Genomic DNA, 121,896 nt, shown 5'->3' with positions numbered 1-121,896 from the left:
TGCCATAAAGGTCATGTTAAATATGGTAGTTTAAGGCATCAAATAGACTCATATGTGTGGAAATCTTTTGATCTTGCCCATCCATCATTTATAGTTGATAGTCACAATGTTAGATTTAGATTGACAAGTATTAGTTTCAATCCCTACAGAACTTTGAGTACTACTCACAACATATGGACCATCCTTATCATTGCATACAACTTGCTTTCATGGATGTGTACGAAGCAATCTTACATGATGTGTCTTTGCCTATTCCTAGGCCAAATTCTCTTGGAAATGATATTAATTTGTTTTTGCAACATTTTATTGAGGAGTTGAAGACACTATAAACCAATTTCATCATTTATTATTTCGTGAACTCCAAAATTATTCAAACTTTATATATATATATATATGTGTGTGTGTGTGTGCGCGCGCGCGCCCATAATTCTTTCATCTATGTTTATTTGCAGGCCTCGTATACAAGTATGGTACACAAAGTGTGTCTCTTCCATGTAATTCATGAACTTTAAAATTATTTGTATATATTTGAGACAAAACTTGTTTTTTTTGTCTATTATTTGATATTGTTTATATGTATGATTTTTTTTTTATACTAGTTTGACATTTAAGTCTCCTCATCCAGCATGCTTTAAATGTTATGTGAATATTGTAGTTGTTAATGTTGAAGTTATGGCGGATGTAGTTATGGAGGAATGAATGAAGATATATATAGTAGAGTGTGTATGAATGCTTTGCATGTGTTTTTACATGGTTTCTATTATAAATGTTGGAGTTATAATGGGTTAAAGGAATAAATATAGTAGTGTGTATGAATGCTTTGCATGTTGTGTTTCTTGCAATGTTTTAATTGTAAATATTGGAGTTATGGAGGGTTGAAGAAAGAAATATAGTAGTGTGTATGAATGCTTTGCATGTTGTATTTTTTGTAGGGTTTTAATTATGAATATTAGAGTTATGAAGAATGTAGTTATTAAGAGCCAAATGAAGAAATATAATAGTGTATGTATGAATAAATGAATGATTGGATAAATGAATGAATATATAAGCAGGTTTTATAGTTAATGAATGATTTGGTTCATAAATGAATTAATGTATAAGCAATTTTTGTATTCAATGAATGTATAAGCAGTTTTTATATTCAATGAATGAATAAGCAGGTTCACGAATGAATGAATGAATGAATAAGTATATATTATTGAATGTATAAGTATGTTCATGAATGAATGAACACATATATAGTATTGAATGTATAAGTAGGTTCATGAATAAATGAATATGTATATAATATTGAATGTATAAGCAAGTTCATGAATGAATTAATAAACATGTATATAGTATTGAATGTATAAGCAGGTTCATGAACGAAAGAATAAACATGTATATAGTATTGAATGTATAACCAGGTTTATGAATGAATGAATGAACATGTATATAATATTGAATGTATAAGTAGGTTTATGAATGAATGAATAAATGAATAACTATTTAGTATTAAATGTAGAAGCAAATTTATATATTATTGAATATTCATGAATGACCAAGTATATAGTATTGAATGTATAAGCAGGTTCATACATGAATTAATGAACATGTATATAATATTGAATGTATAAGTAGGTTCATAAATAAATGAATATGTATATATTGTTGAATGTATAAGTGGGTTCATAAATGAATGAACAAGTATATAATATTGAATATATCAACAAGTTTATGAATGAATGAATGAATAAATGAATAAATGAATAAATGAATAAATGAACAACTATTTAGTATTAAATATATAAGCAAGTTCGTGAATAAATGAATGAACAAGTATATATTATATTAAATATATGTATGAGTAGGTTATGAATGAATGAATAAATGAATGAATATATGTATGAACATATTGATAACTAGAAAAAAAAATCATCTTTGCTAGTGCAAAAAATGTGCAAGAAAAGAGATCTTCATTGGTGCGAAAACTTTTTTGTGCAAGTAAAGATAATATTTTTTTAATTAAAATGTAAGGAAATCTCTTTACCAATACCATATTAGCTCCAATAAATAGATCTTTATAGGCAAAAAAAAATTTTTGTGCCAGTAAAGATTATATTTTTTAATTAAAAATGTGAAAAAATCTCTTCATTGGCATAAAAAAAATTTGTGTCAGTAAAGATGATATTTTTCTTTTATTAAAAAGTGAGAAAATCTCTTTACTTGCACCATATTAGTATCAATAAAGTGATTTTTATTGGCGCAAATTTAACCCCAATAAAAACAATGTTTACTGGCATGAATATTTTGCACCAGTAAAGGCTATACTGACAATGCCAACTGTGGCACACTTATTGACATAACGCGAGTGCCTGTAAAGATCTTTACTGGCGCTTTCCCTGTCTTTACTGGCGCAATTTTTGCTCCAGTAAAGTACTATTTTTGTAGTGTATCTAGTAAAAAATTAGGTGGCTTTTTCTTCCCTTGGGTTACGTGGAGGTTTGAGTTTGACAAAATCCTGTCCCAATGCCCTTTGTCATGAATATATAGGACTTTGAGGTGGTGGTGTATGTTTGTCTGTATGTTTTTTTTCCAATTCTTCTGTTCTTCGGGAGGCCATTTTATGTAGCATCTTTGTAAAAATTAATTGCACATTTGCTTGGCCCAAAAATGAGAATTATTCTCTCACAACGGTGAAAAAACGATTCTCATTAGCTGAATTTCTCATCTATAAGCAAACATGAGAAAATACGGCAGTGAGATTTGAAGCCATATTTAAAATTTAAAGGCATTTTACTCATGCGATTCGAAGCCACACTACCAATCTTGTGATTTCGAGTTACATGAGATGGAAAGCGTCCTAAGAGCAAATTATATTTGAAGGATTAAAAGTTTTGGGTACACGCACCTTGAATATCCGAAAAAACTAAAAGCCAAGGGGAAGGAAAAGTATGGTGGTGATGTTTCATTTAAATTTTGGTAATTTTCATATAAATGTTTATACTGTTCATGCTTTTGGCTTCTGTCATTCTCATTGTAATATTAAGTCAAGTGGTCATGCGGAGATGCGTTTACCTATTAATTTTGACTGTTAGGTGAAGAAGCGCATGGAGATCCAAATGAGCACTGCGTCCGCTTCAGAAGGCAGTGTAACAACATTTCAAAACTAGGGGCCTATTGAGATCCATTTTGATTGTGAAGGATCTTAGCAACAAAAATGAATAAACTGTGAAATACCAATGTGTAATCACCAAACTCTTCAGTTACGGCTATTCAGATCGTTGAGTTTTTGCCTTTTGCCGCAAGACATGATTCCGTTGGTACCCATACATGATCAAATTGGCAATATGCCGAGAGTTGGAAACCTACAAAGGGTGTTCCTTTCTGCAAGGTCCAAAATGGGTGCACTGGATTGGTAGGAGGGGCCTCAAGAGTTTACCCAATGTTACCAATATTGGTGAGTATAGGCCCATACGCATCGTACCGGCAGAAAATTCGATACGATTCAGGGGGTGATACTGACATTGGTTTTAATAATTTTAACGTGTTACGTTATGATTGATACATAATATTTTTTTATTAATTTTTTGGCCAATACAGAAAGATTTACTTGAAAATCGGTATCTGCCAATACAGCTGAATCGGTGGCCAAACGATTCAGGGCCGATAGCGATACTGACATTGGTTTTACCAACTGGGAGCCTATCAATGTCAGCTTTTCCCTAAGTGCAGAGAGAGAGAGAGAGAGATCATAATAACTAACTAGGTTGATAGCACAAGTATTTCTATGCCCTTCATTGATCTGGTGGGTCATAGATCCCAGTTTTGTCAACAAGATCTGAATCAGTGCATGGGGGCATGTGTGGTGGTGGGGGCAACAGACTTGTTTCAGCTGTTGGGCCATCCTTCACTATAAAAACCATCGACATTCCCCAAGTATAGTGGCGATCAAAGTGGCAATGCAGCAGCCAAACGCCTGCATGCGGAACAATTATGTAAGCAGTCTCTATAGCTACACAAGAACTAGTTGACAGTAATGTGAAAATTGATCCAATGCTGGTCAGAAACTTTCCAAATAAACTAAGCAAATTTGTCATAAACAATACATAAATTATGCAAGAACCACACAAATATAAACTAAGCAAGAACCACCTAATAATATATAAGCATTTCTCTTGGCACTGTGGATGAGTCAGATTTGGGGCAGAGCAATTACTTCCAAGCTAACATGCCTTCACCCTCAAATTCAAATCAAGGTTGGGTTGTAGCATTCCCAGCCTATACATAATATTCCGTACACCTGTTTGACTTTGTGGTAGTGCTCTTGTTTTGATATGTATTTTATCACCTCACCCCAAAAGGAATGTACTAGATCTGGGTCAAGCAGGACACCGTTACACAGGATTCATGTTTAACCCAATTGGTGAGTGCGATTGAGATCTAAGAGGGTAAGTAATGTAAGGTTTTGGATTCCCAAAATGTGCCCAAAGTAATACCTTCTCAGGTTAGATCAGAGTCCAGCCCCCAGCTTAATATTCGGAACCACACAATAGAAACAAGCGTATTGCTTTCACACACACACACACACACACATATATATATATATATATATATATATATATATATATATATATATATATATATATATATATATATATATATATATATATATATAGTACAGCATAGGTGCTTGAACATTAGGTGCTTGCGATACGTGATTGATGGTTTTTTATGCTCTTCCTGTGTTTTTTTTTAATGCTGCCTGTTCAGATGTGATCTCTGTACTTGATTTTACAAGGATCAGCTTTTGAAGTGTTTGATTCCGACACATGGGTGGGTTTTTATAAGTTTCGAAAAATCAATGGTGCAAAATCTTTGTAAAATTTTAAGGCTTCAAATATCATTTTTTCATCGAAAACACCTGATCCAGGTATGGATTCCTTGTAAATTGACCATGCCCAACACATTTATGGGGTCAGAGCTGCGAAAAAAACATCAGAAGAGCATAAAAACCCGTCTGTATAGCAAGCACCTACGCTCTACTATATATATATATATATCACAAACTCTTCTAGTGAGTTCTGTTTTGCTGGGTAAGATGACTCAATTAGCAAAATGCAGCCAGGACACTTCCAGTGTTTGACATTTGCTAGCAAGAATAGTCTATGAATAACAAACTAGCTTGAACAGTAGAAGCATTCATAAATGAATTATGTGTTTTATTGATAGTTAAAATGGACCACAAAATAATTTTGGAAACATAGAACTAAGTTTAGCAACATAAACATGTCGACATAGCATAAGGAGGACAGATTCTGCCATACTACTGCACGACACAGTCACAATCTATTGTAAGTACTACTATGCAAAAACATGTAATGGAAAGAGAAGTGATGTAACATAATACCTGGGTTGCTTGCTCTAAACCTCACAGCAGCCCATCCTATGTATGGAACTGCGATTGTGTTCTCCAATGGAGGGTCAACCAAATTGTAATTCAATGGGTCAACATTGTCATGAAAGTTTCCGAAACCTCGTCCAACTACATAGAAATCATACCCATGTAGATGCATGGGATGATTATCTGCTCTTAGTAGTGCCGTCGATTGAAACACAATCTCAACTGTTTCATTATAGTTCAACACCTTCACTCTTGTACCAATCTCAGGATATAGGAGAGCTTCATCAGAAGTGGAATCCGTAAAATTGAACATATATGGCGGAATGCTTGGAAAGTCAGTTGTGTAAACATTATTGATGCTTTGGTAGTATGCTTTTAGGATGTCAATTGATGGATTAATGAATGATATATTGTTCATACTGGAGGCAAACCTTGTCCCATTTATACCTTTGCAGCTGGCATTAGCGCAAAGCTCAATATTCATTGATATAGTAAAGACAAACCTTGAGTCCATTTCCTGTGGAACATCAATAGGATGATCCTTGGATGCTAGACTTCGCTCTTGGATAGAAAATGCATATGCTGCATGGATATCATCAGTTGCTGGAAGGCTTGGAAATGGGAGTGAGGCTTGGGAAGTGTTGTGGCCCTGATATTCAATTATTGCTGTGGCTACAGTGTCATCAGCGTAGGCCGTTTCATCACTAGAAATGTAAGGAGCAGCAGCCATATAATAAAGTTGTTTCTGCTGGTTGGCTTGTACAAGAATATCCATCGTTTGTCCTGGGCTTATTATGACATATTCATTATCAAAAGTAGGGATGGCAGTGGACCGGGGGGAAAGCGGGGCCCCGCCCCGTTTGGACCGGGGATGAAGGGTATGAAATGGGGATGGAGGGGGGGACGAAGGTTAAAATCCATCCCCGTCCGGGGGTGGAGGCGGGGATGGACATGCACTTTTCCCCGCCCCGCCCCGTCCCCGCCCCAACCCCGCCCCGAGCACTTTTCCCCGCAATATCCCCGCCCCGCCCCGCCCCGCCTCATCCCCGTTTGAACCGGGGATGGAGGACATGAAATGGGGATGAAGGCGGGGATGGAGGATAAAATCCATTCCCCGCCGGGGATGGAGGCGGGGGTGGAGGATAAAATCTTGAGGTGGGGCGGGGGTGGAGACCTTGTCCCCCGCCCCGCCCCGCCCCGTCCCACTGCCATCCCTAATCAAAATGCTTAAGATAGGATCCATCTCTACCAACAACTGTGAGTGTATGATTTGCTATGGCGACGAAGAGCGCATCAGACATTGCACCATTGACAAGGCGAAGAAGGTAAACTTTGCCATGCTCAAACTGAAATCGAGTAGTTTCTGCAAAGAAGAAAAGGATCAAGGAACATGTTAGATAAGTTAGAAACTATTTTTCTATCAATCATTATGCTATTTTACTGTTGGAGTAAAGAAGAATTCTTTCGAGATAGGGACATAAACAGTTAGGATTCGGATCAGTAGTCAATACCAAATCTGACAAATCAGATATTAGCTAATCAGACTCAGATCCAGATTAGGATTTGGATGAGAAAAATCTAATACCAAATCTGAAAAAATACATGTAATGGGATTTGGATATCCATTGGTTGGAATCAAATATCTTTTGGATTCAACTATGGAATTTTAGACCGAATCCAAATCCAAGTGTCAATCGGTTTCTGTTTTCTTAACCAAATACAACTAATCGGATTTAGAATAGTCGGATATCCTATATATCAAATCCGTTGACATCCCTGTTTCAAAAGCTTAACAAATGAAAATCAAACTTTGAATACATGTGGTCAATTCAAAATGAAAAAAGGTGTAGATGGTTTCCAGCAAACAAGGTTTTAAACTATCGACTTCACAAATTATTGACTCTTTAAATATGTACTAGCTGACTCCTTGAAAGGTGATAAAGTACATCATTGTTCCCCAATAACCTATGGACAACATCCCACCCCCCAAAGTGAGAGAGAGAGAAAAAAAGACTTAAAATTTCAGATTTCTCATTTACTTAACAAAGTGATATACAATGGGATCAAGGATTACGCATGCAGAAAAAATGTTGTAAGAAGATACACATTCATATGCACCTATTAGAAAAGAATGCATATCATGGATCCATACAAGGATTTATTTAACTATTTATAATATTTTATAACTTAAAAGAACAATTAACAAGTATAGAGGCTCATTTTATTTTTTAACAAAATATTAGAATCTAACTTGCCATTCTCTTGTTTTGCTAAAATTCAATAAAATAACAGCTGCATTCCTCATGCTGAGACGCAAAAGCTCACAAAATCTAGTAATTTTCAAATTTATTTTGGGAGATAGGATCAGGACAAATGTCCACTTGTTGAAAAATTCAGAAGGTTAGTACCATCCCCAACACCCTGACATATGAGATCACACATGGTGTGTTCCTTTTAGGATTCAAATTTACTTTTCGGACATAAAATCATGCAAAATGTCCACTTATTGTAAAAGGCAAAAAGTTAGGACCATCTCTACTCCACCCCTTTCCAGCACCCTAGAATACAGGACCACACTGGGAATGACCATTTTAGGATGAGCGCAAATGCTTAATTTTTTTTTTTGATAGCAAATGCTTAATTTGTCATGTGAAGTTTGGTCTTTTGGGGAAACAAAAACACAAGTTGTACATGAAACCTTTCTATCTATATGTCAGTATGAATGCTGCGTCACAATGACACACCAATTAGGGGCGAGTCATGCCTAGCACGAATCAGACACGCTATGATACCCCACCACAGCTATGACATGTGTTGACATTTATTTAATATTTGTAAATATTATTTTATTATTATTTAATAATATTTCCGTAAAAATACAATTTTATATATTAAAACATCAAGACATAGTTCTTTATTGATTACTATATTCAAAACAACCATGTCATCGTACTTTATTTTTGAACAAAAAATCGAACATGCATGCCGAACTCGAGTTACCTATTGGGTCGTATATATGTTGGCATTACCTGCATCAACATACACAGAAAGCGTACCTACAAGTGTATCTGCTGAAAATGAGCCACAGAGTATCACTACAAGAAAATAGGTGATTAGCGAAGGAATTATTCTGTCGCTAGTTAGCGACGAAATTATTCCGTCGCTAGTTAGCGACAGATTAATGAGAGAAACACATGCGTCGCTATAATCAATGAAATTTACGAAAATAGCGACAGAATATATCCCGTCGCTAATTAGCGACGGATTTTGCGAGGGAATATTTTGTCGTAATGGACGCACCATTTAGTGACGTCTTTTACGATGAAATATATTCCGTCGCGATTTAGCGACGGAATTGGCGACGAAATATATTCCGTCGCCATTTTTCGTGTTTTGATTTACGACGGCTTAGCGACAGAATTAATCCGTCGCTAAATGTCGCATAACCCCTAATCCCAGCCCTCTTTTTCTTTTCTTCTTTCGCTGCTCCCACTCCCGCCCACCGCCCTCTCCCTCCCGCCGCCCCCTCCGTCCCGTCGGCCTCTCTCTGGCCCCCACCGTCCACCGTTCGCCGGCTGCCGATCCCCGTCAGCCTTCCACCGCCGCCCGGAGACGCGTAGGTAATTTGCATTTTTCGGCAGGGGGTCGACCCCCTGCGGTTCCGGCAGGGGGTCAACCCCTTGCATTTTTCGGCAGGGGGTCGACCCCCTGCGTTTTCCGTCAGGGGGTCGACCACCTGCGTTTTCCGTCAGGGGGTCGACCACCTGCGTTTTTCGGCAGGGGGTCGACCCCATGGGTTTCGGTAGGTCATTGGGTGTTGGGCTTCTCAAGGCCTATGCAAGATGTTTTCATTTGCCTCAATTTTTTTTTTCGGCAGGTGGTGACTTCATTTTAAAACAGTGTTTTTTGCAGACTTCTCAACGGAACCCGCTTGTGCTCAGCCACCCGTGGTAAGTAAGTGACAAAAACAATGCAAATCGGGTAAATACCCGTGGTGAGTAAGTGATGCAAGCGCAACACATGTTATTTAATTTATTGAATGTAACACTTTATTGTTCACACACTCACTTAGTTGTTGATATCTAGGGCTGCTTTATTGGAGTTCAGAGATCATGCTGAGCATGATTTTAATGTATGAGAATAGAAGTGTTCTTATTTTTGGAGTACGGATTCCATGCTAGGCATGGTAGTAGTTAGTGGAATATTGGAGTGTGTTTTCTGTAGGTACATGTTTGATATTTGTTTGATATGAATGATTTCGATGTATTGCAATGTTTGATGTAATTGTATCCATGCTTGCATGTAGTTACTTTCAATTTGATTATGGCTTCCATGTGAAATTTTATAATGAAAGCATGCTTCAAATGAATATATCGTGTCATTAATAGTTTGCACATGAAAATATTAAGTTATCAATGCATGCATCATAATTCTTGTTATTGTATGACATCATATATTGCATGATAGATTTGATATTTTCTTCATCATAGCATTCTGATGGTTCTCTTTTAACTGGTTAGGTTATTATTCGTAACATCATACGATAAAATGACTGCAAACCGTGAATGGATGTACCGTAGAATAGTGAACAATGAGTTATCGCATGAATATATGGATGGTGTTGAAAGTTCTATTGAATTTACAACGGCAAGTGTCAATACAGTGGATCCCATAGGTCAGATTAGGTGTCCCTGCAAGATTTGTAAGAATAATCGATTTGTAGAACCTTATGACGTTAGACATCACCTATACGGGAATGGTTTTGTGAGTGATTATCAGAATTTGACGTTTCATGGAGGAGAAATTAGAAACAATTTTGATGCACGGGTGAATGTGGTGCACGATAATCCATATATGGATTTGATATTTGATGCCGCAGGAACAGAACTGGGTTCTGCTATGAGTCCTAGTGATGTAAGAACTGCAGTAGATGAAGAATCACCAAACGATGCAGCTAGTAGATTTTATGATTTACTTAGAGATGCTGATGAGCCACTTTGGAACAGTTGCGAGAGTCACACTATCTTGTCTGCAGTTCTTCAACTAATGAATTTAAAGTCAGAGTATAATTTGAGTCAATCATGTTTTGACCGTTTGTGCATGATTGTGAAGAGTATGCTGCCCAAAGATGAGAAATTGCCACAAAATTTGTATCGTGCGAAAGTTATGGTCAACGCTCTAGGTATGGGGTATAAAAAGATTGATGCTTGTCCAAATCACTGCATGTTGTATTTCAAGGATCATAAAAACAACATATCATGCCCGTCATGCGGGCATCCTCGGTTCAAGCCAAAGACAAGAGGCAATGGTAGCACGAGATCAAAGGAAGTTTCATACAAGTCGCTCCGCTACTTTTCTATCACTCCTAGATTGCAACGATTGTATATGTCTTCAAGGACAACTAAACACATGAGATGGCATGTAAATAAACTTCGACATGATGAAAACAAGATCACACATCCTGTTGACGCTAAAGCTTGGAAGCACTTTGATCGTACTCATCAGAACTTCGCAATGGAAGTACGAAATGTTACACTCGGTCTATGTACAGATGGATTTAATCCATTTGGGGGTAGATCAACACCATACTCATGCTGGCTAGTATTTGTAACTCCATACAACCTTCCATTAAGCTTGTGTATGAAACGTCCAAATCTTTTCTTGTCTCTGTTGATCTCTGGTCCGTCCTCACTTGGCCAAAATCTTGATGTATATTTAAGGCCATTAATTGATGAACTAAAAGTACTGTGGGATGACGGTGTTACCACGTATGATGCCCACAAAAAATAAAATTTTAATATGAAGGTCGTTGTTCTATGGACAATCAGTGACTTTCCTGCATATGGTATGTTATCTGGTTGGAGCACACATGGGAGGTTGGCATGTCCGTACTGCATGGAGGATTGCAAAGCTTTTAGATTGACGCATGGAAGAAAGCCTTGCAGGTTTGAGTGCCATCGTCGATTTCTACCCAGCGACCATCCATTTCGACGATAAAGGAATGCATTTAGAGCAGGCACTACTGAAATGGAAGGTCCATCCACAAGATTGTCTGCATAGAGATTCTAAGAAGATTGCGATACTTTTCAGATGTATTAAGAGATGCCCGCAGTCCAACACCCTTCCGTGGATTTGAGAAGGATCACAATTGGACAAAGAAATCTATTTTTTGGGAACTACCATATTGGCCGACCCTATTGATACGACATTTTGTGGGAACTACCACGCCGCCTGTCGGCTATCCGCACCACCGATCAACCCCACGTCGCCCCACGACGACGTACGACGACAGACACTGGTGCCCAGTTGGCAATGGTCACTTCCGGTGATGCCCCACAGTAACACATACCGGCGAGGGCTCGATGTCAACCACCAACGAAGGTCACCCCCCTTTCCTACGAAAGGGTTCCTCTATCGGCCACCCGGTCCGGAGGTCGGCCATTACTATACCGGAAAATGTTGGTGCTCCGGTGACCGATCACATCTGCCATCGGTGCCGGAGAGGCCGCCAACCATCATTACCCCGACGGTCTCCGACGACGGCATACGAGATTGCAACCCAATGACTGAAGGAGTAGAGGGGCAGACACCGGTCATCCAACGATCTCAACCCCATTCTAGCCCCGACGACGTCTGCGGTGACCTCGACGTAGGCTGACCACCCTGCAACCCAACGTCACAGGGGATCTCAGGCGACGGCCCTTGCGGTCGAGGGACTTCACCGGCACAACGACTCAATGGCCGCCCCTTTCGGCATATCGCCCCACAACGATCAGCTCGTTTCCCCCAATGATGGTTGACTCCACTGCAGCCCCACGACTGAAGGAGCAGAGAAAGGGGGTTTTAATCCTCGAGTTCCATGCGTTGCCAGACGGACGCCGACAATCCTCCCCCCCCCGACGACGTTTGTGGCGACGCTCCAGGTGACAACCCTGGCGACATCCTGAGGCAAAACCTATTGCCAGCAAGACTGCCTGCAGCTCGATGGCCATAGGTAAAACCCTCGGTCTATTTTTTCTAATGAGGGTCGCTGGGGCTACAACCGCCACCGACGTACAGTTGTCGAGAAAAACAGTCATCCTACGACGATTGTCACCATCATTCGATGACCAACGTCGCCCCATGACGACGAACGATCACATCAGGATGGCACTGTCGCCGGTGAAGGCTGTTTCCCCATGGCAACAACCTGCCCAAAAAAGTTGCTTTCGGTGACAGTCTGCCGAGAATAACAGTCATATCACAACGACAATAGTCATGTACTGGCGACCAATATTGACGGGCTGCCAGGAAACAGTATTGTTCTATGGTGACAGTTTCACTCTTTTGCAGTCGCCTCACGACGACAGGCTGCTGGAAAAATAGTTACCCCACAGTGACTGTCACCGTCAACCTGCGACTTATGTCACCCCACGACGACAGTCGCAGCAAATGCCAACAGACCCGCACGCACCCATGCGTAGCGGTATGCATGGTAGTGGGCCCATAACCCAATGTTGGCATTACGTGCATCAACATACACAGAAAGTATACCTGCAAGTGTATATGTTGACGCTACACAGTATGCGTGCGAGTGTTTGCCATTTTTCTCGTTCAATCGATGCCCACGATGAGCAAGACCCTATAACAAGTCATCTGTACGTGGAATTTGGGTAGACGGCAGCAAAACTCTCATCATCTTAGCAGCAGCCAACCCTCTTATATAATGGGAAAGAGGCAGTTACCTGGTAACTTTCACCCACTATCTTCTCAATGGTGTCAAACCGGGTCACCTAAATGGGTTGGACCTAGATTCATTATGTCCAACAATATAGCCATATATTTGTGTTTGTGTGTAAGAGGGAGAGATGTTGGATTTGAAAAGGCCCTCGTCAATCTATACAGATAAATAATAGTGTGCATGTGTATCATGTGTGAAAAAAAAATGAAGCACGTTTTTTACTTGCTAATGGTAAAAACAAAAAAGGAAAAGGGAAAAACAATGAAATACGTTCATATAATGGAAAGATACAGATTAAAAAACTAAAGTGTCATAATATGCTTGCAACCGTACAACAAAGAGTTTCTTTCATTTATTTGATAAAATTGAGTAGGGTAGGAAATTTTTACCTGCTTTTGAACATGCGAATAGACCACCTGGTTGGCCGTTTATGGTGTAAGCATCAGATTTGTTAAAGTCTGCACCCGTTTGAACTCTTTCTTGGTACATGGTCATCACACCAACTTTCCACCATTCACCTAGAGTAATTTAGAAGAAAAGATGAGCATGGAAATTTCATTGGCAGAAGAAAAACTTCTGTTTACTTTCTTATTGCAATTAGCAATAATGGAACTTTAACTGTTTAGAACAATAAAAATTATATTGGCAGAAAATCGATACAAAAAACAAGTTGATTAGGCTTATTTTCAAATATTTTTTTTTTCAAAAAATGGTTCAAATTATTTTTAATATTTTGTGACACGTCAGTTGCTGGATAAAAGTTAGCTCATTATGTTCAATCCGGTTAAAAATCGGTGCGATACAATTCTGACAACATTGGTCATGAGTGATCAAGTGAACTTACTGAAAACCACAACGTACTCCTTGTATGGGTTTGGGTATGGATAGGTAGCTCCAATTTTTGGGTAGACCACAACGGCCCCATGGACTGTGACTCGTGTCCATTCACTGTGAGCATGATACCAAATGGTCCCTTCTTCTGTACTGAAGTGTAGATCATGGGTGAAATTCGCTCCCGATTGAATGCCACACTGCGTGATGTATTCTGGACCATCTGACCAAGGATTCCCGGGGTTCAACAGCCCATGCCTGCATTTTTTAAAATTTTAATTTCCTGGAGCAATTGCTAAGCCCACAGAGTTTTATGCTGTCAGAACAGCGACCAAGTCCCGCAGGCAGAACCAGTACAGTTAGGCCTCTGGTTTTGTGGGCAGTTTCTCCATGTAAATATGGAAAAAACTGCATCTCTCTCTCTCTATCATGCATCATTCTCTTTATATATATATATATATATTACATGCATTGTTTTTTTATACATTACACTTAAATATATATATTATACAAAAAATATATTGATTTATCTATACCAACTCTCTCGAGCCAAAAACACACTGTGTTCATGCTCCACTCATTTAAGCTAAATGGGCTACTCATGGCTCGGCTCGCCAGTTGCCCATTTCTCAAATGGGAGAAAATGGGGGCAGTGAGGTTAGAAAACACATTTGGAGCCGTTTTACTGAACGAGATCCAGTGCTTGCTTAAGTGCCAGACTATGTGACACAGGCCAATCACTCTGAGTACTGCTGTCATGTGATTAGCCTGTCATATAATCTGGCTCTTAGACGATCCTTGTATCCCTACTCTCATTTTACTTCTCAAGTGATTTCAATTCATACTGTCCACCTTGTATCCCAACTCTCATTTAGTCTTGGGCTGCGTGGTCGTGTCCTCAACCCAGAGTTTCACGTCGCAGAGAGGCAAACACACTAACTGACCCGGTTTTTTATTAAGGTTTTTCTTCATCATATATATATATATAGCTAGCTTTAAAAGTCGTGAATAGAGCTCGACTATCTAAAACGGTATAGAAAAACTAAGCGAAGGTCCTGCTAATACCATATTTAGGTCTCTTTTTAGGTACTCCCTTTTTGTCCAGAACCACCTTTTTTGTGCTCATGACTTTTAGGTGGGAGTGGTCCTGCTAATACCATATAGTTACCTAAAAAGAGTATGTATGCGAATAGGCCTAATAAGTTCACGTTAAAGACTAAGTTCAAAGTTGCTAGCTACTTAGTTTCTGAGACTGTTTGAATCTTGTTCATACTAAAACCGAAAGATACTTTTATTTATGCATATGACTTTCATGAATAGCTTCGCTATTTTTTCCTATCCTATCTTTTGACCCACATGAGGGGATATACTTTTATTTATGCATATCTCTCTCTCTCTCTCTGAAATCAGAATAGGAATGTCCTTTTTTTTAGGTAAGGTAAAATTCACTAGAAATCAGAATAGGAATGTCCTTTTTGTACTGCTAATAAGACATTTGGGCTGGTTTTTTCTTCCCATGGAGTTAGGTGGAGGTTTAGATGTGGCAAAACACCAGTACACCACCCATTCTCAGAATGCTGAGTTTGGAGTGATGTAGAAGACAAAGCAATCTCTCTCTCTCTCTCTCTCTCTCTCTCTCTCTCTCTCTCTCTGAAATCAGAATAGGAATGTCCTTTTTTTAAAGGTAAGGTAAAATTCACTAGAAATCAGAATAGGAATGTCCTTTTTGTCCTGCTAATAAGACATTTGGGCTGGCTTTTTCTTCCCATGGAGTTAGGTGGAGGTTTAGATGTGGCAAAACACCAGTACACCACCCATTCTCAAGAATATGACTTGAAGGTAGGGCTGGTAAACGAGCCAAAAGAACCAAACAGGGCATGTTGGGGCTCGCCTTTATCTACCAGTAGATTGAGCTCATGACTTAGTTCATGCATGTTCGATTTTAGCCAAGCCAAGCTCAAGCTTAATTCATCTATAAATGATAACGCTGAACACGAACTGGCTCGTATAAAACATTTCATATTATTTATATAGAATATATATTTTATATATTACACTTAATAGTTTATATTTTATGTATATGTTTGCCATGCATCCTTCTCTTTGTATATGTATTTTATGCATTCTTCATTTTAAACACTTAATATATATATATATATATATATATATATATATTATACATTAAAAAATATATTTTTTATCTATACAAGCTCTTTCGAGACATAGGCCAAATCATAGGGTGGACACCCAGCCCAAGACTTTTAAACCTCTAACTACAATTTGCTTTTAAGACACGTTCCATTTGTATTAGAAACCAAATGATAGGGTGGACAATGTGATTTGGAATCACTTGAGAAGTGAGTAAAATGGGAATTGGGATAAAAGGATCGCCTAAAAAGTGTCTGCTTATGAGACATAGGCCAATCACAAGACAGTACAATGATTGGATCTCGTTCAGTAAAATGGCTCCAAATGTGTTCACTGCCCCCATTTTCTCACATTTGAAAAATGGGCAACCGATTCATGAGTAGCTCATTTACGTTAAATGAGTTGAGCCCAAAACAGGAGAGGGTGTTGCGTGTTCTCCCCGAACACGCACCGTAGCTACAGTGCATGTTTGGGGGTCCCGACTGAGCGTCGCGTGGTGCACAGTCGGGTGTACGGTGGTGCCGTACATCGCCGTACAACCCGCAGGCTGGCATACGATAGTGTACGACACCATCATACACCCGACTGAGTGCCACACGGCGTTCAGTCGGGACCCCGAACACACACTGTAGCTACAATGCGTGTTCGTGGGGTGCACATATAACCAGCCTCGCCAAAACAGGGTGTTTGGCTTCAGAGAGTGGCTTCAGAGAGCTCGTATAGATAAATATATACACTACAAGAAAACATGTCATCACCAACCAAAAAAATAGCGATAATAAATTATCATCGTCAATAATAATTTAATCCCGATAACATATAATATCATAGTAAAAACTTCTATTACCGACAATATTTTATTGCCGCTCTTATAATGTCATAATAAAGTTTCTTATCCAAATGGCTTGAGATGAAGTCTCATATAGATCAATGAATTCTACCTCCATGATATTAGCAACAGTTATAGACTGTTTTTTGCTTCTCCATGAAACGACACTACCTACTAGTAGAAAGATGTATCCAGTAGTGAACTTTTTATTATCGAGACATCCTCCCAAGTCTCCATCAAATTATCCAATGACCTCTAGGTAGTCAACTTTTCTGTAGGTCAACATATAGTCCTTCATTTCTTGCAAATAACACATGACCTTTTTCGTTGCCTTATAGTGCGTAATACCTAGATTAAACTGATATCTACCAATCATTCTCACAACAAATGCGTATGGGACAGTTGCCATATGAGCTTTTTCATTATCATTTTAAGGATAATCATTTAGGCTCAATTTATCCTTTTTTACTATGGGTGCCAAATCAGGAGAACAATTCTTCATTCAATATCTTTTAGGAACCCTAAGGATATATGATTTTTGAGGGAGGACAAGGACACTCTTAGTTCTATCACTATGGATCTCAATTTTAAACACATATACGGCTTCACCCATGTCCTTCATGTCAAAATGACAGGAAAGAAAGTCTTTTGTCTCATATAGTATGCTCAAATAATTAGCTGCAACAAAAATATCATCAACATATAAAACCAAAATTATGAAGTTACTCCTACTAGCCTTAAGGTATACACACTGATCAACAATGTTTTCAATGAATCCAAAGTTCAAAATTACCTGATTGAACATTTTATACCACTGGCGGGAGGCTTGTTTAAGTCCATAAATTAACTCCATCAATTTGCAAACTAAATTATTTGAGTCATTTACATTGAAACGAGGAGGTTGCATATATACCTCATCTTTTAGATCTCATTCAAGAAAACAGTTTTCACATCCATTTGATGTAGCTCTAAATCAAAATAAGCTACGAGGGTCATGATTATCTTCAATGATTCCTTAGTTGAGACAAGAGAAAAAGTCTCATTATAATCAATGACCTCCATCTGTGTAAAACTCTTTGCAACGAGCCTAGCCTTATACCTCTCCACTTGACCTTTGGAGTTTGTCTTGGTCTTAAAGATCCACTTACAACCAACAGGTCTTACTCCATCAGGTCGAGATACAAGATACCACACTTGGTTTTTTGTCATAGAGTCAAGTTCTTCTTTCATGTCATTAATCCAATGTGTCGATCTTTCACTTTCAATGGTTTGTGCAAAGATGAAGGGATCATCATCAATGCCTATGAAATCATTGGGCTCTTGCAAATATACCACATAGTCTGGATAAATAGCAAATTTTTTGGTCCTCAAAGACCTTCATACAGGTGGTTCAAAATGAACCTCTACATCCTGTTGTTGTATATCTTCATCAACAAATTCCATTTGGGATTGATGTTCATTGTCCTTCGCAGGTATGAAACCTGAATCTTGCATTTTTTCAAATTTGAAACTTTGAGATGCATCTATCCTAATAGAACTATTTTCAAGAAATCTTGCTTTATTTGTTTTCACTATCTGTAGTGTATGAGATGAACAATGAAACCAAAATCCCTTTGATATTTTTAGATAACCAATGAACAATTCACTAGTCATCCTAGTATCAAAGGCTTTTATATGTGGGTTATGCAATTTAGCTTCTGCTAGACATCCCTATATACACATATATGACAAACAAGATTTCCTACCAATTCATAGCTTGCAGGGAATCTTTTAGATAACCTTCGTAGAAATCTTATTCAAAATATGCACTGTTGTCCTAAGATCTTCACCCCACAAGGTCAAAAAAAATTTAAGTAATTCAACATTGCTCGAACCATTTCTTTAATTATACGGTTTCTTCTTTTAGCGACACCATTCTGGTAAGCACTACTAAACATGGTATATTGAGGTACAATACCTTTTACTTTTAAAAACAATACTAATGACCCTTCCTTTTGTCCCATCTTAGTGAAACGACCAAAATATTCACCACCTTTATCAGACCTAACTACTTTAATAACTTCTCCAATTTGTTTCTCTACTTCTTTCTTGAAGTTCTTAAAAACCTGAAAGATTTCAAAATTTTTAAATAATAAATAGAGATATATATACCGTGAGTAATTGTCTATAAAGATGATAAAATATTTTTTACTTGTATAACACGGGGAAAAAGACCCACAAACATCTGTATGCACGATCTTCAATTTTTCATTGCTGTGTTTGGCATCTTTCTTATATGTGTTAGGCTGCTTAGCCTTTATGCAATCAACACATGGTTTTGTATCTGTGAAATCAAGGGATCCAAGAATTTTTTCTTTCACAAGTCTTTGAACTCGCTCTTTCGAAATGTATCCTAACCTTCGATGCCAAAGCAAATATGATTGATCCTCCTTTATGCCACATTTATTGTCAATCATTGTGTTAGCAAAAGTGTGAGTTTTTTGAATTTAGAATTTGATTTTCAAACGATACAAACCATCATATACATCTGCAGAACCTACAAGAATATAATTTTTAACAATAATAAGCATAAAATTTTCAAATTTAAAAACAAAACCAAACTTATTAAGTTTTAAAATTAAAATAAGGTCCTGCCTATAGGATAAAACATAAAATGTATTGACCAAATCCAAAATGAATCCTGACTCCAACACAACTCTGTAGGTCCCAGCGTTCTTGACATGCAAACACATCTTCATTTCTTGGGAAGATGCTTCTTTCATGTTATGTTGTTTCTCTTTTGTTCAGAAATGCTTGTAAAGAGTTGGTAATGTAAATCGTGGCACCAGAATCAATCCACCAACTATGTAATAGAACATACATCAAATTGTACTCATGAGAAACAAATGACTTATTACCTTTATTCTCGAGCTATTTCTTATGCTTCAGGCATTCTACTTTCTTACCCGTTAACATACCAGCTCTTCAACGTATGCATATATTTGAGGTCCATGAGGTGATCACCATTAGGAAAAAGTAGAAGCTCCATAATACAAAAGTAGAAGTTCTCCAACAAATGCTTCTTTGCACGTGCACAATAGATGTAAAGGTGCGAGGTTGAAAGGCTTGTTTGAGATCTTCAAGCATGATGTGAGGATACTGATTTTGTGTGTCCCATGAAGGATAGACCAGGTCCCAGTATGAATAACCAAACAAGGAAGACAAGAACTTTGTAGAACTCATGGTACTGTGACTTATCATAAAACCATCTAAAGGATACAGGGAAGGAAAATAAAACAGTCCTAGAAGGCAAATTTTTTCATCAAGGGTGATGGTCATTTCTCCGAAAGAGACCTAAAAAGAGTTTGTGTGAAGGTTCCAGCATTCTATGAGGGCAGAAAGAAGTGCACCATTGATGGGCATCTTCGATAACTGGCAGACATGAAAAATTTCAAAATCCTTGAAGAACTGTTGGTGAAATGTTTGAAGTTTGGTATACCATTCATCAAACCAACGAGGAGTTGTGATCACCCCTTGTATCCATGATCGATCTGTAGAAGAAAAGCATAAAAGGGCTATAAGATGATAACCAAAAAAAGAAAGAGAAAATATCTTTTTTACCAATCGCCCATGATGAATATGGTGGTGAGCGTGGATTTAATGATGATTGGTAACAAAAATATCATTCTTCTTAAGAGTGACAATGACTGTAGGTGAGTCCATGTCAAAACTCAGGGATTTTGATCCACTATTGTTCAAAAACTAGACGCTCAAAGAAGATATATAAGGTAAGAAATTCACTCCTACTGAAAGTCTAATACCTCGGCAGGCCCACACCGAGAAAAATTGGTATCCTACGACATTACATTCTTAGATGGTCATCCAGTATGGGACGACATTCCTGGACTGTCGTCCAGTTTGGGGGACGACATTCCATGACCGTCATTCCACTTGAGGATGACAAGCGACATGTCTGAGTCGACCTCCTACTGATTCCCTCCAATTCCTAGAAAGAGGCATTTCCCTTGTTATCCCAGGCTTTCTTTTTTTTTTTTTCAAAAACACTGGGCCGACATCATTCGATGAGACCAATCATGGTCTTGATGACCCAATTTTCTTCGAAAAACATTGGCCCAACCCTGTTCAGCGAGACCAAAATGGTCCCCAAAAGTCAGTGATTTTCAAACTGGGCTGTCCTCATTCGACGAGACCAATCACAGTCGCAACAACCCAGTTTTCCTTTAAAAACACTGGTCCGACCTTGTTCGATGCGACCCAAATGGTCCCCTAAACCCAATAATTTTCAAACTGGCGCAACCTTATTCGACAAAACCAAATCATTGTCTCGGTGACCCAATTTTCCTTTAAAAACATTGGCCCGACCTCGTTCGGTGGGACCCAAATGGTCCTTAAAACCCAGTGGTTTTCAAACTGGCATGACCTTGTTGGTGGAGACCAATCATGGTCTCGATGACCCAGTTTTCCTCTAAAAACACTAGCCTGACCTCGTTTGCAGAGACCCAAATGGTATTTAAAACCCAGTGGTTTTCAAACTGGCCCGACCACATTTGACGAGACCAATTACTGTCTTGGTGACCTAGTTTTCCTACAAAAACACTACCTTGATCTCGTTCGGCAGAACCCAAATGGTCTTCAAAAACCAGTGATTTTCAAACTAGCCTGACCTCATTTGGTGAGGATAAGTATGGTCCCAACAACCCAGTCGTGTTTAAAAAAATTGGCATGTCTATTTCTTTGTCATAAATCGAATCATATTCGGTTAATAACAAAGAAGGGCATCTGTATACGCCAAAATTTTTATGATGCTCGATTACTGACATCTTTTGAAATGTGTTTTCAGTTACCCAGAAGGAATCACATATCCCTCAAACTTGGATGGCGAAGGAGATTTGACCATCTATTTTGATGATGGTTCACTAGACTATCGTCTGTAATGGGATGGCAGAACGAACCACTGTCCAATATTGGGGATGGAACAATTGCTTCATCGTTCATTGTAACGTATGTGTGGATAAGCCATTTGGCTTATCCCTATCTCTTTCTAACCGCGTTGCACATTTTTCATCGCGGAAAGTCTCCTCTTGGATGAGCTTCCTTTCGATAGGACACTCTTTGATGTGTTTTATCTCCATGTAGGGATAAACTCAGATCCACTAGGATTGGATTCAGATCCAAAGAAATTTCGTGACTCATATCCCATTCTGGGTCCTATAAATAGGGGTTGGCCCCTAGGAACTAGGCATCTAAATTTTTTCTGCCTAAGCTTTGATACTAGAGAGAATAAGTCTGAGCCACTTCATATCATCCTCTCTCAAATTAGCCTACTTTTGGCAAAGTACTGGCAAAACTGCAACCATTTTCATCCCTATGCAGGAGCATCCCAAGGATCAAGGAAGAGCTTAAAAGCTTAACGAGTCTCCAAACCCCAAAAAGGTGATTTTCTGATCATTCATTTTATTTCAAGTTTTATCATTTTAAAGAATGGGTACTTATACACTATTAATCTTCATTGCGTACTCGAGTGTTTCGATGGTGCAATTTGAGCTACAGAGATAAAAAAACTTGCCTAAATTCTACCTTCTTGTCATGCGAAGGATGTTTGAGGCTCGCATATGGTGTCCCCAATAATTAAAAAAGGATTTCATCGAATCTGAGTAAGTTCTGTTATTTACCATTCAAAAAATTTACAAACAATGCCACTACCGCGAAAAGGGGGATTAAGCTCCTACTTGTACTCGCTATTTCTGACAGGTATAGGTCTACAAACATAATAAATCATACACTCTCAACCCGCGCAACATCCACTAAGCTGCAACACATCCTCCACCTTAGTTGGTGCTTCCTTGCGAATCCACCATGCAACAACACTCCACCCAAGGCTGCAACTTCACAAACTGCAATGCCATTCAAGACTCCACCATGCAGCTCGACGAAGAAGAAGATGGATGGGAAGAGAAGATTTTACTTTAGTAGCTCCAACAATAGAAGAAGAGTGAGAGGGAGAGAGTTCAAATGAAAAAGAGAAGGGAAAGAGATGAGAGATGGCAATTCGTGAAAGGGGTTGAGAGAGAGATGTTGGGTTACTTAAAAAGAAAAGAACTGGGTTGAGTCGAATCCTGGATTGTATCCACTAAGACCCAATCTAAAATCCAACTAGAAAGGGCTCTTTGGGCCCTAATTAGCTTTTTATTAGGTTAACTAGGTCTAAATCCTAGTTAGATTAACATATCCCTCAACAAGCTCAACCACTTTGGTGGTCTCTGCATACCCTGGCAGGTTTGATCTACTGGGGTTGGCTGAATTGGGTGGCAGCTCAATCCCCAAAAGGTTAAAAATGGCCTTGCATGCCACTCAGTCCCTCAAACCCATTCTAACCCTTGGTTATCTTTAGAATTAACCAAGATGCCACTCAGTCAAACTAAAAGTGGTCAACTATGACCATCATGCAGTTGAATGGCTTGGTCAATAGAAAATTGGATGACAATGTCCTTCGGATCCAAAATACCCCTGAAACTCTCCTGAATTAACCAAAATATGCATCGAACTTGTTGGGCTCGCTCCAAACTCAAATCAACTCCGTGTTCAACGAAACAAAGATTGTTCTCTTCGAAAATTCGATACGAAAGCAATCAGAACTTGAATTTCATGAATAATGGCTCCAAATTTAATTATCCATAAATTACAGAAACATCAAAAAATGTTGAATAATGCAAATGTAGTATGCGAAGGAAAGATCAAGTGCCCATGTCGAATGTGTATTAATCTCTTATGGCAGGCAGTGCAAGATGTTTTCGATCATATAATGTGCTATAGATTTTTAGAAGGTAATGTGTTTATGTCAATGAAGACTGCTTTTCAAATGATGTGCCATGAAGGTCATGTTAAATATGGTAGTTTAAGGCATCAAATAGACTCATATGTGTGGAAATCTTTTGATCTTACTCATCCATCATTTATAGTTGATAGTCACAATGTTAGATTTAGATTGACAAGTATTGGTTTCAATCCCTACAGAACTTTGAGTACTACTCACAACATATGGACTGTCCTTATCATTGCATACAACTTGCCTTCGTGGATGTGTATGAAGCAATCTTACATGATGTGTCTTTGCCTATTCCTAGGCCAAATTCTCTTAGAAATGATATTAATTTGTTTTTGCAACATTTTATTGAGGAGTTGAAGACACTATAAACCAATTTCATCATTTATTATTTCATGAGCTCCAAAATTATTCAAACTTTATATATATATATATATATATATATGTGTGTGTGTGTGTGTGTGTGTGTGTGTGTGTCCATAATTCTTTCATCTATGTTTATTTGCAGGCCTCGTATACAAGTATGGTGCACAAAGTATGTCTCTTCCATGTAATTCATGAACTTTGAAATTATTTGTATATATTTGAGACAAAATTTATTTATTTTGTCTTTTATTTGATATTGTTTATATGCATGCTTTTTTTTTATACTAGTTTGACCTTTAAGTCTCCTCATACAACATGCTTTAAATGTTATGTGAATATTGTAGTTGTTAATGTTGAAGTTATGGCGGATGTAGTTATGGAGGAATGAGTGAAGATATATAGTAGAGTGTGTATGAATGCTTTGCATGTGCTTTTACATGGTTTCTATTATAAATGTTGGAGTTATGAAGGGTTAAAGGAATAAATATAGTAGTGTGTATGAATGCTTTGCATGTTGTATTTCTTGCAAAGTTTTAATTGTAAATATTGGAGTTATGGAGGGTTGAAGAAAGAAATATAGTAGTGTGTATGAATACTTTGCATGTTGTATTTTTTATAGGGTTTTAATTATGAATATTAGAGTTATGAAGAATGTAGTTATTGAGAGCCGAATGAAGAGATATAATAGTGTATGTATGAATAAATGAATGATTGGATAAACGAATAAATGAATATATAAGCAGGTTTTATAGTTAATGAATGATTTGGTTCATAAATGAATTAATGTATAAGCAATTTTTGTATTCAATGAATGTATAAGCAGTTTTTATATTCAATGAATGAATAAGCAGGTTCACGAATGAATGAATGAATGAATGAATGAATAAGTATATATTATTGAATGTATAAGTATGTTCATGAATGAATGAACACGTATATAGTATTGAATGTATAAGCAGGTTCATGAATAAATGAATATGTATATAATATTGAATGTATAAGCAAGTTGATGAATGAATTAATAAACATGTATATAGTATTGAATGTATAAGCAGGTTCATGAACGAATGAATGAACATGTATATAGTATTGAATGTATAACCAAGTTTATGAATGAATGAATGAATGAATGAATGAACATGTATATAATATTGAATGTATAAGTAGGTTTATGAATGAATGAATAAATAAATAACTATTTAGTATTAAATATAGAATTAAATTTATATATTATTGAATGTTCATGAATGAATGAATGATCAAGTATATAATATTGAATGTATAAGCAGGTTCATACATGAATTAATGAACATGTATACAGTATTGAATGTACAAGCAGGTTCATGAATGAATGAACATGCATATATTGTTGAATATATAAGTGGGTTCATAAATGAATGGACAAGTATATAATATTGAATATATCAGCAGGTTTATGAATGAATGAATAAATGAACAACTATTTAGTATTAAATATATAAGCAAGTTCATGACACTACAAGAAACCTGTGGATTAGCGATGACCTAAATCCGTCGCTAATCTGTCGCTAAAGAATTTAGCGACGGATAGCTTCCATCACGAATTTTTCGACGCTAATTAGCGACGGAATATATCTGTCGCCCATTCCGTCGCTAAGTAGCGACGACACTTATCTGTCGCCAGTTCCGTCACTAAGTTGCGACGGAATAACGAATGCCAACATCCGTCGCAAGGCAGTCGTTACTAAACGGAGATTTTGGTTTTGCGATGGATTTATAGTCGTCGCTAATCCGTCGCTATATTCAATGCTAATAGTAATTAGCGACGGATATATCCATCGCGAATCCGTCGCAAACAAGGAAAAAAATTTAAAAAAATATTTGAAAATTAAATATCAAGAAAAAATTTCTCGTGATGCAATTTATATTTCCTGTGAATAAAAAACAAAGTACACATCAAAATACATATAAAAGGAAACTAAAACAATCAATCGATCCACTATAAAATTCGCAAGTTCTAATTATTTACAATTCAACATTTACATTTTTGAAACAAAAAGAAGGTAGAACAAATTCAACACATGAATCTAATCATCGCCAAGATTTTGTGCGTCCTCTTGTTCATTGTCTCGATCTGTCCCTTCAGCTCCACGACGCTGATTATCGCCAGCAACCTACACGAGAAAAGAAAGGTCAGTATTGATAAACAAAATATACTGAAATAAATTATACTCTATATCTGATTCTATCATGCTCATATGTGTTCTAATGTAGTAAAAAAACTGTATATGTGATTCTACCATGCTCATATGTGTTCTAAGGCAGTAAAAAAACTTTATATGTGATTCTATCATGCTCATATGTGCTCTTAAGGCAGTAAAAAAAACTTATATATAATTCAATCATGCTCATATGTGCTCTAAGGCAGTCAAAAAAATGTATACGTGATTCTACCATGTTAATATATGTTTTAAGGCAGTAAAAAAACTTTATATGTGATTCAATGATGCTCATATGTGTTCTAAAGACAGTAAAAAAACTATTTTTGTGATTCTATCATGCTCATATATATGTGCTCTAAGGCAGTAAAAAAAACTGTATATGTGATTCTATCATGCTCTTATGTGTTCTAAGGCAGGCAAAAAACTGTATATGTGATTATATCATGCTCATATGTATTCTAAGGCGATAAAAAATTTTTATATGTGATTCTACCATGCTCATATGTGTTCTAAAGGCAGTAAAAAAACTGTATATGTGATTCTACCATGCTCATATGTGCTCTAAAAGCAGTAAAAAAACTGTATATGTGATTCTACCATGCTCATATGTGCTCTAAGGCAGTAAAAAAACTGTATATGTGATTCTACCATGCTCATATGTATTCTAAGGCAGTAAAAAAACTTTATATGTGATTCTATCATGCTCATATGTACTCTAAGGCAGACAAAAAACTTCATATGTGATTATATCATGCTCATATGTGTTCTAAGGCAGTAAAAAAAAATGTATATGTGATTCTATCATGCTCATATGTGCTCTAAGGTAGTAAAAAAACTGTATATGTGATTCAATCATGCTCATATGTATTCTAAGACAGACAAAAAACTGCATATGTGATTATATCATGCTCATATGTGCTCTAAGGCAATAAAAAAAACTGTATATATGATTCTGTCATGCTCATATGTGCTCTAAGGCAGTCAAAAAACTGTATATGTGATTCAACCATGCTCATATATGCTCTAAGGCAATCAAAAAAACTGTATATATGATTCTACCATGCTCATATGTGTTCTAAGGCAGACAAAAAACTGTATATGTGATTCTACCATGCTCATATGTGCTCTAAGGCAGTCAAAAATTGTATATGGGATTGTACCATGCTCATATGTGTTCTAAGGCAGACAAAAAACTGTATATGTGATTCAATCATGCTCATATGTGTTCTAAAGGCAGTAAAAGAGCTGTATATGTGATTCTACCATGCTCATATGTGTTCTAAAGGCAGTAAAAAAACTGTATATGTGATTCCATCGTGCTCATATGTGTTCAAAGGCAGTAAAAAAACTTCATATGTGATTCTATCATGCTCATATGTGTTCTAAGGCAGGCAAAAAATTGTATATGTGATTATATCATGCTCATATGTGCTCTAAGGCAGTAAAAATATTATACTGAAATATTATATAAAAGGTCAGCATTGATAAACAAAATATACTGAAATAAATTATATGCAATGCACCTAAGTTAAGACAATCAAATTTATATGAAATCTAACGACATGCAATACATCACATGAAACTTTTATACCGGAGAGGCACCTGCAAACGAAGTTCTCCTGTTTTGCAAAAAACTGTTGAACTCATCCCAGAGAACGTCGGCAATTGTTTCATGGAAGTAGTCACACATTGTTTTAAAATGCACAAGCGGGATCCGTTGAGAAATCTGCAAGAGACATTGTGTTAAAATGAAGTCACCCTCTGCCGAAAGGAAAAAATTTAGAATAAATATCGAAGTCGGACGGGATTCCGGCGAGGCGGAATGCCTCTTGGGCGTCGACCACCTCTCCATTCGGCCCGACCGCCTTCGAGTTCAGTCGACCAGTCAGTAGGCCAACGATATACGACAGCGGCATGAGGTTTCCGGAGGCAGTGATCGTCCCCCATAGCGGCAGGCACAGGGTGATGTCGTGGTTCAGGAACCCGGCGATCGCCGGGTGCCCCCCGACTCGTCTTCCCCCTTGCCGAAAAAAAAATGAGGTAAGAGGGGCGACCCCCTGCCGGAAAAGCAGGGGGGCGACCCCCTGCCTGAATAAAAAAATGAGGCAGGGAGGCGACCCCCTTCCAGAAAAAAAAAACAAGGCAGGGGGGCCGAACCCCTGCCGAAAAAAAAAATAAGGAAGGGGGTTGCCCCCCCTGTCGGAAAAAAAAAAGAGGCCGAAAAAGCAGGGGGTGACCCCCTGCCGGAAATAAAAAATGAGGCAGGGGGGCGACCCCCTGCCGAAAATAAAAAATGAGGCAAGGGGGCGATCCCCAGACGGAAATAAAAAATGAGGCAGGCGGCCCCCCTGTCGAAAAAAAAAAATGAGGCAGGCGGCCCCCCTGTCGAAAAAAAAAAATGAGGCAGGGGGGGCGACCCCCTGCTAGAAAAAAAAACGAGGCAGGGGGGGGGGGGGGCGGGGGCGACCCCCTGTCGGAAAAAAAAAAACTAGGCAGGGGGGGCGAACCCCTGTCGGGAAAAATAAAAGAGGCATTTACTTGGCCGGGGAGTGCGCCGGGCCAGGGAGTTGTAAACACCCCAAATTCTCACTCACCTCTCTGACATCGCCCTTAATTATCATATTTCAGTTCTTCAGAAGCAATGAAGGGTAAAATAGTCATTTTCCAAGATTGAACCTTGCAGAAAATCCTAAATTTTACTCTTGAGCCTCAAAATTTCTATATTTAGGTTCAGAGACATCTTCAAATTGCAAATCTTCAAAATCCTTTTCTGGACAAAAAGCTAGAATTTTCAAGTCCGAGCTCAGAGTGATATTTCATAGAACATGTCTTTGCATAGCATTGCATCATTTCACTGCACAGCATGTCATTTTGAGATCCAGAACTCCTGATTTTCCAAATTGTCAATCCAGATTTTATTTTTAAACTTTTCAAAATTGATTTTTAAAACCCTGGGATTTCAAAATTGCCAATCTTTCCCATTTTACCCCCAGGACTTTGAATTACAAAAATTTTTCTCAAGAAAACAATCTGGATATTTGGATATTGATTTTAAAGATTTTATCTCAAAACTTTTTGCAAAAAGATTTTAAATCTCTTTACAAATTTTGTTTTTACATTTATCCATATTTTTTTTGCCCTGAAAACCCAATTTTTCCAAATTCTTGAAAATAAATAATGTTTTATCTCATATTTTCAAATAAATGGAATGGGACCCGCCTTTGAATTAGCATCATACTCAGACTCCCAGGTAAGCTTCTTATTCTCAAGCGGGACCCACCCGAAGTTCATACCAATTTGCAAATTTTTCTTCATTTCTCAATATTTATTTATTTATTTTTAGCTAGTGGGCCCACACACATGTGGCACCCCAATTGAAAATAAAAGATTTACAAAACAAAATAAAGCTTTATTTTCAAAAGGATTTTAAAAGTGGATTGGGGTGGCATTTCCATAAAAGCCTCTTATTTATTTCTTTATTTTTATTTTATTTGTTTTAATAAAAAAAATTTTTTTAGAAAGAGGCAGCCTTAATGGCACAGCCGAATTTCCCTAAAGTAAAAAAATTTCATTTTTACCTAAAAACTTAGGTAAATGAAACAAAATTTTGGAAAAAAAAAAAAAGATGCGCCCCTTTTGATTTTCAAATATCGGTTTCAAAAGAAATTCAAAAACCATAACGGTGCTCTTAAAGAAAATACGTTTTTTTTTTTAGAAAGGGGATGAATGTCTTTAAAAAAGGGCCAGCCATTGATCGAAGGGGAGGAAAATCTGTATTTTCTCTGGAGAACTCTCTCTCTCCAGTCTCTGCTCTTCTCACCTTATTCCTCTCGGCTGGCAAAGGGGCCGATTAATTAGTTTTTGGTTTTTCTTCTGATTGCAGGGGCCGGACATTAAGAAAGGGAGGTCTTTTGTGCTTATGGCAGAGGAGAGCATTCACGAAAAGGGAGAGGGGCATTCACGAGAGGGAAAAAGGGGTTTTTGTTGAGGTTTTACAGGAGCCAGCCAGGGGGGGAGGAGACCAAAGTGAGAGCAAATTTCTTTCTACAGCCAAAAGGGTTTGAAAAGAAAAGAAGGCTGGTCGATAGAAAAAGGGGATTGAAAGTTTTCTTGGAGTTTTGATTGCAGGTGATTTACAAAAGGAGGAAAAGTCGATTGGATGGGTTTTTTTTTGGTTTTGCAGGGTCTTCCACCTCCAGTCAACCAGACCCATCCTTCACCTTCTTCAACCCCAGCAACGAAGGAGCTTCCACCTCCAGCAGCTGTCGCACACCTCCACTTCAGCCCCAGCCGCAGGAGAGCCACCACCGTTTTCTCCATTTGCCTTCAGCCCAACGGTTGCTGCCCACCATTCCTTCAGCCGCAGGAGAACCTGCCGTCCCCTTTCATTCAACCCATCCGCAGGAGGATCAGCTGCCGCACTTCATCTTCTTCAACCTTCCACCTCCAACGGTTGACGTCATTCACCTTCAACCCCAGTAGCAAAAGGTTCCAGCATCTGCATCTCCTTCAATCCTCCCCTTTCAGTCCATCAGCCAGCGTTATCCCCAGATTTTTTTCTTTTCTCTTTGTGTTTTTCTGTTTGTTACTTTGATTTTCTGTTGCCCATTCTTTTGATTTCCTGTATTAGCCGTTTCAGCACATTGTTGAGTTCGTGATTTACAAACAAATTTCTATTGCAATGTATCGTATAAGGTGAATTTCTACCTTACAGTTAGTTCATGTTCATCAAACTCCTGTTTTGCAATCGATTTTCTTATTTCTCTGTTTTATTATCTTCTTTTCCTTTTTTTTTTTTCCCTGTTTTCATCATTTCATCATCCAGTTTTTAAAATTGAGTTCGTGTTTTCCAGTTTTCACTTTTCAGTTTTGTATTTCCTGAATTTTTAAGTCATTTCAGGTTTGTTTGTTTTTCTGTATTTTCCTGTCTTTGCAATTCGTCATAATTTTTCAGTTTTACATGTTTTTCCTTCCTGTTTTCAATACTTGACTATTTGTTTTTCATTGGCTAAATTTCTGGTTTTATTTCATGTATTTTCAGTTTTCTGTTTTATGCATTATTTGTTCTGTTTTCCGGTTTTGAAATCGTCAATTTTCTGTTTTTAAATCTCTGTTTTTCATTGCATTATCTTTCTTGCCTTTCGGTTTTTTTTTTTTTAGTATCCGTTAACTTGCTGTTTTTTTTTAAATCATTCATTTCCTATTTGTTTTATTTTTTTACACTTTGAAATTCTTGATTTTCATTACATCTTTTATATTTTCCTTTCTTTCAATTTTCCAAATGCCTAATCTCATGTTTGGTTTTCATAATTAGTTTACTTTATTATTAGATACTAGTTAATCGAATTTCAATTAGTTGTTAGTTAAATAAATTGTTTGATAATTAGCGTTGTTAATTAGTTAGTCTCAGATTTAATTAGAAATTAACTTCGGTTAAAATTGTCATTAGATTTCTCATTATTTTTCAGTGTTTTTAGCATTCAGCTAGTTTAATATAAGTTCTATTTCTATTTCGTGTACTGCTCGTGTTCTTTTGATTTATGCAGGATCGCACAAGAGTAGACATTATCTTAGTGAATACTTAGGGAGGAACTCGATATCTACAAGAAAAATCTGGAAGATATGGTTGCTTTGGAGCTATCAAATATTTAGTTATATTTTTTTTTTATTTCGTCAATGATGTAACAATCAAAATGTAAACTTTGGAATAATATTTACTTTTACTGCTTAGATTAGGTTGCATCTCATATAGTTTGATTTCAGTAATATCCTGATTCTATGATGCATATATCTCAAATTTTCAAAATTCACCGTGGATGAACACGAATGGCACGTGCACCAACTCTTAGAGAGTTGATGAACTCGGTGGAGTCCATATTTACGGCCCTAGTCGGAATATGGACGAGACCCAGATCCATCATCTCTCTACCAGTCACATTGAGCCTACACTCTTAGGCTATCTTGAAAATGCACCTCATATTTCCAATGTTTTCAACATATTGTGAATTAACTCGAATAAACCCTGAATATATTCATGGCCACAGTCAGAATATATGAAGGATTTACTTTGGCTTAATCCACATTTTTCTAACCAATTTTTCAGAAATCTTTTTAAAGTGCATTCATTCATTCAAATCATCTGCATCATTCGTTTTTCTCATGATTTTCTCAAAAGATTTTCACTTCATGGAATCGATTTTCTCAAGAAACTATGATGATATTCGGAGTTGGATTTCCCAAATCAAATGTTTTCCTGTGATTTTCCTTAAAAAGTTATTTCCTTAAGATTCTTTTCAAAGGAATTTCTCATCTTTCTCAAGAATCAAAGTTGATTTTCAGATATTTCAAAAGACAAGATTCTCAGGATTTCAACTTCCTAAGTTTTGAATTTCTTTCTCCAATGAGTTTTCCTATAAATTTTCCATCATTTTCCTAAGAAAATTCTCAAAGTCCGAGTTTTCCCGACAAGTATTTTCCTTTTCAAATGTTCATCTTTTCTCAAGAATTCTTCCCATTTTCCTGAGATTCTCATTTCTCCATGATTTTCCAAATCTTTATAAACTTTCTCGAGATTTTCCTAAGATTCTCATTTCTTCATGGTTTTCCAAATCTTTATAAACTTTCTCGAGATTTTCCTAAGATTCTCATTTCTCCATGATTTTCCAAATCTTTATAAACTTTCTCGAGATTTTCCTAAGATTCTCATTTCTTCATGGTTTTCCAAATCTTTATAAACTTTCTCGAGATTTTCCTAAGATTCTCATTTCTTCATGGTTTTCCAAATCTTTATAAATTTTCTCGAGATTTTCCTAAGATTCTCATTTCTTCATGGTTTTCCAAATCTTTATAAATTTTCTCGAGATTTTCCCGAGATTCTCATTTCTTCATGGTTTTCTAAATATTTATAAACTTTTTCGAGATTTTCCCGAGATTCTCGTTTCTTCAAGATTTTCCAAGTCTTTATAAATTTTCTCGAGATTTTAAATCTTCTTCGTCTGAGTTTTCTTTGAAATTGATTTCCATCTTTTCCTGAGAAATACTTTTCAACTTCAGATGTTTTCCAAGCATACATCATATTTTCCAATTTTATAATTTTCAAAAATCTCATAGCACATGCCTGAATTCTCTGTGCATTTAGGATAGAATACAATTTCGATAATTTCGCTTAGTCAAGCATAATTTTGGTCCTTGGTTCGATTACCCCTGTTAAAGGCGGCAGGAACGGTCGAACCTCGTACCGACAGGTCGAGCCCCATCCCATGGATTTTCCCGCAATTTTCAAAACGGAGGCGAGTATATTTCAAAACAATTTCCAAAATCCGGTCAAGTTTGAATCGCGAAAGCATTTCCCTCTCTCTTTCGCAAGGAAGGGAAGACGGGGAAAATTTTGCGACGATAACAGGTTTGGCGACCGTGATGGGACCTGTCCTTGTCTGACCTAAATTGTGCTTGACTTAGTTAAATTATCAAAACTGTGTTCACAAAATGTCAGCTCTTTTACTTTTGATATCATGCGAACCTAGGAGCCTAGATTCTGACATAGCTGACATTGACTGCATATAGCTTAGGCATGGTTTGGTAGGACTATATTGAGGAGAAATTTTTATGCTCACATAGACTTTGGTCTAAATACAACTCTCCTCAATTTAGGATCTGAATGCAAACAATGTATGCTTCTTCAAAGATTTTCAAAAGTCTATCTCTCTAGGATTTAGAGCCCTCTATTTCTTGCATGTGATCATTTTTTTAAATCCCAATTACCTATCATTACCCGGTCTTCACGTTGCTGGGCTCTCTTCCAGAACCCTAGTTCGGGACAGAGCCTCACAACTGGACCACTTATTTGGGTTAACACCCCCCTACCACGTACCGCAGGCCACAGTCCGAAGTATATCGGTAGGCGCTCAAGGATGTTGGAAAACCTTACCTTAGAACCGGAGTTGAGATTATATGCCACGTACCTCGGATTTCAGTTCAGGTATATCGGCATAACTGGATTGGACAAAGATGATCTGAACTTAAAGTTAGGATTAGGGTCTAACAACTGTTATCAAAATAATGCATCTAGAGTCAGCCTTTTAGGAAGTGCTGTATGTGCATGAATGTTTGTGCAAGATGTGATTGTTTGTATGTTACCTCTATTTCCTTACATTTTCCCAAAATATTTTCAAATATCCATATTTCTCATCTTTTTCCTTTATTTTCTCAAACCCTGGATGATTTTCCCAAATATCCAATTTCCTTCAAAACTCCAGGTGATTTTTCATTCTTCCGTTCTACTGGATCTCGAATTTCCAGCTGCATTTTTTTTCCTGCCTGCAATTTTCCAAAATCATATGTTTTCTCTTATTGAATTTTCAATCATTTTGTCTATTTGCAAAATTCTTCATCTTATTTTCCTCGTGCATACCTTGATTATTGCGGTGGAAATTTTTTACCCACTTGCCTTCTCCTTATTCTAAATCCGTTTGCGGATTGTTTTTCCAAGAGATATCTTTTTCCTTCAAAAGGGTGTTTTCCTCGTGGTTGACGACCTCGCCTAGGTAACAAGGCACATTTTCCGTTGTTATTTCTCTTACAAAGAATGACAACACAATTGTCGTGATTTCAGCGGCGACTCCATCCCTAGTAATGGGATATTCTTCCAATTGTCTACCATATCATTTTTTTTCCCAATCCAAAATTTCCTCAGAGTCTAATCAAGACTTCATCCTGCAGAGATCATCCACAACATTTGATGGTTCGAACAAGGTCAGGAAAAAGAACCACATCACCACAATACTCCTCAGCCTCAGAAGAAGAGATGGACTCCCCGCGATCCGAGAGGAGTCAAGAGCAGCAGCAAGGGGAGGATGGCATAGACCCACAGATGTATGCCATGTTCCAGAAAATGATGACCAAAATGATGAGTGAACAGGCTGGGACCAGTGCAGAGAAGAACCCATTCAGAGAGAAGTTCCATGGGCACAAGGATAAGAAGAATTCCAAGAAGCAAATTCTGCCAGAGGAAATTTCAGATGAATCAGAATCAGAGGAAGACACCGATGAAGAATATGAGGTGCCTCCGACATTTCAGAAACAGGGCCGAGAACAAAGGAGGAGTCGCAAATCAAAGAATCAAGTCACAGAAGAACCCCTGCAGTCACAGTTCAAAGAAATGGCCAAAGTTGTTAAAGACCTGCAAGCTCGTAACAAGGGCAAGAAAGTCTTCACTAGCGAAGATTTTTATGATGTCCTAGAAGGAGACGAAGATATGGAAAATCTGCCTCGCAAGTTCATCAAGTTCGATGGTTCTGGTGATCCCAAAGCCCACCTCGCCATGTTCTTCGCCGAATGCTCCAAATTCAAGAGAGACAATAGAGCCCTATTTCTCTGTTTTCCTCGTAGCTTAGAAGGCACTGCCGCCAAGTGGTACTCCGAGCATATCAATCCAATTGAGCTGCGAGAATTCGATAAGGTGGTCAACCTATTCATTGAGCGATTTCTGTTCAATACTGAAGCGCTCCCAACATTGAGCCATCTCTGCAATCTAAGGCAGAATGAAAATGAAAAGGCAAGGGACTTCATTCGCAGATGGAGAGAGACCTGCAACAAAATGAGGGATCCTATATCAGAAAGGCATGCTTTATCCTTAATCCTCAACAATTTTTCGCAACCTCTGAGAGGATTAATCTCTACCTCACCCTCCAAGTCTTTCGTTGAACTCATTGAACGAGCTGAATGGCTCGAAATGGGAGTAAAGAATGGAGTCTATGAAGGCCTTACCATTGCAAGAAACAGTCAAGATGCCAAAAAGAAGGCTCACTTCACTTTTGCGGCCAAATCTTTCAATAATAGCAAAGGCAACAAGAATGATCATGGCAACAGTTTGGAGAGAATCAAAAGGCAAAAAGGGAAGGACATCAACAGTGATAAACCTCTCCAATCCCGCCCTCAGCATCAAAAGAAAGATCAGGAAAGATCAAAGCGCAAGGACTGGAGAACTGATCGAGAATTCACCCCTCTGGATCAGACACTCGAGAGTATCCTCGAGTATATGCTTGAGAAAGACCTTGTTCGGTTGCCTAAAGCCAGTGATCCTCCAGCAATTATGGGCAGATTCAAAGAACAGTTTTGCAAATTTCATCGAGCAGTAGGGCATGATACAGAAAACTGCTTCGTCCTTAAGAACATTGTTCAAGACTGCATTGACAAGAAGCTTCTCGTTGAAGATGAAAAGGAGGACTAGTCATCCTGACTAAGCTTTTTCTACAATCATTCCAGAAGTTGACAATGTCGGCACTTTCCCATTTCTCATCTTGCTTTTTCAAAAAGAATAATGTAATCCCATTCTCTTTCCTTGATTTTAAAGCATCAATAAAGTCATCGAATTTTTCAATAGCTTGGCGCCATCTTATTTGCTTCTTCTTCCTTTTCACAATGTATCTCTTGTGAGGAATAATCTTGAGGACGTTTATTAGTCAAGAAGCTTGTCGCCTTATTCATCAATTATCCTTCTTTTATTCAAAATTTTCCTCCCTAGTCACAATGGGGGCATTTTTTTTGAAAATTTCTCTTTACCTTAAAACATCCTGTATGCAGGCAGGATAAACCAATCTCTCATTTTGCATATATATGCACTCATTTGCATTAATTCTGCATTCATTTGCATCAATTTGCATTCAATCATATTCATTTGCATTAAATTTACATCAACATCCCCCTTCAGGTTAAGGGATAAACCTGAGTTTTCCCCTTCAGGTTAAGGGATAAACCTGAATCATTTTCCATAATTCTTCAATTTCGACCTCCGGGTCATCCAATTTTCAATTTTCAAATTACCAAAATTCTCAATTTCGACCGCCAGGTCATACAATTTCCATTCCCCGTTCAGGATAAGGGGATAATCCTGAAACCGTTCATAGAAGCAATCCAACTCTCTATAATGATCCTCGTTCTTCATTGAACTGATAGTGTTCCAAGCGAACTGATAGTCGTTCTTCATCGAACTCATAGTGTTCCAAGCGAACTGATAGTCGTTCTTCATTGAACTGATAGTGTTCCAAGCGAACTGATAGTCGTTCTTCATCGAGCTGATAGTGTTCTAAGCGAACTGATAGTCGTTCTTCATTGAACTGATAGTGTTCCAAGCGAACTGATAGTCGTTCTTCATTGAACTGATAGTGTTCCAAGCGAACTGATAGTCGTTCTTCATTGAACTGATAGTGTTCCAAGCGAACTGATAGTCGTTCTTAATCGAACTGTTATTGTTCCCAGTGAACTGATAGTCGTTCTTCATCGAACTGATAGTGTTCCAAGTGAACTGATAGTCGTTCTTCATTGAACTGATAGTGTTCCCAAGCGAACTGATAGTCGTTCTTCATTGAACTGATAGTGTTCCCAAGTGAACTGATAGTCGTTCTTTACCGAACTGATAGTGTTCCCAACGAACTGATAGTCGTTCTTCATCGAACTGATAGTGTTCCAAGCGAACTGATAGTCGTTCTTCATCGAACTGATAGTGTTCCAAGCGAACTGATAGTCGTTCTTCATCGAACTGATAGTGTTCCAAGCGAACTGATAGTCGTTCTTTACCGAACTGATACTGTTCCAAGCGAACTGATAGTCGTTCTTCACCGAACTGATAGTGTTCCAAGCGAACTGATAGTCGTTCTTCATTGAACTGATAGTGTTCCAAGTGAACTGATAGTCGTTCTTCATTGAACTGATAGTGTTCCAAATAAACCGATGGTCGTTCTTCATTGAACTGATATTATTCCCAGCGATGGTCGTTCTCAATTGAACTGATATTGTTCCCAGTGAACTGATAGTCACCTCCTTTGGGGAAAGGAGAGGATAATTTTTGTCACGGATGCATTAAACCGGACTTCAAATGCTCTTTTTCACCTAGGATTTCAAGAAAACTTTGTCAATTTGTCAATCAAATTATTTGTTGATTTCAGAACTTTATTGCACAAATTTTTACCTCAGTTTACCTTCAGTATTACTTCCAAAAAGGCAAAGCTTTTGAGAAGAAGGATTCAAAAATCTAAATTCTTTCTATTGGCCAACCAAAAGGATGAAGGATAAATCCTCGATATGATCAGAAAAGAAGATTCAATGTTTTTGCAAAGCCATAGATGATTGATATTGATCGCAGTCAATGGCACATCTCTAAAGACCATTCTTGTGAAAATGAGGCAGTGGAAATATCCTGAGTACGAGAAAAGAGAGAATTCATCCAAGCCCTGTCTCCTCAAAATCACCTAAGCTGCAATTAAATATCCGCAAAAAGGATCTCTCACTTGTCGTCAAGATGAAGGCGAATTAAGCGAGTAGACCCCAGGGCCAAAGAAGATTTGAAACATCTCCAAGATGACAGAGTTTGCGACGGATCCTTCCAAGGAAAGTCCAAAGCACTGTCGAGATGAAGGCAGATGCGATGAACCTCCCGACAATCCCCAAAAGATATTTAATTTCCGCTATCATCCAAAGATCTCTAACCCATGAGCCAATATCGTCAAAGAAGGATCGAAACATCTCCAAGTTGAAGGAGTTTGTAACGTACCCTTCCCAAAAGAGAGCAAGAGAGAAAAAAGAAAGAGAGAAAAGTCAGATCATCTCCAAAATGAAGGAGAATGTAGCAAAAACCCAAGAGAGCCAAAAGAGCGCAGAAAGATTATCATGAGAGAAGCTCCCAGGATATCAAACTGCCACATTTATCAAAAATCTCCTTTAAATTTGTGAAATTCTATTATCAATATCCTTTCATAGATTGCTTTCATGATATCAAATTCTCTTTCCTGTTCATATCAAGGAAATTGATAACTTCTTTGAAGAAGGTCAATCGCAAGCAATTTGGATTCCAAATCTTGATTCTATGAAGTCAATTCTGTTTGGAGGTAATACTTCAGGTAGAAAAGAAGAAATATTTTCACAATCATTTTCAATTACTTTGAATCAGCAAAATTTTCAACATTTTGACAATATTTTCTAGCTATCCTGACGTTAAGTGAGAGCTTGTAGTCCATATTGATGTATCTTGACCCCTTCGAGAGATTTTCCTTTTGTCGTCTTTCACATTGTTGAAAGATTAGCCTTATCTCCGAAAGGATAGTCTTTATCATCTTTCACGTTGTTGAAAGATTAGCCTTCTCTCCAAAAGGATAGCCTTTGTCATCTTTCGTGTTGTCGAAAGAATCGCCTTATTCCTTTGGATTGCCTTTTATCATCTTTCGCATTGTCGAAAGAATTGCCTTATTCCTTGGGATTACCTTTGTCATCTTTCGCGTTGTCGAAAGAATCGCCTTGTTCCTTTGGATTGCCTTTTATCATCTTTCGTGTTGTCGAAAGAATCACCTTGTTCCTTTGGATTGCCTTTATCATCTTTCGCATTGTCGAAAGAATCGCCTTGTTCCTTGGGATTACCTTTGTCATCTTTCGCGTTGTCGAAAGAATCACCTTGTTCCTTTGGATTGCCTTTTATCATCTTTCGCATTGTCGAAAGAATCGCCTTGTTCCTTTGGATTGCCTTTTGTCATCTTTCGCATTGTCGAAAGAATTGCCTTGTTCCTTTGGATTGCCTTTATCATCTTTCGCATTGTCGAAAGAATCGCCTTGTTCCTTTGGATTACCTTTATCATCTTTCGCATTGTCGAAAGAATCGCCTTGTTCCTTTGGATTGCCTTTTGTCATCTTTCGCATTGTCGAAAGAATTGCCTTGTTCCTTTGGATTGCCTTTTGTCATCTTTCGCGTTGTCGAAAGACTCGCCTTATTCCTTTGGATTGCCTTTTGTCATATTTCGCATTGTCGAAAGAATCGCCTTATTCCTTTGGATTGCCTTTATCATCTTTCGCATTGTCGAAAGAATTGCCTTGTTCCTTTGGATTACCTTTGTCATCTTTCGCGTTGTCGAAAGACTCGCCTTATTCCTTTGAATTACCTTTGTCATCTTTCGCGTTGTCGAAAGACTCGCCTTATTCCTTTGGATTACCTTTGTCATCTTTCGCGTTGTCGAAAGAATCGCCTTGTTCCTTTGAATTATCTTATTCATCTTTTGCATTGTCAAAAGAGTTGCCTTACTCTTCTCTAAAAGAGTTTGCCTTGTCTGTCTTTCGCGTTGTCGAAAGAGTTACCTTATTCTCGTCAAAAGATTGCCATATCCATCTTTCACATTGTCGAAATAGTCGTCTTACTCCTTACATTCTTCATATTTCACGATGATGAAAATTCACCGGATTGTCTTGATCATTTTCCAAAATTGCCTCTTACAATTCCATTTCCATCGCCTCGGTCATCTTCAAGAAAAGTTGTCTTATTCACCTTCCAAAATTCTATTTTCCACCCGATCAGGATAAGGGTATAAACCTGAGCCTCATTCAAGGAGGTATTCCATTTTCTACCCGATCAGGTTAAGGGTACAAACCTGAATCTCATTTTAATGAGATAATTTCATTCTCCCAATCAGGTCAAGGGTTAAAACCTGAGCTTCGTTTCATACGAGGTATTTCTGTCCCATCCAGGTCAAGGGCATAAACCTGAATTTCACTCTCACAGAGTGAGTCTTTACTCTTCATTTCTCCATTTCATATCTACCATCTTCCTCGGGCTAACTTCTTCATACCCAGTCATATCCTTCTAACTGGGGCATTTTTATATAGCCCAAATTTGGTGTATTTTCTTTGCCACTAAGCTCGACCATAAGCCGGCTTAGTAGCAAAGAGGGGCATCTGTAAACACCCCAAATTTTCACTCACCTCTCTGACATCGCCCTTAATTATCATATTTCAGTTCTTCAGAAGCAATGAAGGGTAAAATGGTCATTTTCCAAGATTGAACCTTGCAGAAAATCCTAAATTTTACTCTTGAGCCTCAAAATTTCTATATTTAGGTTCAGAGACATCTTCAAATTGCAAATCTTCAAAATCCTTTTCTGGACAAAAAGCTAGAATTTTCAAGTCCGAGCTCAGAGTGATATTTCATAGAACATGTCTTTGCATAGCATTGCATCATTTCACTGCACAGCATGTCATTTTGAGATCCAGAACTCCTGATTTTCCAAATTGTCAATCCAGATTTTATTTTTAAACTTTTCAAAATTGATTTTTAAAACCCTGGGATTTCAAAATTGCCAATCTTTCCCATTTTACCCCCAGGACTTTGAATTACAAAAATTTTTCTCAAGAAAACAATCTGGATATTTGGATATTGATTTTAAAGATTTTATCTCAAAACTTTTTGCAAAAAGATTTTAAATCTCTTTACAAATTTTGTTTTTACATTTATCCATATTTTTTTTTGCCCTGAAAACCCAATTTTTCCAAATTCTTGAAAATAAATAATGTTTTATCTCATATTTTCAAATAAATGGAATGGGACCCGCCTTTGAATTAGCATCATACTCAGACTCCCAGGTAAGCTTCTTATTCTCAAGCGGGACCCACCCGAAGTTCATACCAATTTGCAAATTTTTCTTCATTTCTCAATATTTATTTATTTAGTTTTAGCTAGTGGGCCCACACACATGTAGCACCCCAATTGAAAATAAAAGATTTACAAAACAAAATAAAGCTTTATTTTCAAAAGGATTTTAAAAGTGGATTGAGGTGGCATTTCCATAAAAGCCTCTCATTTATTTCTTTATTTTTATTTTATTTGTTTTAATAAAAAAAAAATTTTAGAAAGAGGCAGCCTTAATGGCACAACCGAATTTCCCTAAAGTAAAAAAATTTCATTTTTACCTAAAAACTTAGGTAAATGAAACAAAATTTTGGAAAAAAAAAAAAAAAAGATGCGCCCCTTTTGATTTTCAAATATCGGTTTCAAAAGAAATTCAAAAACCATAACGGTGCTCTTAAAGAAAATACGTTTTTTTTTTTTAGAAAGGGGCTGAATGTCTTTAAAAAAGGGCCAGCCATTGATCGAAGGGGAGGAAAATCTGTATTTTCTCTGGAGAACTCTCTCTCTCCAGTCTCTGCTCTTCTCACCTTATTCCTCTCGGCTGGCAAAGGGGCCGATTAATTAGTTTTTGGTTTTTCTTCTGATTGTAGGGGCCGGACATTAAGAAAGGGAGGTCTTTTGTGCTTATGGCAGAGGAGAGCATTCACGAAAAGGAAGAGGGGCATTCACGAGAGGGAAAAAGGGGTTTTTGTTGAGGTTTTACAGGAGCCAGCCAGGGGGGGAGGAGACCAAAGTGAGAGCAAATTTCTTTCTACAGCCAAAAGGGTTTGAAAAGAAAAGAAGGCTGGTCGATAGAAAAAGGGGATTGAAAGTTTTCTTGGAGTTTTGATTGCAGGTGATTCACAAAATGAGGAAAAGTCGATTGGATTGGTTTTTTTTTTGGTTTTGCAGGGTCTTCCACCTCCAGTCAACCAGACCCATCCTTCACCTTCTTCAACCCCAGCAACGAAGGAGCTTCCACCTCCAGCAGCTGTCGCACACCTCCACTTCAGCCCCAGCCGCAGGAGAGCCACCACCGTTTTCTCCATTTGCCTTCAGCCCAACGGTTGCTGCCCACCATTCCTTCAGCCGCAGGAGAACCTGCCGTCCCCTTTCATTCAACCCATCCGCAGGAGGATCAGCTGCCGCACTTCATCTTCTTCAACCTTCCACCTCCAACGGTTGACGTCATTCACCTTCAACCCCAGCAGCAAAAGGTTCCAGCATCTGCATCTCCTTCAATCCTCCCCTTTCAGTCCATCAGCCAGCGTTATCCCCAGATTTTTTTCTTTTCTCTTTGTGTTTTTCTGTTTGTTACTTTGATTTTCTGTTGCCCATTCTTTTGATTTCCTGTATTAGCCGTTTCAGCACATTGTTGAGTTCGTGATTTACAAACAAATTTCTATTGCAATGTATCGTATAAGGTGAATTTCTACCTTACAGTTAGTTCATGTTCATCAAACTCCTGTTTTGCAATCGATTTTCTTATTTCTCTGTTTTATTATCTTCTTTTCCTTTTTTTTTTCCCCTGTTTTCATCATTTCATCATCCAGTTTTTAAAATTGAGTTCTTGTTTTCCAGTTTTCCCTTTTCAGTTTTGTATTTCCTGAATTTTTAAGTCATTTCAGGTTTGTTTGTTTTTCTGTATTTTCCTGTCTTTGCAATTCGTCATAATTTTCCAGTTTTACATGTTTTTCCTTCCTGTTTTCAATACTTGACTATTTGTTTTTCATTGGCTAAATTTCTGGTTTTATTTCATGTATTTTCAGTTTTCTGTTTTATGCATTATTTGTTCTGTTTTCCGGTTTTGAAATCATCAATTTTCTGTTTTTAAATCTCTGTTTTTCATTGCATTATCTTTCTTGCCTTTCGGTTTTTTTTTTTTTTAGTATCCGTTAACTTGCTGTTTTTTTTTAAATCATTCATTTCCTATTTGTTTTATTTTTTTACACTTTGAAATTCTTGATTTTCATTACATCTTTTATATTTTCCTTTCTTTCAATTTTCCAAATGCCTAATCTCATGTTTGGTTTTCATAATTAGTTTACTTTATTATTAGATACTAGTTAATCGAATTTCAATTAGTTGTTAGTTAAATAAATTGTTTGATAATTAGCGTTGTTAATTAGTTAGTCTCAGATTTAATTAGAAATTAACTTCGGTTAAAATTGTCATTAGATTTCTCATTATTTTTCAGTGTTTTTAGCATTCAGCTAGTTTAATATAAGTTCTATTTCTATTTCGTGTACTGCTCGTGTTCTTTTGATTTATGCAGGATCGCACAAGAGTAGACATTATCTTAGTGAATACTTAGGGAGGAACTCGATATCTACAAGAAAAATCTGGAAGATATGGTTGCTTTGGAGCTATCAAATATTTAGTTATATTTTTTTTTTTATTTCGTCAATGATGTAACAATCAAAATGTAAACTTTGGAATAATATTTACTTTTACTGCTTAGATTAGGTTGCATCTCATATAGTTTGATTTCAGTAATATCCTGATTCTATGATGCATATATCTCAAATTTTCAAAATTCACCGTGGATGAACACGAATGGCACGTGCACCAACTCTTAGAGAGTTGATGAACTCGGTGGAGTCCATATTTACGGCCCTAGTCGGAATATGGACGAGACCCAGATCCATCATCTCTCTACCAGTCACATTGAGCCTACACTCTTAGGCTATCTTGAAAATGCACCTCATATTTCCAATGTTTTCAACATATTGTGAATTAACTCGAATAAACCCTGAATATATTCATGGCCACAGTCAGAATATATGAAGGATTTACTTTGGCTTAATCCACATTTTTCTAACCAATTTTTCAAAAATCTTTTCAAAGTGCATTCATTCATTCAAATCATCTGCATCATTCGTTTTTCTCATGATTTTCTCAAAAGATTTTCACTTCATGGAATCGATTTTCTCAAGAAACTATGATGATATTCGGAGTTGGATTTCCCAAATCAAATGTTTTCCTGTGATTTTCCTTAAAAAGTTATTTCCTTAAGATTCTTTTCAAAGGAATTTCTCATCTTTCTCAAGAATCAAAGTTGATTTTCAGATATTTCAAAAGACAAGATTCTCAGGATTTCAACTTCCTAAGTTTTGAATTTCTTTCTCCAATGAGTTTTCCTATAAATTTTTCATCATTTTCCTAAGAAAATTCTCAAAGTCCGAGTTTTCCCGACAAGTATTTTCCTTTTCAAATGTTCATCTTTTCTCAAGAATTCTTCCCATTTTCCTGAGATTCTCATTTCTCCATGATTTTCCAAATCTTTATAAACTTTCTCGAGATTTTCCTAAGATTCTCATTTCTTCATGGTTTTTCAAATCTTTATAAACTTTCTCGAGATTTTCCTAAGATTCTCATTTCTCCATGATTTTCCAAATCTTTATAAACTTTCTCGAGATTTTCCTAAGATTCTCATTTCTTCATGGTTTTCCAAATCTTTATAAACTTTCTCGAGATTTTCCTAAGATTCTCATTTCTTCATGGTTTTCCAAATCTTTATAAATTTTCTCGAGATTTTCCCGAGATTCTCATTTCTTCATGGTTTTCTAAATATTTATAAACGTTTTCGAGATTTTCCCGAGATTCTCGTTTCTTCAAGATTTTCCATGTCTTTATAAATTTTCTCGAGATTTTAAATCTTCTTCGTCTGAGTTTTCTTTGAAATTGATTTCCATCTTTTCCTGAGAAATACTTTTCAACTTCAGATGTTTTCCAAGCATACATCATATTTTCCAATTTTATAATTTTCAAAAATCTCATAGCACATGCCTAAATTCTCTGTGCATTTAGGATAAAATACAATTTCGATAATTTCGCTAAGTCAAGCATAATTTTGGTCCTTGGTTCGATTACCCCTGTTAAAGGCGGCAGGAACGGTCGAACCTCGTACCGACAGGTCGAGCCCCATCCCATGGATTTTCCCGCAATTTTCAAAACGGAGGCGAGTATATTTCAAAACAATTTCCAAAATCCGGTCAAGTTTGAATCGCGAAAGCATTTCCCTCTCTCTTCTGCAAGGAAGGGAAGACGGGGAAAATTTTGCGACGATAACAGGAGTGCGTCTGGCGGCGGGCTGGGGAGTGCGTCGGGCGGCAGGCGGCGGACGACGGGCCAGGGAGTGCGTCGAGCGGGAGAGTGCATCGGGCGGGAGAGACGAAACAGGAAAGAAAAAGAAGGGTTCTGATTAGGGATTTACGGGAAACTTAGCGACGGATTTTGCGACGGCCTAATTCTGTCGCAACTCCGTCGCAACGTTACATGTCATTTAGCGATGAAATATTTCCATCGCTAACATCGTCGCTACGTAGCGACGGAAAAACTTCCGTCGCTAAGTGCTGCGGATATTGCGACAAAAACCTGCCGTCGCTAATTAGCGATGGATTGGGCGACGAAAGTTTTTTCGTCACTATTTCCGTAAATATTACGGATTTTAGCGACGGTTTGGTTTCTCTCGTTAATCCGCCGCAAAGTTGCGACGGAAAAAATTCGTCGCAAACTTCCGTCGCTAATTAACATTTTTCTTGTAGTGTGAATAAATGAATGAACAAGTATATATTATTAAATATATGTATGAGTAGGTTATGAATGAATGAATAAATGAATGAATATATGTATGAACATATTGTTAACTAGAAAATGAAAAAAAAATCATCTTTGCTAGTGCAAAAAATGTGCAAGAAAAGAGATCTTCATTGGTGCGAAAACTTTTTGTGCAAGTAAAGATAATAGTTTTTTAATTAAAATGTAAGGAAATCTCTTTACCGATACCATATCAGCTCCAATAAATAGATCTTTATAGGCAAAAAAAAAAAATTTGTGCCAGTAAAGATTATATTTTTTAATTAAAAATGTGAAAAAATCTCTTCATTGGCATAAAAAAAATTTGTGTAAGTAAAGATGATATTTTTCTTTTATTGAAAAGTGAGAAAATCTCTTTACTTGCACCATATTAGTATCAATAAAGTGATTTTTATTGGCGCAAATTTAACCTCAATAAAAACAATGTTTACTGGCATGAATATTTTGCACCAGTAAAGGCTATACTGACAATACCAACTGTGGCACACTTATTGACACAACGCGAGTGCCTGTAAAGATCTTTACTGGCGCTTTTCCCTGTCTTTACTGGCGCAATTTTTGCTCCAGTAAATAACTTTTTTTGTAGTGTATCTAGTAAAAAATTAGGTGGCTTTTTCCTCCCTTGGGTTACGTGGAGGTTTGAGTTTGACAAAATCCTGTCCCAATGCCCTTTGTCATGAATATATAGGACTTTGAGGTGGTGGTGTATGTTTGTCCGTATGTCTTTTTTCCAATTCTTCTGTTCTTAGGGAGGCCATTTTATGTAGCATCTTTGTAAAAATTAATTGCACATTTGCTTGGCCCAAAAATGAGAATTATTCTCTCGCAATGGTGAAAAAACGATTATCATTAGCTGAATTTCTCATCTGCAAGTAAACATGAGAAAATACGGCAGTGAGATTTGAAGCCATATTTAAAATTTAAAGGCATTTTACTCATGCGATTCGAAGCCACACTACCCATCTTGTGATTTCGAGTTACATGAGATGGAAAGTGTCCCAAGAGCAAATTATATTTGAAGGATTAAAAGTTTCGGGTACACGCACCTTGAATATCCGAAAAAACTAAAAGCCAAGGGGAAGGAAAAGTATGGTGGTGATGTTTCATTTAAATTTTGGTAATTTTCATATAAATGTTTATACTGTTCATGCTTTTGGCTTCTGTCATTCTCATTGTAATATTAAGTCAAGTGGTCATGCGGAGATGTGTTCACCAGCCTTTCCTATTAATTTTGACTGTTAGGTGAAGAAGCGCATGGAGATCCAAATGAGCACTGCGTCCGCTTCAGAAGGCAGTGTAACAACATTTCAAAACTAGGGGCCTATTGAGATCCATTTTGATTGTGAAGGATCTTAGCAACAAAAATGAATAAACTGTGAAATACCAATGTGTAATCACCAAACTCTTCAGTTACGGCTATTCAGATCGTTGAGTTTTTGCCTTTTGCCGCAAGACATGATTCCGTTGGTACCCATACATGATCAAATTGGCAATATGCCGAGAGTTGGAAACCTACAAAGGGTGTTCCTTTCTGCAAGGTCCAAAATGGGTGCACTGGATTGGTAGGAGGGGCCTCAAGAGTTTACCCAATGTTACCAATATTGGTGAGTATAGGCCCATACGCATCGTACCGGCAGAAAATTCGATACGATTCAGGGGGTGAATCGGTTATTTTTTAATAAATGCAAAAAATACTAAAAATTAAATTTTTTAATAATTTTAACATGTGTTACGTTATGATTGATACATAATATTTTTTTATTAATTTTTTGGCCAATACAGAAAGATTTACTTGAAAATCGGTATCTGCCAATACAGCTGAATCGGTGGCCAAACGATTCAGGGCCGATAGCGATACTGACATTGGTTTTACCAACTGGGAGCCTATCAATGTCAGCTTTTCCCTAAGTGCAGAGAGAGAGAGAGAGAGATCATAATAACTAACTAGGTTGATAGCACAAGTATTTCTATGCCCTTCATTGATCTGGTGGGTCATAGATCCCAGTTTTGTCAACAAGATCTGAATCAGTGCATGGGGGCATGTGTGGTGGTGGGGGCAACAGACTTGTTTCAGCTGTTGGGCCATCCTTCACTATAAAAACCATGGACATTCCCCAAGTATAGTGGCGATCAAAGTGGCAATGCAGCAGCCAAACGCCTGCATGCGGAACAATTATGTAAGCAGTCTCTATAGCTACACAAGAACTAGTTGACAGTAATGTGAAAATTGATCCAATGCTGGTCAGAAACTTTCCAAATAAACTAAGCAAATTTGTCATAAACAATACATAAATTATGCAAGAACCACACAAATATAAACTAAGCAAGAACCACCTAATAATATATAAGCATTTCTCTTGGCACTATGGATGAGTCAGATTTGGGGCAGAGCAATTACTTCCAAGCTAACATGCCTTCACCTTCAGATTCAAATCAAGGTTGGGTTGTAGCATTCCCAGCCTATACATAATATTCCGTACACCTGTTTGACATTTGTGGTAGTGCTCTTGTTCTGATATGTATTTTATCAACTCACACCAAAGGAATGTACTAGATCTGGGTCAAGCAGGACACCGTTACACAGGATTCATGTTTAACCCATTTGGTGAGTGCGATTGAGATCTAAGAGGGTAAGTAATGTAAGGTTTTGGATTCCCAAAATGTGCCCAAAGTAATACCTTCTCAGGTTAGATCAGAGTCCAGCCCCCAGTTTAATGCATTGACAACACTGAGAATTTCCTCTGTCCTTTTGTTTAGCATATTTGGAATATATTTGGTAGATCAACTGATAGAAACAAGCGTATTGCTTTCACACACACACACACACACACACACATATATATATGTATATATATATATATATAGTACAGCATAGGTGCTTGAACATTAGGTGCTTGCGATACGTGATTGATGGTTTTTTATGCTCTTCCTGTGTTTTTTTTTTAATGCTGCCTGTTCAGATGTGATCTCTGTACTTGATTTTACAAGGATCAGCTTTTGAAGTGTTTGATTCCAACACATGGGTGGGTTTTTATAAGTTTCGAAAAATCAATGGTCCAAAATCTTTGTAAAATTTTAAGGCTTCAAATATCATTTTTTCATCGAAAACACCTGATCCAGGTATGGATTCCTTGTAAATTGACCATGCCCAACACATTTATGGGGTCAGAGCTGCGAAAAAAACATCAGAAGGGCATAAAAACCCGTCTGTATAGCAAGCACCTACGCTCTACTATATATATATATATATGTATATCACAAACTCTTCTAGTGAGTTCTGTTTTGCTGGGTAAGATGACTCAATTAGCAAAATGCAGCCAGGACACTTCCAGTGTTTGACATTTGCTAGCAAGAATAGTCTATGAATAACAAACTAGCTTGAACAGTAGAAGCATTCATAAATGAATTATGTGTTTTATTGATTGTTAAAATGGACCACAAAATAATTTTGGAAACATAGAACTAAGGAAGTTTAGCAACATAAACATGTCGACATAGCATAAGGAGGACAGATTCTGCCATACTACTGCAAGACACAGTCACAATCTATTGTAAGTACTACTATGCAAAAACATGTAATGGAAAGAGAAGTGATGTAACATAATACCTGGGTTGCTTGCTCTAAACCTCACAGCAGCCCATCCTATGTATGGAACTGCGATTGTGTTCTCCAATGGAGGGTCAACCAAATTGTAATTCAATGGGTCAATATTGTCATGAAAGTTTCCGAAACCTCGTCCAACTACATAGAAATCATACCCATGTAGATGCATGGGATGATTATCTGCTCTTAGTAGTGCCGTCGATTGAAACACAATCTCAACTGTTTCATTATAGTTCAACACCTTCACTCTTGTACCAATCTCAGGATATAGGAGAGCTTCATCAGAAGTGGAATCCGTAAAATTGAACATATATGGAGGAATGCTTGGAAAGTCAGTTGTGTAAACATTATTGATGCTTTGGTAGTATGCTTTTAGGATGTCAATTGATGGATTAATGAATGATATATTGTTCATACTGGAGGCAAACCTTGTCCCATTTATACCTTTGCAGCTGGCATTAGCGCAAAGCTCAATATTCATTGATATAGTAAAGACAAACCTTGAGTCCATTTCCTGTGGAACATCAATAGGATGATCCTTGGATGCTAGACTTCGCTCTTGGATAGAAAATGCATATGCTGCATGGATATCATCAGTTGCTGGAAGGCTTGGAAATGGGAGTGAGGCTTGGGAAGTGTTGTGGCCCTGATATTCAATTATTGCTGTGGCTACAGTGTCATCAGCGTAGGCCGTTTCATCACTAGAAATGTAAGGAGCAGCAGCCATATAATAAAGTTGTTTCTGCTGGTTGGCTTGTACAAGAATATCCATCGTTTGTCCTGGGCTTATTATGACATATTCATTATCAAAAGGCTTAAGATAGGATCCATCTCTACCAACAACTGTGAGTGTATGATTTGCTATGGCGACGAAGAGCGCATCAGACATTGCACCATTGACAAGGCGAAGAAGGTAAACTTTTCCATGCTCAAACTGAAATCGAGTAGTTTCTGCAAAGAAGAAAAGGATCAAGGAACATGTTAGATAAGTTAGAAACTAATTTTCTATCAATCATTATGCCATTTTACTGTTGGAGTAAAGAAGAATTCTTTCGAGATAGGGACATAAACAGTTAGGATTCGGATCAGATGTAGTCAATACCAAATCTGACAAATCAGATATTAGCTAATCAGACTCAGATCCAGATTAGGATTTGGATGAGAAAAATCTAATACCAAATCTGAAAAAATACATGTAATGGGATTTGGATATCCATTGGTTGGAATCAAATATCTTTTGGATTCAACTATGAAATTTTAGACCGAATCCAAATCCAAGTGTTAATAGGTTTCAGTTTTCTTAACCAAATACAACTAATCGGATTTAGAATAGTCGGATATCCTATATATCAAATCCGTTGACATCCCTGTTTCAAAAGCTTAACAAATGAAAATCAAACTTTGAATACATGTGGTCAATTCAAAATGAAAAAAGGTGTAGATGGTTTCCAGCAAACAAGGTTTTAAACTATCAACTTCACAAATTATTGACTCTTTATATATGTACTAGCTGACTCCTTGAAAGGTGATAAAGTACATCATTGTTCCCCAATAACCTATGGACAACATCCCACCCCCCAAAGTGAGAGAGAGAGAAAAAAAAACTTAAAATTTCAGATTTCTCATATACTTAACAGAGTGATATACAATGGGATCAAGGATTACGCATGCAGAAAAAATGTTGTAAGAAGATACATATTCAAATGCACCTATTAGTAAAGAATGCATATCATGGATCCATACAAGGATTTATTTAACTATTTATAATATTTTATAACTTAAAAGAACAATTAACAAGTATAGAGGCTCATTTTATTTTTTAACAAAATATTAGAATTTAACTTGTCATTCTCTTGTTTTGCAAAAATTCAATAAAATAACAGCTGCATTCCTCATGCTGAGACGCAAAAGCTCACAAAATCTAGTAATTTTCAAATTTATTTTGGGAGATAGGATCAGGACAAATGTCCACTTGTTGAAAAATTCAGAAGGTTAGTACCATCCCCAACACCCTGACATATGAGATCACACATGGTGTGTTTCTTTTAGGATTCAAATTTATTTTTCGGACATAAAATCATGCAAAATGTCCACTTATTGTAAAAGGCAAAAAGTTAGGACCATCTCTACTCCACCCCTTTCCAGCACCCTAGAATACAGGACCACACTGGGAATGACCATTTTAGGATGAGCGCAAATGCTTAATTTTTTTTTTGATAGCAAATGCTTAATTTGTCATGTGAAGTTTGGTCTTTTGGGGAAACAAAAACACAAGTTGTACATGAAACCTTTCTATCTATATGTCAGTATGAATGCTGCGTCACAATGACACACCAATTAGGGGCGAGTCATGCCTAGCACGAATCAGACATGCTATGATACCCCACCACAGCTATGACATGTGTTGACATTTATTTAATATTTGTAAATATTATTTTATTATTATTTAATAACATTTCCGTAAAAATACAGTTTTATATATTAAAACATCAAGACAAAGTTCTTTATATATTACTATATTCAAAACAACCATGTCATCGTACTTTATTTTTGAACAAAAAATCGAACATGCATGCCGAACTCGAGTTACCTATTGGGTCGTATATATGTTGGCATTACCTGCATCAACATACACAGAAAGCGTACCTATAAGTGTATCTGCTGAAAATGAGCCACAGAGTATCACTACAAGAAAATAGGTGATTAGCGAAGGAATTATTCTGTCGCTAGTTAGCGACAGATTAATGAGAGAAACACATCCGTCGCTATAATCAATGAAATTTATGAAAATAGCGACGGAATATATCTCGTTGCTAATTACCGACGGATTTTGCGAGGGAATATTTTGTCGTAATGGACACACCATTTAGTGACGTCTTTTGCGACGGAATATATTCCGTCGCGATTTAGCGACGGAATTGGCGACGAAATATATTCCGTCTCCATTTTTTGTGTTTTGATTTACGGCGGCTTAGCGACGGAATTAATCTGTCGCTAAATGTCGCATAACCCCTAATCCCAACCCTCTTTTTCTTTTCTTGTTTCGCTGCTCCCGCTCCCGCCCACCGCCCTCTCCCTCCCGCCACCCTATCTGTCTCGTCGGCCTCTCTCTGGCCCCCACCGTCCACCGTTCGCCGGCTGCCGATCCCCGTCAGCCTTCCACCGCCGCTCGGAGACGTGCAGGTAATTTGCGTTTTCCGGCAAGGGGTCGACCCCCTGCGTTTTCCGACAGGGGGTCGACCCCCTGCGTAACGGCAGGGGGTCGACCCCCTACGTTTTTCGGCAGGGGGTCGACCCCCTGCGTTTTCGGCAGGGGGTCGACCCCCTGCGTTTTCCATCAGGGGGTCGACCACCTGCGTTTTCCGGCAGGGGGTCGATCCCATGGGTTTCGGTAGGTCATTGGGTGTTGGGATTCTCAAGGCCTATGCAAGATGTTTTCATTTGCCTTAATTTTTTTTTCGGCAGGTGGTGACTTCATTTTAAAATAGTATTTTTTGCAGAATTCTCAACGGAACCTGGTTGTGCTCAGCCACCCGTGGTAAGTAAGTGACAAAAACAATGCAAATCGGGTAAATACCCGTGGTGAGTAAGTGATGCAAGCGCATCACATGTTATTTAATTTATTGGATGTAACACTTTATTGTTCACACGCTCACTTAGTTGTTGATATCTAGGGCTGCTTTGTTGGAGTTCAGAGATCATGCTGAGCATGATTTTAATGTATAAGAATAGAAGTGTTCATATTTTTGGAGTACGGATTCCATGCTAGGCATGATAGTAGTTAGTGGAATATTAGAGTATGTTTGCTGTAGGTACAAGTTTGATATTTGTTTGATATGAATGATTTCGATGTATTGCAATGTTTGATGTAATTGTATTCATGCTTGCATGTAGTTACTTTCAATTTGATTATGACTTTCATGTGAAATTGTATAATGAAAGCATGCTTCAAATGAATGTATCGTGTCATTAATAGTTTGCACATGAAAATATTAAGTTATCAATGCATGCATCATAGTTATTGTTATTGTATGACATCATATATTGCATGATAAATTTGATATTTTCTTCATCATAGCATTCTGATGGTTTTCTTTTAATTGGATAGGTTATTATTCGTAACATCATACGATAAAATGACTGCAAACCGTGAATGGATGTACCGTAGAATAGTGGACAATGAGTTATCGCATGAATATATGGATGGTGTTGAAAGTTTTATTGAATTTGCAATGGCAAGTGTCAGTACAGTGGATCCCACAGATCAGATTAGGTGTCCCTGCAAGATTTGTAAGAATAATCGATTTGTAGAACCTCATGGCGTTAGACATCACCTATACGGGAAGGGTTTTGTGAATGATTATCAGAATTGGACGTTTCATGGAGAAGAATTTAGAAACAATTTTGATGCACGGGTGAATGTGGTGCACGATAATCCATATATAGATTTGATATTTGATGTCGCAGGAACAGAACTGGGTTCTGCTATGAGTCCTAGTGATGTAAGAACTGCAGTAGATGAAGAATCACCAAACGATGCAGCTAGTAGATTTTATGATTTACTTAGAGATGCTGATGAGCCACTTTAGAACGGTTGCGAGAGTCACACTATCTTGTCTGCAGTTCTTCAACTAATGAATTTGAAGTCCGAGTATAATTTGAGTCAATCATGTTTTGACCGTTTGTGCATGATTGTGAAGAGTATGCTGCCCAAAGATGAGAAATTGTCACAAAATTTGTATCGTGCGAAAGTTATGGTCAACGCTCTAGGTATGGGGTATAAAAAGATTGATGCTTGTCCAAATCACTGCATGTTGTATTTCAAGGATCAGGAAAACAACATATCATGCCCGTCATGTGGGCATTCTCAGTTCAAGCCAAAGACAAGAGGCAATGGTAGCACGAGATCAAAGGAAGTTTCATACAAGTCGCTCCGCTACTTTTCTATCACTTCTAGATTGCAACGATTGTATATGTCTTCAAGGACAACTAAACACATGAGATGGCATGCAAATAAAGTTCGACATGATGAAAACAAGATCACGCATCCTGTTGACGCTGAAGCTTGGAAGCACTTTGATCGTATTCATCAGAACTTCGCAATGAAAGTGCGAAATGTTAGACTCGGTCTATGTACAGATGAATTTAATCCATTTGGGGGTAGATCAACTCCATACTCATGCTGGCTAGTATTTGTAACTCTATACAACCTTCCATCAAGCTTGTGTATGAAACGTTCAAATCTTTTCTTGTCTCTGTTGATCCCTGGTCCGACCTCACCTGGCCAAAATCTTGATGTATATTTAAGGCCATTGATTGATGAACTAAAAGTACTGTGGGATGACGGTGTTACCACGTATGATGCCCACAAAAAATAAAATTTCAATATGAAGGCCATTGTTCTATGGACAATCAGTGACTTTCCTGCATATGGTATGTTATCTATTTGGAGCACACATGGGAGGTTGGCATGTTCGTACTGCATATAGGATTGCAAAGCTTTTAGATTGATGCATGGAAGAAAGCCTTGCTGGTTTGAGTGTCATCGTCGATTTTTACCCAGCGATCATCTGTTCCGACGACAAAGGAATGCGTTTAGAGAAGGCACAACTGAAATGAAAGGTCCATCCACAAGATTGTCTGGCATAGAGATTCTAAGAAGATTGCGATACTTTCCAGATGTATTAACAGATGCCCGCAGTCCAACACCCTTCCGTAGATTTGGGAAGGATCACAATTGGACAAAGAAATCTATTTTTTGGAAACTACCATATTGGCCGACCTTATTGATACGATATTTTTTGGGAACTACCACGCCGCCTGTCGGCGATCCGCACCACCGATCAACCCCACGTCGCCCCACGACGACGTACGACGACTAACACTGGTGCCCAGTCGGCAATGGTCACTTCCAGTGATGCCCCACGGTAACACATACCGGCGAGGGCTCGATGGCAACCACCAACGAAGGTCACCCCCCTTTCCTACGAAAGGGTTCCTCTATCGGCCACCCGGTCCGGAGGTCGGCTATTACTATACCGAAAAATGTTGGTGCTCCGGTGACCGATCACATCTGCCATCGGTGTCGGCGAGGCCGCCCACCATCAATCCCCCGACGGTCTCCGACGACGGCAGACGAGATTGCAACCCAATGACTGAAGGAGTAGGGGGGCAGACGCCGGTCATCCAACGATCTCAACCCCATTCCAGCCCCGACGATGTCTGCGGTGACCTCGGCGTAGACCGACCACCCTGCAACCCAACGTCACAGGGGATCTCAGGCGACGGCCCTTGCGATCGAGGGACTTCACCGGCACAGCGACCCAATGGCCGCCCCTTTCGGCATATCGCCCCACAACGATCAGCTTGTTTCCCCCAATGATGGTTGACTCCACTGCAGCCCCACGACTGAAGGAGCAGAGAAAGGGGGTTTTAATCCTCGGATTCCATGCGTTGCCAGACGGACGCCGACAATCCTCCCCCCCCCCCTCGACGACGTTTGTGGCGACGCTCCAGGTGACAACCCTGGCGACATCGTGAGGCAAAACCTATTGCTAGCAAGACTGCCTGCAGCTCGATGGCCACAGGTAAAACCCTCGGTCTATTTTTTCTAATGAGGGTCGTTGGGGCTACAACCGCCACCGACGTACAGTTGTCGAGAAAAACAGTCATCCTACGGCGATTGTCACCATCATTTGATGACCAACGTCGCCCCATGACGACGAACGATCACATCAGGATGGCACTGTCGCCGGTGAAGGCTGTTTCCCCATGGCAACAACCTGCCCAAAAAAGTTGTTGCTTTCGGTGACAGTCTGCCGAGAATAACAGTCATATCACGACGACAATAGTCATGTACTGGCGACCAATATTGACGGGCTGCCGAGAAACATTGTTGCTCCATGGTGACAGTTTCACTCTTTTGCAGTCGCCTCACGACGACAGACTGCTGGAAAAATAGTTACCTCACAGTGACTGTCGCCGTCAACCTGCGACTTACGTCACCCCACGACGACAGTCGCAGCAAATGCCAGCAGACCCGCACGCACCCATGCGTAGCGGTATGCATGGTAGTGGGCCCATAACCCAATGTTGGCATTACCTGCATCAACATACACAGAAAGTATACCTGCAAGTGTATCTGTTGACGCTACACAGTATGGGTGCGAGTGTTTGCCGTTTTCCTCATTCAATCGATGCTCACGATGAGCAAGACCCTATAACAAGTCATCTGTACGTGGAATTTGGGTAGACGGCAGCAAAACTCTCATCATCTTAGCAGCAACCAACCCTCTTATATAATGGGGAAAGAGGCAGTTACCTGGTAACTTTCACCCACTATCTTCTCATTACGTGGTCCACTAATGTGGCCCACTAATGGTATCAAAGCGGGTCACCCAAATGGGTTGGACCCAGATCCGTTATGTCCAACAATATATCCATATATTTGTGTTTGTGCGTGAGAGAGAGAGAGAGATGTTGGATTTGAAAAGGCCCTCGTCAATCTATACAGATAAATAATAGTGTGCATGTGTATGTTTCTCATGTGTGAAAAAAAAAATGAAGCACGTTTTTTACTTGCTAATGGTAAAAACAAAAAAGGAAAAGGGAAAAACAATGAAATACGTTCATATAATGGAAAGATACTGATTAAAAAACTAAAGTGTCATAATATGCTTGCAACCGTACAACAAAGAGTTTCTTTCATTTATTTGATAAAATTGAGTAGGGTAGAAAATTTTTACCTGCTTTTGAACATGCGAATAGATCACCTGGTTGGCCGTTTATGGTGTAAGCATCAGATTTGTTAAAGTCTGCACCCGTTTGAACTTTTTCTTGGTACATGGTCATCACACCAACTTTCCACCATTCACCTAGAGTAATTTAGAAGAAAAGATGAGCATGGAAATTTCATTGGCAGAAGAAAAACTTCTGTTTACTTTCTTATTGCAATTAGCAATAATGGAACTTTAACTGTTTAGAACAATAAAAATTATATTGGCAGAAAATCGATACAAAAAACAAGTTGATTAGGCTTATTTTCAAATATTTTTTTTTTTAAAAAATGGTTCAAATTATTTTTAATATTTTGTGACACGTCAGTTGCTGGATAAAAGTTAGCTCATTATGTTCAATCCGGTTAAAAATCGTGCGATACAATTCTGACAACATTGGTCATGAGTGATCAAGTGAACTTACTGAAAACCACAACGTACTCCTTGTATGGGTTTGGGTATGGATAGGTAGCTCCAATTTTTGGGTAGACCACAACGGCCCCATGGACTGTGACTCGTGTCCATTCACTGTGAGCATGATACCAAATGGTCCCTTCTTCTGTACTGAAGTGTAGATCATGGGTGAAATTCGCTCCCGATTGAATGCCACACTGCGTGATGTATTCTGGACCATCTGACCAAGGATTCCCGGGGTTCAACAGCCCATGCCTGCATTTTTTAAAATTTTAATTTCCTGGAGCAATTGGTAAGCCCACAGAGTTTTATGCTGTCAGAACAGCGACCAAGTCCCGAAGGCAGAACCAGTACAGTTAGGCCTCTGGTCTTGTGGGCAGTTTCTCAGTTTATCCATGTAAATATAAAAAAACTGCATCTCTCTCTCTCTCTCTCTCTCTCTCTCTATATATATATATATATATATATATATATATATATATGAAAAAGTTACAAAAACATGCTCAACTTTTGGTAGGCCATGGGTTTGTATTAGACCTGGACCTGACTTAAACCGGGCCTGGCCCGACCAGTCCATTGTCTAGCCCTAGACTTAACACGTATGTGTTTAGTATAACTTATTTAAGTAGGTAGATCAGTATATTAAAATTTCAAGATAGTAAAAAAATCATCAACTCATAAATACATGAAAATGAGGATGATTTGAAGTTTCAAGAAAATTGATTTGGACCAACTTTAGCACATGAAAACAGTAAATAGATGGTGCTAGACATGACCAAATGTTAGTTCTTGCTTTTAGAGAAAAACTCGAATCTGTTTACGTCCCTTGAAGAAAGGGTAAAGGTAATATGTACCAATGAATAGTGATTGGGTAATGAACTCTGTTGTATACATTGACCATCAATCTGTCGCCCCTGTTTACGTATAAAGTTGGTCCAGGGAACTGTCCATTGACTGTTAAGATGTCCTTAGTTTCACAGAGTCTTGTGTAAGAGGTTGGTTCCACCTGCAAAAGAGAGACCATGATGTTCTAGGCATGCACATAGAATGATCAACATAAGCTTCGAGTAAAACAGAGAACTGGGGGTCGGGGGTGGGGTGTGTGTGTTGTCAGAGTGCTGAGATGAAGGTGCCCGGATCAAACCCCGCTGGCTGACGGGTGTGTCAGTAGCTTTCAGAGGTGGGTCACGTGCGGCAGGGTGGTCGTGGGTCCTCACCCGTGGTTTTCCTCGCTTAGGCGAGAGAGAGAGAGAGAGAGAGAGAGAGAGAGAGAGAGAGAGAGAGAGAAGCTGCATCAAGCTCAGCTTCTGCACCCAAATTGTGCAGGCTGCGACTGCACCGTCGGCTTTTGACATCAACCAAGTGGTGTGATGAGATCATGAATGGCTTATGAGAGAGGGCTTACAACGAAGTCATGGTAATGAGTTTTTGACAAGGCTGGCAACGGTAGTGAGCACCAGAGAAGGCAAGCTAGAAGCTGCACTAGCAGGAGTGTCTTGTAGAGGTCCATGTCCATATTGGTTGCCAATGAATGCTATCCCAATAGCGTAGAAAGAAGTTAATACATTCCTCTATATATACTCAGTACATCGCTCTGAATTGTCTAGAAATGCGACACTTGGTTTGGCTTTTTCTTTCCATGGTGTTGGGTGGAGGTTTGGATGTGGCAAAATACTTGTACACCAGCCTTTCTCATGAATATGACTTGCAGGTAGGGCTGATAAACCAGCCGAACTAACCGAACAGCGCATGTTCAGGCCGGGGCTCACCTCTTTTACCAATGGATTGAGCTCATGACTTGGCTGGTCTTTGTGATTAGCTGAGCCGGGCTTGAGCTTGGCTTGTCCCTAAATTAGACGATCCGAACACAAGTTGGCTCGTGCAAAAAACATACCATGTTATTTATACATCAAATATATATTTTTTATATATTACACTTAATAGCTTATTTTTTTTGTGTATATATATATATATATATATATATATATCATGCATCATTCTCTTTATATATATATATATATATATATATTACATGCATTGTTTTTTTATACATTACACTTAAATATATATATTATACAAAAAATATATTGATTTATCTATACCAACTCTCTCGAGCCAAAAACACACTGTGTTCATGCTCCACTCATTTAAGCTAAATGGGCTACTCATGGCTCGGCTCGCCAGTTGCCCATTTCTCAAATGGGAGAAAATGGGGGCAGTGAGGTTAGAAAACACATTTGGAGCCGTTTTACTGAACGAGATCCAGTGCTTGCTTAAGTGCCAGACTATGTGACACAGGCCAATCACTCTGAGTACTGCTGTCATGTGATTAGCCTGTCATATAATCTGGCTCTTAGACGATCCTTGTATCCCTACTCTCATTTTACTTCTCAAGTGATTTCAATTCATACTGTCCACCTTATCATTTGATTTTGAATCACACGCGATCTTAAGAGCAAATTGTAGTTACAGGTTTAAAAGTCTTGGGCTGCGTGGTCGTGTCCTCAACCCAGAGTTTCACGTCGCAGAGAGGCAGACACACTAACTGACCCGGTTTTTTATTAAGGTTTTTCTTCATCATATATATATATATATATATATATATATATATATATATATATATATATATATATATATATATATATATATAGCTAGCTTTAAAAGTCGTGGATAGAGCTCGACTATCTAAAACGGTATAGAAAAACTAAGCGAATGTCCTGCTAATACCATATTTAGGTCTCTTTTTAGGTACTCCCTTTTTGTCCAGAACCACCTTTTTTGTGCTCATGACTTTTAGGTGGGAGTGGTCCTGCTAATACCATATAGTTACCTAAAAAGAGTATGTATGCGAATAGGCCTAATAAGTTCACGTTAAAGACTAAGTTCAAAGTTGCTAGCTACTTAGTTTCTGAGATTGTTTGAATCTTGTTCATACTAAAACCGAAAACCGAAAGATACTTGCATTTATGCATATGACTTTCATGAATAGCTTCGCTATTTTTTCCTATCCTATCCTATCTTTTGACCCACATGAGGGGATTGTTGTTATTTGACTCAAAATATAACATTTTGAAAATAAGGTTTTTTTGGCAAAATAATCATTTCTTATTACTAGTTGTTTGAAAAAGCCTTTTTCAGGAAAAAACCTATTTTATGTAAAATGTTTTGTCCTGTATTGATCATTGTTGAAAAACTATATAACTTTATAATGAGGGTTACCTTAGAGGACAAGGCCCTCAAGGGCATTAGATCTTGGGCTTGTCAAATGGTTGTCAAATGAACTTTAAATATTAATATTAATATTAATATTAATATTTGAATTTAGATTTGGATTTTGACTCGGACCTGTACCCAGACCTAAACTTGGTCCTGAACCTGGTCATGGTCTTGATCTTGGTCCTGACCTTGACCTTTAAAAGTTTTCAATGACACGTGGAGCCTATGTTGTAGCGGTGGCTGCCTATGTTGGGGCGGTGGCGGTGACATATGTCATCCATGTTGGGACGGTGGCTACCCATGATGGGACGGTGGCCGCCCATGATGGGATGCTAGTAACACATGGCATCCATGTTTGAATGGTGGTCGTCCATGATGGAACGCTAGTGACATGTGTCGTCTATGTTGGGATGGTAGCCACCTTGATAGGATGCTAGTGACACATGATGCCTATGTCGTGTTGGTGGCCACCTAGGATGAGCGAGTTACCTTGCACCACTTGGTTTGGTATACCCCAACTGCTTTATATGGAAAAAGATTTTCAAAAAAATGAGTTAACTTCTTTTAGTTTGGTGCTTCTTCCTGAGTCTTTCTCAACTTGTGAAATTGTTCAGAGTAACTGTGTCATGGTGACTAATCTACCCAGTGTCAAAGGATGTTAGTATTGCAGGAGAGGTACATATTTGACAGAAAAGATTTTAGGGTACCAACAAGGGATCTGCCTGGTTGGTTGGAGTTGTCAGGGCACGTGATCTTGTGCTAGGACATTGCTAGTTGAAAACCCAATGATACATGTTATTTGGCTCAAAATATAACCTTTTGAAAACAAAGTTTTTTGGTAAAATCACCATTTCTTGTTACTAGTTCTTTAAAAAAGTCTTTTGGAGGGAAAAGCCCATTTTATAAAAAATATTTTGTCCCATATTGATCATTATTGGAAAACTTTATAAGTTTATAATGAGGAGTGTTGCCTTAGAGGGCAAGGCCCTCAAGGTCATTAGATTTTGGGTTTGTCAAATACTTGTCAAATGAACTTTAAATATTAATATTAATATTAATATTAATACTAATATTTAGATTTAGACCCAGACCCGAACCTGGCCATGGTCATGGTCATGGTCATGGTCATGGTCATGGTCATGGTCATGGTCATGGCCTTGACCTTTATCTTTACCTTTAAAAATTTTCAAAGGTCCTTTATGACTTTTTTTGGCAGGCAACACCTATCCTTTTAGATAGCGTCTACTTGTAAGTATGTTGAGAGGCCAGTGACATGTGAAGCCTATGTTATAGCAATGGCCACCCATGTTGGAACGATGGCAGTGACACATGGCATTCGTGTTGGGACGGTGGCCACCCATAATGGGATGCTAGTGATACATGGTTTCTATGTTGGAACAATGGTCGCCCACGATGGGATACAAGTAACATGCGACATCAATGTTGGGATGGTGGCCACCCATGATGAGATGCTATTGACATGTGGTGCCCAAAGCAGGTTGGTGACCACCCAGGATCGGTGAGTTACCTTGCGCCACTTGCTTTGGTATACCCTAGCTGCTTTATATGGAGAAAGATTTTCACAAAATGAGTTTTCTTCCAGTTTGTTGCTTCTTCTCGAGTCTCTCTCCTTCTCTTTCAACCTGTGAAGTTGTTTAGGGTAATTGTGTCGTGGTGATTAACCTACCCAGTGTCAGGAGATGTTAGTATTAACCTACCCAGTGTCAGGAGTTTAGGGTAAAAGTTTAAGATCGGCAGCTTCACTCTACATTTGCAGATGGCTTGACTTTCGTGCAAACAACATGCAAACCTTCTTTAACTAAAAAATAACATAAAATAAGGATATACATCTGCAGATATATGGCATGTCATTCACAAATATTATATGTGAACCTCCTTTTAATACATTATAAAAGAATGTCTTAAGGTTATTTTATCAATGCTCTTACCTTTGCATGTTTTCTTATTCGAGTTTAGCATGTTCATGCTAAACATTTATAGACATCATGACTTGGGAACCTCCTTCATATGTGTGAACCTTGTGACCTCAATTGTGGATATACTAAACATTTGCATATTCAGCATGCAAACTTATCAGGTTTGCAAATATTCTCGTTACCTTTTTGCGAATCTCCCGACCATCATGTGTTACATTTGCACAACTTCATACACATTAAATGCGACTTTGCGTATAAAAGTCAAGTTTCTTTGCAAGGGTTTTGTGGTCCTCAACCTTAGTTTTTTCAGTGAGTTTTTGATGAGTTTTTTCAGTTAGGAAGGAATTTTCTTGCTTGAGTTCCATCATACGGCATTGGCAGCACATTATCGGTGAGATTTTTGGCATCCAACACATCATTGAATGCATCCAAGTAACACTGAACGAAAACCTAGTCCACCATTACTTCCATCCTTTTATATATATATATATATATATATCTATATATATATATAGAGAGAGAGAGAGAGAGAGAGAGAGAGAGAGAGAGAGTAATGGGTAGGTGCAAAATGTTAGGTATTAAAATGATACGTGCTAAATGAGTGTTTCAGGGTTTTTTCATGATCTATGTACTTGATTTTATAGGGATCACCTCTTGAAGTGTTTGATTCCTACACATGGGTGGGTTTTTATAAGGTTTGAAAAATCAATGGTCCAAAATCTTTATAAATTTGTTAAGCTCCAAATATCATTTTTTCATCAAAAACACATAATACAAGCTTGGATTTCTCATAAATTGACCATGCCCAACACATTTATGGGGTCAGAACTGTGAAAAAAAAAACTCGAAAAGGCAAAAAAATCCATTTAGCATGTATCAAATTTGCACCTACACATTTTTTGCTTTATATATATATATATATATATATATATATATATATATATATATATATATATATATATATATATATATATACACACACACACATATATACACCGCCAACAACCGGCTAAAAAATGGCTAGAATGATACCATCCTAGTCAGGCAGTACCAGGTCTCTGCAGACCCTGGCAGGTTTGACCAACTGAGGTTGGCTGAATTGGGTGGCAGCTCAATCCCCAAAAGGTTAAAAATGGCCTTGCATGCCACTCAGTCCCTCGAACCCATTATAACCCTTGGTTATTTTTAGAATTAACCAACATGCTACTTAGTCAAACTGAAAGTGGTCAACTGTGACCATCATGCAGTTGAATGGCTTAGTCAATACAAAATCGGATGACTATGTCCTTCGGATCCAAAATACCCCTGAAACTCTCCCGAATTAACCAAAATACGCATAGAACTTGTTGGGCTCGCTCGAAACTGAAATCAACTCCTTGTTCAACGAAACAAAGATTGTTCTCTTCGAAATTTCGATACGAAAGCAATCAAAACTTGAATTTCATGAATAATGGCTCCAAATTTAATTATCCATAAATTACAGAAACATCAAAAAATGTTGAATAATGCAAATATAGTATGGGAAGGAAAGATCAAGTGCCCATGTCGAATATGTATTAATCTCTTATGGCAGCCAGTGCAAGATGTTTTCGATCATATAATGTGCAATAGATTTTTAGAAGGTCATGTGTTATGTCAATAAAAACTGCTTTTCAAATGATGTGCCATAAAGGTCATGTTAAATATGGTAGTTTAAGGCATCAAATAGACTCATATGTGTGGAAATCTTTTGATCTTGCTCATCCATCGTTTATAGTTGATAGTCACAATGTTAGATTTAGATTGACAAGTATTAGTTTCAATCCCTACAGAACTTTGAGTACTACTCACAACATATGGACCGTCCTTATCATTGCATACAACTTGCTTTCATGGATGTGTACGAAGCAATCTTACATGATGTGTCTTTGCCAATTCCTAGGCCAAATTCTCTTGGAAATGATATTAATTTGTTTTTGCAACATTTTATTGAGGAGTTGAAGACACTATAAACCAACTTCATCATTTATTATTTCATGAACTCCAAAATTATTCAAACTTTTTATATATATATATATATATATATATATATATATATATATATATATATATATATATATATATATATATATATATATATATATATATATATATATATATATATGTGTGTGTGTGTGTGTGTGTGTGTGTGTGTGTGCGTGTGTGTGCGCACGCGCGCGCCCATAATGCTTTCATCTATGTTTATTTGCAGGCCTCGTATACAAGTATGGTACACAAAGTGTGTCTCTTCCATGTAATTCATGAACTTTAAAATTATTTGTATATATTTGAGACAAAACTTATTTTTTTTGTCTATTATTTGATATTGTTTATATGTATGATTTTTTTTTTATACTAGTTTGACCTTTAAGTCTCCTCATCTAGCATGCTTTAAATGTTATGTGAATATTGTAGTTGTTAATGTTGAAGTTATGGCGGATGTAGTTATGGAGGAATGAATGAAGATATATATAATAGAGTGTGTATGAATGCTTTGCATATGTTTTTACATGGTTTCTATTATAAATGTTGGAGTTATAAAGGGTTAAAGGAATAAATATAGTAGTATGTATGAATGCTTTGCATGTTGTGTTTTTTGCAATGTTTTAATTGTAAATATTGGAGTTATGGAGGGTTGAAGAAAGAAATATAGTAGTGTGTATGAATGCTTTGCATGTTGTATTTTTTGTAGGGTTTTAATTATGAATATTAGAGTTATGAAGAATGTAGTTATTGAGAGCCGAATGAAGAGATATAATAGTGTATGTATGAATAAATGAATGGTTGGATAAACGAATAAATGAATATATAAGCAGGTTTTATAGTTAATGAATGATTTGGTTCATAAATGAATTAATGTATAAGCAATTTTTGTATTGAATGAATGTATAAGCAGTTTTTATATTCAATGAATGAATAAGCAGGTTCATGAATGAATGAATGAATAAGTATATATTATTGAATGTATAAGTATGTTCATGAATGAATGAAGACGTATATAGTATTGAATGTATAAGCAGGTTCATGAATAAATGAATATGTATATAATATTGAATGTATAAGCAAGTTCATGAATGAATTAATAAACATGTATATAGTATTGAATGTATAAGCAGGTTCATGAACGAAAGAATAAACATGTATATAGTATTGAATGTATAACCAGGTTTATGAATGAATGAATGAACATGTATATAATATTGAATATATAAGTAGGTTTATGAATGAATGAATAAACGAATAACTATTTAGTATTAAATGTAGAAGCAAATTTATATATTATTGAATGTTCATACATGATCAAGTATATAATATTGAATGTATAAGCAGATTCATACATGAATTAATGAACATGTATATAATATTGAATGTATAAGTAGGTTCATAAATGAATGAATATGTATATATTGTTGAATGTATAAGTGGGTTCATAAATGAATGAAAAAGTATATAATATTGAATATATCAACAAGTTTATGAATGAATGAATGAATAAATGAATAAATGAATAAATGAACAACTATTTAGTATTAAATATATAAGCAAGTTCGTGAATAAATGAATGAACAAGTATATATTATATTAAATATATGTATGAGTAGGTTATGAATGAATGAATAAATGAATAAATATATGTATGAACATATTGATAACTAGAAAAAAAAATCAGCTTTGCTAGTTCAAAAAATATGCAAGAAAAGAGATCTTCACTGGTGCGAAAACTTTTTGTGCAAGTAAAGATAATATTTTTTTAATTAAAATGTAAGGAAATCTCTTTACCGGTACCATATTAGCTCCAATAAATAGATCTTTATAGGCAAAAAAATTTGTGCCAGTAAAGATTATATTTTTTAATTAAAAATGTGAAAAAATCTCTTCATTGGCATAAAAAAAAAATTGTGCCAGTAAAGCTGATATTTTCTTTTATTAAAAAGTGAGAAAATCTCTTTACTTGCACCATATTAGTATCAATAAAGTGATTTTTATTGGCGCAAATTTAACCCCAATAAAAACAATGTTTACTGGCATGAATATTTTGCACCAGTAAAGGCTATACTGACAATACCAACTGTGGCACACTTATTGACATAACGCGAGTGCCTGTAAAGATCTTTACTGGCGCTTTCCCTGTCTTTACTGGCGCAATTTTTGCTCCAGTAAAGAAATATTTTTGTAGTGTATCTAGTAAAAAATTGGGTGGCTTTTTCTTCCCTTGGGTTACGTGGAGGTTTGAGTTTGACAAAATCCTGTCCCAATGCCCTTTCTCATGAATATATAGGACTTTGAGGTGGTGTATGTTTGTCTGTATGTTTTTTTTCCAATTCTTCTGTTCTTAGGGAGGCCATTTTATGTAGCATCTTTGTAAAAATTAATTGCACATTTGCTTGGCCCAAAAATGAGAATTATTCTCTCGCAATGGTGAAAAAACGATTCTCATTAGCTGAATTTTTCATCTGCAAGTAAACATGAGAAAATACGGCAGTGAGATTTGAAGCCATATTTAAAATTTAAAGGCATTTTACTCATGCGATTCGAAGCCACACTACCCATCTTGTGATTTCGAGTTACATGAGATGGAAAGTGTCCCAAGAGCAAATTATATTTGAAGGATTAAAAGTTTCGGGTACACGCACCTTGAATATCCGAAAAAACTAAAAGCCAAGGGGAAGGAAAAGTATGGTGGTGATGTTTCATTTAAATTTTGGTAATTTTCATATAAATGTTTATACTGTTCATGCTTTTGGCTTCTGTCATTCTCATTGTAATATTAAGTCAAGTGGTCATGCGGAGATGTGTTCACCAGCCTTTCCTATTAATTTTGACTGTTAGGTGAAGAAGCGCATGGAGATCCAAATGAGCACTGCGTCCGCTTCAGAAGGCAGTGTAACAACATTTCAAAACTAGGGGCCTATTGAGATCCATTTTGATTGTGAAGGATCTTAGCAACAAAAATGAATAAACTGTGAAATACCAATGTGTAATCACCAAACTCTTCAGTTACGGCTATTCAGATCGTTGAGTTTTTGCCTTTTGCCGCAAGACATGATTCCGTTGGTACCCATACATGATCAAATTGGCAATATGCCGAGAGTTGGAAACCTACAAAGGGTGTTCCTTTCTGCAAGGTCCAAAATGGGTGCACTGGATTGGTAGGAGGGGCCTCAAGAGTTTACCCAATGTTACCAATATTGGTGAGTATAGGCCCATACGCATCGTACCGGCAGAAAATTCGATACGATTCAGGGGGTGAATCGGTTATTTTTTAATAAATGCAAAAAATACTAAAAATTAAATTTTTTAATAATTTTAACATGTGTTACGTTATGATTGATACATAATATTTTTTTATTAATTTTTTGGCCAATACAGAAAGATTTACTTGAAAATCGGTATCTGCCAATACAGCTGAATCGGTGGCCAAACGATTCAGGGCCGATAGCGATACTGACATTGGTTTTACCAACTGGGAGCCTATCAATGTCAGCTTTTCCCTAAGTGCAGAGAGAGAGAGAGAGAGATCATAATAACTAACTAGGTTGATAGCACAAGTATTTCTATGCCCTTCATTGATCTGGTGGGTCATAGATCCCAGTTTTGTCAACAAGATCTGAATCAGTGCATGGGGGCATGTGTGGTGGTGGGGGCAACAGACTTGTTTCAGCTGTTGGGCCATCCTTCACTATAAAAACCATCGACATTCCCCAAGTATAGTGGCGATCAAAGTGGCAATGCAGCAGCCAAACGCCTGCATGCGGAACAATTATGTAAGCAGTCTCTATAGCTACACAAGAACTAGTTGACAGTAATGTGAAAATTGATCCAATGCTGGTCAGAAACTTTCCAAATAAACTAAGCAAATTTGTCATAAACAATACATAAATTATGCAAGAACCACACAAATATAAACTAAGCAAGAACCACCTAATAATATATAAGCATTTCTCTTGGCACTGTGGATGAGTCAGATTTGGGGCAGAGCAATTACTTCCAAGCTAACATGCCTTCACCCTCAAATTCAAATCAAGGTTGGGTTGTAGCATTCCCAGCCTATACATAATATTCCGTACACTTGTTTGACTTTGTGGTAGTGCTCTTGTTTTGATATGTATTTTATCAACTCACCCCAAAAGGAATGTACTAGATCTGGGTCAAGCAGGACACCGTTACACAGGATTCATGTTTAACCCAATTGGTGAGTGCGATTTAGATCTAAGAGGGTAAGTAATGTAAGGTTTTGGATTCCCAAAATGTGCCCAAAGTAATACCTTCTCAGGTTAGATCAGAGTCCAGCCCCCAGTTTAATGCACTGACAACACTGAAAATTTCCTCTGTCCTTTTGTTTAGCAGATTTGGAATATATTTGGTAGATCAACTGATAGAAACAAGCGTATTGCTTTCACACACACACACATATATATATATATATATATATATATATATATATATATATATATATATATATATATATATATATATATATATATATATATATATATATATATATATATATATATATATATATATATATATATATATATATATATATATATATATATATGTATATAGTACAGCATAGGTGCTTGAACATTAGGTGCTTGCGATACGTGATTGATGGTTTTTTATGCTCTTCCTGTGTTTTTTTTTTGTTTTTTTTAATGCTGCCTGTTCAGATGTGATCTCTGTACTTGATTTTACAAGGATCAGCTTTTGAAGTGTTTGATTCCGACACATGGGTGGGTTTTTATACGTTTCAAAAAATCAATGGTCCAAAATCTTTGTAAAATTTTAAGGCTTCAAATATCATTTTTTCATCGAAAACACCTGATCCAGGTATGGATTCCTTGTAAATTGACCATGCCCAACACATTTATGGGGTCAGAGCTGCGAAAAAAACATCAGAAGAGCATAAAAACCCGTCTGTATAGCAAGCACCTACGCTCTACTATATATATATATATATATATATATATATATATATATATATATATATATATATATATATATATATATATATATATCACAAACTCTTCTAGTGAGTTCTGTTTTGCTGGGTAAGATGAGTCAATTAGCAAAATGCAGCCAGGACACTTCCAGTGTTTGACATTTGCTAGCAAGAATAGTCTATGAATAACAAACTAGCTTGAACAGTAGAAGCATATATAAATGAATTATGTGTTTTATTGACAGTTAAAATGGACCACAAAATAATTTTGGAAACATAGAACTAAGTTTAGCAACATAAACATGTCGACATAGCATAAGCAGGACAGATTCTGCCATACTACTGCAAGACACAGTCACAATCTATTGTAAGTACTACTATGCAAAAACATGTAATGGAAAGAGAAGTGATGTAACATAATACCTGGGTTGCTTGCTCTAAACCTCACAGCAGCCCATCCTATGTATGGAACTGCGATTGTGTTCTCCAATGGAGGGTCAACCAAATTGTAATTCAATGGGTCAATATTGTCATGAAAGTTTCCGAAACCTCGTCCAACTACATAGAAATCATATCCATGTAGATGCATGGGATGATTATCTGCTCTTAGTAGTGCCGTCGATTGAAACACAATCTCAACTGTTTCATTATAGTTCAACACCTTCACTCTTGTACCAATCTCAGGATATAGGAGAGCTTCATCAGAAGTGGAATCCGTAAAATTGAACATATATGGTGGAATGCTTGGAAAGTCAGTTGTGTAAACATTATTGATGCTTTGGTAGTATGCTTTTAGGATGTCAATTGATGGATTAATGAATGATATATTGTTCATACTGGAGGCAAACTTTGTCCCATTTATACCTTTGCAGCTGGCATTAGGGCAAAGCTCAATATTCATTGATATAGTAAAGACAAACCTTGAGTCCATTTCCTGTGGAACATCAATAGGATGATCCTTGGATGCAAGACTTCGCTCTTGGATAGAAAATGCATATGCTGCATGGATATCATCAGTTGCTGGAAGGCTTGGAAATGGGAGTGAGGCTTGGGAAGTGTTGTGGCCCTGATATTCAATTATTGCTGTGGCTACAGTGTCATCAGCGTAGGCCGTTTCATCACTAGAAATGTAAGGAGCAGCAGCCATATAATAAAGTTGTTTCTGCTGGTTGGCTTGTACAAGAATATCCATCGTTTGTCCTGGGCTTATTATGACATATTCATTATCAAAAGGCTTAAGATAGGATCCATCTCTACCAACAACTGTGAGTGTATGATTTGCTATGGCGACGAAGAGCGCATCAGACATTGCACCATTGACAAGGCGAAGAAGGTAAACTTTGCCATGCTCAAACTGAAATCGAGTAGTTTCTGCAAAGAAGAAAAGGATCAAGGAACATGTTAGATAAGTTAGAAACTAATTTTCTATCAATCATTATGCCATTTTACTGTTGGAGTAAAGAAGAATTCTTTCGAGATAGGGACATAAACAGTTAGGATTCGGATCAGATGTAGTCAATACCAAATCTGACAAATCAGATATTAGCTAATCAGACTCAGATCCAGATTAGGATTTGGATGAGAAAAATCTAATACCAAATCTGAAAAAATACATGTAATGGGATTTGGATATCCATTGGTTGGAATCAAATATCTTTTGGATTCAACTATGAAATTTTAGACCGAATCCAAATCCAAGTGTTAATCGGTTTCAGTTTTCTTAACCAAATACAACTAATCGGATTTAGAATAGTAGGATATCCTATATATCAAATCCGTTGACATCCCTGTTTCAAAAGCTTAACAAATGAAAATCAAACTTTGAATACATGTGGTCAATTCAAAATGAAAAAAGGTGTAGATGGTTTCCAGCAAACAAGGTTTTAAACTATCAACTTCACAAATTATTGAGTATTTAAATAGGTACTAGCTGACTCCTTGAAAGGTGATAAAGTACATCATTGTTCCCCAATAACCTATGGACAACATCCCACCCCCCAAAGTGAGAGAGAGAGAAAAAAAAACTTAAAATTTCAGATTTCTCATATACTTAACAGAGTTATATACAATGGGATCAAGGATTACGCATGCAGAAAAAATGTTGTAAGAAGATACACATTCAAATGCACCTATTAGAAAAGAATGGATATCATGGATCCATACAAGGATTTATTTAACTATTTATAATATTTTATAACTTAAAAGAACAATTAACAAGTATAGAGGCTCATTTTATTTTTTAACAAAATATTAGAATTTAACTTGTCATTCTCTTGTTTTGCTAAAATTCAATAAAATAACAGCTGCATTCCTCATGCTGAGACGCAAAAGCTCACAAAATCTAGTAATTTTCAAATTTATTTTGGGAGATAGGATCAGGACAAATGTCCACTTGTTGAAAAATTCAGAAGGTTAGTACCATCCCCAACACCCTGACATATGAGATCACACATGGTGTGTTTCTTTTAGGATTCAAATTTATTTTTCGGACATAAAATCATGCAAAATGTCCACTTATTGTAAAAGGCAAAAAGTTAGGACCATCTCTACTCCACCCCTTTCCAGCACCCTAGAATACAGGACCACACTGGGAATGACCATTTTAGGATGAGCGCAAATGCTTACTTTTTTTTTTTGATAGCAAATGCTTAATTTGTCATGTGAAGTTTGGTCTTTTGGGGAAACAAAAACACAAGTTGTACATGAAACCTTTCTATCTATATGTCAGTATGAATGCTGCGTCACAATGACACACCAATTAGGGGCGAGTCATGCCTAGCACGAATCAGACACGCTATGATACCCCACCACAGCTATGACATGTGTTGACATTTATTTAATATTTGTAAATATTATTTTATTATTATTTAATAATATTTCCGTAAAAATACAATTTTATATATTAAAACATCAAGACATAGTTCTTTATTGATTACTATATTCAAAACAACCATGTCATCGTACTTTATTTTTGAACAAAAAATCGAACATTCATGCCGAACTCGAGTTACCTATTGGGTCGTATATATGTTGGCATTACCTGCATCAACATACACAGAAAGCGTACCTACAAGTGTATCTGCTGAAAATAAGCCACAGAGTATCACTACAAGAAAATAGGTGATTAGCGAAGGAATTATTCCGTCGCTAGTTAGCGACGGAATTATTCTGTTGCTAGTTAGCGACAGCTTAATGAGAGAAACACATCCGTCGCTATAATCAATGAAATTTATGAAAATAGTGACGGAATATATCCCGTCGCTAATTACCGACGGATTTTGTGAGAAAATATTTTGTCGTAATGGACGCACCATTTAGTGACGTCTTTTACGACGAAATATATTCCGTCGCGATTTAGCGACGGAATTGGCGACGAAATATATTCCGTCGCCATTTTTCGTGTTTGGATTTACTGCGGCATAGCGACAGAATTAATGCGTCGCTAAATGTCGCATAACCCCTAATCCCAGCCCTCTTTTTCTTTTCTTCTTTCGCTGCTCCCGCTCCGGCCCTCTGCCCTCTCCCTCCCGCCCCCCCTCCGTCCCGTCGGCCTCTCTCTGGCCCCCACCGTCCACCGTTCGCCGGCTGCCGATCCCCGTCAGCCTTCCACAGCCGCCCGGAGACGCGCAGGTAATTTGCTTTTTCCGGCAAGGGGTCGACCCCCTGCGGTTCCGGCAGGGGGTCGACCCCCTGCGGTTCCGGCAGGGGGTCGACCCCCTGCGTTTTCCGTCAGGGGGTCGACCACCTGCGTTTTCCGGCAGGGGGTCGACCCCATGGGTTTCGGTAGGTCATTGGGTGCTGGGCTTCTCAAGGCCTATGCAAGATGTTTTCATTTGCCTCAATTTTTTTTTCGGCAGGTGGTGACTTTATTTTAAAACAGTGTTTTTTGCAGACTTCTCAACGGAACCCGCTTGTGCTCAGCCACCCGTGGTAAGTAAGTGACAAAAACAATGCAAATCGGGTAAATACCCGTGGTGAGTAAGTGATGCAAGCGCATCACATGTTATTTAATTTATTGGATGTAACACTTTATTGTTCACACACTCACTTAGTTGTTGATATCTAGGGCTGCTTTGTTGGAGTTCAGAGATCATGCTGAGCATGATTTTAATGTATGAGAATAGAAGTGTTCTTATTTTTGGAGTACGGATTCCATGCTAGGCATGGTAGTAGTTAGTGGAATATTGGAGTGTGTTTACTGTAGGTACATGTTTGATATTTGTTTGATATGAATGATTTCAATGTATTGCAATGTTTGATGTAATTGTATCCATGCTTGCATGTAGTTACTTTCAATTTGATTATGGCTTCCATGTGAAATTGTATAATGAAAGCATGCTTCAAATGAATGTATCGTGTCATTAATAGTTTGCACATAAAAATATTAAGTTATCAATGCATGCATCATAATTCTTGTTATTGTATGACATCATATATTGCATGATAAATTTGATATTTTCTTCATCATAGCATTCCGATGGTTCTCTTTTAACTGGTTAGCTTATTATTCGTAACATCATACGATAAAATGACTGCAAACCGTGAATGGATGTACCGTAGGATATTGAACAATGAGTTATCGCATGAATATATGGATGGTGTTGAAAGTTTTATTGAATTTGCAATGGCAAGTGTCAGTACAGTGGATCCCATAGGTCAGATTATGTGTCCCTGCAAGATTTGTAAGAATAATCGATTTGTAGAACCTCATGGCGTTAGACATCACCTATACGGGAAGGGTTTTGTGAGTGATTATCAGAATTCGACGTTTCATGGAGAAGAATTTAGAAACAATTTTGATGCACGGATGAATGTGGTGCACGATAATCCATATATGGATTTGATATTTGATGCCGCAGGAACAAAACCGGGTTCTGCTATGAGTCCTAGTGATGTAAGAACTACAGTAGATGAAGAATCACCAAACGATGCAGCTAGTAGATTTTATGATTTACTTAGAGATGCTGATGAGCCACTTTGGAACGGTTGCGAGAGTCACACTATCTTGTCTGCAGTTCTTCAACTAATGAATTTAAAGTCCGAGTATAATTTGAGTCAATCATGTTTTGACCGTTTGTGCATGATTGTGAAGAGTATGCTGCCCAAAGATGAGAAATTGCCACAAAATTTGTATTGTGCGAAAGTTATGGTCAACGCTCTAGGTATGAGGTATAAAAAGATTGATGCTTGTCTAAATCACTGCATGTTGTATTTCAAGGATCAGGAAAACAACATATCATGCCCGTCATGTGGGCATCCTCGGTTCAAGCCAAAGATAAGAGGCAATGGTAGCACGAGATCAAAGAAAGTTTCATACAAGTCGCTCCGCTACTTTTCTATCACTCCTAGATTGCAACGATTGTATATGTCTTCAAGGACAACTAAACACATGAGATGGCATGCAAATAAAGTTCGACATGATGAAAACAAGATCACACATCCTGTTGACGGTAAAGCTTGGAAGCACTTTGATCGTACTCATCAGAACTTCGCAATGGAAGTGCGAAATGTTAGACTCGGTCTATGTACAGATGGATTTAATCTATTTGGGGGTAGATCAACTCCATACTCATGCTGGCTAGTATTTGTAACTTCATACAACCTATCATTAAGCTTGTGTATGAAATGTCCAAATCTTTTCTTGTCTCTGTTGATCCCTGGTCCGACCTCACCTGGCCAAAATCTTGATATATATTTAAGGCAATTGATTGATGAACTAAAAGTACTATGGGATGACGGTGTTACCACATATGATGCCCACAAAAAATAAAATTTCAATATGAAGGCCGTTGTTCTATGGACAATCAGTGACTTTCCTGCATATGGTATGTTATCTGGTTGAAGCACACATGGGAGGTTGGCATGTCCGTACTGCATGGAGGATTCCAACGCTATTGGATTGACGCATGGAAGAAAGCTTTGCTGGTTTGAGTGCCATCGTCGATTTCTACCCAGCGACCATCCGTTCCGATGACAAAGGAATGCGTTTAGAGCAGGCACAACTGAAATGGAAGGTCCATCTACAAGATTGTCTGGCATAGAGATTCTAAGAAGATTGCGATACTTTTCCAGATGTATTAAGAGATGCCCGCAGTCCAACACCCTTCCGTGGATTTGGGAAGGATCACAATTGGACAAAGAAATCTATTTTGGGGAACTACCATATTGGCCGACCCTATTGATACGACATTTTGTGGGAACTACCACGCCGCCTGTCGGCGATCCGCACCACCGATCAACCCCACGTTGCCCCACGATGACGTACGACGACTGACACTGGTGCCCAGTTGGCAATGGTCACTTCCGGTGATGCCCCACAGTAACACATACCGGCGAGGGCTCCATGGCAACCACCAACGAAGGTCACCCCCCTTTCCTACGAAAGGGTTCCTCTATCGGCCACCCGGTCTGGAGGTCGGCCATTACTATACCGAAAAATGTTAGTGCTCCGGTGACCGATCACATCTGCCATCGGTGCCGGCGAGGCCGCCAACCATCATTCCCCGGACGGTCTCCGACGACGGCAGACGAGATTGCAACCCAATGACTGAAGGAGTAGGGGGGCAGACGCCGGTCATCCAACGATCTCAACCCCATTCTAGCCCCGACGACGTCTGCGGTGACCACGGCGCAGGCCGACCACCCTGCAACCCAATGTCACCGGGGTTCTCAGGCGACGGCCCTTGCGGTCGAGGGACTTCCCCGGCACCACGACTCAATGGCCGCCCCTTTCGGCATATCGCCCCACAACGATCAGCTCGTTTCCCCCAATGATGGTTGACTCCACTGCAGCCCCACGACTGAAGGAGCAGAGAAAGGGGGTTTTAATCCTCGGATTCCATGCGTTGCCATACGGACGCCGACAATCCTCCCCCCCCCCCCGACGACGTTTGTGGCGACGCTCCAGGTGACAACCCTGGCGACATCCTGAGGCAAAACCTATTGCCAGCAAGACTGCCTGCAGCTCGATGGCCATAGGTAAAACCCTCGGTCTATTTTTTCTAATGAGGGTCGCTGGGGCTACAACCGCCACCGACGTACAGTTGTCGAGAAAAACAGTCATCCTACGACGATTGTCACCATCATTCGATGACCAACGTCGCCCCATGACGACGAACGATCACATCAGGATGGCACTGTCGCCGGTGAAGGCTGTTTCCCCATGGCAACAACCTGCCCAAAAAAGTTGTTGCTTTCGGTGACAGTCTGCCGAGAATAACAGTCATATCACAACGACAATAGTCATGTACTGGCGACCAATATTGATGGGCTACCGGGAAATACTATTGCTCCATGGTGACAATTTCACTCTTTTGCAGTCGCCTCACGACGACATACTGCTAGAAAAATAGTTATCTCACAGTGACTGTCACCGTCAACCTGCGACTTACGTCACCCCACGACGACAGTCGCAACAAATGCCTGCAGACCCGCACACACCCATGCGTAGCGGTATGCATGGTAGTGGGCCCATAACCCAATGTTGGCATTACGTGCATCAACATACACAGAAAGTATACCTGCAAGCGTATCTGTTGATGCTACACAGTATGCGTGCGAGTGTTTACCATTTTCCTCGTTCAATCGATGCCCACGATGAGCAATACCCTATAACAAGTCATCTGTACGTGGAATTTGGGTAGACGGTAGCAAAACTCTCATCATCTTAGCAGCAGCCAACCCTCTTATATAATGGGGAAAGAGGCAGTTACGTGGTAACTTTCACCCACTATCTTCTCAATGGTGTCAAACCGGGTCACCTAAATGGGTTGGACCTAGTCCAACAATATAGCCATATATTTGTGTTTGTGTGTAAGAGAGAGAGATGTTGGATTTGAAAAGGCCCTCGTCAATCTATACAGATAAATAATAGTGTGCATGTGTATCATGTGTGAAAAAAAAATGAAGCACGTTTTTTACTTGCTAATGGTAAAAACAAAAAAGGAAAAGGGAAAAACAATGAAATACGTTCATATAATGGAAAGATACTGATTAAAAAACTAAAGTGTCATAATATGCTTGCAACCGTACAACAAAGAGTTTCTTTCATTTATTTGATAAAATTGAGTAGGGTAGAAAATTTTTACCTGCTTTTGAACATGCGAATAGATCACCTGGTTGGCCGTTTATGGTGTAAGCATCAGATTTGTTAAAGTCTGCACCCGTTTGAACTTTTTCTTGGTACATGGTCATCACACCAACTTTCCACCATTCACCTAGAGTAATTTAGAAGAAAAGATGAGCATGGAAATTTCATTGGCAGAAGAAAAACTTCTGTTTACTTTCTTATTGCAATTAGCAATAATGGAACTTTAACTGTTTAGAACAATAAAAATTATATTGGCAGAAAATCGATACAAAAAACAAGTTGATTAGGCTTATTTTCAAATATTTTTTTTAAAAAAAAATGGTTCAAATTATTTTTAATATTTTGTGACACGTCAGTTGCTGGATAAAAGTTAGCTCATTATGTTCAATCCGGTTAAAAATCGGTGCGATACAATTCTGACAACATTGGTCATGAGTTCTAGGCATGATGTTCTAGGCATGCACATAGAATGATCAACATAAGCTTCGAGTAAAACAGAGAACTTGGGGGTCGGGGGTGGGGTGTGTGTGTGTGTTGTGAGAGTGCTGAGATGAAGGTGCCCGGATCAAACCCCGCTGGCTGACGGGTGTGTCAGTAGCTTTCAGAGGTGGGTCACGTGCGGCAGGGTGGTCGTGGGTCCTCACCCGTGGTTTTCCTCGCTTAGGCGAGAGAGAGAGAGAGAGAGAGAGAGAGAGAGAGAGAGAGAGAGAGAAGCTGCATCAAGCTCAGCTTCTGCACCCAAATTGTGCAGGCTGCGACTGCACCGTCGGCTTTTGACATCAACCAAGTGGTGTGATGAGATCATGAATGGCTTATGAGAGAGGGCTTACAACGAAGTCATGGTAATGAGTTTTTGACAAGGCTGGCAACGGTAGTGAGAACCAGAGAAGGCAAGCTAGAAGCTGCACTAGCAGGAGTGTCTTGTAGAGGTCCATGTCCATATTGGTTGCCAATGAATGCTATCCCAATAGCGTAGCAAGAAGTTAATACATTCCTCTATATATACTCTGTACATCGCTAGTGACACGTGTCGTCTATGTTGAAACGGTAGCCACCTAGATAGGATGCTAGTGACACATGATGCCTATGTCGTGTTGGTGGCCACCTAGGATGAGTGAGTTACCTTGCACCACTTGGTTTGGTATACCCCAACTGCTTTATATGGAAAAAGATTTTCAAAAAAATGAGTTAACTTCTTTTAGTTTTGTGCTTCTTCCTGAGTCTTTCTCAACTTGTGAAATTGTTCAGAGTAACTGTGTCATGGTGACTAATCTACCCAGTGTCAAAGGATGTTAGTATTGCAGGAGAGGTACATACTTGATTGTATCCCGAAAGCGATATTATGTTTAACCTTATTGTACTCGGGTTAAGTCTGGGTGGAGCAATTGTGGCTTTAAAGACAATATGTCTTTGTTACGTGTTGAATTATTGATTGAGTCTGCCTAACCACAACTTGCCTTTTCAAAAACAGAAAACACCTAAAAGAGGGTTAGGTGGTCGTGATCCCTTGCATGTGGTTGTTTGTACAAGGAGAATGAATAGCTTGGCACTTAAGGACCCAGTGTAGAGAACATTTTGGGTACAACTCTCTCATAAAAGTGCTGCGGCATTTGGACTTTTTATTTATGTGTACCAACATATCCTTTGTATCATTAGTTTTTGGTGATCCCCTTTCCCTGCGTTAGGTTAAGATTAGCTTGTGGCTGTCCATACAAAGCAGAAGCACAATAATTGCATTTTAAAAATTAAGGGGCCTGTTGGAAACCATTTTTGGCATGTGAGGATCTTTCAAGCATAAAAGAAAAAGAAAGAAATGTATAATTACTAAAATGATTTGAATTTGCCCTGAAATGTATAATTTTAAGTTTAGTTTTTTTCTATTGTTCATATGTGATAAAATTTTTGTTTGGTAAGTACACGCCTCCTGTGGTGGGACGTTTCAGGTTCAAATCCCAGTGGTATGTTGAATAATGTGATACATTTTTATTTTGATTAATCACGTTATTTTTGCCGATCATGACACTACTCGAGGAATTATCGAGGTCGATTTTGGCACAATGGTTGGTACGCCACTATCCTTTTTCAAATTCAAACTTAAATTCTTGCTATGACCGACTCGAATCTGTGGCTGAGCCAACTTGGACCAACATCACCTCAAAATGCATAATCCTATTAGTCTGGTAAGTACAACTTGGCTATTTGGCAAAGCTTGGGCAGAAGATTATTTTGATTCCATTAGATAGTGGTACAGGTTGCCCTCAGTTGGCATCAAATTGACAAACTCAATTTAATTAAAATTGACTCGGAGTAGCATTTGTTAATGCGAATAACCATTCTCAGAATGCTGAGTTTGGAGTGATGTAGAAGACAAAGCAATCTCTCTCTCTCTCTCTCTCTCTCTGAAATCAGAATATATAGGAGTGTCCTTTTTTTTAGGTAAGGTAAAATTCACTAGAAATCAGAATAGGAATGTCCTTTTTGTCCTGCTAATAAGACATTTGGGCTGGCTTTTTCTTCCCATGGAGTTAGGTGGAGGTTTAGATGTGGCAAAACACCAGTACACCACCCATTCTCAAGAATATGACTTGAAGGTAGGGCTGGTAAACGAGCCAAAAGAACCAAACAGGGCATGTTGGGGCTCGCCTTTATCTACCAGTAGATTGAGCTCATGACTTAGTTCATGTTCGATTTTAGCCAAGCCAAGCTCAAGCTTAATTCATCTATAAATGATAACGCTGAACACGAACTGGCTCGTATAAAACATTTCATATTATTTATATAGAATATATATTTTATATATTACACTTAATAGTTTATATTTTATGTATATGTTTGCCATGCATCCTTCTCTTTGTATATGTATTTTATGCATTCTTCATTTTAAACACTTAATATATATATATATATATATATTATACATTAAAATATATATTTTTTATCTATACAAGCTCTTTCGAGTTGACATGAGCTCGACTTGTTAAGCTACATGAGCAGCTCATGGCTCGGCAAGCCTGTTGCCCCATTTCACAAATGTGAGAAAATATGGCAGTGAGACTAGATAACACACATGTGTTTGGGGAAGGGTGTTGTGCGTTCTCTTCTGAAGACGCAGGGTTTGCTACAGTGTGTGTTTGGGGGTCTGAATGAGCACCGTATATAAGCACGTGGGGCTCGTATCCCCGTGTGTGTCGGCATCACTTAGCTAGTGGAGGAGAAACACCCAGAAGGTAAATGCAGCAGATGGTGACAACGATGCTCCCACTGCGCAGACGACGACAAAGGTTGCCCCGATGACAAAGGACGGCGACAAAGGGTGCTACGACAACAACAGATGACGACAAATGGTGTGTCGTCAAAGGGAGCTCCTGTTACAGCAGATGATGCAAACGTTTACTGCTTAGGGCGAAAACAGAACGTTTCGACTTTGAAGAGTTAACATCATCATCCCTTTTCTTTTCTAGATGAAGGACATTTTTGTCTTTTTTTTGAACCGGCGTTTCACTTTTCTAGATGAAGGATCTCGAGCCGGCGTTTCACTTTTCAAGATGAAGGACATTTTTGCATTCAAACAAGATATCGTCTTGTGTAATGTACTGATCAACGCTTTAGCGATTAGCTCCGAAGCATGAATACAAAACACATAAAATGGTATAGGGCTGTTAGGTGAAACCTAAAACCAGGTTATATAAACATGGTTTTTGGTTGAAGCGCAATTAAGATACCAAAAAGATACCAAAACCAAGCTTTTGGTCCTATTTGGATGCCAAAAACTTGGTTTTGCGAAACCCAGTTTTAATATGAACCTGGTTAAGTGAAAAAAACTATCTCAGCCAGTTTTTTCATGTAAAAAGCTGATTTATAGGAGGATGTTGCCCTCTCTCCATCTGCCATTTGCAAGTCAATGCTGGCCATTTCGGGTTGGTGATCCGGTCAGATAATGGCTACTGACCAGGATGGTACCACTCAAGCAATTTTCCAGCCGGTCGATGGTCTCAAATAATTGGTATATATATATATGCAGCAACACCGGAACATTATTCAGTTTGTATATGGCTGAAAATGGTCAAACTATTTTCTACTTTTTTGGTTCTTATATTGACGTCTGGCCATTTTGAGGCCACCCACTAGTTGGACTGCTACCATTTGACAGAGATGGTAACATACCAACCATTTCAAGACGACGGGTGGCTAGAAAAAGGTTGTCTCCTTTTTTATCTTTTTTTGTTTTTTATCAATTTATTTTAAGAAAAACTTGAAAAATCTAATTGAAAAAATGATCATACTGTTCTAAAATAGAACATTTTCAGAAATGCCTACCAATTCGTCAAAATCCTTTTCATATCCAAATTTTTGATTCTCAACATTTTTAAGATATTTTTAACCTTCACACAAGCAAACCTGCTGAATGTTCATGTGATATATATATATGTACGTTGTTCGAAGTTTGCAAGATCTCAATAACAAGAAGATTCACATGAAGATTTTGTCGACCTTATAAAATTCATATAAAAAATTTGCAAACATAACTAAATTGAATCCCAAAATAAGAGATCCACATATGAAATGCGCAGATCTTATGAGATTTGTAAGTTTGATACGAACCTTTTAAAATTTAAAAGTTTAAGATCGGCAGCTTCACTCCATACATTTGCAGATGGCTTGACTTTCGTGCAAACAACATGCAAACCTTCTTTAACTAAAAATAACATAAAATATGGATATACATCTGCAGATATATGGCATGTCATTCACAAATATTATATGTGAACCTCCTTTTAATACATTATAAAAGAATGTCTTAAAGGTTATTTTATCAATGTTCTTACCTTTGCATGTTTTCTTATTCGAGTTTAGCATGTTCATGCTAAACATTTGTAGACGTCATGACTTGGGAACCTCCTTCATATGTGTGAACCTTGTGACCTCAATTGTGGATATACTAAACATTTGCATATTCAGCATGCAAACTTATCACGTTTGCAAAAATTCTCGTTAACTTTTTGCGAATCTCCCGACCATCATGTGTTACATTTGCACAGCTTCATACACATTAAATGCGACTTTGCGTATAAAAGTCAAGTTTCTTTGCAAGGGTTTTGTGGTCCTCAACCTTAGTTTTTTCTACGAGTTTTTGATGATTTTTTTCAGTTAGGAAGGAATTTTCTTGCTTGAGTTCCATCATACGGCATTGGCAGCACATTATCGGCGAGATTTTTGGCATCCGACACATCATTGAATGCATCCAAGTAACACTGAACGAAAACCTAGTCCACCGTTACTTCCATCCTTTTATATATATATATATATATATATATATATATATATATATATATATATATATATATATATATATATATATATATATATATATAGAGAGAGAGAGAGAGAGAGAGAGAGAGAGAGAGAGAGAGTAATGGGTAGGTGCAAAATGTTATGTATTAAAATGATACGTGCTAAATGAGTGTTTCAGGGTTTTTTCATGATCTATGTACTTGATTTTATAGGGATCACCTCTTGAAGTGTTTGATTCCTACACATGGGTGGGTTTTTATAAGGTTTGAAAAATCAATGGTCCAAAATCTTTATAAATTTGTTAAGCTCCAAATATCATTTTTTCATCAAAAACACATAATACAAGCTTGGTTTTCTCATAAATCGACCATGCCCAACACATTTATGGGGTCAGTGAAAAAAAAACCTCGAAAAGGCAAAAAAATCCATTTAGCATGTATCAAATTTGCACCTACACATTTTTTTCTTTATATATATATATATATATATATACACACACACACACACACATATATACACCGCCAACAACCGGCTAAAAAATGGCTAGAATGATACCATCCTAGTCAGGCAGTACCAGGTCTCTGCAGACCCTGGCAGGTTTGACCAACTGGGGTAGACTGAATTGGGTGGTAGCTCAATCCCCAAAAGGTTAAAAATGGCCTTGCATGCCACTCAGTCCCTCAAACCCATTATAACCCTTGGTTATTTTTAGAATTAACCAACATGCTACTTAGTCAAACAGAAAGTGGTCAATTGTGACCATCATGCAGTTGAATGGTTTGGTCAATACAAAATCGGATGACAATGTCCTTCGGATCCAAAATACCCCTGAAACTCTCCCGAATTAACCAAAATACGCATAGAACTTGTTGGGCTCGCTTGAAACTCAAATCAACTCCTTGTTCAACGAAACAAAGATTGTTCTCTTCGAAATTTCGATACGAAAGCAATCAGAACCTGAATTTCATGAATAATGGCTCCAAATTTAATTATCCATAAATTACAAAAATATCAAAAAATGTTGAATAATGCAAATGTAGTATGGGAAGGAAAGATCAAGTGCCCATGTCGAATATGTATTAATCTCTTATGGCAGCCAGTGCAAGATGTTTTCGATCATATAATGTGCAATAGATTTTTAGAAGGTGATGTGTTATGTCAATAAAAACTGCTTTTCAAATGATGTGCCATAAAGGTCATGTTAAATATGGTAGTTTAAGGCATCAAATAGACTCATATGTGTGGAAATCTTTTGATCTTGCCCATCCATCATTTATAGTTGATAGTCACAATGTTAGATTTAGATTGACAAGTATTAGTTTCAATCCCTACAGAACTTTGAGTACTACTCACAACATATGGACCATCCTTATCATTGCATACAACTTGCTTTCATGGATGTGTACGAAGCAATCTTACATGATGTGTCTTTGCCTATTCCTAGGCCAAATTCTCTTGGAAATGATATTAATTTGTTTTTGCAACATTTTATTGAGGAGTTGAAGACACTATAAACCAATTTCATCATTTATTATTTCGTGAACTCCAAAATTATTCAAACTTTATATATATATATATATATGTGTGTGTGTGTGTGCGCGCGCGCGCCCATAATTCTTTCATCTATGTTTATTTGCAGGCCTCGTATACAAGTATGGTACACAAAGTGTGTCTCTTCCATGTAATTCATGAACTTTAAAATTATTTGTATATATTTGAGACAAAACTTGTTTTTTTTGTCTATTATTTGATATTGTTTATATGTATGATTTTTTTTTTATACTAGTTTGACCTTTAAGTCTCCTCATCCAGCATGCTTTAAATGTTATGTGAATATTGTAGTTGTTAATGTTGAAGTTATGGCGGATGTAGTTATGGAGGAATGAATGAAGATATATATAGTAGAGTGTGTATGAATGCTTTGCATGTGTTTTTACATGGTTTCTATTATAAATGTTGGAGTTATAATGGGTTAAAGGAATAAATATAGTAGTGTGTATGAATGCTTTGCATGTTGTGTTTCTTGCAATGTTTTAATTGTAAATATTGGAGTTATGGAGGGTTGAAGAAAGAAATATAGTAGTGTGTATGAATGCTTTGCATGTTGTATTTTTTGTAGGGTTTTAATTATGAATATTAGAGTTATGAAGAATGTAGTTATTAAGAGCCAAATGAAGAAATATAATAGTGTATGTATGAATAAATGAATGATTGGATAAATGAATGAATATATAAGCAGGTTTTATAGTTAATGAATGATTTGGTTCATAAATGAATTAATGTATAAGCAATTTTTGTATTCAATGAATGTATAAGCAGTTTTTATATTCAATGAATGAATAAGCAGGTTCACGAATGAATGAATGAATGAATAAGTATATATTATTGAATGTATAAGTATGTTCATGAATGAATGAACACGTATATAGTATTGAATGTATAAGTAGGTTCATGAATAAATGAATATGTATATAATATTGAATGTATAAGCAAGTTCATGAATGAATTAATAAACATGTATATAGTATTGAATGTATAAGCAGGTTCATGAACGAAAGAATAAACATGTATATAGTATTGAATGTATAACCAGGTTTATGAATGAATGAATGAACATGTATATAATATTGAATGTATAAGTAGGTTTATGAATGAATGAATAAATGAATAACTATTTAGTATTAAATGTAGAAGCAAATTTATATATTATTGAATATTCATGAATGACCAAGTATATAGTATTGAATGTATAAGCAGGTTCATACATGAATTAATGAACATGTATATAATATTGAATGTATAAGTAGGTTCATAAATAAATGAATATGTATATATTGTTGAATGTATAAGTGGGTTCATAAATGAATGAACAAGTATATAATATTGAATATATCAACAAGTTTATGAATGAATGAATGAATAAATGAATAAATGAATAAATGAATAAATGAACAACTATTTAGTATTAAATATATAAGCAAGTTCGTGAATAAATGAATGAACAAGTATATATTATATTAAATATATGTATGAGTAGGTTATGAATGAATGAATAAATGAATGAATATATGTATGAACATATTGATAACTAGAAAAAAAAATCATCTTTGCTAGTGCAAAAAATGTGCAAGAAAAGAGATCTTCATTGGTGCGAAAACTTTTTTGTGCAAGTAAAGATAATATTTTTTTAATTAAAATGTAAGGAAATCTCTTTACCAATACCATATTAGCTCCAATAAATAGATCTTTATAGGCAAAAAAAAATTTTTGTGCCAGTAAAGATTATATTTTTTAATTAAAAATGTGAAAAAATCTCTTCATTGGCATAAAAAAAATTTGTGTCAGTAAAGATGATATTTTTCTTTTATTAAAAAGTGAGAAAATCTCTTTACTTGCACCATATTAGTATCAATAAAGTGATTTTTATTGGCGCAAATTTAACCCCAATAAAAACAATGTTTACTGGCATGAATATTTTGCACCAGTAAAGGCTATACTGACAATGCCAACTGTGGCACACTTATTGACATAACGCGAGTGCCTGTAAAGATCTTTACTGGCGCTTTCCCTGTCTTTACTGGCGCAATTTTTGCTCCAGTAAAGTACTATTTTTGTAGTGTATCTAGTAAAAAATTAGGTGGCTTTTTCTTCCCTTGGGTTACGTGGAGGTTTGAGTTTGACAAAATCCTGTCCCAATGCCCTTTGTCATGAATATATAGGACTTTGAGGTGGTGGTGTATGTTTGTCTGTATGTTTTTTTTCCAATTCTTCTGTTCTTCGGGAGGCCATTTTATGTAGCATCTTTGTAAAAATTAATTGCACATTTGCTTGGCCCAAAAATGAGAATTATTCTCTCACAACGGTGAAAAAACGATTCTCATTAGCTGAATTTCTCATCTATAAGCAAACATGAGAAAATACGGCAGTGAGATTTGAAGCCATATTTAAAATTTAAAGGCATTTTACTCATGCGATTCGAAGCCACACTACCAATCTTGTGATTTCGAGTTACATGAGATGGAAAGCGTCCTAAGAGCAAATTATATTTGAAGGATTAAAAGTTTTGGGTACACGCACCTTGAATATCCGAAAAAACTAAAAGCCAAGGGGAAGGAAAAGTATGGTGGTGATGTTTCATTTAAATTTTGGTAATTTTCATATAAATGTTTATACTGTTCATGCTTTTGGCTTCTGTCATTCTCATTGTAATATTAAGTCAAGTGGTCATGCGGAGATGCGTTTACCTATTAATTTTGACTGTTAGGTGAAGAAGCGCATGGAGATCCAAATGAGCACTGCGTCCGCTTCAGAAGGCAGTGTAACAACATTTCAAAACTAGGGGCCTATTGAGATCCATTTTGATTGTGAAGGATCTTAGCAACAAAAATGAATAAACTGTGAAATACCAATGTGTAATCACCAAACTCTTCAGTTACGGCTATTCAGATCGTTGAGTTTTTGCCTTTTGCCGCAAGACATGATTCCGTTGGTACCCATACATGATCAAATTGGCAATATGCCGAGAGTTGGAAACCTACAAAGGGTGTTCCTTTCTGCAAGGTCCAAAATGGGTGCACTGGATTGGTAGGAGGGGCCTCAAGAGTTTACCCAATGTTACCAATATTGGTGAGTATAGGCCCATACGCATCGTACCGGCAGAAAATTCGATACGATTCAGGGGGTGATACTGACATTGGTTTTAATAATTTTAACGTGTTACGTTATGATTGATACATAATATTTTTTTATTAATTTTTTGGCCAATACAGAAAGATTTACTTGAAAATCGGTATCTGCCAATACAGCTGAATCGGTGGCCAAACGATTCAGGGCCGATAGCGATACTGACATTGGTTTTACCAACTGGGAGCCTATCAATGTCAGCTTTTCCCTAAGTGCAGAGAGAGAGAGAGAGAGATCATAATAACTAACTAGGTTGATAGCACAAGTATTTCTATGCCCTTCATTGATCTGGTGGGTCATAGATCCCAGTTTTGTCAACAAGATCTGAATCAGTGCATGGGGGCATGTGTGGTGGTGGGGGCAACAGACTTGTTTCAGCTGTTGGGCCATCCTTCACTATAAAAACCATCGACATTCCCCAAGTATAGTGGCGATCAAAGTGGCAATGCAGCAGCCAAACGCCTGCATGCGGAACAATTATGTAAGCAGTCTCTATAGCTACACAAGAACTAGTTGACAGTAATGTGAAAATTGATCCAATGCTGGTCAGAAACTTTCCAAATAAACTAAGCAAATTTGTCATAAACAATACATAAATTATGCAAGAACCACACAAATATAAACTAAGCAAGAACCACCTAATAATATATAAGCATTTCTCTTGGCACTGTGGATGAGTCAGATTTGGGGCAGAGCAATTACTTCCAAGCTAACATGCCTTCACCCTCAAATTCAAATCAAGGTTGGGTTGTAGCATTCCCAGCCTATACATAATATTCCGTACACCTGTTTGACTTTGTGGTAGTGCTCTTGTTTTGATATGTATTTTATCACCTCACCCCAAAAGGAATGTACTAGATCTGGGTCAAGCAGGACACCGTTACACAGGATTCATGTTTAACCCAATTGGTGAGTGCGATTGAGATCTAAGAGGGTAAGTAATGTAAGGTTTTGGATTCCCAAAATGTGCCCAAAGTAATACCTTCTCAGGTTAGATCAGAGTCCAGCCCCCAGCTTAATATTCGGAACCACACAATAGAAACAAGCGTATTGCTTTCACACACACACACACACACACACATATATATATATATATATATATATATATATATATATATATATATATATATATATATATATATATATATATATATATATAGTACAGCATAGGTGCTTGAACATTAGGTGCTTGCGATACGTGATTGATGGTTTTTTATGCTCTTCCTGTGTTTTTTTTTAATGCTGCCTGTTCAGATGTGATCTCTGTACTTGATTTTACAAGGATCAGCTTTTGAAGTGTTTGATTCCGACACATGGGTGGGTTTTTATAAGTTTCGAAAAATCAATGGTGCAAAATCTTTGTAAAATTTTAAGGCTTCAAATATCATTTTTTCATCGAAAACACCTGATCCAGGTATGGATTCCTTGTAAATTGACCATGCCCAACACATTTATGGGGTCAGAGCTGCGAAAAAAACATCAGAAGAGCATAAAAACCCGTCTGTATAGCAAGCACCTACGCTCTACTATATATATATATATATCACAAACTCTTCTAGTGAGTTCTGTTTTGCTGGGTAAGATGACTCAATTAGCAAAATGCAGCCAGGACACTTCCAGTGTTTGACATTTGCTAGCAAGAATAGTCTATGAATAACAAACTAGCTTGAACAGTAGAAGCATTCATAAATGAATTATGTGTTTTATTGATAGTTAAAATGGACCACAAAATAATTTTGGAAACATAGAACTAAGTTTAGCAACATAAACATGTCGACATAGCATAAGGAGGACAGATTCTGCCATACTACTGCACGACACAGTCACAATCTATTGTAAGTACTACTATGCAAAAACATGTAATGGAAAGAGAAGTGATGTAACATAATACCTGGGTTGCTTGCTCTAAACCTCACAGCAGCCCATCCTATGTATGGAACTGCGATTGTGTTCTCCAATGGAGGGTCAACCAAATTGTAATTCAATGGGTCAACATTGTCATGAAAGTTTCCGAAACCTCGTCCAACTACATAGAAATCATACCCATGTAGATGCATGGGATGATTATCTGCTCTTAGTAGTGCCGTCGATTGAAACACAATCTCAACTGTTTCATTATAGTTCAACACCTTCACTCTTGTACCAATCTCAGGATATAGGAGAGCTTCATCAGAAGTGGAATCCGTAAAATTGAACATATATGGCGGAATGCTTGGAAAGTCAGTTGTGTAAACATTATTGATGCTTTGGTAGTATGCTTTTAGGATGTCAATTGATGGATTAATGAATGATATATTGTTCATACTGGAGGCAAACCTTGTCCCATTTATACCTTTGCAGCTGGCATTAGCGCAAAGCTCAATATTCATTGATATAGTAAAGACAAACCTTGAGTCCATTTCCTGTGGAACATCAATAGGATGATCCTTGGATGCTAGACTTCGCTCTTGGATAGAAAATGCATATGCTGCATGGATATCATCAGTTGCTGGAAGGCTTGGAAATGGGAGTGAGGCTTGGGAAGTGTTGTGGCCCTGATATTCAATTATTGCTGTGGCTACAGTGTCATCAGCGTAGGCCGTTTCATCACTAGAAATGTAAGGAGCAGCAGCCATATAATAAAGTTGTTTCTGCTGGTTGGCTTGTACAAGAATATCCATCGTTTGTCCTGGGCTTATTATGACATATTCATTATCAAAAGTAGGGATGGCAGTGGACCGGGGGGAAAGCGGGGCCCCGCCCCGTTTGGACCGGGGATGAAGGGTATGAAATGGGGATGGAGGGGGGGACGAAGGTTAAAATCCATCCCCGTCCGGGGGTGGAGGCGGGGATGGACATGCACTTTTCCCCGCCCCGCCCCGTCCCCGCCCCAACCCCGCCCCGAGCACTTTTCCCCGCAATATCCCCGCCCCGCCCCGCCCCGCCTCATCCCCGTTTGAACCGGGGATGGAGGACATGAAATGGGGATGAAGGCGGGGATGGAGGATAAAATCCATTCCCCGCCGGGGATGGAGGCGGGGGTGGAGGATAAAATCTTGAGGTGGGGCGGGGGTGGAGACCTTGTCCCCCGCCCCGCCCCGCCCCGTCCCACTGCCATCCCTAATCAAAATGCTTAAGATAGGATCCATCTCTACCAACAACTGTGAGTGTATGATTTGCTATGGCGACGAAGAGCGCATCAGACATTGCACCATTGACAAGGCGAAGAAGGTAAACTTTGCCATGCTCAAACTGAAATCGAGTAGTTTCTGCAAAGAAGAAAAGGATCAAGGAACATGTTAGATAAGTTAGAAACTATTTTTCTATCAATCATTATGCTATTTTACTGTTGGAGTAAAGAAGAATTCTTTCGAGATAGGGACATAAACAGTTAGGATTCGGATCAGTAGTCAATACCAAATCTGACAAATCAGATATTAGCTAATCAGACTCAGATCCAGATTAGGATTTGGATGAGAAAAATCTAATACCAAATCTGAAAAAATACATGTAATGGGATTTGGATATCCATTGGTTGGAATCAAATATCTTTTGGATTCAACTATGGAATTTTAGACCGAATCCAAATCCAAGTGTCAATCGGTTTCTGTTTTCTTAACCAAATACAACTAATCGGATTTAGAATAGTCGGATATCCTATATATCAAATCCGTTGACATCCCTGTTTCAAAAGCTTAACAAATGAAAATCAAACTTTGAATACATGTGGTCAATTCAAAATGAAAAAAGGTGTAGATGGTTTCCAGCAAACAAGGTTTTAAACTATCGACTTCACAAATTATTGACTCTTTAAATATGTACTAGCTGACTCCTTGAAAGGTGATAAAGTACATCATTGTTCCCCAATAACCTATGGACAACATCCCACCCCCCAAAGTGAGAGAGAGAGAAAAAAAGACTTAAAATTTCAGATTTCTCATTTACTTAACAAAGTGATATACAATGGGATCAAGGATTACGCATGCAGAAAAAATGTTGTAAGAAGATACACATTCATATGCACCTATTAGAAAAGAATGCATATCATGGATCCATACAAGGATTTATTTAACTATTTATAATATTTTATAACTTAAAAGAACAATTAACAAGTATAGAGGCTCATTTTATTTTTTAACAAAATATTAGAATCTAACTTGCCATTCTCTTGTTTTGCTAAAATTCAATAAAATAACAGCTGCATTCCTCATGCTGAGACGCAAAAGCTCACAAAATCTAGTAATTTTCAAATTTATTTTGGGAGATAGGATCAGGACAAATGTCCACTTGTTGAAAAATTCAGAAGGTTAGTACCATCCCCAACACCCTGACATATGAGATCACACATGGTGTGTTCCTTTTAGGATTCAAATTTACTTTTCGGACATAAAATCATGCAAAATGTCCACTTATTGTAAAAGGCAAAAAGTTAGGACCATCTCTACTCCACCCCTTTCCAGCACCCTAGAATACAGGACCACACTGGGAATGACCATTTTAGGATGAGCGCAAATGCTTAATTTTTTTTTTTTGATAGCAAATGCTTAATTTGTCATGTGAAGTTTGGTCTTTTGGGGAAACAAAAACACAAGTTGTACATGAAACCTTTCTATCTATATGTCAGTATGAATGCTGCGTCACAATGACACACCAATTAGGGGCGAGTCATGCCTAGCACGAATCAGACACGCTATGATACCCCACCACAGCTATGACATGTGTTGACATTTATTTAATATTTGTAAATATTATTTTATTATTATTTAATAATATTTCCGTAAAAATACAATTTTATATATTAAAACATCAAGACATAGTTCTTTATTGATTACTATATTCAAAACAACCATGTCATCGTACTTTATTTTTGAACAAAAAATCGAACATGCATGCCGAACTCGAGTTACCTATTGGGTCGTATATATGTTGGCATTACCTGCATCAACATACACAGAAAGCGTACCTACAAGTGTATCTGCTGAAAATGAGCCACAGAGTATCACTACAAGAAAATAGGTGATTAGCGAAGGAATTATTCTGTCGCTAGTTAGCGACGAAATTATTCCGTCGCTAGTTAGCGACAGATTAATGAGAGAAACACATGCGTCGCTATAATCAATGAAATTTACGAAAATAGCGACAGAATATATCCTGTCGCTAATTAGCGACGGATTTTGCGAGGGAATATTTTGTCGTAATGGACGCACCATTTAGTGACGTCTTTTACGATGAAATATATTCCGTCGCGATTTAGCGACGGAATTGGCGACGAAATATATTCCGTCGCCATTTTTCGTGTTTTGATTTACGACGGCTTAGCGACAGAATTAATCCGTCGCTAAATGTCGCATAACCCCTAATCCCAGCCCTCTTTTTCTTTTCTTCTTTCGCTGCTCCCACTCCCGCCCACCGCCCTCTCCCTCCCGCCGCCCCCTCCGTCCCGTCGGCCTCTCTCTGGCCCCCACCGTCCACCGTTCGCCGGCTGCCGATCCCCGTCAGCCTTCCACCGCCGCCCGGAGACGCGTAGGTAATTTGCATTTTTCGGCAGGGGGTCGACCCCCTGCGGTTCCGGCAGGGGGTCAACCCCTTGCATTTTTCGGCAGGGGGTCGACCCCCTGCGTTTTCCGTCAGGGGGTCGACCACCTGCGTTTTTCGGCAGGGGGTCGACCCCATGGGTTTCGGTAGGTCATTGGGTGTTGGGCTTCTCAAGGCCTATGCAAGATGTTTTCATTTGCCTCAATTTTTTTTTTCGGCAGGTGGTGACTTCATTTTAAAACAGTATTTTTTGCAGACTTCTCAACGGAACCCGCTTGTGCTCAGCCACCCGTGGTAAGTAAGTGACAAAAACAATGCAAATCGGGTAAATACCCGTGGTGAGTAAGTGATGCAAGCGCAACACATGTTATTTAATTTATTGAATGTAACACTTTATTGTTCACACACTCACTTAGTTGTTGATATCTAGGGCTGCTTTATTGGAGTTCAGAGATCATGCTGAGCATGATTTTAATGTATGAGAATAGAAGTGTTCTTATTTTTGGAGTACGGATTCCATGCTAGGCATGGTAGTAGTTAGTGGAATATTGGAGTGTGTTTTCTGTAGGTACATGTTTGATATTTGTTTGATATGAATGATTTCAATGTATTGCAATGTTTGATGTAATTGTATCCATGCTTGCATGTAGTTACTTTCAATTTGATTATGGCTTCCATGTGAAATTTTATAATGAAAGCATGCTTCAAATGAATATATCGTGTCATTAATAGTTTGCACATGAAAATATTAAGTTATCAATGCATGCATCATAATTCTTGTTATTGTATGACATCATATATTGCATGATAGATTTGATATTTTCTTCATCATAGCATTCTGATGGTTCTCTTTTAACTGGTTAGGTTATTATTCGTAACATCATACGATAAAATGACTGCAAACCGTGAATGGATGTACCGTAGAATAGTGAACAATGAGTTATCGCATGAATATATGGATGGTGTTGAAAGTTCTATTGAATTTACAACGGCAAGTGTCAATACAGTGGATCCCATAGGTCAGATTAGGTGTCCCTGCAAGATTTGTAAGAATAATCGATTTGTAGAACCTTATGACGTTAGACATCACCTATACGGGAATGGTTTTGTGAGTGATTATCAGAATTTGACGTTTCATGGAGGAGAAATTAGAAACAATTTTGATGCACGGGTGAATGTGGTGCACGATAATCCATATATGGATTTGATATTTGATGCCGCAGGAACAGAACTGGGTTCTGCTATGAGTCCTAGTGATGTAAGAACTGCAGTAGATGAAGAATCACCAAACGATGCAGCTAGTAGATTTTATGATTTACTTAGAGATGCTGATGAGCCACTTTGGAACAGTTGCGAGAGTCACACTATCTTGTCTGCAGTTCTTCAACTAATGAATTTAAAGTCAGAGTATAATTTGAGTCAATCATGTTTTGACCGTTTGTGCATGATTGTGAAGAGTATGCTGCCCAAAGATGAGAAATTGCCACAAAATTTGTATCGTGCGAAAGTTATGGTCAACGCTCTAGGTATGGGGTATAAAAAGATTGATGCTTGTCCAAATCACTGCATGTTGTATTTCAAGGATCATAAAAACAACATATCATGCCCGTCATGCGGGCATCCTCGGTTCAAGCCAAAGACAAGAGGCAATGGTAGCACGAGATCAAAGGAAGTTTCATACAAGTCGCTCCGCTACTTTTCTATCACTCCTAGATTGCAACGATTGTATATGTCTTCAAGGACAACTAAACACATGAGATGGCATGTAAATAAACTTCGACATGATGAAAACAAGATCACACATCCTGTTGACGCTAAAGCTTGGAAGCACTTTGATCGTACTCATCAGAACTTCGCAATGGAAGTACGAAATGTTACACTCGGTCTATGTACAGATGGATTTAATCCATTTGGGGGTAGATCAACACCATACTCATGCTGGCTAGTATTTGTAACTCCATACAACCTTCCATTAAGCTTGTGTATGAAACGTCCAAATCTTTTCTTGTCTCTGTTGATCTCTGGTCCGTCCTCACTTGGCCAAAATCTTGATGTATATTTAAGGCCATTAATTGATGAACTAAAAGTACTGTGGGATGACGGTGTTACCACGTATGATGCCCACAAAAAATAAAATTTTAATATGAAGGTCGTTGTTCTATGGACAATCAGTGACTTTCCTGCATATGGTATGTTATCTGGTTGGAGCACACATGGGAGGTTGGCATGTCCGTACTGCATGGAGGATTGCAAAGCTTTTAGATTGACGCATGGAAGAAAGCCTTGCAGGTTTGAGTGCCATCGTCGATTTCTACCCAGCGACCATCCATTTCGACGATAAAGGAATGCATTTAGAGCAGGCACTACTGAAATGGAAGGTCCATCCACAAGATTGTCTGGCATAGAGATTCTAAGAAGATTGCGATACTTTTCAGATGTATTAAGAGATGTCCGCAGTCCAACACCCTTCCGTGGATTTGAGAAGGATCACAATTGGACAAAGAAATCTATTTTTTGGGAACTACCATATTGGCCGACCCTATTGATACGACATTTTGTGGGAACTACCACGCCGCCTGTCGGCTATCCGCACCACCGATCAACCCCACGTCGCCCCACGACGACGTACGACGACAGACACTGGTGCCCAGTTGGCAATGGTCACTTCCGGTGATGCCCCACAGTAACACATACCGGCGAGGGCTCGATGTCAACCACCAACGAAGGTCACCCCCCTTTCCTACGAAAGGGTTCCTCTATCGGCCACCCGGTCCGGAGGTCGGCCATTACTATACCGGAAAATGTTGGTGCTCCGGTGACCGATCACATCTGCCATCGGTGCCGGAGAGGCCGCCAACCATCATTACCCCGACGGTCTCCGACGACGGCATACGAGATTGCAACCCAATGACTGAAGGAGTAGAGGGGCAGACACCGGTCATCCAACGATCTCAACCCCATTCTAGCCCCGACGACGTCTGCGGTGACCTCGACGTAGGCTGACCACCCTGCAACCCAACGTCACAGGGGATCTCAGGCGACGGCCCTTGCGGTCGAGGGACTTCACCGGCACAACGACTCAATGGCCGCCCCTTTCGGCATATCGCCCCACAACGATCAGCTCGTTTCCCCCAATGATGGTTGACTCCACTGCAGCCCCACGACTGAAGGAGCAGAGAAAGGGGGTTTTAATCCTCGAGTTCCATGCGTTGCCAGACGGACGCCGACAATCCTCCCCCCCCCGACGACGTTTGTGGCGACGCTCCAGGTGACAACCCTGGCGACATCCTGAGGCAAAACCTATTGCCAGCAAGACTGCCTGCAGCTCGATGGCCATAGGTAAAACCCTCGGTCTATTTTTTCTAATGAGGGTCGCTGGGGCTACAACCGCCACCGACGTACAGTTGTCGAGAAAAACAGTCATCCTACGGCGATTGTCACCATCATTCGATGACCAACGTCGCCCCATGACGACGAACGATCACATCAGGATGGCACTGTCGCCGGTGAAGGCTGTTTCCCCATGGCAACAACCTGCCCAAAAAAGTTGCTTTCGGTGACAGTCTGCCGAGAATAACAGTCATATCACAACGACAATAGTCATGTACTGGCGACCAATATTGACGGGCTGCCAGGAAACAGTATTGTTCTATGGTGACAGTTTCACTCTTTTGCAGTCGCCTCACGACGATAGGCTGCTGGAAAAATAGTTACCCCACAGTGACTGTCACCGTCAACCTGCGACTTATGTCACCCCACGACGACAGTCGCAGCAAATGCCAACAGACCCGCACGCACCCATGCGTAGCGGTATGCATGGTAGTGGGCCCATAACCCAATGTTGGCATTACGTGCATCAACATACACAGAAAGTATACCTGCAAGTGTATATGTTGACGCTACACAGTATGCGTGCGAGTGTTTGCCATTTTTCTCGTTCAATCGATGCCCACGATGAGCAAGACCCTATAACAAGTCATCTGTACGTGGAATTTGGGTAGACGGCAGCAAAACTCTCATCATCTTAGCAGCAGCCAACCCTCTTATATAATGGGAAAGAGGCAGTTACCTGGTAACTTTCACCCACTATCTTCTCAATGGTGTCAAACCGGGTCACCTAAATGGGTTGGACCTAGATTCATTATGTCCAACAATATAGCCATATATTTGTGTTTGTGTGTAAGAGGGAGAGATGTTGGATTTGAAAAGGCCCTCGTCAATCTATACAGATAAATAATAGTGTGCATGTGTATCATGTGTGAAAAAAAAATGAAGCACGTTTTTTACTTGCTAATGGTAAAAACAAAAAAGGAAAAGGGAAAAACAATGAAATACGTTCATATAATGGAAAGATACAGATTAAAAAACTAAAGTGTCATAATATGCTTGCAACCGTACAACAAAGAGTTTCTTTCATTTATTTGATAAAATTGAGTAGGGTAGGAAATTTTTACCTGCTTTTGAACATGCGAATAGATCACCTGGTTGGCCGTTTATGGTGTAAGCATCAGATTTGTTAAAGTCTGCACCCGTTTGAACTCTTTCTTGGTACATGGTCATCACACCAACTTTCCACCATTCACCTAGAGTAATTTAGAAGAAAAGATGAGCATGGAAATTTCATTGGCAGAAGAAAAACTTCTGTTTACTTTCTTATTGCAATTAGCAATAATGGAACTTTAACTGTTTAGAACAATAAAAATTATATTGGCAGAAAATCGATACAAAAAACAAGTTGATTAGGCTTATTTTCAAATATTTTTTTTTTCAAAAAATGGTTCAAATTATTTTTAATATTTTGTGACACGTCAGTTGCTGGATAAAAGTTAGCTCATTATGTTCAATCCGGTTAAAAATCGGTGCGATACAATTCTGACAACATTGGTCATGAGTGATCAAGTGAACTTACTGAAAACCACAACGTACTCCTTGTATGGGTTTGGGTATGGATAGGTAGCTCCAATTTTTGGGTAGACCACAACGGCCCCATGGACTGTGACTCGTGTCCATTCACTGTGAGCATGATACCAAATGGTCCCTTCTTCTGTACTGAAGTGTAGATCATGGGTGAAATTCGCTCCCGATTGAATGCCACACTGCGTGATGTATTCTGGACCATCTGACCAAGGATTCCCGGGGTTCAACAGCCCATGCCTGCATTTTTTAAAATTTTAATTTCCTGGAGCAATTGCTAAGCCCACAGAGTTTTATGCTGTCAGAACAGCGACCAAGTCCCGCAGGCAGAACCAGTACAGTTAGGCCTCTGGTTTTGTGGGCAGTTTCTCCATGTAAATATGGAAAAAACTGCATCTCTCTCTCTCTATCATGCATCATTCTCTTTATATATATATATATATTACATGCATTGTTTTTTTATACATTACACTTAAATATATATATTATACAAAAAATATATTGATTTATCTATACCAACTCTCTCGAGCCAAAAACACACTGTGTTCATGCTCCACTCATTTAAGCTAAATGGGCTACTCATGGCTCGGCTCGCCAGTTGCCCATTTCTCAAATGGGAGAAAATGGGGGCAGTGAGGTTAGAAAACACATTTGGAGCCGTTTTACTGAACGAGATCCAGTGCTTGCTTAAGTGCCAGACTATGTGACACAGGCCAATCACTCTGAGTACTGCTGTCATGTGATTAGCCTGTCATATAATCTGGCTCTTAGACGATCCTTGTCTCCCTACTCTCATTTTACTTCTCAAGTGATTTCAATTCATACTGTCCACCTTGTATCCCAACTCTCATTTAGTCTTGGGCTGCGTGGTCGTGTCCTCAACCCAGAGTTTCACGTCGCAGAGAGGCAAACACACTAACTGACCCGGTTTTTTATTAAGGTTTTTCTTCATCATATATATATATATAGCTAGCTTTAAAAGTCGTGAATAGAGCTCGACTATCTAAAACGGTATAGAAAAACTAAGCGAAGGTCCTGCTAATACCATATTTAGGTCTCTTTTTAGGTACTCCCTTTTTGTCCAGAACCACCTTTTTTGTGCTCATGACTTTTAGGTGGGAGTGGTCCTGCTAATACCATATAGTTACCTAAAAAGAGTATGTATGCGAATAGGCCTAATAAGTTCACGTTAAAGACTAAGTTCAAAGTTGCTAGCTACTTAGTTTCTGAGACTGTTTGAATCTTGTTCATACTAAAACCGAAAGATACTTTTATTTATGCATATGACTTTCATGAATAGCTTCGCTATTTTTTCCTATCCTATCTTTTGACCCACATGAGGGGATATACTTTTATTTATGCATATCTCTCTCTCTCTCTCTGAAATCAGAATAGGAATGTCCTTTTTTTTAGGTAAGGTAAAATTCACTAGAAATCAGAATAGGAATGTCCTTTTTGTACTGCTAATAAGACATTTGGGCTGGTTTTTTCTTCCCATGGAGTTAGGTGGAGGTTTAGATGTGGCAAAACACCAGTACACCACCCATTCTCAGAATGCTGAGTTTGGAGTGATGTAGAAGACAAAGCAATCTCTCTCTCTCTCTCTCTCTCTCTCTCTCTCTCTCTCTCTCTGAAATCAGAATAGGAATGTCCTTTTTTTAAAGGTAAGGTAAAATTCACTAGAAATCAGAATAGGAATGTCCTTTTTGTCCTGCTAATAAGACATTTGGGCTGGCTTTTTCTTCCCATGGAGTTAGGTGGAGGTTTAGATGTGGCAAAACACCAGTACACCACCCATTCTCAAGAATATGACTTGAAGGTAGGGCTGGTAAACGAGCCAAAAGAACCAAACAGGGCATGTTGGGGCTCGCCTTTATCTACCAGTAGATTGAGCTCATGACTTAGTTCATGCATGTTCGATTTTAGCCAAGCCAAGCTCAAGCTTAATTCATCTATAAATGATAACGCTGAACACGAACTGGCTCGTATAAAACATTTCATATTATTTATATAGAATATATATTTTATATATTACACTTAATAGTTTATATTTTATGTATATGTTTGCCATGCATCCTTCTCTTTGTATATGTATTTTATGCATTCTTCATTTTAAACACTTAATATATATATATATATATATATATATATATATATATATTATACATTAAAAAATATATTTTTTATCTATACAAGCTCTTTCGAGACATAGGCCAAATCATAGGGTGGACACCCAGCCCAAGACTTTTAAACCTCTAACTACAATTTGCTTTTAAGACACGTTCCATTTGTATTAGAAACCAAATGATAGGGTGGACAATGTGATTTGGAATCACTTGAGAAGTGAGTAAAATGGGAATTGGGATAAAAGGATCGCCTAAAAAGTGTCTGCTTATGAGACATAGGCCAATCACAAGACAGTACAATGATTGGATCTCGTTCAGTAAAATGGCTCCAAATGTGTTCACTGCCCCCATTTTCTCACATTTGAAAAATGGGCAACCGATTCATGAGTAGCTCATTTACGTTAAATGAGTTGAGCCCAAAACAGGAGAGGGTGTTGCGTGTTCTCCCCGAACACGCACCGTAGCTACAGTGCATGTTTGGGGGTCCCGACTGAGCGTCGCGTGGTGCACAGTCGGGTGTACGGTGGTGCCGTACATCGCCGTACAACCCGCAGGCTGGCATACGATAGTGTACGACACCATCATACACCCGACTGAGTGCCACACGGCGTTCAGTCGGGACCCCGAACACACACTGTAGCTACAATGCGTGTTCGTGGGGTGCACATATAACCAGCCCCGCCAAAACAGGGTGTTTGGCTTCAGAGAGTGGCTTCAGAGAGCTCGTATAGATAAATATATACACTACAAGAAAACATGTCATCACCAACCAAAAAAATAGCGATAATAAATTATCATCGTCAATAATAATTTAATCCCGATAACATATAATATCATAGTAAAAACTTCTATTACCGACAATATTTTATTGCCGCTCTTATAATGTCATAATAAAGTTTCTTATCCAAATGGCTTGAGATGAAGTCTCATATAGATCAATGAATTCTACCTCCATGATATTAGCAACAGTTATAGACTGTTTTTTGCTTCTCCATGAAACGACACTACCTACTAGTAGAAAGATGTATCCAGTAGTGAACTTTTTATTATCGAGACATCCTCCCAAGTCTCCATCAAATTATCCAATGACCTCTAGGTAGTCAACTTTTCTGTAGGTCAACATATAGTCCTTCATTTCTTGCAAATAACACATGACCTTTTTCGTTGCCTTATAGTGCGTAATACCTAGATTAAACTGATATCTACCAATCATTCTCACAACAAATGCGTATGGGACAGTTGCCATATGAGCTTTTTCATTATCATTTTAAGGATAATCATTTAGGCTCAATTTATCCTTTTTTACTATGGGTGCCAAATCAGGAGAACAATTCTTCATTCAATATCTTTTAGGAACCCTAAGGATATATGATTTTTGAGGGAGGACAAGGACACTCTTAGTTCTATCACTATGGATCTCAATTTTAAACACATATACGGCTTCACCCATGTCCTTCATGTCAAAATGACAGGAAAGAAAGTCTTTTGTCTCATATAGTATGCTCAAATAATTAGCTGCAACAAAAATATCATCAACATATAAAACCAAAATTATGAAGTTACTCCTACTAGCCTTAAGGTATACACACTGATCAACAATGTTTTCAATGAATCCAAAGTTCAAAATTACCTGATTGAACATTTTATACCACTGGCGGGAGGCTTGTTTAAGTCCATAAATTAACTCCATCAATTTGCAAACTAAATTATTTGAGTCATTTACATTGAAACGAGGAGGTTGCATATATACCTCATCTTTTAGATCTCATTCAAGAAAACAGTTTTCACATCCATTTGATGTAGCTCTAAATCAAAATAAGCTACGAGGGTCATGATTATCTTCAATGATTCCTTAGTTGAGACAAGAGAAAAAGTCTCATTATAATCAATGACCTCCATCTGTGTAAAACTCTTTGCAACGAGCCTAGCCTTATACCTCTCCACTTGACCTTTGGAGTTTGTCTTGGTCTTAAAGATCCACTTACAACCAACAGGTCTTACTCCATCAGGTCGAGATACAAGATACCACACTTGGTTTTTTGTCATAGAGTCAAGTTCTTCTTTCATGTCATTAATCCAATGTGTCGATCTTTCACTTTCAATGGTTTGTGCAAAGATGAAGGGATCATCATCAATGCCTATGAAATCATTGGGCTCTTGCAAATATACCACATAGTCTGGATAAATAGCAAATTTTTTGGTCCTCAAAGACCTTCATACAGGTGGTTCAAAATGAACCTCTACATCCTGTTGTTGTATATCTTCATCAACAAATTCCATTTGGGATTGATGTTCATTGTCCTTCGCAGGTATGAAACCTGAATCTTGCATTTTTTCAAATTTGAAACTTTGAGATGCATCTATCCTAATAGAACTATTTTCAAGAAATCTTGCTTTATTTGTTTTCACTATCTGTAGTGTATGAGATGAACAATGAAACCAAAATCCCTTTGATATTTTTAGATAACCAATGAACAATTCACTAGTCATCCTAGTATCAAAGGCTTTTATATGTGGGTTATGCAATTTAGCTTCTGCTAGACATCCCTATATACACATATATGACAAACAAGATTTCCTACCAATTCATAGCTTGCAGGGAATCTTTTAGATAACCTTCGTAGAAATCTTATTCAAAATATGCACTGTTGTCCTAAGATCTTCACCCCACAAGGTCAAAAAAAATTTAAGTAATTCAACATTGCTCGAACCATTTCTTTAATTATACGGTTTCTTCTTTTAGCGACACCATTCTGGTAAGCACTACTAAACATGGTATATTGAGGTACAATACCTTTTACTTTTAAAAACAATACTAATGACCCTTCCTTTTGTCCCATCTTAGTGAAACGACCAAAATATTCACCACCTTTATCAGACCTAACTACTTTAATAACTTCTCCAATTTGTTTCTCTACTTCTTTCTTGAAGTTCTTAAAAACCTGAAAGATTTCAAAATTTTTAAATAATAAATAGAGATATATATACCGTGAGTAATTGTCTATAAAGATGATAAAATATTTTTTACTTGTATAACACGGGGAAAAAGACCCACAAACATCTGTATGCACGATCTTCAATTTTTCATTGTTGTGTTTGGCATCTTTCTTATATGTGTTAGGCTGCTTAGCCTTTATGCAATCAACACATGGTTTTGTATCTGTGAAATCAAGGGATCCAAGAATTTTTTCTTTCACAAGTCTTTGAACTCGCTCTTTCGAAATGTATCCTAACCTTCGATGCCAAAGCAAATATGATTGATCCTCCTTTATGCCACATTTATTGTCAATCATTGTGTTAGCAAAAGTGTGAGTTTTTTGAATTTAGAATTTGATTTTCAAACGATACAAACCATCATATACATCTGCAGAACCTACAAGAATATAATTTTTAACAATAATAAGCATAAAATTTTCAAATTTAAAAACAAAACCAAACTTATTAAGTTTTAAAATTAAAATAAGGTCCTGCCTATAGGATAAAACATAAAATGTATTGACCAAATCCAAAATGAATCCTGACTCCAACACAACTCTGTAGGTCCCAGCGTTCTTGACATGCAAACACATCTTCATTTCTTGGGAAGATGCTTCTTTCATGTTATGTTGTTTCTCTTTTGTTCAGAAATGCTTGTAAAGAGTTGGTAATGTAAATCGTGGCACCAGAATCAATCCACCAACTATGTAATAGAACATACATCAAATTGTACTCATGAGAAACAAATGACTTATTACCTTTATTCTCGAGCTATTTCTTATGCTTCAGGCATTCTACTTTCTTACCCGTTAACATACCAGCTCTTCAACGTATGCATATATTTGAGGTCCATGAGGTGATCACCGTTAGGAAAAAGTAGAAGCTCCATAATACAAAAGTAGAAGTTCTCCAACAAATGCTTCTTTGCACGTGCACAATAGATGTAAAGGTGCGAGGTTGAAAGGCTTGTTTGAGATCTTCAAGCATGATGTGAGGATACTGATTTTGTGTGTCCCATGAAGGATAGACCAGGTCCCAGTATGAATAACCAAACAAGGAAGACAAGAACTTTGTAGAACTCATGGTACTGTGACTTATCATAAAACCATCTAAAGGATACAGGGAAGGAAAATAAAACAGTCCTAGAAGGCAAATTTTTTCATCAAGGGTGATGGTCATTTCTCCGAAAGAGACCTAAAAAGAGTTCGTGTGAAGGTTCCAGCATTCTATGAGGGCAGAAAGAAGTGCACCATTGATGGGCATCTTCGATAACTGGCAGACATGAAAAATTTCAAAATCCTTGAAGAACTGTTGGTGAAATGTTTGAAGTTTGGTATACCATTCATCAAACCAACGAGGAGTTGTGATCACCCCTTGTATCCATGATCGATCTGTAGAAGAAAAGCATAAAAGGGCTATAAGATGATAACCAAAAAAAGAAAGAGAAAATATCTTTTTTACCAATCGCCCATGATGAATATGGTGGTGAGCGTGGATTTAATGATGATTGGTAACAAAAATATCATTCTTCTTAAGAGTGACAATGACTGTAGGTGAGTCCATGTCAAAACTCAGGGATTTTGATCCACTATTGTTCAAAAACTAGACGCTCAAAGAAGATATATAAGGTAAGAAATTCACTCCTACTGAAAGTCTAATACCTCGGCAGGCCCACACCGAGAAAAATTGGTATCCTACGACATTACATTCTTAGATGGTCATCCAGTATGGGACGACATTCCTGGACTGTCGTCCAGTTTGGGGGACGACATTCCATGACCGTCATTCCACTTGAGGATGACAAGCGACATGTCTGAGTCGACCTCCTACTGATTCCCTCCAATTCCTAGAAAGAGGCATTTCCCTTGTTATCCCAGGCTTTCTTTTTTTTTTTTTCAAAAACACTGGGCCGACATCATTCGATGAGACCAATCATGGTCTTGATGACCCAATTTTCTTCGAAAAACATTGGCCCAACCCTGTTCAGCGAGACCAAAATGGTCCCCAAAAGTCAGTGATTTTCAAACTGGGCTGTCCTCATTCGACGAGACCAATCACAGTCGCAACAACCCAGTTTTCCTTTAAAAACACTGGTCCGACCTTGTTCGATGCGACCCAAATGGTCCCCTAAACCCAATAATTTTCAAACTGGCGCAACCTTATTCGACAAAACCAAATCATTGTCTCGGTGACCCAATTTTCCTTTAAAAACATTGGCCCGACCTCGTTCGGTGGGACCCAAATGGTCCTTAAAACCCAGTGGTTTTCAAACTGGCATGACCTTGTTGGTGGAGACCAATCATGGTCTCGATGACCCAGTTTTCCTCTAAAAACACTAGCCTGACCTCGTTTGCAGAGACCCAAATGGTATTTAAAACCCAGTGGTTTTCAAACTGGCCCGACCACATTTGACGGGACCAATTACTGTCTTGGTGACCTAGTTTTCCTACAAAAACACTACCTTGATCTCGTTCGGCAGAACCCAAATGGTCTTCAAAAACCAGTGATTTTCAAACTAGCCTGACCTCATTTGGTGAGGATAAGTATGGTCCCAACAACCCAGTCGTGTTTAAAAAAATTGGCATGTCTATTTCTTTGTCATAAATCGAATCATATTCGGTTAAAAACAAAGAAGGGCATCTGTATACGCCAAAATTTTTATGATGCTCGATTACTGACATCTTTTGAAATGTGTTTTCAGTTACCCAGAAGGAATCACATATCCCTCAAACTTGGATGGCGAAGGAGATTTGACCATCTATTTTGATGACGGTTCACTAGACTATCGTCTGTAATGGGATGGCAGAACGAACCACTGTCCAATATTGGGGATGGAACAATTGCTTCATCGTTCATTGTAACGTATGTGTGGATAAGCCATTTGGCTTATCCCTATCTCTTTCTAACCGCGTTGCACATTTTTCATCGCGGAAAGTCTCCTCTTGGATGAGCTTCCTTTCGATAGGACACTCTTTGATGTGTTTTATCTCCATGTAGGGATAAACTCAGATCCACTAGGATTGGATTCAGATCCAAAGAAATTTCGTGACTCATATCCCATTCTGGGTCCTATAAATAGGGGTTGGCCCCTAGGAACTAGGCATCTAAATTTTTTCTGCCTAAGCTTTGATACTAGAGAGAATAAGTCTGAGCCACTTCATATCATCCTCTCTCAAATTAGCCTACTTTTGGCAAAGTACTGGCAAAACTGCAACCATTTTCATCCCTATGCAGGAGCATCCCAAGGATCAAGGAAGAGCTTAAAAGCTTAACGAGTCTCCAAACCCCAAAAAGGTGATTTTCTGATCATTCATTTTATTTCAAGTTTTATCATTTTAAAGAATGGGTACTTATACACTATTAATCTTCATTGCGTACTCGAGTGTTTCGATGGTGCAATTTGAGCTACAGAGATAAAAAAACTTGCCTAAATTCTACCTTCTTGTCATGCGAAGGATGTTTGAGGCTCGCATATGGTGTCCCCAATAATTAAAAAAGGATTTCATCGAATCTGAGTAAGTTCTGTTATTTACCATTCAAAAAATTTACAACCAATGCCACTACCGCGAAAAGGGGGATTAAGCTCCTACTTGTACTCGCTATTTCTGACAGGTATAGGTCTACAAACATAATAAATCATACACTCTCAACCCGCGCAACATCCACTAAGCTGCAACACATCCTCCACCTTAGTTGGTGCTTCCTTGCGAATCCACCATGCAACAACACTCCACCCAAGGCTGCAACTTCACAAACTGCAATGCCATTCAAGACTCCACCATGCAGCTCGACGAAGAAGAAGATGGATGGGAAGAGAAGATTTTACTTTAGTAGCTCCAACAATAGAAGAAGAGTGAGAGGGAGAGAGTTCAAATGAAAAAGAGAAGGGAAAGAGATGAGAGATGGCAATTCGTGAAAGGGGTTGAGAGAGAGATGTTGGGTTACTTAAAAAGAAAAGAACTGGGTTGAGTCGAATCCTGGATTGTATCCACTAAGACCCAATCTAAAATCCAACTAGAAAGGGCTCTTTGGGCCCTAATTAGCTTTTTATTAGGTTAACTAGGTCTAAATCCTAGTTAGATTAACATATCCCTCAACAAGCTCAACCACTTTGGTGGTCTCTGCATACCCTGGCAGGTTTGATCTACTGGGGTTGGCTGAATTGGGTGGCAGCTCAATCCCCAAAAGGTTAAAAATGGCCTTGCATGCCACTCAGTCCCTCAAACCCATTCTAACCCTTGGTTATCTTTAGAATTAACCAAGATGCCACTCAGTCAAACTAAAAGTGGTCAACTATGACCATCATGCAGTTGAATGGCTTGGTCAATAGAAAATTGGATGACAATGTCCTTCGGATCCAAAATACCCCTGAAACTCTCCTGAATTAACCAAAATATGCATCGAACTTGTTGGGCTCGCTCCAAACTCAAATCAACTCCGTGTTCAACGAAACAAAGATTGTTCTCTTCGAAAATTCGATACGAAAGCAATCAGAACTTGAATTTCATGAATAATGGCTCCAAATTTAATTATCCATAAATTACAGAAACATCAAAAAATGTTGAATAATGCAAATGTAGTATGCGAAGGAAAGATCAAGTGCCCATGTCGAATGTGTATTAATCTCTTATGGCAGGCAGTGCAAGATGTTTTCGATCATATAATGTGCTATAGATTTTTAGAAGGTAATGTGTTTATGTCAATGAAGACTGCTTTTCAAATGATGTGCCATGAAGGTCATGTTAAATATGGTAGTTTAAGGCATCAAATAGACTCATATGTGTGGAAATCTTTTGATCTTACTCATCCATCATTTATAGTTGATAGTCACAATGTTAGATTTAGATTGGCAAGTATTGGTTTCAATCCCTACAGAACTTTGAGTACTACTCACAACATATGGACTGTCCTTATCATTGCATACAACTTGCCTTCGTGGATGTGTATGAAGCAATCTTACATGATGTGTCTTTGCCTATTCCTAGGCCAAATTCTCTTAGAAATGATATTAATTTGTTTTTGCAACATTTTATTGAGGAGTTGAAGACACTATAAACCAATTTCATCATTTATTATTTCATGAGCTCCAAAATTATTCAAACTTTATATATATATATATATATATATATATATATATATATATATGTGTGTGTGTGTGTGTGTGTGTGTGTGTGTGTCCATAATTCTTTCATCTATGTTTATTTGCAGGCCTCGTATACAAGTATGGTGCACAAAGTATGTCTCTTCCATGTAATTCATGAACTTTGAAATTATTTGTATATATTTGAGACAAAATTTATTTATTTTGTCTTTTATTTGATATTGTTTATATGCATGCTTTTTTTTTATACTAGTTTGACCTTTAAGTCTCCTCATACAACATGCTTTAAATGTTATGTGAATATTGTAGTTGTTAATGTTGAAGTTATGGCGGATGTAGTTATGGAGGAATGAGTGAAGATATATAGTAGAGTGTGTATGAATGCTTTGCATGTGCTTTTACATGGTTTCTATTATAAATGTTGGAGTTATGAAGGGTTAAAGGAATAAATATAGTAGTGTGTATGAATGCTTTGCATGTTGTATTTCTTGCAAAGTTTTAATTGTAAATATTGGAGTTATGGAGGGTTGAAGAAAGAAATATAGTAGTGTGTATGAATACTTTGCATGTTGTATTTTTTATAGGGTTTTAATTATGAATATTAGAGTTATGAAGAATGTAGTTATTGAGAGCCGAATGAAGAGATATAATAGTGTATGTATGAATAAATGAATGATTGGATAAACGAATAAATGAATATATAAGCAGGTTTTATAGTTAATGAATGATTTGGTTCATAAATGAATTAATGTATAAGCAATTTTTGTATTCAATGAATGTATAAGCAGTTTTTATATTCAATGAATGAATAAGCAGGTTCACGAATGAATGAATGAATGAATGAATGAATAAGTATATATTATTGAATGTATAAGTATGTTCATGAATGAATGAACACGTATATAGTATTGAATGTATAAGCAGGTTCATGAATAAATGAATATGTATATAATATTGAATGTATAAGCAAGTTGATGAATGAATTAATAAACATGTATATAGTATTGAATGTATAAGCAGGTTCATGAACGAATGAATGAACATGTATATAGTATTGAATGTATAACCAAGTTTATGAATGAATGAATGAATGAATGAATGAACATGTATATAATATTGAATGTATAAGTAGGTTTATGAATGAATGAATAAATAAATAACTATTTAGTATTAAATATAGAATTAAATTTATATATTATTGAATGTTCATGAATGAATGAATGATCAAGTATATAATATTGAATGTATAAGCAGGTTCATACATGAATTAATGAACATGTATACAGTATTGAATGTACAAGCAGGTTCATGAATGAATGAACATGCATATATTGTTGAATATATAAGTGGGTTCATAAATGAATGGACAAGTATATAATATTGAATATATCAGCAGGTTTATGAATGAATGAATAAATGAACAACTATTTAGTATTAAATATATAAGCAAGTTCATGACACTACAAGAAACCTGTGGATTAGCGATGACCTAAATCCGTCGCTAATCTGTCGCTAAAGAATTTAGCGACGGATAGCTTCCATCACGAATTTTTCGACGCTAATTAGCGACGGAATATATCTGTCGCCCATTCCGTCGCTAAGTAGCGACGACACTTATCTGTCGCCAGTTCCGTCACTAAGTTGCGACGGAATAACGAATGCCAACATCCGTCGCAAGGCAGTCGTTACTAAACGGAGATTTTGGTTTTGCGATGGATTTATAGTCGTCGCTAATCCGTCGCTATATTCAATGCTAATAGTAATTAGCGACGGATATATCCATCGCGAATCCGTCGCAAACAAGGAAAAAAATTTAAAAAAATATTTGAAAATTAAATATCAAGAAAAAATTTCTCGTGATGCAATTTATATTTCCTGTGAATAAAAAACAAAGTACACATCAAAATACATATAAAAGGAAACTAAAACAATCAATCGATCCACTATAAAATTCGCAAGTTCTAATTATTTACAATTCAACATTTACATTTTTGAAACAAAAAGAAGGTAGAACAAATTCAACACATGAATCTAATCATCGCCAAGATTTTGTGCGTCCTCTTGTTCATTGTCTCGATCTGTCCCTTCAGCTCCACGACGCTGATTATCGCCAGCAACCTACACGAGAAAAGAAAGGTCAGTATTGATAAACAAAATATACTGAAATAAATTATACTCTATATCTGATTCTATCATGCTCATATGTGTTCTAATGTAGTAAAAAAACTGTATATGTGATTCTACCATGCTCATATGTGTTCTAAGGCAGTAAAAAAACTTTATATGTGATTCTATCATGCTCATATGTGCTCTTAAGGCAGTAAAAAAAACTTATATATAATTCAATCATGCTCATATGTGCTCTAAGGCAGTCAAAAAAATGTATACGTGATTCTACCATGTTAATATATGTTTTAAGGCAGTAAAAAAACTTTATATGTGATTCAATGATGCTCATATGTGTTCTAAAGACAGTAAAAAAACTATTTTTGTGATTCTATCATGCTCATATATATGTGCTCTAAGGCAGTAAAAAAAACTGTATATGTGATTCTATCATGCTCTTATGTGTTCTAAGGCAGGCAAAAAACTGTATATGTGATTATATCATGCTCATATGTATTCTAAGGCGATAAAAAATTTTTATATGTGATTCTACCATGCTCATATGTGTTCTAAAGGCAGTAAAAAAACTGTATATGTGATTCTACCATGCTCATATGTGCTCTAAAGGCAGTAAAAAAACTGTATATGTGATTCTACCATGCTCATATGTGCTCTAAGGCAGTAAAAAAACTGTATATGTGATTCTACCATGCTCATATGTATTCTAAGGCAGTAAAAAAACTTTATATGTGATTCTATCATGCTCATATGTACTCTAAGGCAGACAAAAAACTTCATATGTGATTATATCATGCTCATATGTGTTCTAAGGCAGTAAAAAAAAATGTATATGTGATTCTATCATGCTCATATGTGCTCTAAGGTAGTAAAAAAACTGTATATGTGATTCAATCATGCTCATATATATTCTAAGACAGACAAAAAACTGCATATGTGATTATATCATGCTCATATGTGCTCTAAGGCAATAAAAAAAACTGTATATATGATTCTGTCATGCTCATATGTGCTCTAAGGCAGTCAAAAAACTGTATATGTGATTCAACCATGCTCATATATGCTCTAAGGCAATCAAAAAAACTGTATATATGATTCTACCATGCTCATATGTGTTCTAAGGCAGACAAAAAACTGTATATGTGATTCTACCATGCTCATATGTGCTCTAAGGCAGTCAAAAATTGTATATGGGATTGTACCATGCTCATATGTGTTCTAAGGCAGACAAAAAACTGTATATGTGATTCAATCATGCTCATATGTGTTCTAAAGGCAGTAAAAGAGCTGTATATGTGATTCTACCATGCTCATATGTGTTCTAAAGGCAGTAAAAAAACTGTATATGTGATTCCATCGTGCTCATATGTGTTCAAAGGCAGTAAAAAAACTTCATATGTGATTCTATCATGCTCATATGTGTTCTAAGGCAGGCAAAAAATTGTATATGTGATTATATCATGCTCATATGTGCTCTAAGGCAGTAAAAATATTATACTGAAATATTATATAAAAGGTCAGCATTGATAAACAAAATATACTGAAATAAATTATATGCAATGCACCTAAGTTAAGACAATCAAATTTATATGAAATCTAACGACATGCAATACATCACATGAAACTTTTATACCGGAGAGGCACCTGCAAACGAAGTTCTCCTGTTTTGCAAAAAACTGTTGAACTCATCCCAGAGAACGTCGGCAATTGTTTCATGGAAGTAGTCACACATTGTTTTAAAATGCACAAGCGGGATCCGTTGAGAAATCTGCAAGAGACATTGTGTTAAAATGAAGTCACCCTCTGCCGAAAGGAAAAAATTTAGAATAAATATCGAAGTCGGACGGGATTCCGGCGAGGCGGAATGCCTCTTGGGCGTCGACCACCTCTCCATTCGGCCCGACCGCCTTCGAGTTCAGTCGACCAGTCAGTAGGCCAACGATATACGACAGCGGCATGAGGTTTCCGGAGGCAGTGATCGTCCCCCATAGCGGCAGGCACAGGGTGATGTCGTGGTTCAGGAACCCGGCGATCGCCGGGTGCCCCCCGACTCGTCTTCCCCCTTGCCGAAAAAAAAATGAGGTAAGAGGGGCGACCCCCTGCCGGAAAAGCAGGGGGGCGACCCCCTGCCTGAATAAAAAAATGAGGCAGGGAGGCGACCCCCTTCCAGAAAAAAAAAACAAGGCAGGGGGGGCCGAACCCCTGCCGAAAAAAAAAATAAGGAAGGGGGTTGCCCCCCCTGTCGGAAAAAAAAAAGAGGCCGAAAAAGCAGGGGGTGACCCCCTGCCGGAAATAAAAAATGAGGCAGGGGGGCGACCCCCTGCCGAAAATAAAAAATGAGGCAAGGGGGCGATCCCCAGACGGAAATAAAAAATGAGGCAGGCGGCCCCCCTGTCGAAAAAAAAAAATGAGGCAGGCGGCCCCCCTGTCGAAAAAAAAAAATGAGGCAGGGGGGGCGACCCCCTGCTAGAAAAAAAAACGAGGCAGGGGGGGGGGGCGGGGGCGACCCCCTGTCGGAAAAAAAAAAACTAGGCAGGGGGGGCGAACCCCTGTCGGGAAAAATAAAAGAGGCATTTACTTGGCCGGGGAGTGCGCCGGGCCAGGGAGTTGTAAACACCCCAAATTCTCACTCACCTCTCTGACATCGCCCTTAATTATCATATTTCAGTTCTTCAGAAGCAATGAAGGGTAAAATAGTCATTTTCCAAGATTGAACCTTGCAGAAAATCCTAAATTTTACTCTTGAGCCTCAAAATTTCTATATTTAGGTTCAGAGACATCTTCAAATTGCAAATCTTCAAAATCCTTTTCTGGACAAAAAGCTAGAATTTTCAAGTCCGAGCTCAGAGTGATATTTCATAGAACATGTCTTTGCATAGCATTGCATCATTTCACTGCACAGCATGTCATTTTGAGATCCAGAACTCCTGATTTTCCAAATTGTCAATCCAGATTTTATTTTTAAACTTTTCAAAATTGATTTTTAAAACCCTGGGATTTCAAAATTGCCAATCTTTCCCATTTTACCCCCAGGACTTTGAATTACAAAAATTTTTCTCAAGAAAACAATCTGGATATTTGGATATTGATTTTAAAGATTTTATCTCAAAACTTTTTGCAAAAAGATTTTAAATCTCTTTACAAATTTTGTTTTTACATTTATCCATATTTTTTTTGCCCTGAAAACCCAATTTTTCCAAATTCTTGAAAATAAATAATGTTTTATCTCATATTTTCAAATAAATGGAATGGGACCCGCCTTTGAATTAGCATCATACTCAGACTCCCAGGTAAGCTTCTTATTCTCAAGCGGGACCCACCCGAAGTTCATACCAATTTGCAAATTTTTCTTCATTTCTCAATATTTATTTATTTATTTTTAGCTAGTGGGCCCACACACATGTGGCACCCCAATTGAAAATAAAAGATTTACAAAACAAAATAAAGCTTTATTTTCAAAAGGATTTTAAAAGTGGATTGGGGTGGCATTTCCATAAAAGCCTCTTATTTATTTCTTTATTTTTATTTTATTTGTTTTAATAAAAAAATTTTTTTTAGAAAGAGGCAGCCTTAATGGCACAGCCGAATTTCCCTAAAGTAAAAAAATTTCATTTTTACCTAAAAACTTAGGTAAATGAAACAAAATTTTGGAAAAAAAAAAAAAAGATGCGCCCCTTTTGATTTTCAAATATCGGTTTCAAAAGAAATTCAAAAACCATAACGGTGCTCTTAAAGAAAATACGTTTTTTTTTTTAGAAAGGGGATGAATGTCTTTAAAAAAGGGCCAGCCATTGATCGAAGGGGAGGAAAATCTGTATTTTCTCTGGAGAACTCTCTCTCTCCAGTCTCTGCTCTTCTCACCTTATTCCTCTCGGCTGGCAAAGGGGCCGATTAATTAGTTTTTGGTTTTTCTTCTGATTGCAGGGGCCGGACATTAAGAAAGGGAGGTCTTTTGTGCTTATGGCAGAGGAGAGCATTCACGAAAAGGGAGAGGGGCATTCACGAGAGGGAAAAAGGGGTTTTTGTTGAGGTTTTACAGGAGCCAGCCAGGGGGGGAGGAGACCAAAGTGAGAGCAAATTTCTTTCTACAGCCAAAAGGGTTTGAAAAGAAAAGAAGGCTGGTCGATAGAAAAAGGGGATTGAAAGTTTTCTTGGAGTTTTGATTGCAGGTGATTTACAAAAGGAGGAAAAGTCGATTGGATTGGTTTTTTTTTTGGTTTTGCAGGGTCTTCCACCTCCAGTCAACCAGACCCATCCTTCACCTTCTTCAACCCCAGCAACGAAGGAGCTTCCACCTCCAGCAGCTGTCGCACACCTCCACTTCAGCCCCAGCCGCAGGAGAGCCACCACCGTTTTCTCCATTTGCCTTCAGCCCAACGGTTGCTGCCCACCATTCCTTCAGCCGCAGGAGAACCTGCCGTCCCCTTTCATTCAACCCATCCGCAGGAGGATCAGCTGCCGCACTTCATCTTCTTCAACCTTCCACCTCCAACGGTTGACGTCATTCACCTTCAACCCCAGTAGCAAAAGGTTCCAGCATCTGCATCTCCTTCAATCCTCCCCTTTCAGTCCATCAGCCAGCGTTATCCCCAGATTTTTTTCTTTTCTCTTTGTGTTTTTCTGTTTGTTACTTTGATTTTCTGTTGCCCATTCTTTTGATTTCCTGTATTAGCCGTTTCAGCACATTGTTGAGTTCGTGATTTACAAACAAATTTCTATTGCAATGTATCGTATAAGGTGAATTTCTACCTTACAGTTAGTTCATGTTCATCAAACTCCTGTTTTGCAATCGATTTTCTTATTTCTCTGTTTTATTATCTTCTTTTCCTTTTTTTTTTTTCCCTGTTTTCATCATTTCATCATCCAGTTTTTAAAATTGAGTTCGTGTTTTCCAGTTTTCACTTTTCAGTTTTGTATTTCCTGAATTTTTAAGTCATTTCAGGTTTGTTTGTTTTTCTGTATTTTCCTGTCTTTGCAATTCGTCATAATTTTTCAGTTTTACATGTTTTTCCTTCCTGTTTTCAATACTTGACTATTTGTTTTTCATTGGCTAAATTTCTGGTTTTATTTCATGTATTTTCAGTTTTCTGTTTTATGCATTATTTGTTCTGTTTTCCGGTTTTGAAATCGTCAATTTTCTGTTTTTAAATCTCTGTTTTTCATTGCATTATCTTTCTTGCCTTTCGGTTTTTTTTTTTTTAGTATCCGTTAACTTGCTGTTTTTTTTTAAATCATTCATTTCCTATTTGTTTTATTTTTTTACACTTTGAAATTCTTGATTTTCATTACATCTTTTATATTTTCCTTTCTTTCAATTTTCCAAATGCCTAATCTCATGTTTGGTTTTCATAATTAGTTTACTTTATTATTAGATACTAGTTAATCGAATTTCAATTAGTTGTTAGTTAAATAAATTGTTTGATAATTAGCGTTGTTAATTAGTTAGTCTCATATTTAATTAGAAATTAACTTCGGTTAAAATTGTCATTAGATTTCTCATTATTTTTCAGTGTTTTTAGCATTCAGCTAGTTTAATATAAGTTCTATTTCTATTTCGTGTACTGCTCGTGTTCTTTTGATTTATGCAGGATCGCACAAGAGTAGACATTATCTTAGTGAATACTTAGGGAGGAACTCGATATCTACAAGAAAAATCTGGAAGATATGGTTGCTTTGGAGCTATCAAATATTTAGTTATATTTTTTTTTTATTTCGTCAATGATGTAACAATCAAAATGTAAAGTTTGGAATAATATTTACTTTTACTGCTTAGATTAGGTTGCATCTCATATAGTTTGATTTCAGTAATATCCTGATTCTATGATGCATATATCTCAAATTTTCAAAATTCACCGTGGATGAACACGAATGGCACGTGCACCAACTCTTAGAGAGTTGATGAACTCGGTGGAGTCCATATTTACGGCCCTAGTCGGAATATGGACGAGACCCAGATCCATCATCTCTCTACCAGTCACATTGAGCCTACACTCTTAGGCTATCTTGAAAATGCACCTCATATTTCCAATGTTTTCAACATATTGTGAATTAACTCGAATAAACCCTGAATATATTCATGGCCACAGTCAGAATATATGAAGGATTTACTTTGGCTTAATCCACATTTTTCTAACCAATTTTTCAGAAATCTTTTTAAAGTGCATTCATTCATTCAAATCATCTGCATCATTCGTTTTTCTCATGATTTTCTCAAAAGATTTTCACTTCATGGAATCGATTTTCTCAAGAAACTATGATGATATTCGGAGTTGGATTTCCCAAATCAAATGTTTTCCTGTGATTTTCCTTAAAAAGTTATTTCCTTAAGATTCTTTTCAAAGGAATTTCTCATCTTTCTCAAGAATCAAAGTTGATTTTCAGATATTTCAAAAGACAAGATTCTCAGGATTTCAACTTCCTAAGTTTTGAATTTCTTTCTCCAATGAGTTTTCCTATAAATTTTCCATCATTTTCCTAAGAAAATTCTCAAAGTCCGAGTTTTCCCGACAAGTATTTTCCTTTTCAAATGTTCATCTTTTCTCAAGAATTCTTCCCATTTTCCTGAGATTCTCATTTCTCCATGATTTTCCAAATCTTTATAAACTTTCTCGAGATTTTCCTAAGATTCTCATTTCTTCATGGTTTTCCAAATCTTTATAAACTTTCTCGAGATTTTCCTAAGATTCTCATTTCTCCATGATTTTCCAAATCTTTATAAACTTTCTCGAGATTTTCCTAAGATTCTCATTTCTTCATGGTTTTCCAAATCTTTATAAACTTTCTCGAGATTTTCCTAAGATTCTCATTTCTTCATGGTTTTCCAAATCTTTATAAATTTTCTCGAGATTTTCCTAAGATTCTCATTTCTTCATGGTTTTCCAAATCTTTATAAATTTTCTCGAGATTTTCCCGAGATTCTCATTTCTTCATGGTTTTCTAAATATTTATAAACTTTTTCGAGATTTTCCCGAGATTCTCGTTTCTTCAAGATTTTCCAAGTCTTTATAAATTTTCTCGAGATTTTAAATCTTCTTCGTCTGAGTTTTCTTTGAAATTGATTTCCATCTTTTCCTGAGAAATACTTTTCAACTTCAGATGTTTTCCAAGCATACATCATATTTTCCAATTTTATAATTTTCAAAAATCTCATAGCACATGCCTGAATTCTCTGTGCATTTAGGATAGAATACAATTTCGATAATTTCGCTAAGTCAAGCATAATTTTGGTCCTTGGTTCGATTACCCCTGTTAAAGGCGGCAGGAACGGTCGAACCTCGTACCGACAGGTCGAGCCCCATCCCATGGATTTTCCCGCAATTTTCAAAACGGAGGCGAGTATATTTCAAAACAATTTCCAAAATCCGGTCAAGTTTGAATCGCGAAAGCATTTCCCTCTCTCTTCCGCAAGGAAGGGAAGACGGGGAAAATTTTGCGACGATAACAGGTTTGGCGACCGTGATGGGACCTGTCCTTGTCTGACCTAAATTGTGCTTGACTTAGTTAAATTATCAAAACTGTGTTCACAAAATGTCAGCTCTTTTACTTTTGATATCATGCGAACCTAGGAGCCTAGATTCTGACATAGCTGACATTGACTGCATATAGCTTAGGCATGGTTTGGTAGGACTATATTGAGGAGAAATTTTTATGCTCACATAGACTTTGGTCTAAATACAACTCTCCTCAATTTAGGATCTGAATGCAAACAATGTATGCTTCTTCAAAGATTTTCAAAAGTCTATCTCTCTAGGATTTAGAGCCCTCTATTTCTTGCATGTGATCATTTTTTTAAATCCCAATTACCTATCATTACCCGGTCTTCACGTTGCTGGGCTCTCTTCCAGAACCCTAGTTCGGGACAGAGCCTCACAACTGGACCACTTATTTGGGTTAACACCCCCCTACCACGTACCGCAGACCACAGTCCGAAGTATATCGGTAGGCGCTCAAGGATGTTGGAAAACCTTACCTTAGAACCGGAGTTGAGATTATATGCCACGTACCTCGGATTTCAGTTCAGGTATATCGGCATAACTGGATTGGACAAAGATGATCTGAACTTAAAGTTAGGATTAGGGTCTAACAACTGTTATCAAAATAATGCATCTAGAGTCAGCCTTTTAGGAAGTGCTGTATGTGCATGAATGTTTGTGCAAGATGTGATTGTTTGTATGTTACCTCTATTTCCTTACATTTTCCCAAAATATTTTCAAATATCCATATTTCTCATCTTTTTCCTTTATTTTCTCAAACCCTGGATGATTTTCCCAAATATCCAATTTCCTTCAAAACTCCAGGTGATTTTTCATTCTTCCGTTCTACTGGATCTCGAATTTCCAGCTGCATTTTTTTTCCTGCCTGCAATTTTCCAAAATCATATGTTTTCTCTTATTGAATTTTCAATCATTTTGTCTATTTGCAAAATTCTTCATCTTATTTTCCTCGTGCATACCTTGATTATTGCGGTGGAAATTTTTTACCCACTTGCCTTCTCCTTATTCTAAATCCGTTTGCGGATTGTTTTTCCAAGAGATATCTTTTTCCTTCAAAAGGGTGTTTTCCTCGTGGTTGACGACCTCGCCTAGGTAACAAGGCACATTTTCCGTTGTTATTTCTCTTACAAAGAATGACAACACAATTGTCGTGATTTCAGCGGCGACTCCATCCCTAGTAATGGGATATTCTTCCAATTGTCTACCATATCATTTTTTTTCCCAATCCAAAATTTCCTCAGAGTCTAATCAAGACTTCATCCTGCAGAGATCATCCACAACATTTGATGGTTCGAACAAGGTCAGGAACAAGAACCACATCACCACAATACTCCTCAGCCTCAGAAGAAGAGATGGACTCCCCGCGATCCGAGAGGAGTCAAGAGCAGCAGCAAGGGGAGGATGGCATAGACCCACAGATGTATGCCATGTTCCAGAAAATGATGACCAAAATGATGAGTGAACAGGCTGGGACCAGTGCAGAGAAGAACCCATTCAGAGAGAAGTTCCATGGGCACAAGGATAAGAAGAATTCCAAGAAGCAAATTCTGCCAGAGGAAATTTCAGATGAATCAGAATCAGAGGAAGACACCGATGAAGAATATGAGGTGCCTCCGACATTTCAGAAACAGGGCCGAGAACAAAGGAGGAGTCGCAAATCAAAGAATCAAGTCACAGAAGAACCCCTGCAGTCACAGTTCAAAGAAATGGCCAAAGTTGTTAAAGACCTGCAAGCTCGTAACAAGGGCAAGAAAGTCTTCACTAGCGAAGATTTTTATGATGTCCTAGAAGGAGACGAAGATATGGAAAATCTGCCTCGCAAGTTCATCAAGTTCGATGGTTCTGGTGATCCCAAAGCCCACCTCGCCATGTTCTTCGCCGAATGCTCCAAATTCAAGAGAGACAATAGAGCCCTATTTCTCTGTTTTCCTCGTAGCTTAGAAGGCACTGCCGCCAAGTGGTACTCCGAGCATATCAATCCAATTGAGCTGCGAGAATTCGATAAGGTGGTCAACCTATTCATTGAGCGATTTCTGTTCAATACTGAAGCGCTCCCAACATTGAGCCATCTCTGCAATCTAAGGCAGAATGAAAATGAAAAGGCAAGGGACTTCATTCGCAGATGGAGAGAGACCTGCAACAAAATGAGGGATCCTATATCAGAAAGGCATGCTTTATCCTTAATCCTCAACAATTTTTCGCAACCTCTGAGAGGATTAATCTCTACCTCACCCTCCAAGTCTTTCGTTGAACTCATTGAACGAGCTGAATGGCTCGAAATGGGAGTAAAGAATGGAGTCTATGAAGGCCTTACCATTGCAAGAAACAGTCAAGATGCCAAAAAGAAGGCTCACTTCACTTTTGCGGCCAAATCTTTCAATAATAGCAAAGGCAACAAGAATGATCATGGCAACAGTTTGGAGAGAATCAAAAGGCAAAAAGGGAAGGACATCAACAGTGATAAACCTCTCCAATCCTGCCCTCAGCATCAAAAGAAAGATCAGGAAAGATCAAAGCGCAAGGACTGGAGAACTGATCGAGAATTCACCCCTCTGGATCAGACACTCGAGAGTATCCTCGAGTATATGCTTGAGAAAGACCTTGTTCGGTTGCCTAAAGCCAGTGATCCTCCAGCAATTATGGGCAGATTCAAAGAACAGTTTTGCAAATTTCATCGAGCAGTAGGGCATGATACAGAAAACTGCTTCGTCCTTAAGAACATTGTTCAAGACTGCATTGACAAGAAGCTTCTCGTTGAAGATGAAAAGGAGGACTAGTCATCCTGACTAAGCTTTTTCTACAATCATTCCAGAAGTTGACAATGTCGGCACTTTCCCATTTCTCATCTTGCTTTTTCAAAAAGAATAATGTAATCCCATTCTCTTTCCTTGATTTTAAAGCATCAATAAAGTCATCGAATTTTTCAATAGCTTGGCGCCATCTTATTTGCTTCTTCTTCCTTTTCACAATGTATCTCTTGTGAGGAATAATCTTGAGGACGTTTATTAGTCAAGAAGCTTGTCGCCTTATTCATCAATTATCCTTCTTTTATTCAAAATTTTCCTCCCTAGTCACAATGGGGGCATTTTTTTTGAAAATTTCTCTTTACCTTAAAACATCCTGTATGCAGGCAGGATAAACCAATCTCTCATTTTGCATATATATGCACTCATTTGCATTAATTCTGCATTCATTTGCATCAATTTGCATTCAATCATATTCATTTGCATTAAATTTACATCAACATCCCCCTTCAGGTTAAGGGATAAACCTGAGTTTTCCCCTTCAGGTTAAGGGATAAACCTGAATCATTTTCCATAATTCTTCAATTTCGACCTCCGGGTCATCCAATTTTCAAT

General features: G+C 37.8%; 4 protein-coding genes across 4 annotated transcripts; all 4 read right to left on the bottom strand.

Annotated features, from left to right (window-relative positions):
• Positions 1 to 3,776: 3,776 nt before the first annotated feature.
• Positions 3,777 to 30,621, bottom strand: LOC149831140 (laccase-14-like). The gene is made up of 7 exons (XM_090012945.1): positions 30,522 to 30,621; positions 20,390 to 20,441; positions 13,948 to 14,192; positions 13,493 to 13,621; positions 6,609 to 6,746; positions 5,390 to 6,199; positions 3,777 to 3,994 (listed from the first exon to the last, which is right to left on the bottom strand). Exons 1-7 carry the CDS (start codon positions 30,619 to 30,621, stop codon positions 3,777 to 3,779), a joined length of 1,692 nt encoding a protein of 563 aa, XP_089869071.1.
• A 17,673-nt stretch (positions 30,622 to 48,294) lies between these two features.
• On the bottom strand, positions 48,295 to 56,108 carry LOC149831139 (laccase-14-like). Its single transcript, XM_090012944.1, has 4 exons — positions 55,994 to 56,108; positions 52,542 to 52,580; positions 49,926 to 50,873; positions 48,295 to 48,512 (listed from the first exon to the last, which is right to left on the bottom strand). Exons 1-4 carry the CDS (start codon positions 56,106 to 56,108, stop codon positions 48,295 to 48,297), a joined length of 1,320 nt encoding a protein of 439 aa, XP_089869070.1.
• A 12,738-nt stretch (positions 56,109 to 68,846) lies between these two features.
• On the bottom strand, positions 68,847 to 76,803 carry LOC149831138 (laccase-14-like). Its single transcript, XM_090012943.1, has 4 exons — positions 76,689 to 76,803; positions 73,266 to 73,304; positions 70,649 to 71,596; positions 68,847 to 69,064 (listed from the first exon to the last, which is right to left on the bottom strand). The coding sequence occupies exons 1-4, from the start codon at positions 76,801 to 76,803 to the stop codon at positions 68,847 to 68,849; spliced, it is 1,320 nt and encodes a 439-aa protein (XP_089869069.1).
• An 11,766-nt stretch (positions 76,804 to 88,569) lies between these two features.
• LOC149831137 (laccase-14-like) lies at positions 88,570 to 115,406 on the bottom strand. The gene is made up of 7 exons (XM_090012942.1): positions 115,307 to 115,406; positions 105,159 to 105,210; positions 98,713 to 98,957; positions 98,258 to 98,386; positions 91,400 to 91,537; positions 90,181 to 90,990; positions 88,570 to 88,787 (listed from the first exon to the last, which is right to left on the bottom strand). Exons 1-7 carry the CDS (start codon positions 115,404 to 115,406, stop codon positions 88,570 to 88,572), a joined length of 1,692 nt encoding a protein of 563 aa, XP_089869068.1.
• Positions 115,407 to 121,896: the final 6,490 nt, after the last annotated feature.

Source organism: Nuphar pumila, chromosome 7 (assembly GCF_984573655.1).
Source record: "Nuphar pumila chromosome 7, dmNupPumi1.hap1.1, whole genome shotgun sequence".
Classification (NCBI taxonomy): Eukaryota; Viridiplantae; Streptophyta; class Magnoliopsida; order Nymphaeales; family Nymphaeaceae; genus Nuphar; species Nuphar pumila.
Note: the sequence above shows the minus strand (reverse complement) of the source record. Positions and strands in the feature narration are given on the sequence as shown.

What these genes read in the sequence shown, in the direction of transcription:
- LOC149831139 (XM_090012944.1), bottom strand. Translation starts at nt 56,108, where the DNA reads ATGACCGGCGTCTGCCCCCCTACTCCTTCAGTCATTGGGTTGCAATCT. An exon ending in CGCCGACACCGATGGCAGAT is followed by an intron (nt 52,581 to 55,993) that starts GTGATCGGTCAC and finishes CATTTTCAGCAG; the next exon opens with ATACACTTATAGGTACGCTT. An exon ending in TTCTGTGTATGTTGATGCAG is followed by an intron (nt 50,874 to 52,541) that starts GTAATGCCAACA and finishes TCTTCTTTGCAG; the next exon opens with AAACTACTCGATTTCAGTTT.
- LOC149831138 (XM_090012943.1), bottom strand. Translation starts at nt 76,803, where the DNA reads ATGACCGGCGTCTGCCCCCCTACTCCTTCAGTCATTGGGTTGCAATCT. An exon ending in CGCCGGCACCGATGGCAGAT is followed by an intron (nt 73,305 to 76,688) that starts GTGATCGGTCAC and finishes TATTTTCAGCAG; the next exon opens with ATACACTTGTAGGTACGCTT. An exon ending in TTCTGTGTATGTTGATGCAG is followed by an intron (nt 71,597 to 73,265) that starts GTAATGCCAACA and finishes TCTTCTTTGCAG; the next exon opens with AAACTACTCGATTTCAGTTT.
- LOC149831140 (XM_090012945.1), bottom strand. Translation starts at nt 30,621, where the DNA reads ATGGAGAAAACGGTGGTGGCTCTCCTGCGGCTGGGGCTGAAGTGGAGG. An exon ending in CGTTGCTGGGGTTGAAGAAG is followed by an intron (nt 20,442 to 30,521) that starts GTGAAGGATGGG and finishes TTTCTTCTACAG; the next exon opens with ATCGATCATGGATACAAGGG. An exon ending in GGAGTACGTTGTGGTTTTCA is followed by an intron (nt 13,622 to 13,947) that starts GTAAGTTCACTT and finishes AAATTACTCTAG; the next exon opens with GTGAATGGTGGAAAGTTGGT.
- LOC149831137 (XM_090012942.1), bottom strand. Translation starts at nt 115,406, where the DNA reads ATGGAGAAAACGGTGGTGGCTCTCCTGCGGCTGGGGCTGAAGTGGAGG. An exon ending in ATTCGCATGTTCAAAAGCAG is followed by an intron (nt 91,538 to 98,257) that starts GTAAAAATTTCC and finishes TCTTCTTTGCAG; the next exon opens with AAACTACTCGATTTCAGTTT. An exon ending in GTTTAGAGCAAGCAACCCAG is followed by an intron (nt 88,788 to 90,180) that starts GTATTATGTTAC and finishes GTTCTTGTGTAG; the next exon opens with CTATAGAGACTGCTTACATA.